General features: G+C 47.2%; 1 protein-coding gene and 2 long non-coding RNA genes across 14 annotated transcripts; all 3 read right to left on the reverse strand.

Annotated features, from left to right (window-relative positions):
- Positions 1–13060: 13060 nt before the first annotated feature.
- LOC139606762 (fibroblast growth factor receptor-like 1) lies at positions 13061–71089 on the reverse strand. 10 transcript variants are annotated; one of them, XM_071459094.1, is made up of 11 exons: positions 69655–71089; positions 67612–67653; positions 46816–47085; positions 46457–46696; positions 46139–46339; positions 45240–45305; positions 43990–44034; positions 43819–43884; positions 43682–43726; positions 38404–43608; positions 36536–38126 (listed from the first exon to the last, which is right to left on the reverse strand). In XM_071459094.1, the coding sequence occupies exons 1-10, from the start codon at positions 69683–69685 to the stop codon at positions 43601–43603; spliced, it is 1014 nt and encodes a 337-aa protein (XP_071315195.1). In that variant the 5' UTR covers positions 69686–71089; the 3' UTR covers positions 36536–38126; positions 38404–43600. The 10 variants fall into 10 exon arrangements, with proteins under 10 accessions (XP_071315185.1, XP_071315187.1, XP_071315193.1 ...); XM_071459084.1 differs by lacking the exons at positions 36536–38126; positions 43682–43726; positions 43819–43884; ... (5 more) ...; positions 67612–67653; positions 69655–71089 and adding exons at positions 13061–13669; positions 13943–14782; positions 14860–15183; ... (2 more) ...; positions 28743–28847; positions 29298–29639 and having other exon boundaries at positions 38404–38711; XM_071459092.1 differs by lacking the exons at positions 36536–38126; positions 43682–43726; positions 43819–43884; ... (5 more) ...; positions 67612–67653; positions 69655–71089 and adding exons at positions 16019–16475; positions 17312–17379; positions 17931–18067; ... (2 more) ...; positions 28743–28847; positions 29298–29639 and having other exon boundaries at positions 38404–38736.
- On the reverse strand, positions 32621–34204 carry LOC139606763 (uncharacterized). The gene is made up of 2 exons (XR_011684679.1): positions 32808–34204; positions 32621–32747 (listed from the first exon to the last, which is right to left on the reverse strand). It is a non-coding gene; the product is annotated as an uncharacterized lncRNA (long non-coding RNA).
- Positions 71090–71145: 56 nt separating the features above from the next.
- Positions 71146–77083, reverse strand: LOC139606764 (uncharacterized). 3 transcript variants are annotated; one of them, XR_011684681.1, is made up of 4 exons: positions 76101–76335; positions 72572–73647; positions 72240–72415; positions 71146–72122 (listed from the first exon to the last, which is right to left on the reverse strand). It is a non-coding gene; the product is annotated as an uncharacterized lncRNA (long non-coding RNA). The 3 variants fall into 3 exon arrangements; XR_011684682.1 differs by lacking the exon at positions 76101–76335 and adding an exon at positions 76342–77083 and having other exon boundaries at positions 71158–72122; positions 72572–72841; XR_011684680.1 differs by having other exon boundaries at positions 71160–72122; positions 72572–76332.
- Positions 77084–139854: the final 62771 nt, after the last annotated feature.

Below are 139854 nucleotides of genomic sequence, written 5' to 3' on the forward strand. Positions count from 1 at the left end.
AGGTGTGATCAGCTGCCCGCCTCTCATTGGTCAGTGTTGCTAGGATACGCCTGGCAGGTTTAAAAATGGCGGCGCCAGCGTCTCCGTGGATTCATGGCATCAATCAATAACTGATGAACCTGCGGCAGCTCTGACTGCAGCTTCTTCTGATCGACTGTATTCACCACACAGTGGATGTGATAAACCTCCACCTGCTGCACCTGCTGCACCTGCTGCACCTGCTCACCCTCCACCTGCTGCACCTGCTGCACCTGCTCACCCTCCACCCGCTCACCGTGACCCCGCTCACCCTCCACCCGCTCACCGTGACCCCACTCACCCTCCACCGATCCATCTTCTTAGAATGCCTGTCTAACGTTTACTTACAGAGGATAATACACTAATATTTATTAGTATTTTCTGGTGCAGATTTTACAGCCTTAAAGTGGTTTGAATTAATTGGTGAAGTAAAAAAATGGTTAGACATGTTTAAGTAGTAATAACTACTGATTATGTATAAAAATAATTTTATACAATTTAAAAATTAAACCTACTATATTGCTGCTTAGTTGCTATTGGAAACAGATATGGTATACACTATTTGTAGGCAATAAAAGCCAAATCTCACAAATTATAGTAATATTTTTGTTTTTAGGTCTGATGTTCTCCTTTATTATCCGTGTATTACACTCCACAGTTGCATGATGATGTCATAATGATCACCACACTCAAACGCTGTTTTTATTTATGTCAGTATTCCTATTATTATTCCTCTTATTATTCCTTTTTATTGTCATTTGATTACTTCCTTATTCATTCCTTTTGCCAGTAAGTGTGGAATTCTTGTTCCCAGTTTTGTTTTTGTAGAATCTGGTAATAGAGATGTTGGATTCAGAGTGAATGCTATGCTTCATGTTCAAATCAAAATGCTTTTGGTGGATGTATAGATTTCTTACTATTTCCACATTTTTCATTGTTTTGCAGGAACAGAGACAAGGACGAACACAGACATACAGGATGTGTGAAAACAATGACGACAAAGATAATTTTAACAATGGAAACAGTGGAAACAGTGACAACAATGACGATTATGATGACACTGAGAATGACAAAGACGCACAGGGCGACCACAAAATATAGAAGGAGATAATGAATCTGAAAGAAATAGCTACCCAGAACCCTGCAATGACGATGGCGGCCATGCTGGTGCTGATGAAGATACCCCAAGATTCTCCACTGATGGAAATGATGACAGCGACCATGACGGTGAGGATGATGATGGTGATGTAGAAGAGCAGTGTGACTTCAGACTGGATGAGGTAAACCTGTCTTTGGTAATTGTCTATGTTTTGGTTTGTGTTCACTCATTTTAGAAAAGGAACAAACTTCTTTTATTACACTAAAAAAAGAGCAATCCATTTCCTGTTCCTTCGGTTTCACCTACATGCAGAAGGGACATGAAACGTGCCAAGATGCACAAATAAATCCTCTTGCACCCAACAAGAAGTCTGCAATTTTAAATTTCATTTGCAATTTTAGTGCAGTTTTTGCAATTTAAGGTTCTCATACTTTAACAAACTCCTCCTGGAGAATTGATCAGATCGATGTCATGTTTGGTGAATCCTCCTCCTCACCTACACCTCTCAATTGGAGGCTTTTTACTGAATTTTTGGGACATCCTGACAATAAAGAGTTACAGTAGTCCAGTCTCGAGGTAACAAATGCATGAACTAGTTTTTCAGCTTCCTTTAGACATAGAATGGGTCTGATTTTAGCAATATTGCGCAGGTGGAAGAAGGCTGTCCTAGAGACTTGCTTTATATGTGAAGTAAAGGACAAGTCCTGGTCAAAAATGACACCAAGGTTTCTGACTGTAGCACTGGAGGCCAAGGTGATGTCATCCAGAGTCAGTATATTATCACATAGTGTATCTCTGAGGTGTTTTGGGCCAATTACAATAACTTCAGTTTTGTCTGAATTTAAGAGTAAGAAATTACTGGTCATCCAGGTTTTTATGTCCTTAAGACAGACCTGAAGCTTGGCTACCTGGTTAGTCTCACTTGGCTTAGTCTCACCTGGTTCAAGAAACCAGTTTAGAAATGAAGTGCTTCACTGACAACAATCCACCTTATGTTTGAACAGTAACAGGGTTACGTGTGCAATGTGGGAAATATTGTGAGTGTGGTGTCTATTTTTTATTACTCATACACTTTATTTTCCTTTTGCATTTGTTGGGTATGTAGTGACTGCTGGTCTAAAACATCAGTTAAATAAGTGTTGATTTCAATTGTTGTCTCAGAATGAACAGCAGAACCGGAACAAATCCTTGTATCAAGGTGCAGCCATCACTCTTGGACAAGCCATTCTTCTTCTTATGGCCTTCGTTGCAGCCACGGGTCTCACACAGCAAAATCTGAGCAGCCTCCTCCAAATCCTTGTCTTACTCCGACCAGAGGATTCTCTCCTGCCGCCAACCAAGTGCCTCTTCAAAAAATTCTTCATCATCAATTATTACTGTCCAGATTGTCTGCAGTCACTTGTTAATAACCACTGTTCATTTTGCGATAAAGCACAGTGCCACAATGAGCTTAACAAAAATGGCGACTTCTTTTTCTCCCTCCCATTGATTCCACAGTTTAGACATGTATTGGAAACTCTAAATGTAGGACAGCACCTGAGGTACAGACACAGTCAACCAGCCCACTCTACAGTTGATGACATATTTGACAGCAGAATGTACAAAAACATGTTAGAAGTCACTCATCTGAAGGAAGATTTTTCTTTTAGCTTAACAATGAATTCGGATGCTGTTCCAATTTTTGGATCATCAGCCTTCTCAATCTGGCCCCTTTTTTCCTTCATAAATGAGCTCCCACCACAAGAGAGGAAGCACACGTTCCTGTCAGGTCTGTGGTTTGGTTACAAGAGACCTAACATGAAATGTTTTCTGCAGCCGTTTGTAAATGACATGAAAAAGCTGTCACAGTCAGGTTTCCGTTGGTGTTTGAATGGTCGTGCCATCATAACATCCTATGTGTATTATTTGCTGTTGTGATAGTGTTGCACGAGCGATGCTCCAAAACATAAAACAGTTTAATGGAACATATGGATGTAATTGGTGCAAACATCCAGGCAAGAGAGTTGAAAAAGGCAGGGGAATGGTCCAGGTATATCCAAATATGGCAGGGATCAATGAGAGAGACCACAGGGACATGGTAGAGCAGGCATAGTTGATCCAACGCATTGCTCAGATTTGGGAGTGATGAGACAGTTGGCAGCCTTGTGGTTTGACAGCAATAACCATGAAAGGTATGAAGGCACTTAAATAAAAGAAATAGATAAAAAACATCTTCACGTCACTCCTCCCACAAACATTACCCGAACACCCTGGTCTCTAACTCAAAGAGCGTTTTGGAAGACATCCGAATCGAGGGCCGTTTTACTTTCTATGGGGCAATTGTACTGAAGCCTTTCTTGCCCACCACTTACTTTTTTCACTTGCTGCTCTTGTGTAATGCTGCCTACCTCTTACAACAGACATCTATCTCACACATGGATTTGTTTCATGCAACACAGGCTCTTCACACATTTGTCAGTGGCTTTGAAAAGCTGTATGAACTCACCACATGTCCTATAATGTGCAACAGTCACTACATTTACCTGACACGGTACGAAACTGTGGTGTTACTCTGCATACAGTTTTGAAGCATGCAATGGTCTACTTCTTCAGTTATGTAACGCAACACAGGCTGTCCCATTAACATCATATCTCCTCCTACAGGAAATAGAACAAATGGGCATATTTACCATGGAAAATGCACCCGACAAACTGACGTCCCTTTATCAGAGCTTACTCTAAGGTTACTCTTTTGTAAAATTTGCAAGAACAGGTGTTAACTGTGTTCAAAGTCGACAGATTTGTATGAGAGAGGTGCTGTTGAAAGTCTGTTAGATTCAGCACTTGAAGAGTATGGACTTTCCCACCACAAGGCTATAATAGAAAATGAAGCATATTATAGCCGAACCCATGGGAGGTCAAAAAAACGAAGCAGTTCTACTGTTAGAACAGGGAGGGCAAGATGTAAAAGATGTATATGGAAACATACACTGTCTCTCCCATTGCAGACATCCAGCCTTAAATCTGTACGGCCTCCTGCAAGGCTCGCCACCACTGGTTCAATGGTCCAACACTTGCTGAATGTAGACAGGGTTGAAGAATACAATCTGATGGCAGCAGACCTTAAAGATCTGTTGGAGAAGTGTGTCGTATGCAAAACCACCACAGACCACATTATCTGTGTGTTACCCAACAGGCCTGAGCATTATGAATGAGCTGCAGTGGATCACTGGTCACTGGAGAGATGATGCTTTTTAATACTAGATGTGAACTGACAGCTGTTCACATGTGATCAGATCACTCAAGACACACATTAATGCCACAGCCTTAAATCATGGTTAGGCCCTTTATCCCGTAGTTACTGAGTAATCTGGACCACAGTGGTGGACTGAACAATACTGCTGCCCCTATCCATGCAGGCAGATTTTCAGGTAATTTTAGTAGGATGTGCTGCTACTGCTTTTGCTTTTACAGGCCACACTGTCAAAATTCTCCACATTCACAAACCACTTCTGGAGACTAAACAGAGCTGTTCAGGTGGTGATTGACTCAAACTTATTACTTATTTTGTGAGTTCACAGCTTTTGGTGTTGATATAGAAATATAAAATGTGAATTATTACAAAATAAAAAAAACTGGAAGATGATGAAAATGTTCATTTTAAATCATACACATCGCTGTTGTAGTCATAATATTTTCTATTGTACCATATTTATTTGTTTATCTATTCTACATGCATTTGTTCACTTGAACTGCTCGTTGATTGTCAATATTAAAGTTCCTTTTAAAAACATTTTTTGCTAAGATGAGACTGTAAGATGGACCACAATTACGGTTGGACTGTACAGCAAATGAATGACTCACAGGCAGGTTTTGCAGGTGTAACCGGTGAGGCCTTTTATTTATCCTTTTTCTGGAGCAAGCATCCCAGCATCCAACCAGCAACACACAAGTTGTTAAAATGGCGCCCTTTTGTACTGTGCACCGGCCAATTACCACGGGAGACTCCACTCACAGGGGTCCAGTGCTTGTTCACAGATTAACACCTTTTTTCCTTTTCTCACAGCCCCACACACACATACATATTCTCACACCCCCACACACACATATTCACTTCCTCACTAACAAACAAAACCCAAACCCACACTACATCTACTACAATAAAATACACATTCTCTGAATCACCCCACACCAATTTACACTTGGTTTAGCCCAGAACTATAAACATGGGGTCTGTTGTCAGGTGAAGGCTTTTGCCCGAACACCCTGCAGACAAAAGACTGGTAAGTAGTTAACCCATTTATGCTTCCTCATTGCACCTTCACAGACTTATTGCACATACACATTACATCAACCATTACATTATCTTGGCTCAGTCTAAGCTCATGGTCTTGTTCCGTAACACATGGCTGCACATTTACTCACATGTCCCTCTTTTCCAGGTGGAGCTGCGTGGCCTACACAACACCCGCCATCCAATCACAATTAGAAGAGGACAAACCCATGGACCCAAATATTCCAGTCAATTGTGCAAAGTCTAGCTATACCATGTGCAAAATGCAATGTTGTCACATGTATTGTGCCAATCTTCAATAAAGTGCATGTGTTCCTATTAAAGTGTCTGTGCAATTATTGAGGTGCATATGTTCCCACACCCCTAACAGTCAAAGTGCATGGTGCCATATTTACATTGTCAGGTGATGAAGCGCTCTTCGTCACAGAGCCATTCAGTATTCTCAGGTGAATAAACTGAAGCAGTTTGCTTTCAACTATGAACAACACTATCCCTTTGTTTTACACTTTGATATACTATTCTTCCAATTCAAAGGAAATACTCTTGATTTATTAGATAATAGATTAGCATTTTATAGTGCACATTTGTAGTCTTCACTGGACACAATTCCATTTTATGTCCATATTGTCAGTTAATGTAAAATGACAGAGAATATTGATTACATGTGAAAACACGTGACACATGTTTCATTTCACGTGAAAAGTTTAATTGGATACAGAGAATTATCTTTTTCACACTTAAAGTTTGTTTTCAAATCTATAGCTAAAAAGGTTTTTCACGTTAACCTTACATGTGAATATAAAATACACACATGTGGAATCCAAATGTGAAATTTAATATCACACGTGAACTTACAACCTTTTCAATATTCAATATTTCACATGTGTGTTTTTCGTAAGCGGACTGTCCAGAGAGCCATTTCCATTTCTTCAGCTTGCTTTCAACCTTAACCAGCACATTGTCCCAGTTCTTCTCTGAAATAGTCTGATCCCCTAAAACCCCCACCAGATATTTTAACCCTCCCTTCTTCCAGGTCAGCCCTGCTGGCAGCACTAACTGAGCTGGCAGCTTCCTCCCAGCAGCCACTGCTTCACTCCTGTTCCAGTTTATTTTAGCGGACGAGACCTTGTTAAAAAGTGTAGCATCTTCTTCTAAAACATCTGTCTCGGCGTGTGTTCACCACGACCATGACCTCGTCTGCCTGTGCAGACAGTTTTACAGCTGAATCCCTGGGAAACAAACTCCTTTCAGTTCCTTCCTGAGTTTGTGACGCAGGGGCTCGATAGAAACAGCGTACAGCATCCCAGAGAGGGAGCATCCCTGCCTCACCCCCCTCTGTACATAAAGGGAGCTGCCAGGCCACCATTCATTTTCAGTATACTCACAATGTCACGGTACAGAACCTGGATCTTGGCTATGAAACCTGAGCTGAACCCAAAAGCCTTTAGTGTGTTCCACAGGTTCTGGTGTTCAACCCGGTCAAAGGCCTTTTCCTGGTCTTTGGAAATCAGACCAGTATCTAAACCCAATGAGCTGGAGACGTCCAAAACCTAATCAGAGTGACATGTCACTCACTGACCTGCCGGGGACACAGTAGCTCTGGTCAACGTGGACATTACACCCAGAGCCTCAGAGCCTCAGAGCCAAGGCTTTGGAGAGGATCTTGTAGCAGAGAGACCGGCCTCCGGTTTTTCAGATCCCCCTTCTTTGGCAGTAAGTCAACAGCTGCCCTCCTGCAGCTCAGCGGCAACTGTCCTCTACCCCAGCTGTTGTTGAGCACCGTCACCAAGTCCTCACCAATGACGTCCCAGAAAGATTTATAAAACTCCACAGGCAGTCCATCGATGCTCATTAAAGCAGCATGCAGTTCAGTGAGAGACAGATTGTTGTTCTCATCCAGCTGAGGCAGTCCAGTATGAAATCTCTCAGCCAGCCCTGAATCCTCCACAGACTCTGCTGTAAACAGTTCTTTGTAGAAGAGGGTGGTGTACCTCCTCCTCGCAGAGCTCTCTACCTTTGTACATCCATCAGCTGAGTGTAGGGAGTGGATGACCTTACTCTGCCTGTTTTCTTCTCCAGTCCAAAGAAGAACTGTGATGGTGCTTCCGTCTGAGACACGCTCATCAATCTCCAGCGGACCGAGGCGCCCTGTGCAGCGATGCCCAACAGGTTGGCTAATGCAGCCTTTTCAACATGCCCCTGATTTCCTGTGGAATTTACAAGAGTCTGTAATTCTACTGTTGGACTCCTGGAGAGATCTGGTAATGCACCTGGTGATACTGTGTGTATACTGCTGACAAAAGAGCCGGATCTGGCTCTTACCAGTCCCACCACTGCTGCACTGATGAAAACTCTGACATGACAAACCATAAATACTTCACAGACTCCATAAAAACCTTGTCATGTAAAAGCCCAGTGTTAAAATGCCAGTAAGCGCTGTGTGTTGTTACATTCTGGATAAACACTGAGCAGCAAACAAGACAGTGATCAGTAAAAGCAACAGGCACAATGTGACATGCTTTAAAAAGCTCAAATGATGCTTAAAACAATAAAAATGATCATGTCTTGCCAATGAAAGCAGGAGTCTGACAGACGACGCTGGCTGTGGCTCTAAATGGTTCCTGTCCACTTTTATATTTTCTGTCCAATTAAAATCACCTCCCAGAAATAAGTACACATCAGTACAATCACAGACACACAACATGTTCAAGAACTGTAATTTGTCACTACTTAAAACTGGAGCATTTACTAAAACCATCTTTACACTGTCAAACTGGACTGTTACTTTCTTCTGCTTCAGAGGAAGAGGGACTGAAGCCCTGAGAACATCACAGCAACACCCCCCCCTGTTATACAGTTTATGGCTGGAGACGACCCCCCCAGGCCTCTTTCCTCCATTCAGCCTCATTGCCAACATCACTGTGCGTCTCCTGAACAAACATGATGTCTAGTTTTTTCATTTCAGTCAGTTTAAAGAGAGAAGCTCTCTAAGCATCACTCCGAGCTCCATTAATATTTAATGAGGTCCCCCCCTGAGGTCAGGGAAGAAGATGTAACTTTATTTTCTTGTGACACTGGCCACTCATCATCTTCATCATCGTCCTCATCATCATCCTCATCATTGTCCTCATCATCATCTGATAGATACTCTGACACTGTCTTAGCTCGAGTCCCACTGGGTTCTTTGTTTTTCCTTTTATTTCCTTTCTGATTCAGACCTCTTGTCTCAGTGAGACACTCCTCCATCATCTCCTCCTGCCCCCCCCCCCCCCACTCCGATGCCCCTGGGTTCTCTCTACACTGTTCACTTTGTTTACATCATTGTCTTTATTTTTGCCTTGTCTTATGTGTCTCTGCCTGTCTGTCTGCCTCTGTATCCCTCTGACCATCTGTCTGTGTCTCATTTCCTGTCTCTCCTCCCTGTCCATCTGAGACAGTGGTTCTCTGAGACTCTTCAGTTGACTCTGAAATTGAATCAATCTGAATGTCTCCAGCAGCCGGTCTGATCCTGCTCCTGACACCGGCCCGCAGGTGAGAGCGTCACCAGTATCCTGGTCTGCACGACCACGACCACGAAAACCAGTAAACTACAGCGTCAGTTGTTACTGAGTCTGAAATGTGTTCCTCTTTTCGGCCTCAGGTGTTTCGACCTCACCTTCCTGCAGCTTCACCTCTGCCCTTCCTCTCTGGTCATCGTCACTCAACCATCTACAGCTCTGAAGAACAGAGATCATCAGGTCCAGACTCTGTGTGAGAGCTGCTGTAGCTCAGGAAGCTTCACAGAAACAAACCAGATCAAATCTGATTGAATTCATTGATTGATTTGGTTTGTTGTGATTATAGATCATCGTCCAGAGAACTCAGCTGATTAACGAGCACTTTGTTTTGAGCTTGTGGATCCAGTGTTTATATTGTTGATATATTTCCATGTTCAGATTAACACAAACACACACATCTGGAAGTGATTCAGACCCCCCCCCCCCCCCCCCCCCCCCCAATCTCAATGTCATCTCCGGGCTGAAAGGTGAGACCCTGAGACCCTCTTGTGACCTCTGACCTCTCCCTGCAGTGGCAGGAGGAGGCTCCACTTCCTCTTCCTGTGCGCTCCTCCCTGTCGCCACATTCCAGCTGTTCTGTCCAGAGAGGAAGTGATGTCGTTTACCGTCTCCTGACCCTGCTGCTGTTCCAGGTGGTGGTTTCCTACGTTTCCCATGATGCCTTTCAGCAGGGAGGCATTCAGTCTGTGCTGCCTGTCAGCTCAGAGGCCTCAGGTCCTCGTCTTGTTTTAAATTAAATTAAATTAAATTGAATTACTGATTTACTGATCCTGCTCAGGTCTGATCCTGTGTTCATCATCCAGCTGTGGTCAGACTGGTTACCAGTAACAACCAGAGACAAACAGGTCTGAAGAGTCTGTTAAACTTCTCCAGTGTGAGAGCAGCTGTGGATTAAAATCTAGTTTGAACTTTAACATGTTGTCACAATTCGCCTCATTTAAAAAGTACAATTGTTAATTAAAGCAGGTAACAGGTGGATCTGATACCTGCTGTGAATGAACTGAACCAAGTGAAGAGAAAATCTTTCTTTGTCTCCGGTGACATCAGAGGAAATCAGCTGTTGTATGTTCCAGCATCAGTTATTGAGAGTGAAATGAAAACATGTCCGACCTTTACAAATAATACCAAACAGTCCCCACGGTAACACAACTTAACTAGTCAGATTATACTAGTCTGACTATAACTAGTCAGATTGTAACTAGTCAGATTATAAATCTGATTATGACTAGTCTGATTATAACTAGTACTACTACTCCAGTCAAGGTAAACAGCTGATAACATGAAGGAGAAACAGTGTGACCACAGGCTCTGAGATGAAGTGACGTTTCACAACATGTGGTCCACAGACTAGATCAGGGTCCTCTGTGAGAGTCTGGAAACCTCTGTTCATCTGGACCCACTGAGGAGACCAGACCCTCCTCATCCTCTTCCTCATCTTCATCCTCATCCTCATCTTCATCCTCAGCACCAACACAAGCAGCAGGAATCTGAAGAAATCTGATCATGACATCACAAGTGTGAGAGCTGCTGCAGCTCAGAGTCTTCATGTTGCTGATTCTCCTGATCAATGATCAGTTTGACTGATCAGGTTCACAGGTTCAAACCCTGAGTCTGTAACTAACTGAATTAACTTTAGTTTGTTACCATGGCTGCAGGATGATGTGAGAGCTGCAGCTGCAGAAAACGTCTGGACTCTTCACCTCCTTATTAGTTATGTTCTGTCTCTAACACTAACTTCATCTGTGTAGCTTTACCTGCTGTCGCTAACAGCTAACATGTTAGCATGAAACAGCAGCAGCACAAGTCAGGCCTGACTCACCTGGACCAGGTCAGTCACCTGCAGCTCACCTGGTACTGTGTTCCCACCTCCAGCCTTCATCACTTGTTTATCAGTGATGGAGAGATGATACCACCCCCCCCCCCCCCACACACACACACATACACACACACACACACACACACACACACACACACACACAGATACACACATGTAATTAGTGTTGAACATGTTTCTGTTTCACTGTCACACAACCTAAGAGAGAAGGAGGGAGAAAACAAGGAGGGAGGGGAGGAAACAAGGAGGAAGGAAAGCAGTAAGGAAAGAAGACTGGACGTGGAGAATGGAGGAAGAGTGAAGGACAAACAGGTTAGTGATGAGACGCTGCCCCCTGCTGGACACAGACCACATTACACCCTGCTCAACAATCAATCAATCAATCAGTCAATATCACAGCTTTCTTACAGGCTGGATATCAGTCAATGACTCCATCACCGCAGATCCTCACAATGCATGCTGGGAACATTTCTCATGTGTCTGTTGAGGCTCTGACCTCTGTGTGGTCCTGTTGAGACCTGGAGTTAAGATCAGTCTCAGTGACCAGTGACCATCAGATCACCTGAGTCTGACCAGGTCTGACCAGGTCTGAGCAGGTCTGTCTCACCTGTCTCTGTTTACTGGCTTCATCTGTCTCTTCACCTGTCTCACTTGTCTCTCTGTGACCAGAGCTGCTCAGGTGGTGACAGCAGGTTAATGCTCTGTTTCTGAGGACGGCATCACATTAATGTTCACTAGTTTAACTGAAGAGATTTTTACTGGAAATAAAACCAGGGATGTATTATAATCTTCTTATAATAAAAAGCATAGGGTTAGGGTTTGGGTTTGGGTTTTATATATATATATATATATATATATATATATATATATATATATATATATATATTATAAGTTCCTATAATACATCCACGAATAAAACACATTTAAAAACAGTTAACTTAATAAAAACATAGTACATTTAACCTGAAACAGAAAATATTCACCCGATCAGCCAGATCTACTTTTAAGTATTTTTCAAGTTCAGAAAGATTAATTAATCCACAAACACTCATTACCGCCTCCTTTGAGGATTACCCATGATCCTTTGCTGCTTGATGCAGGTACACATTTACACCAGCAGGTGGCACAGATGTCCCACTGACAGGATGTGACCTGGTGACTGATCCAGACACAGCAGGTTCCATCAACTCCTGACTGACAGGTGAACAAGCTGACAACACTCACCTGTCGTCTCCACCAGCCAATGACACGGTCCGGTTACACAACAGGTCCAGTCGATCCGGTCCAGTGACGTGTTTAGTCCAGAACACTTCAGTCCATCAGGAAACACACACAGAGCTTCAACCAGTTAGCATGTCAACATTAGCCTCAGCTAATACCAACATGGCAGCTGACCTCTGACCTTTCAACTGATCAGCTGACTGACAGACTTATTTATTGATCAGCTGACTGATAGACTGATGTATTGATCAGCTGACTGATAGACTGATGAATTGATCAGCTGATTGATAGACTGATGTATTGATCAGCTGACTGATAGACTGATGCATTGATCAGCTGATTGATAGACTGATGAACTGATCAGTTGATGTATTGATCAGCTGACTGACAGATCATCAGGAAATACACAGAGCTTCAACCAGTTAGCATGTCAACATTAGCCTGAGCTAATACTAACATGACAGCTGACCTCTGACCTTTCAACTGATCAGCTGACTGACAGACTGATGAATTGATCAGCTGATGTATTGATCAGCTTTTTGATAGACTGATGTATTGATCAGCTGATGTATTGATCAGCTGACTGACAGATGTACTGATCAGCTGATTTATTGATCAGCTGACTGATGTATTGATCAGCTGACTGACAGACTGATGTGTTGATCAGCTGATGTATCGGTCTGAATGGATCACTGTTGTTGATCAGTCACTAATCAAAGGTTTTGGACCAACAGACTCAGACTGAGTCTGATCCACAGTCCTGTAATAATCAGGATCTGAAGTTCACACAATAACAAACACCTGTTACCTGGTTCTGTAAAGCCCTGTTCCTATTGGCTGGGCTGACTCAGGCCGCTCTCAGCTGGTGCTCAGCTGTGAGGTGAGTGAGGTCATCATCAGGTGATAGTGTTGATGTCACAGTAACCTGCCCCTGTCACCTCTCACCTGTCTCTGTCCTCAGCTGAGGGACTCAGATCAACATGGTGGAGGACCGTCAGGTAAAGGGGGCGTGGCCTCGGCTCAGTGGAGTGACAGGACCCAACAGATGAAGAGGACTCTGTGTTTTCAGTAGATCAGGACGATCCACCTGGTTTTATTCAGCACAGCAGAGAACACAGTCTAACAAGATGTCAAAGGTTAAAGGTCAAAGAAAAACAAGAAGAACTCTGTTGAACAGAGAATCAACTTCCTGCTGAAAACAAGGAGCCGACTCTGGTCAAAGTCTTTGGTCTGTTTTCATTCAAAGCTAAAATCTGCATTAAACAGCAGCTGGATCTGGGACCCCCACAGAACCAGGTCCTCCTCCGTCCTGACTCCTGGGCTGCAGTGACCTCTGACCTCGTCTCCTCCACCTCCATGGAAAACAGCAGGAGGTGAAGGAGAGAAGTGAAGGAGAGGTGATAAGGACTTTATGGTTTATGTAAACTAACTGTATTTATAATGTGAAGAGGATGAATCTGACCACAGACACAACAGGAGGAGGAAATGTTGAAATCAGAAAAACACAAACTGAGAAAGTTGTTAAAATAATAATGAAATCAATAAACTGAGCAGGTTAAAGGTTTAAACATTAGTTAAGAAGAGAAATGAATCTTTAGAGGAGTGAGAACGTTTCTGTACAGACTGTTATGATGATGATGAAGATGATGACTCTTCTCCCCTCTCTCCTCCCCCACCCCCTCTTTTTTATCTCCTCCTAAACCCAACCGGTCGAGGCAGACCCCCCCACCCTGAGCCTGGTTCTGTTGGAGGTTTCTTCCTGTTAAAGGGAGTTTTTCCTCCCCCCTGTCACCAAGCGCTGCTCTTTGTGGGAACTGTTGGGTTTATTCTGTAACAAAGTAAGGTCTTGACCTGACCCTGTAAAGAGCCTTGAGATAATGTATATTATGATTTGGTGCTATACAAATAAAATTGAATTGAATTGAATTGAATTGAATGACTCCTGACCGATGTAAAGAGAATTAATCTATATTTATTGATCAGGAAACAGTCAGAGAGCACAGGCAGATCATCACGTGATCCAGGGACAGAACACATGTGGGCTCTGCTGTCTCCAGACTGACGTCCTGCTGCGAGACAGCTGGGACCGTTCGGCCACACCCACATCTGATGACATCATCAGTGAAACAGCTGCTACATGTCAGCCTTAGATCCAGATTCATGTGATCCAGCTCAGAGTGAGGGAACAGATGATGATGACATCACACAGGAAGAGGCTCCATGACGACGTCAGGACATATTTGACATCTACATGAGAGTGAGATTTCCTCCAGAGTGAGACCTCTGTCAGAATCAAGGATCTGAAGCTGAAGTGTCCTTGGACTCTGAGACCAGGTGGACTCAGCTCCTGGACTGATCCTGGTCCTGAACCTCCAAGACCCAGAGAATGAAGGAGAGCTCACAGTCCAGTTCAGAGGGGGGACCAGTTCAGGTCCTGTAGAAACACTGACTGACAGAGGTTCCACCTGAGAGCACCTGTCTGAAGATCACTGACATCACTATATGATCAATATGTGATTAATATGTGATTAATATGTGATTGATATATTATTGATATACGATCATCTGTAGCATTGATTTGATTCATCAAACATCAGGACAGAAGGAGGCAAATCACAGACACACAAAATACACACAAGCTCCACACACAACTGCAGCCGGAGGAGGAGATGATCAATCACCAGACGATCAAACTGATTGATAAGTCATCAGAGGAGTTGGATCAATCGAGTGCTTTCTGTTTGTGAAAGTGGGTGTTTCAACCACACCCTTGTTTCTCCCTGTAGAGGAGACAGAAGACAGTGAGACAGAGAACCAGAGACAAACAAACAACCAGAGACAAACAAACAACACTGACCTTTGACCTTGAGAATCACTGTTTTCCATGCCAGGAAGTTTCCGTCCTTGGAGACACTGCAGACGTACTCTCCTGTGTCTCTGACTCTGAGGTGTTTCAGGGTCAGACTGAGGTCTCCAGTTCTCAGCAGGTCTTCCTTCATCTCTGTTCGGCCTCTGTAAACCTGGTCCTGGTCTTCAGGACTGTCAGAACCGTTCTGATTCACATGGACCTTCCTGTTGTCTCTGTCTGTCCACTCCACTCTGACATGTCCAGACAGGTCAGCTGTGGTCTTGAAGGGAAGCTGGACAGACTCCACCCCCTCCTCCACCTCCACCTGTTTGACTGAGAGGACAACAAACCAGATTATCAGCTGTTCAGACAGCAGCAGCAGCAGAACTGTGAAACGTGTACTGAAATCTATTTGATTGGTTGAGTCTTAAAGAGACAGTGTTGTCTTTAGTGTCTCTGCAGTCAACAGTTGAACTGTTTATTCAGGAATGTAAAAAACACTTTTATCCACTGGCTCTGACAAATCCTCCTCCTCTTCCTGCTCCTCCTCCTCCTCACTGACTCATGTCATTACTGTGAACCATCACATCAGTGTGGGCCCACAGCTACACATGAATTAATCTGACATCAAGCAGCTTTCTTCAGGCTCAGTGGTCTGCCCAGCTGCCTACAACAGCACAGGTGAGGAAACCAGGAAGCAGCTGGCAGAGAGGAGACCACAGAGCACCAATCAGCTCACAGCGTGGAACTGATCCAGCTCCTCTTCACCAGGTGGACTCTGCACCTGTTTGCACCTGTCCTTTATGAACTATGGACAGTCAGCAACAGCTTCAACTATTACATTACAGTCAACCTGCAGACTGTTGCTCTGTGCTCACTCAGAACAGCCACTGCACCAAGTGCTGTAAGCTATGAAGTATTACCTTTATAGTTATTATATTATTATTATATAAACTTGTCTTGTGATAGTGACATTCACCTTTACCTTGACCCACACGTGTATTTGGTTTTTAGACTAAATATTTCTATTCTACAATTAAAAATCTAGGGATGGAGGTTTGTGCTTTTCTTATGTCTCAGTCTGAATAACCCTGAAAACACAGTTCACCACAGTGTCCTGTGAGGCAGATGTTAAATTTTTTAAAAATAAATAAAAAGCTCAGTACAATGAAATCACAGCAGTTTTATTTCTGTAACACATTTTCAATGACAATGACTTTTAAATCAAACTGTCAGATACTCAATACACGTTAAAGAGTTTGAAGGACTAACACTTCTGAACTAACAGCAGTATCCATCTGTGGAGCATCTAATCTAATCTGTGGAGGTGATGATCATCATTTAATCACAGTTTAATATAAATTCTGTTTTAAACATGTACTATCACCTATCAACAACAGCAGGATGAAGTCAAAAACAAGAAACTGAACCTGTGGATACCGAGGACAGAGAATAATAAACAGGTCTGTCCTCTCATCACAGGCTGAACTGGAAGTGGTTTTTCTTCATCATCACAACCATTTGAGAGCTGAGGATGTTGTCCATGCAGCCTCCTTTCTCCACAGCCAGATGAACTGGATCAAATGCACCTCTCCATACACGAGGTCAGTTTCCAGTGAGGATACCTGTGAATCAAAGTTAAGATCACAGCTGGTCACAGTTAATCACAAACATAAACCAGCTGTCAGGACAGGTGTGTGGACGTCTGCTTCAGGTGAGGACTGGTGTGTATGAACTTACAGTATCACAACCTGACAAGACAACGTTCTTCTTCACACTGTGTATTGTGCAGGATACAATATGACTCCAGAGACTGAGAATAAGTTCATGAGATAAACCTCAGTGTTTTCTGCATGTTGGCATGAAAATTCCACCAGCAACAGATTTTTCTAACAACGTGACACTGAGTTAATGTTAGAGACTATTTTATGCTCGGCAGATGTTTGGTCCATTATCAGAGGAAAATACTGTGAATCTGAGAACAGATGAGAACAGTGAAGCTCCAACAGGAACCTGGTGCTTCATGTAGAACGTTTGGCTGCAGGACAATTGTCAGAACACAGGTGTAGTGATCATACAGGTGTAATGATCACAGGTGTAGTGATCATACAGGTGTAATGATCACAGGTGTAGTGATCGTACAGGTGTAATGATCACAGGTGTAGTGATCAGAACACAGGTGTCACATCTGTAATGAAACTGTGTTGACGTCGGTAAAATAAAATGGTGACATCATCACCACAGACGTCATGAAGGTAGCTGATGATTCATGAAAAGCTGCTCTCACACATGCAGGTAAATTACAGAAACTACAGATTTCCACAGGTTACGTTTGTTCTTCAGTCACATTCACCACCAGGTATTAGAACATTTGTTCACTGTGTTGTGTTGGAGCACACACATGTTTCCGCCTTCTTCTCTGTGAACAGCTGATCCTGCTCAGCACACACTGGTGTCTTACATTGGGTCCAGTTCTGTCCCCTCATTTTAAACCATCAGTCAGTCTGTCAGTCTCTGGCAGGTTGAAGGCTAAAAACAAACATAAGCACAGACAGTTAAACTATGTAAGAACTAGCAGACAACAAGCAGCAGGACCTGGTCACAAACTGTAGTGAACGTACTCCCTCGTGTTATTTCCACCACACAGACACAGAGACTTAGATACAACTTTTCTTCACCTGTACGACTCAGACACATCAGGTGATCAGAGCTAATCCATGATGTAACAAGTTAACATTACTGTTTTAACCACATTTAAGTTCCCGGAACATTTTATCAAGTTACATGAATGCAGTGCAGTAAACTAACATAGTCCAGTTAAACTGGGTTAAAGTCAAGTAAATGTATCTTTTTACCAGGTTCACAGTCTGTGGTTAACTCAGGTTACCAGCTCAGTGGGACTAGGTTAGCATGGCTAACAAGTTATCAGCTAGTTAGCTTGGTTAGCAGTTTGTCTGTGTAATATAACTGATATTAGCTGTGATGCTAACTGTCTCCTGCTCTCCCGTTAAAATATGTAGGAAAAGAACGCAGTAACGTTCAGGGACTGTAGGACATTCAGAAAATAAACATTAACTTACCGAATAACCTGGACGTCAGGATCCCTCCACTCTGTTAGTACCGAGGAACGAGCCGTAATCACAGTGGACTGAAAACCAATTATCACTAAATAACAGTGAAACCGTCTGTAGAAAGTTCCTCCTCGACCTAAAAATAACTACAAAATAATTAATATAATTGATAAGTCAAAACGAGGTGCAGACGACTTGTGTTTTCCCCCAGTGACTGATCAGCTTATCAATCACCCCAGACCGGGGATGTCAAACAAACAGACATGCCTCCAAAATCACCGATATCTAAGGCCTAATATCCAATTAATTAGAGAAAATTTTTCAGAAGGACCCTCAGAACACTGATCAGGGGGAACAATTTACACCAATGACATGGCAACGAGTTGTGGAAAACAATGATTGACTTAGTATTTGTATATATGAGAGAAGTTGATGTGTTTTGAATGGGATTCTGTTGAAGCCAGAGCTTTGTGGAGCCAGCCCCCAGCGGTTCTCAGCCGTACTGCACTTTAAGGCACTTCAGCATTGGCTTCACCTTCCAGACCCGGAGCTGTGGCTCATTTCAGATGTTGTGTAACCACTGTTCCTACAGTGACAAGTTTACATACACAGGTCAACTCTGATCACATGACCAGATGTCGACCGACTCTATGAACAGTCTGATTGAGAATATGACGCAGCATCAGATGACACCGTGATGGAGCAGGTTCTATCAGCAGCAGGTGAATGAAGCAGTTACTGACTTGTGTCGAGCAAATGAAGACACACTGGAAACATCCATTCTGAAGCTAACAGGCTAGGTTATGAAAACCTAGCTAAGCTAACAGGTTATGCTAAGCTAGCTGTGATCTCCAGTGTAACGGTCTGACTCTGTTGTGTTTGTGTGAATCATTACAGATGAAGAAACGAGTGAAGGATGTTTTCTGTCTCTTACTAATGAACCATTTCATCACTGAGCAGCTCAGAAACCAGCAGCTACCACACACTGTTAAGGTGGAATGTTTTCTTCACTGTTACTCAATACATGATTGATGTTTGGAAATCAATCAATACAATGATCAATCAATTAAATGTGACGACTTGGACCATTTCATTGTTTCTATCAGCTCTCTCCATGACAGACACTTCAGTGATGATCAGATCTTAGATGTATAAAGCTGCAGATAACATGAGTCTGATCAAGCTCCTTCCTCCTCCAGGTTATAAAATCAAATGCTCCACATTCTTCTAGCAGTGTGAACTTTAAAGAGGTGGGTTCAGCTGGCTACATGGCAACTAAACTGGCCTCAGAACAACAGGTAGATAATGAAGATGAAGTGGTAGACACTCCTAAACGGGCTAGAAACATTGCTTCACAGCTCAAACAAATAAGGGAAGATTTTGTAACAAAAACAGCTCTGCTGGGTCAATTATCAACCTCAGTAAGGACACTAGAGCAGTGTTTAGAGATTAACCAATGTTTAATGCTAAATTGGAGAGCTGGAGGATAGAGAGCTCCGCCACTGAGCTTTCCTACGCCACCAAACAGATCCAGGCTTTACAGCAGAAAGTGGACAATATGGAGAACAGAATCTGTTGGAACAACTTAAGGATGGTGAGGCTGAAAAAAGGAGCTGAGGTGGGTGACACCTACACTGTGCTGGACAAGATCCCATGTTACGTATTAGACCGTCCAGGTGACCAGTCGACACCAGAGACTAATGCCAAATCCTGATCAGCCCCCCGTCCCATCATTCTACACCTGCTGCGGTGGAGAGACAAGTAGGATATAATGGGAGCAACTGCAAACAAACAGCTAACCTGTGCAGGTCAGGAGTCGAGGAGACGGGTCCAATATTACAGCGTGAAGAAGCAGCTCCACAAAGCTGGGGTACGGTTAAGAATTGTTTACCCTGGGACTCTCATCATCACCGTCAACGGGGGGGGGGCGACTCACCTACAATTTGCCCAAGGATGCAGAAAAAGATCTGAAAAAACATCTTCCAAAGTTTTTCTGACAAACCCAAAGAAAGTTGTGATACAGAGCACCAAACACTCGGTTGGACATCAAAAACAAATGTATTTTTTATAATATGTTAACTATACACTGACATTATTTCTGTCACACCGCGGTGAGGTCAAGTTGGGCTTTTGTCCTGTCTCCATGTCTTGTCTTGTCATTTCCTGTTTTATTTTGAAAAGTAACTCTCCTCTTGTTTCAGGTCACTTGCCCTTCCTCGTGTGTCTCAGTCTGATTGCCTGTTGAGTGTTTCCACCTGTCCCTTGTTACCATGTGTTTAAGAGTCTGCGTCTCCCTTTGTCTTGTGCCAGTGTGTCGTCTTTGTCGATGTCTGCATGCAATCACCCTAGCTTACCACAGTCTCGTCGCAAGCCGGTACCCAGTACCATTTGGTTTTTGTTCAGGTTCCTCCTCGATGAGTGATTTTCTGTTATAAGTCTCATAGTCTAGTGCCTCCAGTTTTCAGGAGAGTTTTTTGTTTGTTTGATTTCTTTTGTTATTTCTTTTGCCTGCTTCTGATACTCGGTCTCGGAGGATTTGAGTCAGATTCTGTAATAAAGACTTTTATTGAAACTATCCTGCATCTGTGTCCTGAGTCCTAGCCCGGTTGTGACAATTTCCCTCCTCACCTGTCTCTCTTTTTTCCCTCCTTGTGCACACTCCCCATAGTCATAATTCAACTGCTTAAATATGAATTGATATCTTTAAAGTGTGTAAACATTTTCTTTATAATAAATGAAGGGAACTTCAGTTCTACCGGATTTATAGGACCAAGGGAAGCCAAGTTCTAGCTTCTTTCACCGCATCATTGTGGATTTGGGAATTTATATTAGAGATGGGCCTGATCTGATCCTATATCGGTATCAGGTCCGATACTGACGTCATTACTACCTGCAGAGGTTTCAGGTGAAACAGCAGCAGGAGTTCATGCTCACTCAGAGACAGGCAGCAGAGCCTCACTGAAGCTCTGCAGATAAACTTCCAGCAGACACCTCAAAGGCTGAAGGGATCTCAGAGAAGTTGCTCACCTTCATGACAATTGATGACCAACCACCATCTGTTGTGGAAAATGTTGGAGTCCACAGCCTGTCGGAGAACTTAGAGCCCAGGTATAATCTGCCATCCAGAAAATACATTTCAGAGACGGCTTCACCCGAACTATACAACCGAGCGTCGTCAGTTAGAAGATGTTAAAGCTGTGAACTTATTGTTGATGTTTATAATACGTTTATTATCAGTTTTACATCTCAAATATTAGTTTGAATAAAAACGTTACAGCTGTTGCTGCTACCTGAGGTGTTAGTTTATCCTCATGATGTAACTTTAAACACAATAATATTACAGTAAAAAGAGCTCTTGTATCAGAATCTGATCGGAACTTAAAAATGTGGATTGACCCATCTCTAGTTTCTATCCCAGTAACTGGCTTTTCCGTTGTGTTTTTGTTCTTTAATGGTTTTTATTTTCTTAATCAATAATGTCTGTACATTAGTACTCCCAAAGTTCATATGTTTACTCCTGCAACGAGTTGAGCAAGGCCCCGAGAGGTCCCCTCGTCAACTGTCTCACTGAGGCCTCATTGGTGGCAGCGCGCCGCGAGGGCCTGGTGTCGGGACAGCCTCTGGGGCCCCCTATACTTGCAGCATATCGACTCATATGATGCAGCTCTTATTAGACAGATATACAGTTGAATAGAATTGTTTTTGTTAGCCTGAATGTAAACTGCATTCAGAATCCTGTCAAAAGATATAAGATATTGTTGTATTTAAAATCTCTTCATTGTGATATTGCCAGAGACTCATCTGGACTCTACAGAATCTAAAAAACTAAGATGAGTAGGGCAGAAGTGTCAGTATTTTGATCTCTAAAAATCTGCCCTTCAAACCCTTCAGTGTCCACAATGACCATGATGGAAGATCTGTAATGAATATGATGCAAACTTGTATGCAATCTCAGTTCTTTGCCTCTTTGTGCCCAATAATATCTGAGGCTATGGAAGGTGCTCCTGTTGTAGGTGGTGATTTTAACTAGACTTTTAACTGTGACCCTGCATCTAGTCCCCCAGCTTCTCCTCAGCTGAGAAAAGAAGGCGTGATGAGTTGAAATTACAACTAGATATTAAACTCAAGAGATTAGAGGAACAGCACATGCTAGATCCATCCAACTCAGATTTAAGAAACTTACTTCTCACCACCAGGGCAGACTCACAGAGGCTTATACATGAACAGCATTTGCTCCTCTCAGTTTGCACAGCATGTATTTAGAAACTGGAGACAAGGCAGGACGGATGCTAGCTCATAGACTAAGACAAATAGAAAATTGATAATTTCAGCAATTAGAGATGAGAATGGTTGGTTACATCGTGGTACAGCTACAATTAATCAATCTTTTAATAATTATTTTTCCATACTGTATAGTACACTCAATAATACAAAATGATTTGGACAGTTTCTTTAAAGGGTTTTATCTCTCTAGAATTAGAGAGTTCGGGTGTTAGGGACGTACTTGATTCACCTGTTACACAGACTGAGACTGAAACGGCTTTTATGAAGATGGCTTCTGGAGAAACTCCAGGGGGCAACAGCCTGAGAAAGTGTTTTAAAGAGCAGCCTTCCCACATTTATTGTTGTTATTTAATGCAATGTTGGAATCAGAATCCATGCCTCCGTCAATGTGCAGGAGCATCATCTCACTGCTACCAAAACCAGGTAAAGATCCAGTCCTGAGGAGTAACTTTCATCTCATAAGTTTATTAAATTGTGATGATAAGATCCTGGCTAAGATCTTGGCAGGTCGTCTGTCCTCAAATAATATGTGGAGGGTTTTCCAGATTATGTTAGAAGCAAGTTTCAAGTCCCCAGTCAATGCAGCATCATTAGATGCTGAAAAAGCCTTTGATCAGATAGAATGGTCCTATTTATTTTACATGTTTAAAAAATTGGGTTTTGGAAGTTTACCAGCTGGGTAAAAGCTCTTTATGGTGCTTCCTCAGTCAGAACTAATGGAATAGTCTCAAAACCTCCCTCTACAACGAGGCATTAGGCAGGGCTGCCCAGTCACCCCTTACTCTTCATCATTGTCCTTGAACCACTAGCATGTGCAAACTGCACCAGTGATGACATTCACGGTGTGAATTTATATGGACACAACTGAATATATATGCTGATGATACTCTGCACAACTTCAACAAACCAGTGTCCTCTATACCTTCAGAAAATCAGAGCCAATCAGAGCCGGCTTTTTTCAGGAATGGCACAGGAAAGGTATGGTATGTTTCAAAGATTTGTTCATTGATAATACTTTGGCATCGTTTGAACAGCTAAGTGAAAAATGTTGTCTTCCTAAATCAAATTTTTTCAAGTATCTACAAGTGAGGCACTACGTGCTCTCTCAAACTGCCAGCTCTCATCAACAGATACCAGCATTGTTGATAGAGTTCTTTCTTTAAATCCATCTCACAAAAGGCTTATCTCAGCCCTTTATGCCATGATGTCAGATGCATGCACCAATGGATAAGCTCAGAGTGGCCTGGGAGGAGGGTTAGGGTTAGTTAGTACAGTTCACAGTAGTACACAGAACTCGTATCTCAAAAGCCAAACTGTCCTGCATGTATCCAGAAGTTAGTCCCTTTGTGAAAAATGCAAAATTGCTGAAGCCTCCCTTATTCATATGCACTGGTCTTACCCCAGTTTGAACAGGTTTTGGACAGAGGTCTTTCTCACACTATCTCAGGTGTTCAATATTAAACTGGATCCAGATCCTCTAGTTGCTTTGTTTGGGCTGGTCAGGAAGGAGACAACTAACTACACTTGAACACTGTTCTTTATCCTTCGTTTCTCTTCTGGCTCGGTGAACAATCCTGCTCAGGTGGAGGGATGCTGCCCCACCCTCTCATATACAGTGGCTGACAGATATCATGTCCTGCTTAAAACTGGAAAAAATAAGATATTCACTTGAACATTCAAGTACAAAATTCCAGGAAACATGGGGTCCTTTTTAAATGCATTCCAGACTCTGCAAGTACTCGACAAATAATTGCAAGTTGCTGAAATTGCAGTTTGATATAAATATTTATAGCTAAGTGGCAGCTGTTGCTCTGTTGCTCCTTCACATACAGTGAATTCTTTGTTGTATCATTATTGATACATGATTGGTGCCAGTCGCCCCCCCCCCCTTTTTCTTTTCTTCTTGTTTTTTGAACAGCACTGCACCTGTTATGTCTTTTCAAACCCCAATAAAATGATTTTTTAATGATCTTTTGGGGCTTTTTAGGCTTTTATTTATAGGTGCAGTGAGAGAATGACAGGAAAGTTGGGGAGAGAGAGAAAAAATAAAAAGATTTTGATTAAACAAAAGAAAGAAGAACATATCCTTGGCATCATTGTGGTACTGTCCAAAACCACCACCACGACTGAATAATGTTATTATCCAGTTTTCATGCTCTAATGTTAAACAGCTGCACAAGAGATTTAGTATCAAGGGGCTCTCTCTTTCATCCTGTCCTGTCTGGAGGAGCCACATTAGATACTTGGCAGAAACAAAACTTGGCAGATTTTTAGCGACAGGATCTTACCTCTTCAACAACTTCAAACTCAGTTTGGTCTTGTGGATTCCTCTTTGTTAACATATGCTCAAATGTCATCAATTATAAAAGAGAAATGTAAAGAGGGAACGGTGCCTGCCTCATGTCCAGAGTGGGACCAGCTTTGTAAGAAGGCAACCCTGGCAAGAGGTGTGGTCTCAAATATTTATAGTCTAATGTTTAGAGCTGCCCCTGATACATACTCTCCTGTCCAGCTGGCTGGGGAACATGACTTAAATATGTCTTTGACAGAGTTCAGCTTTAAGCTCCTCTAAATGTGTGAGGTTCAGGATTACACAATACAAAATTCTAAATAGAGCATATATTACACCTGTTAGATTATCCAAGATGGATGACAGACACCAAGATTTATACTGGCCGGATAAAGCAGGACAGTCCTATCCTGTCCAGCTGTTAAAACACTCTGGGTAGATGTAAAATCCCTGATGTCAGAGTTCTTTAATGCTCATTGTCACTCATGTCCAGAAAAATGGAAACGAGCTGTTACCAGACAGTTTTTTGGAATTTATGAATCAATTTTAAATCAGTAGAAATAGAATCATGATTCTAATGTGAAATATTTTTTTTGTACACCTCTAAAACATGATGGCTCTGGTCTAGACTGTCCCCAGCACAGAGGCATAACAAACATCCAGAGACAAACAAACAACACTGACCTTTGACCCAGAGAATCACTGTTTTCCCTCTCAGGAAGTTTCCGTCCTTGTAGACACTGCAGGTGTATCTTCCTGTGTCTCTGACTGATGGTTGTTTCAGGGTCAGACTGAGGTCTCCAGTTCTCAGCAGGTCTTCCTTCATCTCTGTTCGGCCTCTGTAAACCTGGTCCTGCTCTTCAGGTCTGTCAGAACCGTTCTGATACACATGGACCTTGCCGTAACTGTTCCACCAGACCAGTCTGACGTCTCCAGACAGGTCAGCTGTGGTCTTGAAGGGCAGCTGGACAGACTCCGCCCCCTCCTCCTCCTCCACCTCCACCTGTTGGCCTGAGAGGACAACAAACCAGATGATCAGCTGTTCAGACAGCAGCAGCAGGTTTTAATCTCTTTATTGAAGGATCACAAAGTTGTAGAGAAACCTGAAGGACAGAACCAGATCAGACCAGAAGGTAACAAGGACAGAAATCTAGAAAATAAAAACAGGTGTTGAAGGTGTTGGAGAGGATCAAAACACAACAACAATTCACAAAACAAAAGGACATTTTAGATTAAAGAAAGGGCGGGACAACACCTCTTGTTTGTGATTGGACAGAGTCATTTCCTGTTCCTGCTTCTACTCTCAACAGTGTCTCTGAAGGAATTTCATCCTGAGTTTGAAAGAATGGAGGAGGAGAGTGAGATTATCAGGGAATATTTTAACAAAGAACGAACACATGATGTTTGTCTTGATATGCTGTCAGACGCTGAAGTCAGCTTCTGATTCACAGCTTCTGATTCACAGCTTCTAATTCAACAATTAAGGGGAAAGTTAAGGGAAACTTACTCAGCTGAGCGACCGATCCTCTGTTTATTGCACCTCTTACTGTTATGAACGTGTGTTGTAGACATTTGATATAAACCTTTATCGCTGTCTGAACCCCCCTACCCCTAAAGTGGACCGCACCATATCTTAACCTTGATGTTAGTTGAACGTCTGGTCCCCCTGCCTCAGTCCATCAGGGGCTCACAGGGTTAAATGGGTCCAGAGCCAATCAGAGTTGAGCTCTGTCTCCTTCAATATCACACTTGTACTTTTAAAACCTCCCAGAAAATCTCATAGTATACAGTATATGATATGATAAATATAGACAGAGAGAGAGCAGCAGCAGCAAGTTCTTCAAACCATCAGAGCAAAGTGAGAAATATCCACTAATGTGTTATTGTCTTTATTCCCATGATGCTCCTCTCAGGTTGTGTGCACTCAGACAGGTGTGTGTGTGAGTCAGTTGCTATGGTTACGCCGACGCTCTGTGTCTGTGTCGCTCTGAAACTTTCTGAAACTTTCTCGTGATTCAATAACAGGTTTTTGGGTTTGTATGCCTTCACAAAAATCATGAGCCTAAGAGTATTGTCTGATTGTTCTTGTAGTAGTCTGTAATTCACTCTCTGCATTTCACTCCTTTTGTCTGCATCTAGACCACGTTGGACCGGGTCCAGATCAAAACCTCTATACTGAGACTTGTCAAACCTGGACTGGATTATCCCGAGAGGCTACAGAAACGTCCAGTGTGGTCTAGTTGCAGACAAAAGGAGTCAAATGTCAATTTTTTTGTATTTTCACAAATAGTTTAATCCCTGTGAGCCACTGATGGAGTGAGACGAAACGTTCAACTAACGTCAAGGTTAAGATATGGTCAGACGGCGTTAAAGGTTTATCTCAAATGCGCAATAAACAGAGGATCGGTTGCTGAGCTGAGTTAAGTTTCCCTTAACTTTCCCCTTAATTGCCGAATCGGAAGCTACAAATCGGAAGCTAAGTGAGTAGCCTCCTTGACATTTTAATGTCATGATATGTTGACAGCATATCAAGACAAACATCATGTGTTCGTCCTTTGTTAAAATATTCCCCGATAATCTCACTCTCCTCCTCCATTCTTTCAAACTCAGTTTGAAATTCCTTCAGAGGCTCACACCAAGACTACAGGAGCAACATCCCATCAGCCACTGGGAGCAGACAGACACACAGCAGTGCTCTGACCCCTGACCTCTCTACAGAGGAGACCAAAGACAGTGAGACAGAGACAAATAAACAACACTGACCTTTGACCTTGAGAGTCACTGTTTTCTCTCTCATAAAGTTTCTGTCCTTGTAGACACTGCAGGTGTACTCTCCTGTGTCTCTGACTCTGAGGTGTTTCAGGGTCAGACTGAGATCTCCAGTTCTCAGCAGGTCTTCCTTCATCTCTGTTCGGTCTCTGTAAACCTGGTCCTGCTCTTCAGGTCTGTCAGAACCGTTCTGATTCACATGGACCTTCCTGTTGTCTCTGTCCGTCCACTCCACTCTGACGTCTCCAGACAGACGAACAGCTCTCACACCAGACCGGTCCTTGATCTTACAGGGCAGCTGGACAGACTCCGCCCCATCCTCCACCTGTTGGACTGAGAAACAACAAACCAGATGATCAGCTGTTCAGACAGCAGCAGTAGCAGAATTCAGTATGAGGTCAAATATTTGTAGTGGAACCTGATTGGTTGGTTGAGTCTTAAAGAGACAGTGTTATCTACAGTCAACAGCTGAACTGTTTAATCAATAACTTCATTAACTGATCATCAATAATAAAATCAAACTGTCTCTGACAGAGAACGAGTGCCTCAGTTATTAAAGTGTGGTGGATGATTTTACCCAGAGTTCAAAGGGAAACAGGAAGTAAAACATCATGATCTCAGTTGAAAGTCAGTCAGACACTTAAAGTGGAAAACTGTGCTGTTACATAATTCTCACCGGATTTTTGTGACTTTACATTTCATATGAGTAAAGTTATTGAATATTATTCCTAATAAATTTCTCCCAGTTGAGGGTTGTAGTAGAACAAGCAGCAGCCTGTTAATGTCTGACATGATTTTGGTGACACTACAGTGTATTAGAGTGAAGTTATTGAATATTTATGCAGTAAGTGTTTTCAGTATTGCACTTTGTAGACGGTCCCTGCTCACGCATACAGCCGGCTGCACGTAGAAGTCAATGTTATTTCTCGAGCTCTGCTGACAGCTCGTTTTGATTCAACCTGGGTTGTAGCTTGTTGTCTACCTCACCACGACAGGAAAGAGCCGCTGTTTGTGCCCCAACAGCGTTTTAGTTCTGAGTTATTGAACCGAGAAGTTCTCTGTTCCTTGTGAATATCTTTACAACTTTACCAAAGCCACAGTTGGTACTTGGAAGACCTGGTGTTAACATCCATCTTCAGAGATCCAGTCACAAGTGAACAGCTCTCAGTTCAGGTGTGAACACTCAGACCACATTCTGAGGTGGTCTGACCCACGTGTCCACGTTCTTTCAGCAGCGTGAACGTGAACGTGTCCTGGTCGCACTGAAGGACCGCCTGCCCTACTGACGTCCTCTGACAGTCTGATGAGTCCTGACACAGTTTCATAATAAACTGGAAATATTTTACTGTTTCCAATAGACAGACTTGTGCACAGTGCTCAACCCCTCTACTGCTCATACACACACACACACACACACACACACACACACACAAACACACACACACACACACACACACACACACACACACTCTACATACCTTGTCTGTCCTTCCACATTTTATACACAATGAAACCAACTGCAGATAGAACCAGGAGGAGAACCAGGACAGCTGCGAGAACCTTGAGCCAGACCAGAGGAGGTTCTGGAGTCGACACAAACAACATCAGATTAAAATGTGAAAATCAATAAATACAGATTAATAAAATAAAACTACATAGAAAAAAAAATTCACAACAAACAGAGGTCACTTGGTACTCTGACCTCTGACCTGTATCTACATCTCTGACCTGTATCTACATCTCTGACCTCTGACCTGTATCTACATCACTGACCTCTGACCTTTGACCTGTATCTACATCTCTGACCTCTGACCTGTATCTACATCACTGACCTGAGCTGTATCTACATCTTTGACCTCTGACCTGTATCTACATCACTGACCTCTGACCTCTGACCTGTATCTACATCTCTGACCTCTGACCTGTATCTACATCACTGACCTCTGACCTCTGACCTGTATCTACATCTCTGACCTCTGACCTGTATCTACATCTCTGACCTCTGACCTCTGACCTGTATCAACATCACTGACCTCTGACAGTCAGTTGTACTTCAGTCCGGCTCTGGTCCAGTCCGAACTTTCTGACGGTGCAGGTGTAGGTGCTGCTGTCCCTGATGGTTGGTTTTCTCAGAGTGAGGCTGAGGTCTCCAGTCTGCAGAGAGTCCGTCCTCATCCAGGTTCTGCTCCTGTAAACCTGGTTCTGGTCTTCAAGGTCGTCTCCGCTCTGTTGATGTGCATGAACAATTGGGTCTCTGAGGTCTTCACGGCTCCACACCACAGTGGAGTCGTTAGAAACAGAGTCAGTGACCTGACAGGGCAGCAGGACAGACTCCACCCCCTCAAACACCTCCACACCCAAGGCATGCTGGGAAACTGTGAGGACACAAACAGACACAAAGATCAGCTGCTGGTCTCCTGGAACAGCTGACTGAGTCTGTCATCGTCAGTCTTTTTGGAGGGGGGTGGGGGGGAATGTAGGGTGACGGTGTTTTAGGGTGTGGGAGACACACTAGAGCCCAGATCTGTCTTGTGTGATCTAATGATTGTGTTCCAGTGATCCAGATGAGCTTGAAGGTCTCTGCAGACTCTGCAGCCTAATGAGTCAGTTTCTCATTTTTATTCATGAAGCTTAGAGTCTTTATATCTCCTATGTCCACTCAACATACCTGTAATTCATATAATAACATATTCTGAATGACTGAGTCAATGTTTTCATTCAGTTGGTTGTAATTTCTCTAATTTTATAAGTAGATTTGATTAAACATTGTGATGTGTCTCCATTTAATATAAAGTATCAATAAATTCCTGATTTCAAAGGTGTTGGAAGAAAGCAGGTCATCTGACCACATTTGAACCAGATCCCAATTGGAAATAACCCCCCCCCCCCAAAAAAAAAAAAAAAAAAAAAATTAAAAAAATAAAGAGAGGCCTACATACTTGGCCACAGGTCATACTTTCACCAGGCCTCCTCTGTGGCAACATATAATGAGGAGCGCCCAAAATGAGCTAAAAAAAACTGGACCAGGAGAAACATGTTGTCCAGGCAAGATGGGAAACACAGAGGTGGGGGACTCGAGTCACATGACTTTACTCGACTCTAACTTAAGTCACAAATTTGAGGACGAGAGACTTGATTGACTAACACTGATAAAAGACTTGACTTTGACTTGATATTCATGACTTGAGATTTGACTTAGACTTGAGTCAAATGACTCAAAATGACTTGACTTTTTGTTTGATTGAATATTTTCGTTTTCTCAGATAATGAGGAGTTAATGTTATGATTTGTTTTTGAAAAGCATTGGGTACCTGCTGTTGCATGCCTGCAAACCTGCTAACCTACCAAGTGATGCAACAGACCAGCAGAGACGGATGAGAGAGGCTACAGAAGGCACTATTCCAAAAATAATAAAATTCAGATACAAAGATTATGTAACAGATGATGCTAGTATGAAAACAGCAGCAGTGTGCAAGGTCTGCAGTACAAAGATAAGTGACACAACCACCACTTAGAATTTCATTCAACACAATTCCATTATTTTCATACCCAGGTTTCTGACCGTTGTACATAATCTGGCAATATTATCTGCAGTCACCAGGTCGAGTTATTATTAATAATCTAATATAGGCTAGTTTGATGCTTATGGGTCTAAACTATATGTTATGATGAAAATATGGCCTAAATATGTTTTTCTTGTCTCTCCTCTGTTTACTGTTTAGATATGAAGAGTACATCCATACCAAAGCGACTTTTGACTTCAATCAGCCTCCAATCTCCCAATTCATTGGATCAAGGACTGTCCCACTATACAACTGTAACCACCCCCAGCAGAGAGCTATTACAAGCCTAATAATCTCAGTGTTCCATCAAATGTAATTTGTTGCGGATGCAATGCATTGTAAGTGGCTATTTACCTTATGTTTTACTGGGAGAAATTACCAGCTTGCTGTTTGTTATTCCTCTTCCCGTGTGTGTGTGGTACAGAGTCTATATGTGGGGATACACACACATGCTTACACTCACTCACAAATATTAATAACATATAATATCGATTCCACCTGAGAAACATACTCTAACTCAGCCTTTCTCAAAGTGGGGGCCGCAGCACACTGGGGTGCCCCCTGACTGTGTCAGGGGTGTCTCCAAAAAATTACCTATTCTGACAATTAATAAAAAAAAAAATTTAAAAAAAATCGGACATTTCATATATAAATATATTTGAATACATAAATAGTACATTCTTTTTTACATATGAATGGATTAATAAAATTGTAAATTCATTTTAGATAAGTAAATATATAAAATTAACCATAAAAATCTGTCTCACGTACCCATTGTCAATAACATGTCACAACGTCAATAGCCCACCGGGGTCAGCGTGACTGCATTACATTGTTTTATCATTTAACCGCGAAAATACATTTGATTTCACAAAGAGCAAGGAACAAGCAACAGCATCATGGATCGTTTTCTAAAAAGAAAAGCCCCACAAGAACCGGACATGATTGACTGTGAAATGGAGCCTCAGCCTACTACTTCATGCGAGCCTTCGTCCACCAGCTCCGAGTCTGCACCAAAGGTCGCAAAGGTAGATGCTAACAGTAAGGCTAAAAAGAGAACATACAACGACAATTACCTCAAATTTGGCTTCATCAGTACTGGGGATGCAGCACGCCCTCTCCCTTTGTGCCTAATATGTGGCGTGTGTGTGTGTGTGTGTGTGTGTGTGTGTGTGTGTGTACGTGTGGTTGTGTGTGGATGTCTCGTCCTGTCTTGTCTAAACCTTGGAAGCCTCTCTCCGCACTGCTCTCTAAATCTAAAATCATGGAATTGGTCAACTGGTCTCTCAACGCAATTGACAGGATCTTCTCGACGAGAAGCCCGGGTTCGGGGGAACCTGTCTGCCCTGGCGGAACGTACGCCGCTGGTTACATGAGGGACTCCTGGGAGCAGTGGAGGGTCGTGTGCCTGGCGATTCTTTCCGTTGAGGACATCGAAGATCTCTATATATTCAGAACTGTGATATCAGGCTTTCTGCTGATTGGATTAGGCATTGCCCTGGTGTATTGGAAAATTCAGAAGACGGTGACAGCAGTCCAAATCCCCACGCTGCCCGACATAATTGACGGAGTGAGTAAAGCTGTAAGCACTCAGACTGTGATTGTGAACCGCAACTTGGGAACCACCTTGGAAGGAGCTGTCAACACCCTGTCTGTGGTAATAGACAGAGCTGTTAACGCTCAGACTGTGGCCATAAATCGCAACATGGGTCACATCTTGGAGAAGCTTTCAGCTTTGAATAGGAGAATGGATGAAGATGACCAGAATGGACAAACAGAGTAAGCCGTGTCTATTGAAATACGACTGCTCGCCCCAACCCAAACAATCATAATCTAATCTGCGTTCCGGCCCCCGCAGCACCAGCCTTGGCCAAGGCCGGTGCTGGAACAACTCCCCCACGAGATCGCTGCAGTGAGACGCTTCTACTCCTACCCCCCCTCCTCCACGAACACCAGTTGATTGTTGACTCCGTCCAGGACCCGATCAAGGATGTCTCCATGGCAACTTGCTGTGTTATCGCGATGACACCCTGCGAACTGAGGCACTGATTGTGAACTAGACGAAGCGACTCTCCAGGCCTATGCACACACACACATTCACGGACACCTCTTACATGTACATATGCAACACACACCCCAACCCCATCCCACGCCTTCGCCGCTTCCTCCCATCCAGTGTGGCGGGCGGGGTCCGATGGCTGCGCCTTAATGGCAGCGGCTGAGACTGGCTGCCTGTCTGCACTGGAATCACCTCCTCCCCCCTTTCCCCCCTCCCCTGGAGCAAGTTGTTTGCGTCGTTATGTTGTAAAATGTGCTTATATATGCTTATGTTGCAGAGGTTTTTTTTCCCAAATCCACACTGTACTGTTCTTGTTGGGTTCTTGTATTGCCTGTTGCTGTATCGCTTGGGCAGTCCACCTCTTATGGTTTTATGGCATTTGTGACTTGTCTCTGATTTATTGTTTTGTGAAGCACTTTGTAAACCTGTGTTTTTAAAGGTGCTATATAAATAAAGTGATTGTTGTTGTTATTATTATTATTATTATTCAGTTCGTATTATGCTCTGGTCATTACTGTCCCGTCTAAATAAACAGGACATTTGCATTTACATTTAGGCTATGCAGTGCCGTTTTTAATCATATTTTACACTGGGGTGCCTTGAGATTTTATGCACTTTTGAAAGGTGCCCTGACTGAAAAAAGTTTGAGAAAGGCTGCTCTAACTCACTGTGTCTCTCCAAATGTATGCAAGGGTTGTGTGATTAAATTCTGATAGATTTTTGTTAAAAAGAGAAGGATGTAACCTGTTTATACAGATGTATGATGTGTTTGTTTACATATCCCATAATATCTTTCAAGTTAAAGGGCGTGTTCCCATAGAAGTGAGGCCTGCTTGAAGAATGCCATTCGGTGGCATACAAACTATTATACTTGAACTGTTAAATACATTTTCATGGTTTGATGTAATATTTGTTAATGTCAGTATTTAGAGGCATACTGAAACAATTATTCTTTAGCCTAATATTTGAAATACATTTGGTTCAATGGTTTAATGTAGAGAAGGACCGATCCACATTTTTTAAGTTCCGATCCAATTTGATACACAACTGCTGATACTGACACAGATTCTGATACAAGAGCTCTTTTTACTGTAATATTATTGTGTTTAAAGTTACATCATGAGGATAAACTAACACCTCAGGTAGCAGCAACAGCTGTAACGTTTTTATTCAAACTAATATTTGAGATGTAAAACTGATAATAAACGTATTATAAACATCAACAATAAGTTCACAGCTTTAACATCTTCTAACTGACGACGCTCGGTTGTATAGTTCGGGTGAAGCCGTCTCTGAAATGTATTTTCTGGATGGCAGATTATACCTGGGCTCCAACATTTTCCACAACAGATGGTGGTTGGTCATCAAGTGTCATGAAGGTGAGCAACTTCTCTGAGATCCCTTCAGCCTTTGAGGTGTCTGCTGGAAGTTTATCTGCAGAGCTTCAGTGAGGCTCTGCTGCCTGTCTCTGAGGGAGCATGAACTCCTGCTGCTGTTTCACCTGAAACCTCTGCAGGTGTTTGATTCCACTGGTTGTATTGTACGATGCAGCCGTTCTTCTTTACACACAAGTAGCTGTTACTTTTCTGTTTCCAGGTTAAAATATCTCCAAACAAACCACAGTTCAGTCAAACCAACAGCTGATGTAATTTGCCCACTCAGTTACACACTGAAGTTGCTGCAGGTTCATGGTAAGATGTGGACTGGAATCTGGATCTGTGACACGTCTCATGTTACGTTATGGCAGGTTCATGGTCCAGCACAAGCTGTGGACTGGAATATGGATCAGTAAGTTGATCGGCCCTGTCAGTCTGATATCTGGTTAGTGAATGATGTCAATATTGGACCTGATACAAGTGGCGACCCACCGTGACGTCACCCCCTGGTTTGTGAACTGCCGTTTTGAAGCCTCGAGTTTGCAATTTGGCCGTCGTCATCTTGGTTTTTTGAAATTAGAAGAAACCATATTTGGAGAAGAGGGTGGAGCTGAGGAGGAGTGAGGGGTGGAGCTGACCTAAGAGCCAAGGCCACATCCACCTACACCGGCTACCTGACGGACCGTGAGAGGCTGCTCCGTGTGAATCCGAAATCAGTCATTTTCCATAAGTCAAGGTAAACTTTAGTACTAAGTGATAACTTACTGTTAATAGATAATTGCATGGATGTCCACATGTGGAAAATATTACACACATGAACGTAATGTACACACAGATAATGAAATGTTATTCTAACTGAAGTTAACGTGTGCTAGTTGACACACAGAGTAAGCTAACTGTATGTAAACTAACTGTATGTAAGCTAACTGTATGTGAGCTAACTGTATGTAAGCTAACTGTATGTAAACTAACTGTATGTAAGCTAACTGTAGCTAACTGTATGTGAGCTAACTGTATGTAAGCTAACTGTATGTAAACTAACTGTATGTAAGCTAACTGTATGTGAGCTAACTGTATGTAAGCTAACTGTATGTAAACTAACTGTATGTAAGCTAACTGTAGCTAACTGTATGTGAGCTAACTGTATGTAAGCTAACTGTATGTGAGCTAACTGTATGTAAGCTAACTGTATGTGAGCTAACTGTAGCTAACTGTATTTGAGCTAACTGTATGTGAGCTAACTGTATGTAAGCTAACTGTATGTAAGTTAACTGTAGCTAACTGTATGTAAGCTAACTGTATGTAAGTTAACTGTAGCTAACTGTATGTAAGCTAACCAATTTTTACATGTTTCCTGCAGCAGATTCAGATCAGTTTAGAGAAGCAGCAGGAACAGAGTGATGAGCTGCTGTGTTCAGGGTCAGCAGGAAAAACATGTTTTAGACACTTAATCTGATTTTATTTCCAAATATGACTTCAGCATCCAACGATTATGAAAACAAGACGATAGAGATAATTATTGATATATATCAATTATTGTACCTGCATCTGCTCCTATCAGCATTAATGTAAACAAAACATCCAGGTGAACCCACTAATTTTCACCCCTTTTCCTGCTGTGACGCCTTAGAGCACAGACACTGTGGACACACCTGTCACCTGTCCAGCAGGGTGCCACCACGGCCACTCTGCGCACAGTGATGAAAAAGTGAGCACAGATTCAAAATAGGAGGCTGAAAATAAACTAATCACTTCTTATGATTTTTCTTTTTTTTTTATCATTAATGATCCACATACACAAAAATGTGTGGAATATAAGTATATTATTAGTACTATAATAACAATAACGATGCTCTATCAGATCAATGAAAGTAAAAGACCTACGCTCCCAATTCGAGATGAGGACCGGGGGAGCCGGCGATCGAACCACCGACCTTCAGGCTGTATCTCCTCAGCCAAAGCCCCATGTTTGTATGAGGGGGCGTTCCGTGACCGGGAGCAGCATGACTGCGATTGGCCTACTGTGGGTTTGGGGGTGTAACTGCATGGTCAGGTTATGCCCCGATCATGCCACGCTCCCCCAGACAGCAGGCTGCAGCTGGACTCAGAGTCCTTGAAAGAGAGTCGCATCATCACCGTTCATTCTAACAGACCATTTTTTGCAGCAATGGCAGATCATGGAGCGTCTCAACAGTTCCCAGAAGTTAGCAGCAAACACAAGCAGCGCAGCAGAGCAGCAGCTGAATATGCTGTTTGCATATATGCTGTTTAAAAGGTAAGATGTTTAAATAATGTGAATATTATGGGCTCAGCTGAATCAAGTTAACATGTGAATTAAAGCAGGTTAGTGGATTTCCCCACTAAATAAGAAGATTAAGGGACGTTAACAGATCACAGACTAGACTGATATACTGGATATTGATCAGATCAACAACATTAACAGGAGCAGCGATTAATTTTAAAATCCTTTCTCATTCTCATCCAATGTGGAATTAGAGTAACATGATTCTTTGGGTTAGTTAAATATAAGTTAAATATATACAGTATATTAGTATGTATAGTAAAATCTATCAGGGGTGGGGGGGCTAAGAAAGAAGCGAGCTATTTTTGTGATATATCGCAAAACAGCATATTTGAGACTAAAAGGTAAGGAAATAAATGGGGATTCACACTTAGTACTAAAAGTATTATACTAACATATTATAAAAGTAATCTTCACACATGTATTCTGTTACTGTGTTGTATGAGGAATCTTGTTGGTGAGAATAAGTAACCTCTTGTAGGAGCACTAGGTGCTGCGTGGTGGAGGTGCAGTGATGCTGAGTGGACCACATGAGAGTGAAAACTAACATGTTTCAAATAAGCCAGCAATAGGGAATCATAGTAAAGGCCTATTAAACTGCCATATTATATAAGGAATCAGACTTTTTTCAGAAATTTTATATTAATTAATTATTTTGAGCAATAATACTGAATACAGAATGTATATTATAAGGAGTCATACTGCTGGATTCTGCATCCTGTATGTCAGGGGTGCTACAGGGTCAGAAGCAGTGATGTCACAGGTCAGGAGCAGTGAGGGGACAAATGATGCTGCAGGTGGAGAAGCAGTAACCATGACCTGGATGAATCTTCACAGATGTATAGTTTGTCGAACCCTTTCTCTCTGTCTGTTTGTCCCTCTCTCAGCTGATAAACCAGAGGGAGATACAGTGGAGCCTGAAGATTTTCTGGAGTCAGACAGCACTCTCACTCTGTCTCAATATTTTTAATAAACCAAACATGAAGCCAATGATGTGTTGTTTCCTTGTGGAAAAAGTGCAAGTGCAGTGTTTCATCACTTGACATATTTCTTTGTTGTTGCCTCTTTAGTGATGTAAAGTAGCTCCTGCTGACCTAAGCTAAATCCTAATTGTTCTGACTGATTGTAGCCTCCCCACACAGCACAATAAACCATGGTGCATGTGTATGTAAGACAGAAGACCACTTCAGAATCAGAATCAGAGTCAGTTTTATTGCCAAGTATGTTTCCACATACAAGGAATTTGTTCTGGTGATTGGTGCAGTTGGAGGTTCTTGCAGGTTCTTGTAAACAACAGGTTTACACAGGTTTAGTTTCTGCCTGTATGTGGGAATCAGGTGGACCATCACATGGTCAGAGTGGCCCAGTGCAGCCCGGGGGACGGCGTGATAAGCACCACTGATTGTGGGGTAACAGTGGTCCAGAGTGTTCCCCTCTCTGGTCGGGCAATTAACAAACTGTATTTGGGCAGTTCATGACTGAGGTTCCCTTTGTTAAAGTCACCAAGGACAATAACTACGGAGTCCGGGTTGGTCCGCTCCACACACAGTATCTGCTGTGGCCTGTGGTGGGATGTAAACACCGACCAGGATGAATGAATAGACTGATACACTGTTACACACAATATAACACACAACTGTACAGTCTGAGGTAACACACACACACACACGGACACACACACTCTTTCTGAGCAGAGTTAAGTCAATCAATTTAATCATAATATAAAATAATCTAACGGTTCAAACGGCGGGAATCCGCCCAAACATGGCGGACACAACCAGTGTCGGGGTGTGTGTCTCCGTGTGTCTCCGTGTGTGTGTGTGTGTGTGTGTATCTTACCGTACAGGAGGATCACAGTCACCATCATCTTCATCTTCATCTTCTCTAAACCTTCACCGACATCAGTCTCGTTAAATCCGCTTCTTCCTGAACAGACTGACGGAGACTGGCGGGAACTTCCTCTGACGCAGCAGCTGCAGTTTACTTTCGATTACAACCGGAAGTCCGTAAACACACACCGAGGAAGTTCCGGGGAGACCTTCACAATAAAGGCATTTTTCAAACGTTTTTCCAGTACAGTCAGTAAATGTATAAGAAAAGAATCTATGAGTTAGGAAATACAGTCATGGAAAAGGTCAAAGGTCACATTAATGAAGACAGTGTTCAGATAAACAGTCTGTATTAATATGTTTAATCAGTGATATGATTTATCTGAGCAGAGACCCTGTAGTGGCTTTAATTGTTATTATTATTTTGACAGAGGATGGAGACACCACACAATGGAAACCATGGAAACCATTAACACCAGCTTATTACCAGTGAGACAGCTGCTCCAGACAAACACATACCAGAATAAATTAATGAACAGTGAAACAAATAATCTGATGTTACCTCCTCTTTGAACCAGCACATTTTGCTGTAGAGAACCTGGAATCTGTTGGAGCCATTCTCCCAGTTTGGGGGTCACAGCCCCCAGTTCTCAAATTACCACTGGTACCAGTGTTCTCTTTACTCTCCATGTCTTTTCTAGCTCCTCTTTCAGCCATTGGTATTTCTGGAGCTTCTTGTGTTCCTTCTTGATGTTGCTGTCACTTGGGATCACTGCATCTATCACCACTGCCTCCTCCTGTAGTTTGTCGACCAACGCGATGTATGGTTGGTCAGCCTGGATCAGTCTGGATCTGGAAGTCCCACAGGATCCTAGCTCGGTCATTTTCAACCACCTTTGGAGGTGTCTTCCATTCTGACCTTGGGACCTCCAGTCCATACTTGGTGTAGATGTTCCTGTACACCAGTGGTTCCCAAAGCTGGGGTCGAGACCCCACGGGGGGTTGCAAGACGGTGGGGTGGGGTCGCGAGATGATTTCCAGGAATCAAATAAAATTAGAAAATGATTTGAAATGGCATATAGTAGCCATAATTGTTATAAAATATAAAATATAGTCATTAAATTTGAAATAAAATCATGCAAATAAAAAAATATGTCACCAGCCCTCCGATTTTCTTTGTCCCGTTATGACCCCTCAGGTGATTACGACAGATTAATGACAGCATCAGTTGCAGTAGGTCAGTTTACAGCAACACAGGAAATGTAGCACCTGTGCATGTAGGTATTCTTTTGCAAACTAACTCCTATCAGTATCCTAGGCTTTAAGCTTATATATTTTTTTTTTTCAAAATGAAACGTTGGTTAATACCAACCAAAAGCGAACCACAGACCCCAGCTGAGAGCCCAGCCGAGGAGAGCACCACCGTCTGAAAGGCCATCAACCTCTGGTGCGGGAGAAGGCCACCATGAGCCTAAAGATGACAACAACAGCCTTCCTCCAGGTGTTGGAAGTACCAAGAGGAATTCATCCAGTATGGATTCACATGCGTCATCATCAACAAAGTACAACATCCTCAATGTGTTGTGTGCACTTAGATGCTTACACATGAAAGCCTAAAGCCTGTAAAAATGCTAAGACACTTGAAAACCAAGCACCTGTCTCTTGCTGCTAAACCAGTAGATTTTTTCCATCGAAAGGAGCAAGAGTTACAAGGCCAAAAGACAATCCTAACTAAACAAACAACAATCCCTGCCAAAGTTCAAAAGGCATCATACAAGGTGGCGTATTTAATTGCACAGGCAAAAAAGCCACACACGATCGGGGACATCCTAATCAAACCTGCTGCTATAGCTATATGTCAGGCTATGCACAGGGATAAATTCGCCCATGAGCTAGAATCAGTGCCACCGTCTAATGGGACTATTGCCTAACGCATCACAGACATGGCCCAGGACATAAAGAGTCATCTGATTGACAGAGTGAAGAAAGGGGAATATGCTTTACAGTTAGATGAATCCTAAGATGTGTCTAATTCTGCCCAGCTGCTTGTATTTGTCAGATACAGTTTTGATGGAAAACTCTACGAGGACATGCTGTTTTGCACCCCACTGGAGGGAACGTGTACAGGTGAGGACATTTTCACAAAACTTGACAGCAAGCTTAACGAAGGGGGGCTATTTCGAGAGGAGTGTATCGGTGTGTGTACAGACAGAGCTGGTGCGATGCTGGGGAAAAAGAAAGGACTGAAAGCAAGAGTGTTAGAGGTGCCACCTCACTTAAATTTCACACACTATATTTTACACATACAAGTTCTTGAGAGCAAAACACTTGACCCAGAGCTTAAAAGTGTTCTTGACTACTACTACATAAATTCACATCCTCTCAATATCAGGCTGTTTGCCACTCTCTGTAACGAACTAGGATCAGAGCATGAGGGCCAGCTGTTCCACACAGAAGTCAGGTGGCTTTCACGAGAGAATGTACTCTGCCGCCTGTATGAACTGTGGAACGACGTGCACTTATTTCTTATGGAGCATGGGTCCCAGCTCACAGGCCACCTCACTGATCCTGACTGGTTAACGAGGCTAGCATATTTGTTTTGCATATTTGAAAAACTGAAAGGACTAAATATGTCATTGCAAGGTGAAAACCCGTGCATCATGTCGCTGAATGATAAAATAATAGAACAATATGACTGGATAAGTTCACCATTCACTGTAACGAGGGCAAATCATCTGCCATCCGATGTGGAGGATGCATTGGTTGAACTGTCAAGCGACAGAACCTGAAAGACAGCGTTTAATTCCATGATGCTACTAACCCTAACCCTAATCCTATTGAGATAACACCTGTAAATCTCCTGCTCCTACATACTGTATATTTACTCATTACTTAAGTTCACACATGGAGATTACGTTGACTGATGTGTTTTGCTACTAGTCAATATTAAATAACTGTATAGTTGTTAAGCTGTTGTGTTTTCTTATGTTGTCGCTATGCCTGTGTTTGAAGGCCTAGTAGTGCGAGTGCATGCCAGAGTACAATGTTTTATATGCTTCACCCACTTCTGGGAATAGGGGGGGTCGTGAGTTTCTTGGGGCTGCATCCTACACCCTGCTGTTATATGCTGAACTGTCTCATCTTTGCACAGCCTGCCCCTGGGGTCCTGTCTGGTGTGGAAGACCCCGGCCTCTATTGATCTTGTGCTGAGTGCCTGTTCTTGTTCTGCCATGATTAGTGCTTCTGTGCTGTCTTTCAGTCCAGCTTCCTCCTCTATTTGTAGCTGTCCTGAACATCTGCATTGTTGCCTTCTGGTAGCTCAACCCCCTCAGTTCCGACCATCTTCCCTCTCTTTGATACCATCCGACCACATTTATCCAGTCCGAATGACATTCCGATGTCGCTGCTGTAGATCCTGGTGATGTGGATCAGTGAGTAGATGTCTCGCTCATTCCTGACATACAGCTTGATGTCATCCATTATCCGTAGCCACTCTTTGTGATGATCTGGCTGAGGGGGTTCAGGCCTATGCTGAACAGCAGTGGGTATATGCTGCACTTGATGGGAACTTGTGCAGTTGGCCTCTAGAGTTGTTTTCCACAGCTGCATTGAGTTGATGTTGGGCCTCACTCATGTACTGGGTCATGTGCCTACTCATCTTAGCGTTTATGATGCCTGACAGAAGCTTCCATGTTGTGCAGACACACTAACATCACACCTCTATACTGTACTGTAATGTCATACGTGTATGTATATACAGCAGTGCTCTTCTCTGAACCTGATCACAGTGGCTACAGAGGGTTGTCCTCTGTCCTGCTTCCTTCTCTGTGTCTACAGAACATGGTCTGTTCCAGCTCCTCACATTTCATCTGAAGTTACTGGTCTTGGTTTTGGTGTGGGTCTTCCTCCTCTTCCTCCTCTTCCTCCTGAACTGTGATTGTGTTAAACTTCTGCTGCCTGTGGTCACCTTAATGTATAATGTGAAAATGTGTTTAGGGTTTTCAAAAAGGTGAAATCAGATCTGAAACTTGTGTCTAACAAAGTGAAATTAATTTGTTTTTCTCTAAAGAAGTGATTGATTTAATAAATGTGTTCAGACTGTTTAGTGTTTTAATAATTCAGAAAAACTGTAACATCTGGATTATTTGTAGGCCACAGTTCACTGAGAAAAACTGGAGCTTGACATTTTCATTTGATGTGATGTGTTTACCAAAGTGTCCACCAGGAGGAGGAATTAGATCATGAACTCCAACCTGTTGAACTGTTACTTAGTGGAAACTGTAGATTTTTATTGAACTGTTCAGATCTTTGATTAAAGGTGACATTTTAATGCAGTCAGAGGGTTTTTAATGTGATGTTGGGGTGAATTATATTTTACACTCAGACTCTTATTAAATTAATAAAGATCGACATGAATCACTTTTAAAACAGTTTGTGTTCATATGAGACTGGATGAGTCTGTTGTTCAGCTGAGATCCTGACAGGAAGCAGAGTTTGAACTTCATATTGTTTCACTTCAAAATCAAACTTAATGAAGGAGACTGTTCATCATTCTTTTACAATGTCAGTAAACCAAACTGTTCATGGAGGAACCTCACCAGTTCAGAGGTTCTTTAAGGAACCACCACAGTCCTGTTCCTGTGTTCTCTTTCAATATTACTAATTCACTTCAGTTTAAACTAGATTCATGTTTAAACTGTAAATATAATCCATCTGTGGAACAGCACTGTGACCATCATCCATCTTTGACACCAGAATCACTGTTACACCTGTTTTTACAACATGTTTTTAATTGGTCAACATTCACTTATGAGAACAACAAATACACAACATACACACACACACAGGAGAGACTGTCCTGGTAAAGTCCTGGTCCATCCAACAGGTGTTTAACATGTTACTAGAGAGTGGTCTAGAAACCACCTGGTGGTCTGCAGAGGTCTCTACAGAGCAGTTTACAGCTGACAGACAGACAGATCAGACTCACACACAATCAGAGAGGTGACAGACCTACAACTCTACTGCTACACACACAAGCTCTGAAGTCCAACACTGAAGATCAACATAAAGGATAAATATACAACAGATGATAGAAGAGGCTGAGGAACTAAACTACACACTGACAGACTCACACATCAACACAACATCTGAGACACAACAACCAGTGAATCAACACAAACAGCTGTAGGTGTGAACGTCTCCTGTCCTCACTTTCCTGTGGACACACAGAACAACTGTTACTGTTGACACACACACACACACACACGCACAGTGTGTAACTGACTCACCTGCTCTCACTGATGAATACACAACTTCTGGATCAGACGGCTGAGCTGAAACACAGACACACAACAGTGTCACTGTGTCTGTTGCTGTGTCACTGTTGGTTTAATTATAATGTGTGTGGTGGGGTTGTCATGGTTACCAGTGCTCCTGCCAGCTGACCTCTGACCTTTGATGACCACCTGACCATAGGTGACCTCCTCAGTTCCTGTGTGAAACAGAACAGATGTGTGTGACTGAGAAACACACACACACACACACACACACACACACACACACACACACACACACACACAGTGTGTAACTGACTCACCTGCTCTCACTGATGAATACACAACTTCTGGATCAGACGGCTGAGCTGAAACACAGACACACAACAGTGTCACTGTGGCTGTTGCTGCTGATGATTAAACTCAATCATTAGATCCTGTTACAGAGACTAGAACATGTCATCAGGAACCACACTAAGCTGGTTAAGTCAAACGGAATCAGACAGATTCAGTTTGTTCATGTTAATAACGACTCTTCTATCATCACTAAAGTCAGTCATGAGTTACACAAGGTTTGGTGCTAGGACCAATACTCTTCAGTCTATATATGCTTCCTCTGGGAAACATTATTAGGAGGTACCAGATGAATTTCCATTGTTACGCAGATGACACCCAGCTGTACTTATCCATGAAGCCAGGTGAGACTAGCCAGGTAGCCAAGCTTCAGGTGAGTCTTAAGGACATAAAAACCTGGATGACCAGTAATCTCTTACTCTTAAACTCAGACAAAACTGAAGTTATTGTAATTGGCCCAAAACACCTCAGAGATACACTATGTGATAATATACTGACTCTGGATGACATCACCTTGGCCTCCAGTGCTACAGTCAGAAACCTTGGTGTCATTTTTGACCAGGACTTGTCCTTTACTTCACATATAAAGCAAGTCTGTAGGACAGCCTTCTTCCACCTGTGCAATATTGCTAAAATCAGACCCATTCTATGTCTAAAGGATGCTGAAAAACTAGTTCATGCATTTGTTACCTCAAGACTGGACGACTGTAACTCTTTATTGTCAGGATGTCCCAAAAATTCAGTAAAAAGCCTCCAATTGATCCAGAATGCGGCAGCACGAGTACTGACAGGAACTAGGAAACGAGATCACATCTCTCCTGTGTTAGCCTCTCTGCATTGGCTCCCTGTAAAATCCAGGATAGAATTTAAAATCCTCCTCCTCACCTACAAAGCCATTAATGGTCAGGCACCATCGTACCTTGGAGAGCTTATAGTTCCCTATTTTCCCAATAGGACACTTCGCTCTCTAAATGCAGGTCAACTTGTGGTTCCCAGAGTTTGTAAGAGTAGAATGGGGGGCAGAGCCTTCAGCTATCAGGCTCCTCTCCTGTGGAACCAGCTCCCAGTCTTTGTTAATGTTATTATTATTATTTTTTATTTTTATTTTTTTCACAATAACAGTCAATAGTATATACAGCAGTTCTGACTTATATTATGTGTGTGTGTGTGTGTGTGTGTGTGTGTGTGTGTGTGTGTGTGGTGGGGTTGTCACAGTTACCAGTGCTCCTGCCAGCTGACCTCTGACCTCTGATGACCACCTGACCATAGGTGACCTCTTCTGTTCCTGTGAGACACAGAGCAGATGTGTGTAAACACAGACCCTCAGTGATCAGTTTATTAGGAACACCACACTGACTCTGCAGCTCCTCAGGTCCTGGATCCAGATGTGAGACTATCTTCTGAAACTCTGGATCCAGATGTTGACATGACTGCATCACATTCATGCTGCAGGTCTCCTGTTCTACCACATCCCAAAGGGGGTCCACCGGATCCAGGTCTGAGACTGAGCTGGACTCAGTGTGATGTTGATGAAACCAGTTTGTGTCGTGGATCATTAACCTGCAGGACCATCACACTATCACACCCCCACACCCCCACACCATCACACCCACACAACATCACATCATCACACCATCACACCCCCACACCCCCACACCATCACACCCACACAACATCACACCCCCACACCATCACACCCCCACACCATCACACCCACACAACATCACATCATCACACCATCACACCCCCACACCCCCACACCATCACACCCACACAACATCACACCCCCACACCATCACACCCCCACACCATCACACCCCCACACACCACACACCATCACACCATCGCACCCCCACCCCATCACACCCCCACACCATCACACCCCCACACACCACACACCACACCATCACACCATCGCACCCCCACCCCATCACACCCCCACACCATCACACCACCACACCCCCACCCCATCACACCCCTACACCATCACCTCCCCACAACCCCACACCAGCATACCATCACACCCCCACCCCATCACACCCCCATACCACCACACCATCACACCACCACACCATCACAACATCACACCATCACACCCCCACACCATCACCTTCATACCTTTGTGTTTCCTCCTCCACAGCACAAGAACACCCAGAACCAGGAGAACCAGGACAACCACAGGAACCAGGGCTGCTATAACTGGGACAGGGAGGGAGGAGGTAGAAGGAGAGGAAGGAGGAGGATGAGGATGAGGAGGAGGAGGAGGAGGAGGAGATGGAGGAGGAAGAGGAGGAAGAGATGGAGGAGGAGGAGGAGGATCTGTGGAGACAGGAGGAGAATCTGGTTCAGAGCAGTGATCAGTTTATCATCAGGTCAGCAGGTTAGTTCATATCCTTAAAATGACATAGAAACAGGAAGTGATGTCAGTGTCCTGACCTCTGACCCTCAGCCAGCTGTGAGGAGATAATCCAAGCTTATCAGTAGAACAGGAGTAGAGACCTTCATCAGACTGCTGGACTCTACTGATGGTAAATCCTCCATCAGGTCCAGATCCAAGGTGGACACCACCCCTGAAGAAAAAAGCCTTGACTCTTTTCTTGTCTTTGTTTCTACAGCGTAGAGTGACATCACTTCCTGTCAGCACAGGAAGTGCAGGGATCTCCAGGATCAAACGAGCTGAACAACAGACACCAGAGTCATATACAGACAGAGTCACACCAACAGACCAGAGTCATATACAGAGAGTTACACCAACAGACCAGAGTCAGACACAAGCAGCAGGTGGATCTACTCACCTGAACTAGTCACACTGATGTTGACCTGGAGGCTGCTCTGTCCTGAACTGGTTTCACACCAGTAAACTCCAGAGTCTGATGGAGAGAGAACTGGGACGGTGCAGGAGGAACCATCAAAGGTCCCAAATCCTGATCCACATGGATCAGTCTGTCCTCCTGTGGTCCTCTTCACTGTCTGTCCATCTGCTGTCTGTCCATCACCAACACAACTCAGAGACACTGAGTCTCTAAAGAAGAACTGCTGAAGGTTTGGACTGAGAGAGAGAGAGACTGGAGAGAGACAGTCAGAGAGAGAGAGAGAGAGAGAGAGAGAGAGAGAGAGACAGAGAGAGAGAGACAGTCAGAGAGAGAGACAGAGAGAGAGAGAGAGATTGATTTTGATTTTTATAAAAATACTTTATTTACATTTTCTCTATAATCATATTAACAGTCAGGTTTTCACCCCTCAGATGTGACAAGCAGTAAACTTTCTCCCTGATCAGTCACTCAACATAAAACGTGCTCACTCCCCCACTGCTCTTTAAAACCCTCGATATTCCTCATGACCTTGTGGAAGCTGAACTCCAGCCTCAGTCTGGCTTTAATGTTGAACCTCCACAAGGTCATGTGGTCACATTTAGGCTCTGCCTGCAATCTGTCTCTGCCAGTCGGGTAGATTGCTAATTTAGCTTCACCTATTAGAAAGTTTATTAGTTGTTTTTTTGGATTTGTCCTTTTTGTTTTGTCGTCTCCACCAATAAAAACAGCAGCAGAGAAGACAACAACACTAAAAAGGTTAAAAACACCAGTTAAAAGCTAAAAAACAGGGTGAGTCTCCTGCACTTCTGTCCTCTAGGTCCAGTTAGTGTATATTATCGTTGTGTTTGTCCTGAGCGACTCATGTATGAACATGAGACGCTGTTATCCATAAAGTGTAATCTTGGAAAGACTGTGGGGGACTACAGACTTTTGATTACGGAGGAGGAGAACACACAGGAGACTGCTGTGTTCTTGTGCTGAGGGTAACCTGGCTGCACTGCCACATCTCCCACGTAGTAATCCAGCTGGACAGGTTGGCATCATTCGTGTTGACAGGAGTGCAGAGGGCTCCGATAAAACCCCAGATGGAGGACTGTGTGTATACATTAACAATATGTGGTGCAGAAACAGTGACGTTGTGACAACCCACTGTTCACAACTAGTGGAATTTCTGATTGTGAAAAGCCTAAAGAGGCAGCGCATCAGCTCTACAGTGCCGCCAGTGAGCTACAGACTGCCCATCTGACAGTTTCATTGTGGTTGCTGGCGACTTCAGTCATAACAGTTTAAATACTGTTCTGCCCAAATTTCACCTGCACATCACTTCCCAACCAGAGAGGCTAACATATTGGCCCTAGCGTACACCAACATCAAGGAAGCCTACAAAGCTGCCCCCCATCCCCACCTGGGACACTCGGATCATATATCTGTCATGCTTTTTACAGCCTACATTAAGACTGTACACAAGCAGATCAGAGTCTGGCCAGAGGTGCAACCTCAGCACCTCAGGACTGCTTTGACTGCACTGATTGGAGTATGTTCAGAGAGGCAACCACACGACTCCCTCACTGACATTGAGGAATTCACTGTATCAGTGGCTGGCTACATTGAAAAGTGTATCAAAGACGTCACAGTCATTAAAACCATCATAACTCGGGCAAACCAGAAGCCGAGGATGACATCAGAGGAACGGAAAAGGATAAGATATGGGATGCTGCCTTCAGATCAGGTGACAAAGCAGCCCTCAGGTCAGCTAGAAATTACCTCTCCCAGGCCATCAGGAAGGCTACACTGGCATACACGGAAAAAAATCAAAGGCAAGTTCTGTGACTCCAGAGACATGCACATGACTGGAGATCAGGCCACAGCAGATTATAAAACATCACAAGTGGAGGCCATGATGCCTCCCTCCCTGACAGGCTGAACGAGCTCTATGATAAGTTCAACACACTGAATCACACACCAGGGAGAAACCCCCACCAGCTCTTGTCTGACCTCTGAGAATGAGACAGGTCACTGTGATCACAGACCCAGCACTCACTGTCACTGCTGCCTGTCTATCTGACTGTCTGTCTGTCTGTCTTGCTGTCTGTCTGACTCACTTACTGTCTGTCTGTCTGACTGCCTGCCTGCCTGCCTGCCTGCCTGTCTATCTGACTGTCTGCCTGTCTGTCTGCCCACGTTCACACAGGCTTCTGCTGCATCATCTCCACAGCTCCACCTGCTTCACCTGCCTCACTCACCTGACCTACCTGTCCACCACAAGTGTCACCAGTTTTATATTTCCACTGACCTGCTCTGTCTGACACAAGTTTCATCTGTCTCACCTCACCTGCCTGAGCCCCAGCTACCCCAGCTGACTTACCTTCCTAACTACCTGTTGCCCACTCACTCCCTGTTTTCCCCTCACTACACCTGTTCCGGCTCTACTCATCTCAGGCCTGTGCAGGTACCGGGCCCAGTCCGGTCCGGTTCTTGGCTCCGCGGCAGCGAACAGACTATAATCACAGTCATCGACTCTGACATGGAAGCGGAGGTTGAGGATCAGGTGGAGCTGCCTCCTGTGAGAAACCATGTGTCTCAGCAGAGGAGACCTACACCCAGACACCATCTTTTTAATGGGGGACACCACCTTCCCTTGTCTAGAAGCTCTCTGCTCAGTCACTGGTGAACAGAGGTGCGTTAGACAGACTGATTCTGGTAGCGGGAAGTGTCAGCGGCAGCACTGGCTCTATTAAAAGCCGGACTCATCTTTTGGAAGGCTGTGAGTCGGACAACTGCACCCCTCAAATAACAATGGCAAATACTAGGAAACCAGGGAGTTAAAGGAAAAACTCAGACCATGGGTCTTTTGCCATTACAATTCGTCGATGACTCGCTGTGGCGTCTCATTGGAAAATCTTTGGAGTGACCAAAAAAATCGAAGGAACAAAGACAAAGGAAACGCCGACTTGGCGTGCGCAAAGCGAACAAAGAATGAAAAAAAAAAGAAACACTGGGAGATATATGCTGTTTAAGTTCATATGGTGGAGGGATTATTAATTTGAAAATATTAACTGAAGCCTACAGAAACAAATTTCATCACAGTTTTGTGTTAATGAACTGATATCTTTATTTTCTCAACTTTACGAGGCGGCCAAACAATGGCCAGGAGTGAGAACGCCGCTTGTTATGAAAGAAATTTAAATTTTGAGAAAAGTGAACATTTGACAGAACAAGAGATTGTTCTGAACTTTTGACAAGTTTTTTGACGTTTGATTATTATAAAGATGGCAAGTTCTGACGAAGCAGAAACAGCACCTGTTAAAGACCTGGAGGATGCAGTGGCCTGTAACCCTAACCCTAACCCAAGTGTCCTGCACATTGATACCAAGGATGGGACAGTTAAAGAGACTGAACGGCTCACTGGTAAGGAGGGCAGTGCATCAGCTGAGTTATGTGGCTATATAGGGGCTGGAGACCAAGATAATGTGCTGTCCATTGACCCTGTGCAGGTTAAAGCATCAAAAGATAGTCAAATCCTCCAAGTATATGCTCTCCTGGATCCTCGATCTACTGCTACCTTCTGCTCTGAAACAATTATGTCTCGGCTCAACCTGAAAGGTAAAAAAACACACATCCTGCTAAGTACAATGAGTCAGAAGAAAATTATTCCATCTCACGTGTTATCTGGTATTGAAGTTTCAGCACTGGACAGCAACAACTTCTTGCCTCTTCTGACAGTTTTCACTCAGAAAGAAATGCCAGTCACCCCACACAGCATTCCCAAACAGACTGACTAGGCACAGCGGTCATATTTAAGTAAAGTCAAACTTCCCGGGAGTCATGTGGGACCGGGATCAAGATGGCGGCATAGCCTGAAAGCTCCACACAGCCGAACACAAACTTTAGAAAAACCCCACAAACGCACCGACAATTTTGAGCAAACAATGCGGCTCTGGATATGTCAGAAGCACCCGAATCGAAACCCTATGACATTTTCACCAAAGCACGCAAGGCAAACATCGTTGAGACAACTTCTCCGGCAACGACGGTGGCTAATGAAGTTAGCAGCATGGCAAATGTAGCTGATGTGCTAGCGGAGTTGAAGTCCCTTCGCTCGGACTTTGGATCAAAATTGGACAATATTGATAACCGTCTGTCGGATGTGGCAAACTCAATTGTGGCGATTGAAAGCAAACTTTCAAACGTAGAACAAGAAGTGGTTGCAAATACAACATGTATTGGAGAGGCAGAAACACGTATAGCAACAACAGAAGACAAGCTGCAGCACACTCAAGGGGCACTAGCCTCAGCCACTAAACGAATTGCCTATCTTGAATCAAAAACAGAAGATCTGGAAAATCGAGGCAGAAGAAAGAACCTGCGGCTTTTTGGTCTACGTGAACAAGCTGAAGGAAGTAAGTCACTCTTCGACTTTGTTAATGACATGCTACCGCGATGGCTCGGCTGTCCTGATAAAACTTTCACTCTGGAGCAAGTTCATTGCACACTGGCACCGGCCAAACCTAACCAGAACCGAGCAGTTCTTGTCCGCTTTTTGAAGTTTCAGGAGAAGGAATTTGTGTATCATGAAGCAAGGAAGCGAGAACTCATGCACGGCGACAGCAAGCTGTCTTTCTCTCAGGATCTGTCTGCAGAAATGGTCCGTATTCGGTGAGAATTTGCCCCAGTTGTGAAGCAGTTTGTGACCTTGGGAAATTTCCGAGGATTTCAACATAATCCTTGTAAATTGAGAGTGCTTCACAATGGAAGAATTAATCTCTTTTCAACGCCACAAGCAGCCGAGAGGTTCCACCAAGGCATAACACGATCTGCATAAAGACTGTACAGGACGTGATACACAGTTCCTGAAGTTACAACGGACATTGAATGCACCAAGAAGAATAACAACAGCTGAGTCAGGTATCATAAATGATATACAGAGACTAATAAACACTGTTTCTTTGTGATAGTGTCACTAAATGTTATACTGAAAAGATAAGGAGTGGTTCAAACTTTTAGATGGGATTAGAATTTCAAATAAGGGAACATGATAAAAATCAGGATCATTTTTCTAAATTATTTTATTGTATTATTTTCTGTGGTGCAACATATAAGCCAACATTATTTCTAATACAGCATTGTTTAATGCAATCTTTTTTTTGGCTTTAACTGAGAACAGAGAAAGGGGTTAATGTTAAGAGGAGACATTATGGTTGTTTGGACTTATGGCTGTTCTGTCCAGGGTCAAGGGTCCTCAGCAATAGTGGATCAGCATCCCCCAGAGTTGGTTTATTAAAGGGGGTGTGGGAGAGCATTTCAGTGGAAATGCCAGAGGGTGGGAGTGGATTTTTTCTCGTTTTGGTTATCATTGTTCTAGTTGTTCTTGTGGTTTTTCTTTTCCCCTCCAGTGTGTGTTATATATTTGTGTATGGTTTTGGCAGAATCAGCAACTATAACCTTATCAGGATATCAGAAGATATTACCAATGGCAAAAAACTATGTCTGTGAATAATTCCGAAATTAAGATCACCAGTTGGAACGGTGACTAAATTGAAGCAAGTTATAAATAGGTTGAAACATCTCAGGTCTAAAATCGTTTTCTTACAAGAAACCCATTTTATGCCCTCAGACCTACCTTGTCTGAAAAAAAGATGGCCAGGCCAAGTGATTTATTCTTCTTATAATAATTATGCTCGAGGTATTTGCTATCCTTGTACACAAGTCAGTTCCATTCCAAATTACTCAAACTATTCAAAATCCAATGGGTATTTATGTGGTTGCACAAGGAAACATTATGTCACGTAAAGTTAACCTAATTAATATTTATGGTCCTAACGAGGACATGCCTTCTTTTTTTGAAAAATTACTGTTGACTGTCTCCACCTTAGAGGGTCTCTATATTTTTGGGGGTGACTTTAATTGCACGTTAGACCCAGTAGTGGATTGACTTACAGGAACTGATACCTCACATGTACAGACAAGGAGAAAGCTGACTGAATTCATAAAAGATCTAAGACAGAAAGAAAAAGAATTTATCTCTCACTCATTCTACTTATAAAACATATTCATGTATTGATTATTTCCTAATATCTGTTGAACTGCTTATTAATGTCACAAACTGCTGGTATGACAGCATAGTGATTAGTGATCATGCAGCTGCCTCAATGGAAATATGCCTAGGCATATTTGCTCAACATCAGAGATGGAGGTTCCAGGTATATTGGTTACAAGATCCATCCGTTCTTAAATTCATAAGAACCTGCATAGATAACTATTTCCTACTAAACATGGATGAAACAACCGCCAGTATAAGATGGGAAGCATTCAAAGCATATATAAGGGGAGAAATTATTAAATATACAAGCTCAAAGACTAAACAGCACAAAAAGGAAATACAAACATTGGAAAGACAGATTAAAACACTAGAATTAGATCTTTATGAGAATAATGATGAGGACAAACAGCAACAATTAACAGTAATGAGAGCTCAGTACAATAAACGAACAACTGATAAAGTTGCTAAAAACCTCTTATGGACCAAGCAAGCATACTATGATCAGGGTGAAAAGCCAAGCAAATTACTGGCTTGGCGGATTAAGAAAATGGAAGCCGAAAGAACAATTAACAGTATAAAGACAATGTCAGGTGATTTAATAACAGACCCAACTGAAATTAATGCTACCTCCAGAAACTTGTATGAACTGTTATCCAAATCAGAATATGCAGGAGCTATACAACAACAAGCATTTCTCGATCAGCTACAGTTCCAGAGCTTATCTGAAGATGAAAGGGAGGCACTGGACGGGGCATTAACAGTTGAGGATCTTTATGATGCCATGAGCAGTATGAACAGCGGGAAAGCACCTGGTCCTGATGGGATACCTATAGAATTTTATAAGAAGTTTAAACAGAAACTTGCGCAACCTTTATTGGATATGTTTAATGAATCATGTAAAACAGGAACTCTTCCACCATCGTTAAGATTAGCTATGATAACTGTGATATTAAAACCCGACAAATCACCAACCAGTTGTTCATCTTTCAGGCCCATTAGTTTAATAGGATGTGATACAAAAATATTATGCAAAGCTCCCTCTAAAAGGTTAGAACAATATCTTCCTCAGTTGGTCAGTAATGATCAGAATGGTTTTGTATTACAACGACAAGGCTTCCATAACATCAGGAGAGTTTTGAATGTACTGTTTGAGAAAAATAATGCCAAAGACACTGCAATGTTATCAGTCGATGCTAGTCAAGCATTCGATAGAATAGAATGGAAATACCTTTTTGATCTGCTGCCTAGATATGGTTTAGATATGGAAACATTTCTCAAATGGATTCAATTACTGTCCACAAACCCAAAAGCAGAAATATTGACTAATAATACAATTTCGCTCAACCAGGCAAGGCTGCCCTCTGTCCCCTCTGCTTTTCACTTTAGCAATAGAACCTCTCGCGATCGCAGTAAGGACACGTAGGAATATAGCCGGCATCAGGATTTAGGACATAGAGCATCATATAGCATTATATGCTGATGATATCATTTTTTTCTTAACGACCCTGAGGAGCAGTATTCCAAATTTGATTATTTACTTGAAAACTTTGGCGAGTTTTCCGGATACAGAATAAACAAATCTAACTAACTAACTAATTTCCCTTCGGGGATGAATAAAGTCATCTATCTATCTAAATCAGTACTGTTATTTCTAAATGAAGAAGAAAGACGTAATCCCAAAATAAATACACCATTTACGGCCACACAAGATGGATTTAAATATCTGGGTATTAAGATTGCCCCAAAACTTGGCAACATTGTCCCCATAAATTATAACCCTCTGGTAGACGAAGTGACAGAAAAGTTGGACCGGTGGTCTAAATTGCTGAAATCCATGATTGGTCGTATAAACCTTATTAAAATGTCTATTATACCCAAATTTATATATCTTTTCCAAGCACTCCCACTCCCATTACCAAGTAACTTCCATAAAAAAAAAAATAATATATTTAGCCAATTCATTTGGAACAATAGAAAGGGTAGACTCCAGCTCAAGTTATTATTTTTGCCCTATGAAAGGGGAGGACTTCGGGTCCCAAACCTGAAATGGTACTATTGGGCTACCCAATTAAGTTCTGCAATGTACTATTTTTCTTCATCCACACCACCCGCTTGGGTAAATATTGAACAAAAATCAGTGTCAGATCTACCCATAAAGCAGTATTTATATTCCTCAGATATCAAGACACTGAAAAAACAGACAAGAAACCCTTTTGTTAAAAATACAATATCAGTATGGTATGTAGCACATAACTTTGTTGATGAAACAATAACTTTGTCACAATTTACTCCTATCTGGGGCAACAGACTATTCAAACCTGGTAGATTGGATGGGGGATTCAAATTATGGACAGAGAAAGGAATTGGGACAGTTTCGGACCTTTATTTTGAAGGTACCCTTCTCAGATTTGATCAACTTTGTACGGAGTTCCTCAAAAACATTTTTTCAAATATTTGCAATTAAGAAGTTTTATAGCATCAAAACATAAGACATTCATGGCCACACCCCCACTATCGATTATTGAGGAAATAGTGATTAATAATTTGAATGGTAAAAAACACATATCTAGATTCTATAACCTTTTAGCAAAGTACTCAACAGAATCAGCATCAGATAAATTAAATGCTTGGAGAGCAGACACACAAGAAGATATTAGTGAAGAAGATTGGAGAAAAGCATGTTTAAAAGCACAAAAGAATTCAATTAACACAAGCTTAAAATTGATTGAGTATAAGTGGTTAATGAGAGTTTATATAACCCCTGCAAAACTTCACCATATCTCCCCAAACATACCTGATGTTCGTGTTAAATGTCTGACTGAAAAGGGAACAATGTCGGACTCCGTAGTTTTCTCTGGGCCCCTCCCCAACCTAACCAGCGATGACATGTACAGCTGCTTGTCATCGTTCAACCGCTGGTTATCAGCTGGTGTGCCGCTAACGATGTGGGCTTTGTTGATAACTGGCAGACTTTCTGGGGAAGACCTGGTCTGATTAGACGAGACGGCATGCATCCCACGCTGGATGGAGCTGCGCTCTTATCTAGAAACTTCACTGAGTTTATTAGAAAGCCAAAGCCATGACAAACCAGAGTTGAGACCAGGAGGCAGAGTCGCAGTCTTACACTCTTCTCTGCGCCTCTTAGAGCAGTCGCTGCCATTCACCCCCTAAAAACTGTGTCTGTCCCCCGACCACCTACATTTAAATATAATAAATCAAAAGTGAACAGAGGAGGAGTTAGACATGAAAACCTAATAAAAATTAGCACAACTGTTATTCCAGAACCAAATAACAGGAAAATTAAATGTGGATTATTGAATATCAGATCACTCTCATCTAAATCTCTACTAGTCAATGATCTGATAACTGATCATAACATTGATCTGCTCTGTCTGACTAAAACCTGGCTGCAGCAGGATGAATATGTTAGTCTGAATGAATCAACACCCCCCACTCATGTTAACGTTCATATCCCTCGAAGCACAGGCCGAGGAGGAGGGGTGGCAGCCATTTATCACTCCAATTTATTAATAAATCCTAAGCCTAAGGTTAATCATAATTCATTTGAAAGCCTTATTCTTAGTCTGTCACACCCAAACCGGAAGACACAAAAACCAGTCCTACTAGTTACTGTATATCGTCCACCTGCCCCTTACTCTGAGTTCTTATCTGAGTTCTCAGAGTTTTTATCTGAGTTAGCTCTCAGCACAGATAAAGTCATTATAGTGGGTGATTTTAACATTCACGTAGATGTTGAAAGTGACAGCCTGAGTATTGCATTCAATTCATTATTAGACTCAATTGGCTTCTCTCAGCATGTTAATGAACCCACTCACTCTTTTAATCATACCCTTGATCTGGTTCTGACTTATGGGATTGACATTGAATACCTAACAGTTTCTCCCAGAAACCCTCTTTTATCTGACCATTCTCTGTTAACATTTGAGTTTTCAGTCATGGACTACACAGCATCTGGGGAAAAATCTATTACAGCAGGTGTCTGTCTGACAATACCGTTAGCAAATTTAAAGAAAGGATCCCATCAGTACTGAGCCCACTGCCATGTATCAATGCAGTAGGGAACAGCTCTCTTAACTTCACATCCACTCAGGTTGATGATTTTGTTGATAGTACTGTAGCCTCACTGCGTGCAACTCTAGATACTGTGGCCCCTCTGAGGAAGAAGGTAGTGAGTCAGAGAAGGCTAGCTCCATGGTACAACTCAGAAACAAGAGCTTTAAAGCAAAATTTAAGGAAGCTAGAAAGGAAGTGGCGTTCTACTAACCTGGAAGAATCTTTAAAGGCTTGGAAAGACAGCCTATTGGCGTATAAAAAAAGCCTCCGTAAAGCCAGAACATCCTATTATTCATCATTGATAGAAGAAAACGAGAACAATCCCAGGTTTCTGTTCAGCACTGTAGCCAGGCTGACAGACAGCCACAGCTCTGTTGACCCATCTGTTCCTTTAGCCCTCAGTTGTAATGACTTCATGAGCTTCTTTACAGATAAAATTGTCTCTGTTAGAGAAAAAATTCACCATCTCCTCCCCACAGCTGGCTCAGATGTACTGTCCAGTTCAGCAGCCTCAGAGTCAACTGTAACTGGCTTATATTTTGACTGTTTCTCTCCTGTACATCTCTCTGAGCTCACTTCAACAGTTTCTTTATCTAAACCATCAACTTGTCTTCTTGACCCTGTTCCAACAAGGTTGTTCAAAGAGGTTTTTCCTTTACTTGACACCTCTATATTAAGTCTGATTAACTTATCTTTATCAACTGGTTATGTACCGCAGGCTTTTAAAGTTGCAGTAATTAAACCTCTACTTAAAAAGCCTACTCTTGATCCTCATGTTTTAGCCAATTATAGACCTATATCCAACCTCCCCTTTATTTCCAAAATCCTTGAGAAGGTCGTTGCAAACCAGTTATGTGATTATTTGCACAGGAATGGTTTGTTTGAAGATTTTCAGTCAGGTTTTAGAGTCCATCATAGCACAGAAACTGCTCTGGTTAAGGTTACCAATGATCTCCTCATAGCTTCAGACAATGGACTTGTCTCTGTACTTGTCCTGCTAGATCTTAGTGCTGCATTTGACACCATCGATCATAAGATTTTATTACAGAGACTAGAACATATGGTCGGCATTAAAGGAACCGCACTAAGCTGGTTTAAGTCATATCTGTCAGATAGACTCCAGTTTGTTCATGTTAATAATGACTCCTCTATCATAACTAAAGTCAGTCATGGAGTTCCACAAGGTTCTGTGCTAGGACCAATGCTCTTCAGTCTATATATGCTTCCTCTAGGAAACATTATTAGGAGGCACCAGATGAATTTTCATTGTTACGCAGATGACACCCAGCTGTACTTATCCATGAAGCCAGGTGAGACTAACCAGGTAGCCAAGCTTCAGGTCTGTCTTAAGGACATAAAAATCTGGATGACCAGTAATTTCTTACTCTTAAATTCAGACAAAACTGAAGTTATTGTAATTGGCCCAAAACACCTCAGAGATACACTATGTGATAATATACTGACTCTGGATGACATTACCTTGGCCTCCAGTACTACAGTCAGAAACCGTGGTGTCATTTTTGACCAGGACTTGTCCTTTACTTCACATATAAAGCAAGTCTCTAGGACAGCCTTCTTCCACCTGCGCAATATTGCTAAAATCAGACCTATTCTATGTCTAAAGGATGCTGAAAAACTAGTTCATGCATTTGTTACCTCAAGACTGGACTACTGTAACTCTTTATTGTCAGGATGTCCCAAAAATTCAGTAAAAAGCCTCCAATTGATCCAGAATGCGGCAGCACGAGTACTGACAGGAACGAGGAAACGAGATCACGTCTCTCCTGTGTTAGCTTCTCTGCATTGGCTCCCTGTAAAATCCAGAATCGAATTTAAAATCCTCCTCCTCACCTACAAAGCCATTAATGGTCAGGCACCATCGTACCTTGGAGAGCTTATACTTCCCTATTTTCCCAATAGGACACTTCGCTCTCTAAATGCAGGTCAACTTGTGGTTCCCAGAGTTAGTAAGAATAGAATGGGGGGCAGAGCCTTCAGCTATCAGGCTCCTCTCCTGTGGAACCAGCTCCCAGTGTGGGTTCGGGAGGCAGACACCCTCTCTACCTTTAAGATCAGGCTTAAAACTGTCTTGTTTAGTAAAGCTTATAGTTAGGGCTGGCTCGGGTATGTCCTGACCCACCCCTTAGTTATGCTGCTATAGAGCTAGACTGCTGGGGGATTCCCATGATTCACTGGGCGCTCTCTCCCTATTTCTGTCTCTCTCCCCCTCTCTCTCTCGATGACTTCATGCCATTAACTTTGTTTCCTTTTCTCTCCCGTAGTTTGTGCTTCTCCTCTCTCTCCCTCTCTCTGTCCTCATTCTGCAGGTATCTCTGCCTCGGGAGCAGCAGGATCCAGATCCACCACTACTCATCTTTACTATTAACCACTGTTATCTATCATTATTATTGATAACACCATTACCTACACAGCTGTTCCTGGTCTCTCTCTCTCTCTCTCTCTCTCTTCTCTCCCCTCTCCTCCCCCTCCCCCTCTTTCTATCTTCACCTAAACCCAACCGGTCGAGGCAGACGGCCGCCCACCCTGAGCCCGGTTCTGTTGGAGGTTTCTTCCTGTTAAAAGGGAGTTTTTCCTCCCCCCTGTCGCCAAGTGCTGCTCTTTGTGGGAACTGTTGGGTTTTTCTCTGTAACAAAGTAAGGTCTTGACCTGACCCTGTAAAGAGCCTTGAGATAATGTATATTATGATTTGGCGCTATACAAATAAAATTGAATTGAATTGAATTGAATTGAATTGAATTGAATTGAATTGAATTGAATTGAATTGAATTGAACTGAACTCTGATTCACTGCCTATGGGAATGCTCTAAGATTTTGGTATTTTGGGAAATGTAGTTAAATGTTTATCATGGATGGTTAAGTGTAACATTCCTTTGATGTCAACAGTCTGTATACTTGGAATATACCCCAAGAATTCCATCAGAACAAAGAAGCAATCAAAAATGATTGAGTTTGGACTTCTCCCTGCAAGGAGAGTGATTGCACTATATTGGAAAAATGTAGAACCACCATCAATGGCAATATGGAAGAAAGAGTTGATGACTTGTCTTGGACTGGAGAGAAAGACATACATTGTTAAAGGTAAACAGGAGGAGTTTGCTTGGATTTGGGAATCATTTATGTCATTCTTGACCAATGAAACGGATAACACTGACTGAACAACAGGTTATGAAATGATCCTGCCTTTTATTATATTTTTATTTTATTTTATTTATTTATTCATTTATTTTTTTTGCTCTTAGTATTATTTATTTTAGTATTTATTTTCCATTTGTTTGATGTCTGTTGTCATTGTCCATTTTATTCATTTCCTTTCTTTGTCTGTGTGAATGAGTGACTGTTCGAGGGGATATAAATGAAAATGTTTGTACATTTGACATAATGTTTGATATGCAATTGAAATCTCAATTAAAAAAAAAAAGTCAAACTTCCCAGTATCAGTGCTAAGGTGGAGTTGTTGATTGGAACAAATGCTCCAAAATTATTAGAGCCATGGGAGGTTATTAATAGCCAAGGTGAGGGCCCTTATGCTGTTAGAACCCTATCAGGGTGGGTTGTAAATGGGCCCCTAAGAAGTGGTGGTGATGACAGCAGTGCAGTGAATGTGACTGTGAACAGGATATCAGTTGCAAGTGTGGAAAAGCTTCTGATCTCACAGTATAATCAGGACTTAAATGAGGTGGCATCTGAGGAAAAGGCTGAGATGTCAGTGGAAGACAAAAAGGTTTTTTACAAATTGCCAGTGAAGCCATCCTGCAAGACAGATATTACAGTCTGAAGTTACCTTTCAGGAAAGACAGTGTTAGCATGCCTAACAACCGGCAAATTGCAGAGCAGTGTCTGCAGAGCTTGAAGAGGAAAATGAACAAGAATCAGCAATACAAACAGGAATATGTTGCATTCCTCAATGACATCTTTGAGAATAATTTTGCAGAGGAGGTCCCACAGGAAGAATTGGCACAGCCACCAGGAAAGGTTTGGTATGTACCACACCATGGGGTGTACCATCCCAAGAAAAGGAAACTCAGGGTGGTTTTTGACTGTGCAGTCACTTACCAAACCATATCCCTCAATACAGAACTGCCCCAAGGACCTGATCTGACTAATTCTCTTGTAGGAGTGATTTTGAGATTTCGTAAAGAGCCCATTGGAGTTATGGCTGACATTAAATCAATGTTTCATCAAGTTAAAGTGGCTAAAGCTGATGTGGACTATTTGCTCTTCTTGTGGTGGCCACAAGGTGACACCAGTCAAGCCCCCAAAGAATATTGTATGCTTGTGCACATATTTGGTGCTGTATCCTCTCCAAATTGTGCAAACTTTGCATTACAAAAAACAGCTGACGACAATGCAAGCTGCTTTTCCCCTCAGGTGGCTGAAACAGTCAAACACAATTTTTATGTGGCTGATTGTGTGAAGTCAGTCACCAAGGAATCTGAAGCCATCCAGCTGGTAAAGGACCTAACTGCATTATGCAGTAAAGGTGGCTCAGGTGGGTGGGTCAGCTCACTCAGTGAGTTAGCAATAGCCGAGCAGTTCTAGCCTCCATTCCCCAAGAGCAAAGGGCAAAGGAAATTAAATCACTGGATATTGATAAAGACAGCCTCCCCATTGAAAGAGCGCTGGGACTGCAATGGTGTGCAAATTCTGACCACTTCCAGTTTAACATTTACCACAGCCAAAAGCCACATACCTGCAGAGGTATACTTTCTGTGAGCTCAATCTTTGATCCACTTGGCTTCCTTCCCCTGATTCTTCCAGCCAAGCAGTTTCTGCAGGGGCTCTGTCAAAAAGGTTTTGGTTGGGATGAACCTTTGCCCCAGGCTGTAATGGATCAGTGGATGGATTGGATGGACAGTTTGGAAAGTATTAAAAATTTCAGTGTGGCTCGTTGTTTGAAGCCACAGAACTATGGAACAACAAAATGTGCACAACTGCAGATGCCAGCGAAAATTGCTATGGCTCAGTGAGTTACATTTGGCTGATTAACACTCACAACGTTGTGCATTTCACCTTCATCCAAGGACAGTCCAGAGTCCTTCCTTTAAAGCACATCACAGTGCCCCGACTGGAGCTGGCAGCTGCAGCACTGTTGGTGAAAGTGGACAAAACGTTGAGGAAAGAATTACACCTTGACTTAAAGCCCTCGGTTTTCTGGACTGACAGTCAAACATTGCTCAGATACATTGGAAATGAGCGCACCAGGTTTAAGACCTATGTAGCCAATGGAGTTTCATTAATTCGTGACAACACAGACCTGTCTCAGTGGAGATATCTGAGAGGCAATGACAATCCTGCTGATGATGCCTTAAGAGGCCTGAGTGCAGTAAAATTCATGCAGCAAAGGAGATGGATACATGCCCCTGAGTTCCTGTGGAAGTCCGAGGAAGATTGGCCTATGGAAAGAGCACAGGGCTCAATGTTACAGAATGATCCAGAGGTTAAGAAAGATACTGCTGTGTTCACACAGTGGTGAGGAACACTGAAACTCCCACAGACCAAATTATTTCATTCTTCTCAGATTGGATGAGACTGCTTAAAGCAGTGGCATTGTACCTTAACACTTTAAAACTGAGTGTGTTGTCGGCGACACATTGGCGTAGGCGCACTTTGGATTACCATAACACTGTAATGGTTTGAGCGATCGGAAAAATTCCAATAGATGTCATTATGGTAATTTCACTCCCGCTCCTATCATGAAACCGGGAAAGTGCCCCGAATACAGAGACAGCAGAGTGGAGTAATACAGCACATTACTGATCAAAAATGTCAGCAAAACAGCCTTCCTGCGCAAATAAACCTCCGTGGACGGTCACAGATGGGTTTGAGGACGAAGGAGCAACCGAAGGAGCAACCGAAGGAGCAACCTCCGGCGAAGAAAGGTAACATTAGACGAGTTGAATTTCCAAGTTGAATTTCTGAATGAATTAAGCTCTCTCTAACTTTTCTTTATCTAGTTTTTGCTTTCTTTACGTTATTGTATGTGTAAATCGACGCTTGTATTGCGTGGTGACTTGTTTAGAATTGTGCAACGTTACGTTACCAAGTCTTGTTTGGGTAACAAATTATTCTGTGTGTGTTATTACATGCACGTGTCCACCACATTTTTATGTTTCGATGAGCTATTAGATAATTGAATCTCCCTTCGGGGATGAATAAAGTTCTATCTATCTAAGGTCATATTCAGGGCCATAGAGGGAGAAGCCGTGGGGATGCTGGAGGCTCCGGTGATGGTGCTGGGACCATAGCCACTCACCGCGTCATCAAAGGTGGAAGACCGAGGGAGAGCCTGATGATGGAGTCCCTCAACCACCGAGGTTCAACCCCAAACCCACCCCAGGTGTCCAACCCCCTCTCGATATGGGCCACACACAGTGTGACAGAGCCCGCGTGGGGCGACGGCGCTGCAAGCTCTGTAAAAGGAGCACTGCCTGGAGGTGTCAGGACTGTGATGTGGGCCTGTGTCTGCAGCCAGAGGAGCAACTGCCCTGTGTGGGGAAACAACCCCTGTATATAGTTTTATTATTATGGTCTGTTATGCACTACAGGTTTATTGTAAGTTCACAAATTATATTGTAAATAGTTCTATACTTTTCAAATTTCAGATTTAGGATGGAAAACCTGTTATTCATGTATAGTTTCAGTGTTTTTTCTTTACTAAAACTCTAAAATCAAATTCCCTCTGTGTGTTGTCGCTTCATTTAAACTCTTATTGCAGTGTTAGACCATGCAGTACATTGAAAATAACTGCCAGATATTGAAAGTTCCAAGTATTCTGGAGACATGGACAAAAGCACTTACTCACAGGACATTTTCTGACCTTTTTATGGTCAAAATAAGCAAAGGACTCTGGGTGGCCATTTTGAGGCTCAGGTGTCAAAGGGTTAAGCTGAAGAATGTGTTGGTGTCGATCATGAGAAAGAGAAAGGAGCTTTCCATGTGTTACATCACAACCCGCTCATGCAGCCAAAAGGTGATCACAGAACTTAGAGCCTTCAGGACTAAGCTTGGTGGACAGTTCCTCACAGTGAAGGACCTCTCACAAGCAGAAAGGTCAGTCATCACCTACAGTTGTGTGAAAAAGTGTTTGCCCCCTTCCTGATTTCTTTTTTTTTTTTTGCATGTTTGTCACACTTAAATGTTTCAGATCAAACAAATTTAAATATTAGACAAAGATAACACAAGTAAACACAAAATGCAGTTTTTAAATGAAGGTTTTTAATATTAAGGGGGAAAAAAAAATCCAAACCTACATGGTGGGTTTGGATTTATACCTGTGTGTGATTTTTATACCTGTGTGAAAAAGTGATTGCCCCCTAAACCTAATAACTGGTTGGGCCACCCTTAGCAGCAACAACTGAAATCAAGCGTTTGTGATAACTGGCAATTAGTCTTTTACAGCACTGTGGAGGAATTTCGGCCCACTCATCTTTGCAGAATTGTTGTAATTCAGCCACATTGGAGGGTTTTCAAGCATGAACTGCCTTTTTAAGGTCATGCCACAGTGTCTCAATGGGATTCAGGTCGGGACTTTGACTAGGCCACTCCAAAGTCTTCATTTTGTTTTTAAGCCATTCAGAGGTGGATTTGCTGGTGTGTTTTGGATCATTGTCCTGCTGCAGAACCCAAGTGCACTTCAGCTTGAGGTCACGAACAGATGGCCGGACATTCTCCTTCAGGATTTGTTGGTAGACAGCAGAATTCATGGTTCCATTTACCACAGCAAGTCTTCCAGGTCCTGAAGCAGCAAAACAGCCCCAGACCATCACACTACCACCACCATATTTTACTGTTGGTATGATGTTCCTTTTCTGAAATGCCATGTTACTTTTACGCCAGATGTAATGGGACATACACCTTCCAAAAAGTTCAACTTTTGTCTTGTCAGTCCACGGGTATTTTCCCAAAGGTCTTGGGGATCATCAAGATGTTTTCTGGCAAAACTGAGACGAGCCTTTATGTTCTTTTTGCTCAGCAGTGGTTCTCATCTTGGAACTCCGGCATGCAGGCCATTTTTGCCCAGTCTCTTTCTTATGGTGGAGTCATGAACACTGACCTTAATTGAGGCAAGTGAGGCCTGCAGTTCTTTGGATGTTGTTCTGGGGTCTTTTGTGACTTCTTGGATGAGTCGTCACTGCGCTCTTGGGGTAAATTTGGTCAGTTGGCCACTCCTGGGAAGGTTCACCACTGTTCCATGTTTTTGCCATTTGTGGATAATGGCTCTCACTGTGGTTCGCTGGAGTCCCAAAGCTTTAGAAATGGCTTTGTAACCTTTTCCAGACTGATAGATCTCAATTACTTTGTTTCTCAGTTGTTTCTGAATTTCTTTGATCGCAGCATGATGTCAAGCTTTTCAGGATCTTTTGGTCTACTTCACTTTGTCAGGCAGGTCCTATTTAAGTGATTTCTTGATTGAGAACAGGTGTAGCAGTAATCAGGCCTGGGTGTGGCTAGAGAAATTGAACTCAGCTTTCCAAAGATGTGATAAACCACAGTTAATTTATGTTTTAATAGGGGGGGGGGGCAATCACTTTTTCACACAGGGCCATGTAGGTTTGGATTTGTCTAATATTTAAATTTGTTTGATGATCTGAAACATTTAAGTGTGACAAACATGCAAAAAAATAAGAAATCAGGAAGGGGGCAAACACTTTTTCACACAACTGTATGTTCAGAGGCAGTCCTTCCCTGCTGAGATAGCGGCACTGGAAACATCTCAGCATAGAGTGCAAAAGAACAGCAAAATCTGTTAGCTTGACCCTATACTTCATGAGGACATCATAAGAGTAGGTGGCCGGCTGCATAGATCTGCAATGCCTGATGAGCTCAAACACCCTTGTATTTTGCTCAAAGATGATCACATTTCATTTCTCATACTAAGACACATCCATGAACACTCCGGACACAGTGGAACAAACCATATGCTGTCGGAGCTTTGAAAGAAGTGCTGGGTTTTAAAGGGAAACACAGTAGCAAGGAAGATCTTCTCAACGTGTGCTGTGTGCCGGCGTGTGAGAGGCAAATTAGGTGAGCAGAAGATGGCAGATTTGCCACAGGAAAGAATCCTGCCTGACCTCCCTCCTTTTACCAAGGTTGGAATGGACTATTTTGGCCCAATTGAAGTGAGATGAGGAAGGAGTCTGGTTAAAAGGTATGGAGTTCTGTTTACCTGTATGTCCAGCAGAACCGTACATTTGGAAGTTGCTTATTCACTAGACACAGACTCATGCATTCATGCTTTGAGAAGGTTCATTTCCAGGAGAGGTCAGGTTAAACACATCAGATCTGATAATGGGACTAATCTGGTGGGTGCTCAAGCAGCGCTTAAGAAAGCCCTGAGTTCACTTAATGAGAGGAAGATCCAAGGTGCTCTGCTTCCTGAGGGAATCCAGCGGAGCTTTAACCCCCCAGCAGCATCACACCATGGTGGAGTCTGGGAAAGGCTCATAAGATCTGTCCGTCAAATATTAAACTCCACCCTTCATCAGCAAATGATCAATGATGAAGGCCTACAGACCATTTTCTGTGAGGTAGAGTCCATTCTTAATGACCTCTGATCTACATGACCTGGAGCCGCTGACTCCAAACCACATCCTCCTGTTAAAAACAAAACCCACTCTACCTCCTGGAACCTTTCTGAAATCTGACCCTATGCCGGACATCGCTGGAAACAGGTTCAGTACATGGCTAATCTTTTCTGGCATAGATGGACAAAGGAACACCTGCTGCAGCTCCACGAAAGGTAGAAATGGGTAAAAGTAAAGAAGAACTTCAAGGTTGGAGACATTGCTCTGGTAGTTGACCCCACAGCTCCTCAGGGGTCATGGCCACTAGGCCAAATACTGGAGGCCAAGCCAGATTTAAGAGGACTGGTCCACTCAGTGAAGCTCCAGACTAAAACTTCAATTATTGATAGACCGGTATCCAAGCTGTGCTGCATTCTGGAAACAGAAGAATGACAGAATGTCTTTCTGAAGACACAGACATCAAAAGGGGTGTAATGTATACATTTTCTTTGTCTACTTTATTATTGAAGGCTAAAAGTTTAGTCTATGGCTCCTTAATTTAATTGATTTAAGTAATTGATTCTATGCAGAACAATTGGGGGCCAGCGTATAGGAGCCATATTTAAGTGGTCATTATTTGTTGGTATTTGTGTGTTTATTTCTGTGTTTGAGTGTGCACCCTCCACAGGTGGTGATGGCGCTATAAGTAGGCACAGGGCATGGGGAAATGTAGGGAACAGCAACACAGCTGTCGACCAACAATCAACCTCAGCCTTGGCCTCAGTTGGAATTGCTTCTATCAGATGATTGGCATCACAGAGTAATTTGTACTTCACAATATTTATTTATTTTTCCTGATTTATTTATGTTAAAATAAAGTTTCAACGCAATCATCATCTTGGACTCATCTTTTGGAAGGCTGTGAGTTGGACAACTGCATCCCTCAAATAGCAATGGCAAATACTAGGAAATCAGGGAGTTAAAGGAAAAACTCAGACCATGGATCTTTTGCCATTACACACAGAAAAGAGAGAAAGAGAGAGAGAGAGAGAGAGAGAGAGACAGTCAGAGTGAATGTCTCTCTCTCTCTCTCTCTCTCTCTCTCTCTCTCAGTGTCAGTAACTGTTTTCTCTTCCTCACCTGCAGAAACTCTCAGTCCAGACAGCAGCAGCAAACACACACCTGTAACAGGAGGTCAGAGGTCACTGAAGGTCAGAGGTCAATTATTGAAGAAAACCCCCTCAGACCTCAGGGTGTTTTTTCACCCCCATGAGGAGGGAGGCTCTGTTCCTCTGTTTCATTTGTACCATCACACACCTGAGACACACACCTGCTCTCCTGTAGTGAGGTGTGAGGAAGGTGTATGAGACGTTGTGTGGACACATACCTGTGTAGTGGACAATTATGGTGTGAATGTGTTTGTATGTTGTCTTCTTTTTGTTACAGTGGGCTGTTGTGTGTGTTCTATGTGACCTCATTTAACCCTTTGTAGTTGATAAACTGTCAGAGCTGAACAGCCTGTGAAGGAGTTAGGTCAGGTGAGGTGAGGTCAGGTGAAGGAGAAGTTCTTTATCTCCAGTCTTGTTTTTACTCCTGAGAGTCCACAGCGACCTACCTGTGCAGGTGAAACCACCAGCCTCCAGCTGGAGGACACTTTTGTTTGCTACAGAATACGAGACTAGAAGGTTCTCATTTCTGGGTTCTCACTCTGTGGAGAACATTGATCTCTCTAAGTGTTGAACTCAGAGACACAAAGGCCGTGTTCAGACTGCCAGCCAAAATCCGATTTTTTGCCCATCCAGATTGGAACTGGAGCTCTTTTGAAGTCTGAACAGTCACAAATCACATGAAATCCGATTTTTGGAAACCAGATGAAAACCACCTTCGGGAGGTAGTTTCAGATCGCATTTGGACAGATGCGTCTCAGTCTGAACAGCTGATCGGTTTTGACTGTCCGTGACGTCACTCTACGCGACGCCAGACCCAGTTCTTCGGGTGGCACCACACTCATCGCTGCACAGAAACTCCGGCAGTGAGTGCTGCATGAAGCATGGTAGTGTATAATCCTACCAGCCTCCTGCGGCGTTGCAAATGTCTAGTGCATCTGAGATGTTCTGCACCTGATGATGATGATGATGATGATGTGAGGACCTGGTGTTTACCTCAGGCTGAAGAATCATGAACAACAACATGAACCATGTTAAAGTGAAGATGGGTCCTGAGGGAGGAGCGTCAGTGAGACCGTCACCATGGAGACGAGAACGACTGTGGACAGCTGACAGTCAGAGGAGGAGGCGAAACAGAGAAGTCAGATAAGATCAGAGCAGCAGCTGAGGCTTCCTGTGTGAAAGGACAGTTCAACACGTCTCCATCTTCATCATCATCATCATCAGCAGACAGGTACTCAGGTGGACTCAGACCTGATCACAGAGAACTGGCTCCAGTCTAAAGGCTTCAGGGCTGATGTGGGTCAGACTCAGACACATGGACCCTGATGTCCTGAGCTTTAGTCCCCGTCTGTCCCCTCCTCCCTCTGCCCACACTTCCTGTCTGTCTCTGCTGCTGCTGTCAATAAAGGTTTTAACTTTGTAGAGACACACACACACACACACACACACAGAGACACACACAGAGACACAAGGACACACACAGAGACACACACACACACACACACACAGACACACACAGACACACACAGAGTGTAACTCTGTTTAACTAACTACCTGCTGTGAGTCATATTCAAGTCTCACCTGAGAGGCTGCAGCTCACCTGTCTGTGACATCAGAGCTCACCTGCTTCCTGTTAGCTTAGCCCTTGGACTAGCCTACTAGCTGAGCCTGTAGCCCTCATGCTAGCTGGCTAACTGTGTTAGCCTCAGACACATAGGCTGATCTCTGACAAACTCCACCAGTAACTACACTGTCATCATGTCAGACCAATGAGGCTGAAGAGGTCAGAGGTCACAGAGGGTCAGAGGTCACTGCAGCAGCACAGCTGTGTCTCCAAACCAGCAACAGTTTCTATGACAAATACAACAAAATACAACACGTCTGATTCTAATGAATCATCACAGCAGCAACAGCTCTGAGGTGACTGGATGAATGAGTGAGTGAGTGAGTGATGGTGAAGCAGTGAGTGAGTGAGTGAGTGAGTGAGTGATGGTGAAGCAGTGAGTGGACTCACCGAGCAGCAGAGACACAGGTGGAGTCTTCATGTTGTCTGGGTGACGACTGACTGTCAGTCTGAGCAGCAGAGCCGCGACTTCAGCTTCACCACTTCCTCATTAACACTCAGCCTCATGTCAGCGTCCTGAGGGCGGGACTCTGAGTCACATGACCTCTGTCCTGAGGGCGGGACTCTGTCACATGACCTCTCTGAGTCACATGACCTCTGCTGTGATGTTGAGTCTCTCTCAGCTGATGTTTGACAGGTGTTGAGGTCAGAGGTCAGCTCCACTATCAGTGTGTGACATCACCTGTCTCCAGGTGTGTAACTGATCAGAGTGCAGGTGTGTACAGGTGGTCTAGGCCAGTCCCTCAGTCCTTCCTCCAGATGTGTGAGCTGATGTGTCTGACCACAGCCTGATGATGAACCTGGACGTAGACTCCTGAAGAGCCTTAAAGCTGCGTCTCTCTACTGACCATCAGGGGGCGACTCCACTGGTTGGAAACAGAGTCTGATTGTGTTGACGTCTCTGTGAAAATGTCTCCACTTCTCTCTGATTTATTCCCTCAGGAAACGTTTCCTGATGAGTTTATGTCTCAGTCTCTAGTTTCAAGTCTTCAACACAACATGAGGTTCATTTTAAATTATGATCCATTTAGAGGAAAATAGACCATAAAGCAGGGGACGCATGAGGGCGGGGCTACCATGTGATTGACAGACTGAACCTGACAATCAGGATAGAGGACAGAGCAGGTCAGCTCCACCCCTTACTCCTCCTCAGCTCCACCTTCTCCTCCAAATATGGTTTCTTCTGGTTCAAAAACCAAGATGGAGACGAAAAAATTACAAACTGAGGCTTCATAAACCAACAGGTGATGTCACAGTGACATCACCTGTTGGTTGACATGTGTGTAAACAACCTGTGAAGCTTCAGTTTGAGCTTCTTCACTCTGTCTCTGTGGTTAAATCATCATGAAGAGAAGAGAACTGGATCACAGACCTGCTTCAGGGCCCTAGAGGGGACTGGGTCCTGGGACTGGGAACTGGTTTTGGTTGAGTCCTCTCTGTGTCTGTGTGAGGATGAGGATGAGGAAGGAGCAGAAACAGGATGAAGACACAGTGAACGTGTGAAAAGCAGAAGTGGTTTCAGATCTGGTTTCTGCATCAGGACTCAGACTCTGCTGGGGTGGAGCTGCTGTTTCCTTCCTCTTTGTGTCTCTGTGTTTCAACATGAACTGGCTCCAGCTTCAAACCTGAACTGCTGATCAGGGGAGTGTTCCTATTGGCTGCTGAGTGTTTGAGTGACAGCTTAGTGCCCCCCCTCCCCCCCCACGTGACCTCACTGGATCCCTACAGGACTAAAGGTCGTCAGAAGTTTTAAACATGAATGAAGAGGCCCAGGCTCCCAGCTGTGCTAACGATGCTAACAGGAGTGTATGCTGGGGGGGGGCTGGTTCTTCTTCAGTCTCTAGAACTCAGATTTACCTCAGGTCCTGTTCCACACTCTGACCAGGGTCTAATGTCTGATGTGGACTGATGAGGACTGAGATCCTCTCAGAGATGACTGACCCTCCTCACTGCAGCACCGAGACTCTGGACCTGGTTCTGTGGGACAGGTATCTGGTCTGACTGTCTCTCCCATCACCTCTGTGACCTGATCACTTTCTGATCAAGTGTCAGTCCTCAAACCACTGCTTCACGTGTGTCCACCACTCACTCACTGGTCCAGAGCTTCAGCTGCTGTAAACCAGTTCATCACATACTGGAGGGACCTGTTCCCACTGCCACCACTGACACCAGTCCACTGTCGTTGTTAAAGGTTCTGGTGAAAGTTCAGAGGTGGACCTGAACCTCCTCTCTATGTTCTGATCCAGCTCAGACCTCAGGACCTGGTTCAGGTGTTTGATCTGGATTCTACAGTTCACAGCTTTAATAAGTGAAGGACTCGGGACAAAGCGGTGACAGTTTGATTCTTTATTCAGACTCTACAGAGACACGGTTCTGGATCAGGTCTGGTCCACACAGGGACCACGTCCTGAGTTCAGCTGTTGTCACTTCAACGTTTGAAGCAGCGACAACAACGAGACAACAGAGAAACATCAGTCTGATGTGGATCACAGAGTCCTCCTGCTGGTCTGGACCCTCTGACAGAGACCTGGTCTAACACTCTGCTGCTCAGAACTCATGCTCAGTGGTGACATCAGCAGTGATGTCATCGTACTCGTCAGCCAATCCCTGACCTCCTCCAACAGTCCGGCTCATCTCCATGGAGACGGCTGGTTTGTTTCCTGTCTTCCTGCTGCAGCAGATGGACACCAGGAGACCAGTGGAGATGCAGAATGGAGAGAAGACCAGGAGGTGGAAGAGGAGTCTGAGCAGAGACACACAGGGAGGAGGAGGAGGAGGAGGAGGAGGAGGAGGAGGAGATGAAGGAGGAGATGAAGGAGGAGGAGGAGGAGGAGGAGATGAAGGAGGACAAGGAGGATCTGTGGAGACAGGAGGAGAACCTGGTTCAGAGCAGTGATCAGTTTATCATCAGGTCAGCAGGTTAGTTCATATCTTTAGACTGACAGAGAAACTGGAAGTGATGTCAGTGTCCTGACCTCTGACCCTCAGCCAGCTCTGAGGGGATGATCCAAACTCAGTAGTAGAACAGGAGTAGAGACCTTCATCAGAAGGAAAAAAGCCTCAACTCTTTTCTTGTCTTTGTTTCTACAGCGCAGAGTGACATCACGTCCTGTCAGCACAGGAAGTGCAGGGATCTCCAGGATCAAATGACCTGAACAACAAACACCAGAGTCATATACAGACAGAGTCACACCAACAGACCAGAGTCATATACAGACAGAGTCACACCAACAGACCAGAGTCATATACAGACAAAGTTACACCAACAGACCAGAGTCAGACACAAGCAGCAGGTGGATCTACTCACCTGAACTAGTCACACTGATGTTGACCTGGAGGCTGCTCTGTCCTGAACTGGTTTCACACCAGTAAACTCCAGAGTCTGATGGAGAGAGAACTGGGATGGTGCAGGTGGAACCATCAAAGGTCCCAAATCCTGATCCACATGGATCAGTCTGTCCTCCTGTGGTCCTCTTCACTGTCTGTCCATCTGCTGTCTGTCCATCACCAACACAACTCAGAGACACTGAGTCTGTAACGAAGAACTGCTGAAGGTTTGGACTGAGAGAGAGAGAGACTGGAGAGAGAGAGAGAGAGAGAGAGAGAGAGACAGAGAGAGAGAGACAGTCAGAGAGAGAGAGAGAGAGAGAGAGAGACAGAGAGAGAGACTTTGACTTTTTTAATCAGTCAGTTTTTCCTCTCACAGAACAAATGATCTCAGTTTTACATAACTAACTGTAAAGAGAGAGAAAAACCAGAGACTAGTCCCCGATGAACTGAGACGTCTCAGATCACAGATGAAGCAGAAGTTCTGTCTCTCCATCAGAGCACAGAACTGACTCCACACAGCTCTGAACACATCCAGGTTACTGACTGTCTGATGATAAACATGTTCAACCAACCAGTCCCTTCATCACCTCCAACAGTCTACACCCTCCACCTTGTTCCTCCTGGATATCCACACAGACACCTTCTCCAAACAGGAAACAGGAAGTTCAGCCGATTACAAACGTATCTTTTCCTCACCAGGTATTTAGGACCATAAATAAATAAATAAATCTGGAGAAGAGTGTCCTCCCAGACCTGTGCACCATGACTCCAGAGTCCTCAGCAGACCAGATAACCTCTGACACCCAGTGAACAAATGAGCCACTGATTCATCTGTTCGTAGCTATTACTCCATGTATGATCCTCCACTGGAGGTCAGTTGTCTGCTTTTCAACCTGCAGCTTATACAAGGACCACCAGCTGCAGCACTTGGACACTTTCACCCCCACCGAGGACCAGAGATGATGCACCTTGACACAGAGCTGATTCGCTGCCTTCTTCTCCAGAGCCTCAAACACTTTGAGCTAACCCTAACCCTAACCCTTATAGCTAACCCTAGGAAGGGAAAAGGGATGACCCTAAGTATAAAATTAAAAACGACTACATCTAACGCTATCTATGCGATTAGGTGCAAAGCTTGTCACAAGCTATATGTGGGGGAGACAAAAAACCAGATAATTCTTAGGATTAAGCAACACAAGTATATGATGGGGAGAGGAGCAGGCACCAGTACCCTATATACACATTTTAAACTTCATGGGGCTCATAACCTTCAAAGCTTGGGATTAGAAAGCAACCGAAACTGGACCACGGCTCAGCGACGGGCAGCGGAAAGAAAATGGATCTGTTTATTACAGACTATAGACCCGAGTGGTCTGAATGAAAAATATAACTGAACCTATAACGCTCCTGTCAATACAGACTCTTTTTAATGTATCCCTTTACCCAACCATGACCTTTTCCCTTCCAGCAGATACAACTGGGGTTTTCTTTGCGGACCGATATTCTACCTGGAGATCTTTTACCTGAAGTTTTATATTATTTCATTGTAAATTTTTCTCTTGTGTATTTTTAAGCACTTACTTTTTCAAAGCTCTTACTACTAACAAAACTTTTATAATTGCTTTTGTGTGTATTTTTTGATATATGATTGTTGATTTCCATTTGCAGCACTTATGTTTTTATCCTTATTTATTATACTAATTTATTTACACAAGAGAATAAACTACTTATTTATTATTGGATCTCCTGACTTGTAATTCGGGCCTACTTAAGTAAATGGATTGTATTATTTTTCCCCCCCAAAAAAACAGAGGGACAGCAGACAGAAGGGGAGAGCAAACAATTATTTATTTATTTATTTATTTATTTACTCACTTACTTATTTATTTATCATGTATCAATTTTATTAGAAGTATATATACAATAAGAGTATTGGCTATATAACTCAATGACATATATTGCATGCACATGTGTTTTTTTTTTTTTTTATATTTTGACATCAGCACTTATATTTCTTACTAACCAGTTGTGTTTTATGATATATTGTGTGTATATTTTAAAAAAAAATATTTCTCTACATTTCAACTTTAGCACTTACTAACTTATAATTGTCTTGGGGTTATATCCACTTGTGTAAATATACTTTTTATATTCCAAATCTAATTTACTATTTATGTATTTATTATGCTATGTAGGTTTATTTTGATCTTATGTATTTTTTTACTCTCCCCTGAAAGTTCTTTACCTGCTGGAATGGTGGGATGGGAACCCAAGAGTTGGTCTTTTAACTCACCTTCAGATTCCGCTGTCCATTGCTGAGCGATACCATGGTACTGGGGTGGTATAAAGCAAGCCCTTTCCCCCAGGAATGCCGGGTTTGAAACCAGCTGTGCACGATCCCTGTTAGCCCTATCTTTGTTTTCCTTTTACAGTATTTACAAGGCTCCCTACCCCCCTTCCTCTCTGGGTTTTGTTTGTTGTGTTATCCCCCTTCATGTTTTTTTGACCCTAACCATAACCACTCCCCTTCCCCAACCCTAACCTTAACCTTTTACCCTTCCTAACCTCAACCCCATCCTAACCCTAACCCTAACCTGTTAACCTACCCCATGTTAACCCTCCTCCCCCCTGACCCTACTTTTAGCCTAACCACAACCCTCAACCTAACCCTAACCTTACCCTGGTACAGCGGTTCAGACTGGGGATCCTGCTATGGGAAGTCTGGGCTCAAACCCAAACTTGACCACATTTTTAGATAGCATCCACAGTCCAAAAGATTTTAACAATCTGAACCCTACCATCACTTTTAGGGCCGTTTTTAAATCCTTTTATATATTCAATTATTTTTAATTTTTTATTTTTATGGGGTCTTTTTAGAATTACTTTTAACCCCAATTCCTATTTCTGGTTTTATGTGATTATACCCTTTGGTGGCCCAATGGATAAGGCAGTGGGCACTGACACAGGAAGTCAGGGTTCAAACCCAGCTTAAGATTAAAAACCATATAGTTACTGTGAGTGCTGACTGCCTCCCCCTCTAAAAAAACAAGGGTTTTTTATCCATTTTTAATTTGGCTGCCACTTTAAGGCAACAATCTTTTAAACCGTGGGGGTTTTTTAGTTTTAATTTTAATTTTTAATTTTTTATCTTTTTTTATTTCTATTTTATTTTCATTTATTTATTTACTTATCTACCTTTTAATTAGACCCTCTATTTTTTTTCCTGTGTCCCCTTGGTGGTGGAGTGGTTTGGGCTGTGGACTCACATACGGTAGACGGGAGTTCAAAACCCAGTCCCGAAATGAGACTCAATTACATAGTAAAAGACCTTAAGGGCCACAGCCCAGGCCCTCCACCACCCCTAAGTGGTTTTAAAAGCATTCAAACCCCAGAAGAAGGTTTTTAGGGAGACCTGTTGTGTTTTTTTATTAGATTTTATTTTATTGTGTCCTCGTGTGCCCGTGCCCCTCGCAGCCCTCTCAAGAGTGCTGCGTCTTTTACCTAACCTAATCAGTCAGGACCAGAGTCTTCATCAGGTCCAGACTGTGATCAGTTCAAATTCAAATACAAACAGTTCACACAACGACTCACAATAATACTGAGGATATGATGTTACACAACGAGAACACAAAGACAGTTATTCTGTTCATCAGCTGTCAGGTAGTTTTCACTGTGTGAACACAATCATGAAGTTTGATGTGAAACTTTATTTTCTCTTTAACTGGATCTAAACCAACATGTGATCACCTGGACCCTGGTCTCAGTCCTGGTCTCAGTCCTGGTCTCAGTCTGGATCCTGGTCCGGCTCAGACCCAGAGAGTCAGTGAGAGCTGCAGCTGCTGTCGACTGTAAACGTGTGTTTTCTGAGGAGTGGATGAGTGAATGATGGATGGATGGATGAGTGAGTGATGGTGAAGCAGTGAGTGGACTCACTGAGCAGCAGAGACACAGGTGGAGTCTTCATGTTGTCTGGGTGACGACTGACTGTCAGTCTGAGCAGCAGAGCCGCGACTTCAGCTTCACCACTTCCTGTTGGTGACCTCAGCACGTCACTGGTGTCAGTGTCACTGATCACACTGGTGCTCGTGCTGTTGCTGGTTTTACTGGTGTCCCTGAATGCATCAGACTCAGTATCACTGGAGTTTAGAGTTGGTCCTGTTACTGGGATCACTGGTCTCTGTCTCTGTCTCTGGTCTCTGAGTCTCTGTCTCTGAGTCTCTGTCTCTGAGTCTCTGTCTCTGGTCTCTGAGTATCTGGTCTCTGTCTCTGTCTCTGAGTCTCTGTCTCTGAGTCTCTGTCTCTGGTCTCTGAGTATCTGGTCTCTGTCTCTGAGTCTCTGGTCTCTGTCTCTGGTCTCTGAGTATCTGGTCTCTGTCTCTGAGTCTCTGTCTCTGGTCTCTGGGTATCTGGTCTCTGTCTCTGGTCTCTGTCTCTGGTCTCTGAGTATCTGGTCTCTGTCTCGGAGTCTCTGTCTCTGGGTATCTGGTCTCGGGTCTCTGGTCTCTGCCTCTGTCTCTGAGTCTCTGTCTCTGGTCTCTGGGTATCTGGTCTCTGTCTCTGGTCTCTGGGTATCTGGTCTCTGTCTCTGGGTATCTGGTCTCTGTCTCTGTCTCTGGTCTCTGGGTATCTGGTCTCTGTCTCTGAGTCTCTGTCTCTGGTCTCTGTCTCTGGTCTCTGGTCTCTGGGTATCTGGTCTCTGTCTCTGTCTCTGGTCTCTGGGTATCTGGTCTCTGGTCTCTGGTCTCTGGTCTCTGGGTATCTGGTCTCTGGGTATCTGGTCTCTGGTCACTGTCTCTGTCTCTGGTCTCTGGTCTCTGGTCTCTAGGTATCTGGTCTCTGGTCTCTGTCTCTGTCTCTGAGTCTCTGTCTCTGGTCTCTGTCCCTGGTCTCTGGGTATCTGGTCTCTGTCTCTGTCTCTGGTCTCTGGTCTCTGGTCTCTGGGTATCTGGTCTCTGTCTCTGTCTCTGAGTCTCTGTCTCTGGTCTCTGTCTCTGGGTATCTGGGTATCTGGTTTCTGTCTCTGTCTCTGTCTCTGGTCTATGGTCTCTGTCTCTGTCTCTGTCTCTGGTCTCTGTCTCTGGTCTCTGAGTATCTGGTCTCTGTCTCTGAGTCTCTGTCTCTGTTCTCTGGTCTCTGGTCTCTGCCTCTGTCTCTGAGTCTCTGTCTCTGGTCTCTGGGTATCTGGTCTCTGACTCTGTCTCTGTCTCTGGTCTCTGGGTATCTGGTCTCTGTCTCTGTCCCTGGTCTCTGGGTATCTGGTCTCTGTCTCTGTCTCTGGTCTCTGGGTATCTGGTCTCTGTCTCTGAGTCTCTGTCTCTGTTCTCTGGGTCTCTGGTCTCTGGTCTCTGCCTCTGTCTCTGAGTCTCTGTCTCTGGTCTCTGTCTCTGGTCTCTGGGAATCTGGTCTCTGACTCTGTCTCTGTCTCTGTCTCTGGTCTCTGGTCTCTAGGTATCTGGTCTCTGGTCTCTGGTCTCTGTCTCTGGTCTCTGGGTATCTGGTCTCTGTCTCTGTCTCTGGTCTCTGGTCTCTGGGTATCTGGTCTCTGTCTCTGTCTCTGAGTCTCTGTCTCTGGTCTCTGTCTCTGGGTATCTGGGTATCTGGTTTCTGTCTCTGTCTCTGGTCTATGGTCTCTGGGTATCTGGTTTCTGTCTCTGTCTCTGTCACTGTCTCTGGTCTCTGGTCTCTGGGTATCTGGTCACTGTCTCTGTCTCTGGTCTCTGTCTCTGGTCTCTGGGTATCTGGTCTCTGTCTCTGTCTCTGGTCTCTGAGTCTCTGTCTCTGGTCTCTGTCTCTGTCTTTGGTCTCTGGGTATCTGGTCTCTGGTATCTGTCTCTGAGTCTCTGTCTCTGGTCTCTGGTCACTGGTCACTGGTCTCTGGGTATCTGGTCTCTGGTCTCTGGTCTCTGTCTCTGGTCTCTGGGTATCTGGTCTCTGTCTCTGTCTCTGGTCTCTGAGTATCTGGTCTCTGGGTATCTGGTCTCTATCTCTGTGTCTCTGTCTCTGTCTCTGGGTATCTGGTTTCTGTCTCTGTCTCTGTCTCTGATCTCTGATCTCTGGTCTCTGGTCACTGGTCTCTGGGTATCTGGTCTCTGGTCTCTGTCTCTGGTCTCTGGGTATCTGGTATCTGGTATCTGGTCTCTGTCTCTGTCTCTGAGTCTCTGTCTCTGGTCTCTGTCTCTGGTCTCTGGGTATCTGGTCTCTGTCTCTGGTCTCTGTCTCTGTCTCTGGTCTCTGGGTATCTGGTCTCTGTCTCTGGTCTCTGTCTCTGGGTATCTGGTCTCTGTCTCTGGTCTCTGGGTATCTGGTCTCTGTCTCCGTCTCTGGTCTCTGGGTATCTGGTCTCTGTCTCTGTCTCTGGTCTATGGTCTCTGGGTATCTGGTTTCTGTCTCTGTCACTGTCTCTGGTCTCTGGTCTCTGGGTATCTGGTCACTGTCTCTGTCTCTGGTCTCTGTCTCTGGTCTCTGGGTATCTGGTCTCTGTCTCTGTCTCTGGTCTCTGAGTCTCTGTCTCTGGTCTCTGAGTCTCTGTCTCTGGTCTCTGTCTCTGTCTTTGGTCTCTGGGTATCTGGTCTCTGGTATCTGTCTCTGAGTCTCTGTCTCTGGTCTCTGGTCACTGGTCACTGGTCTCTGGGTATCTGGTCTCTGGTCTCTGGTCTCTGTCTCTGGTCTCTGGGTATCTGGTCTCTGTCTCTGTCTCTGGTCTCTGAGTATCTGGTCTCTGGGTATCTGGTCTCTATCTCTGTGTCTCTGTCTCTGTCTCTGGGTATCTGGTTTCTGTCTCTGTCTCTGTCTCTGATCTCTGATCTCTGGTCTCTGGTCTCTGGGTATCTGGTCTCTGGTCTCTGTCTCTGGTCTCTGGGTATCTGGTATCTGGTCTCTGTCTCTGTCTCTGAGTCTCTGTCTCTGGTCTCTGTCTCTGGTCTCTGGGTATCTGGTCTCTGTCTCTGGTCTCTGTCTCTGTCTCTGGTCTCTGGGTATCTGGTCTCTGTCTCTGGTCTCTGTCTCTGGTCTCTGGGTATCTGGTCTCTGTCTCCGTCTCTGGTCTCTGGGTATCTGGTCTCTGTCTCTGTCTCGGTCTCTGGTCTCTGGGTATCTGGTCTCTGTCTCTGTCTCTGTCTTTGGTCTCTGAGTATCTGGTCTCTGGGTATCTGGTCACTGTCTCTATCTCTGGTGTCTGTCTCTGGTCTCTGGGTATCTGGTCTCTGGTCTCTGTCTCTGGTCTCTGAGTCTCTGTCTCTGGTCTCTGTCTCTGTCTCTGTCTTTGGTCTCTGAGTATCTGGTCTCTGGGTATCTGGTCTCTGGTATCTGTCTCTGAGTCTCTGTCTCTGGTCTCTGGTCACTGGTCTCTGGGTATCTGGTCTCTGGTCTCTGTCTCTGGTCTCTGGGTATCTGGTCTCTGTCTCTGTCTCTGGTCTCTGAGTATCTGGTTTCTGGGTATCTGCTCTCTGTCTCTGTCTCTGGGTATCTGCTCTCTGTCTCTGTCTCTGGTCTCTGGTCTCTGGGTATCTGGTCTCTGGGTATCTGGTCACTGTCTCTGTCTCTGGTCTCTGTCTCTGGTCTCTGAGTCTCTGTCTCTGGTCTCTGTCTCTGTCTCTGTCTTTGGTCTCTGAGTATCTGGTCTCTGGGTATCTGGTCTCTGGTATCTGTCTCTGAGTCTCTGTCTCTGGTCTCTGGTCACTGGTCTCTGGGTATCTGGTCTCTGGTCTCTGGTCTCTGTCTCTGGTCTCTGGGTATCTGGTCTCTGTCTCTGGTCTCTGAGTATCTGGTCTCTGGGTATCTGGTCTCTGTCTCTGTGTCTCTGTCTCTGGTCTCTGGGTATCTGGTTTCTGTCTCTGTCTCTGTCTCTGATCTCTGATCTCTGGTCTCTGGTCACTGGTCTCTGGGTATCTGGTCTCTGGTCTCTGTCTCTGGCCTCTGGGTATCTGGTATCTGGTCTCTGGTCTCTGTCTCTGAGTCTCTGTCTCTGGTCTCTGTCTCTGGTCTCTGGGTATCTGGTCTCTGGGTATCTGGTCTCTGTCTCTGGTCTCTGGGTATCTGGTCTCTGTCTCTGGTCTCTGTCTCTGTCTCTGTCTCTGTCTCTGGTCTCTGGGTATCTGGGTATCTGGTCTCTGTCTCTGGTCTCTGTCTCTGGGTATTTAGTCTCTGTCTCTGGTCTCTGGGTATCTGGTCTCTGGTCTCTGTCTCCGTCTCTGGTCTCTGGGTATCTGGTCTCTGTCTCTGTCTCTGTCTCGGTCTCTGGTCTCTGGGTATCTGGTCTCTGTCTCTGTCTCTGGTCTCTGGTCTCTGGGTATCTGGTCTCTGGGTATCTGGTCACTGTCTCTATCTCTGGTGTCTGTCTCTGGTCTCTGGGTATCTGGTCTCTGTCTCTGAGTCTCTGTCTCTGGTCTCTGAGTCTCTGTCTCTGGTCTCTGTCTCTGTCTTTGGTCTCTGGGTATCTGGTCTCTGTCTCTGTCTCTGGTCTCTGAGTCTCTGTCTCTGAGTCTCTGTCTCTGTCTCTGAGTCTCTGTCTCTGAGTCTCTGTCTCTGGTCTCTGAGTATCTGGTCTCTGTCTCTGAGTCTCTGGTCTCTGTCTCTGGTCTCTGAGTATCTGGTCTCTGTCTCTGAGTCTCTGTCTCTGGTCTCTGGGTATCTGGTCTCTGTCTCTGGTCTCTGTCTCTGGTCTCTGAGTATCTGGTCTCTGTCTCGGAGTCTCTGTCTCTGGGTATCTGGTCTCGGGTCTCTGGTCTCTGCCTCTGTCTCTGAGTCTCTGTCTCTGGTCTCTGTCTCTGTCTCTGGTCTCTGGGTATCTGGTCTCTGTCTCTGGTCTCTGGGTATCTGGTCTCTGTCTCTGGGTATCTGGTCTCTGTCTCTGTCTCTGGTCTCTGGGTATCTGGTCTCTGTCTCTGAGTCTCTGTCTCTGGTCTCTGTCTCTGGTCTCTGGGTATCTGGTCTCTGTCTCTGTCTCTGGTCTCTGGGTATCTGGTCTCTGGTCTCTGGTCTCTGGGTATCTGGTCTCTGGGTATCTGGTCTCTGGTCACTGTCTCTGTCTCTGGTCTCTGGTCTCTGGTCTCTAGGTATCTGGTCTCTGGTCTCTGGTCTCTGTCTCTGTCTCTGAGTCTCTGTCTCTGGTCTCTGTCCCTGGTCTCTGGGTATCTGGTCTCTGTCTCTGTCTCTGGTCTCTGGTCTCTGGTCTCTGGGTATCTGGTCTCTGTCTCTGTCTCTGAGTCTCTGTCTCTGGTCTCTGTCTCTGGGTATCTGGGTATCTGGTTTCTGTCTCTGTCTCTGGTCTATGGTCTCTGTCTCTGTCTCTGTCTCTGGTCTCTGTCTCTGGTCTCTGAGTATCTGGTCTCTGTCTCTGAGTCTCTGTCTCTGTTCTCTGGTCTCTGGTCTCTGCCTCTGTCTCTGAGTCTCTGTCTCTGGTCTCTGGGTATCTGGTCTCTGACTCTGTCTCTGTCTCTGGTCTCTGGGTATCTGGTCTCTGTCTCTGTCCCTGGTCTCTGGGTATCTGGTCTCTGTCTCTGTCTCTGGTCTCTGGGTATCTGGTCTCTGTCTCTGAGTCTCTGTCTCTGTTCTCTGGGTCTCTGGTCTCTGGTCTCTGCCTCTGTCTCTGAGTCTCTGTCTCTGGTCTCTGTCTCTCGTCTCTGGGTATCTGGTCTCTGACTCTGTCTCTGTCTCTGTCTCTGGTCTCTGGGTATCTGGTCTCTGTCTCTGGGTATCTGGTCTCTGGTCACTGTCTCTGTCTCTGGTCTCTGGTCTCTGGTCTCTAGGTATCTGGTCTCTGGTCTCTGGTCTCTGTCTCTGGTCTCTGGGTATCTGGTCTCTGTCTCTGGTCTCTGTCCCTGGTCTCTGGGTATCTGGTCTCTGTCTCTGTCTCTGGTCTCTGGTCTCTGGGTATCTGGTCTCTGTCTCTGTCTCTGAGTCTCTGTCTCTGGTCTCTGTCTCTGGGTATCTGGGTATCTGGTTTCTGTCTCTGTCTCTGGTCTATGGTCTCTGGGTATCTGGTTTCTGTCTCTGTCACTGTCTCTGGTCTCTGGTCTCTGGGTATCTGGTCACTGTCTCTGTCTCTGGTCTCTGTCTCTGGTCTCTGGGTATCTGGTCTCTGTCTCTGTCTCTGGTCTCTGAGTCTCTGTCTCTGGTCTCTGAGTCTCTGTCTCTGGTCTCTGGGTATCTGGTCTCTATCTCTGTGTCTCTGTCTCTGTCTCTGGGTATCTGGTTTCTGTCTCTGTCTCTGAGTCTCTGTCTCTGATCTCTGGTCTCTGGTCACTGGTCTCTGGGTATCTGGTCTCTGGTCTCTGTCTCTGGTCTCTGGGTATCTGGTATCTGGTATCTGGTCTCTGTCTCTGTCTCTGAGTCTCTGTCTCTGGTCTCTGTCTCTGGTCTCTGGGTATCTGGTCTCTGTCTCTGGTCTCTGTCTCTGTCTCTGTCTCTGGTCTCTGGGTATCTGGTCTCTGTCTCTGGTCTCTGTCTCTGGGTATCTGGTCTCTGTCTCTGGTCTCTGGGTATCTGGTCTCTGTCTCCGTCTCTGGTCTCTGGGTATCTGGTCTCTGTCTCGGTCTCTGGTCTCTGGGTATCTGGTCTCTGTCTCTGTCTCTGTCTTTGGTCTCTGAGTATCTGGTCTCTGGGTATCTGGTCACTGTCTCTATCTCTGGTGTCTGTCTCTGGTCTCTGGGTATCTGGTCTCTGGTCTCTGTCTCTGGTCTCTGAGTCTCTGTCTCTGGTCTCTGTCTCTGTCTTTGGTCTCTGAGTATCTGGTCTCTGGGTATCTGGTCTCTGGTATCTGTCTCTGAGTCTCTGTCTCTGGTCTCTGGTCACTGGTCTCTGGGTATCTGGTCTCTGGTCTCTGTCTCTGGTCTCTGGGTATCTGGTCTCTGTCTCTGTCTCTGGTCTCTGAGTATCTGGTTTCTGGGTATCTGCTCTCTGTCTCTGTCTCTGGGTATCTGCTCTCTGTCTCTGTCTCTGGTCTCTGGTCTCTGGGTATCTGGTCTCTGGGTATCTGGTCACTGTCTCTGTCTCTGGTCTCTGTCTCTGGTCTCTGAGTCTCTGTCTCTGGTCTCTGTCTCTGTCTCTGTCTTTGGTCTCTGAGTATCTGGTCTCTGGGTATCTGGTCTCTGGTATCTGTCTCTGAGTCTCTGTCTCTGGTCTCTGGTCACTGGTCTCTGGGTATCTGGTCTCTGGTCTCTGGTCTCTGTCTCTGGTCTCTGGGTATCTGGTCTCTGTCTCTGGTCTCTGAGTATCTGGTCTCTGGGTATCTGGTCTCTGTCTCTGTGTCTCTGTCTCTGGTCTCTGGGTATCTGGTTTCTGTCTCTGTCTCTGTCTCTGATCTCTGATCTCTGGTCTCTGGTCACTGGTCTCTGGGTATCTGGTCTCTGGTCTCTGTCTCTGGCCTCTGGGTATCTGGTATCTGGTCTCTGGTCTCTGTCTCTGAGTCTCTGTCTCTGGTCTCTGTCTCTGGTCTCTGGGTATCTGGTCTCTGGGTATCTGGTCTCTGTCTCTGGTCTCTGGGTATCTGGTCTCTGTCTCTGGTCTCTGTCTCTGTCTCTGTCTCTGTCTCTGGTCTCTGGGTATCTGGGTATCTGGTCTCTGTCTCTGGTCTCTGTCTCTGGGTATTTAGTCTCTGTCTCTGGTCTCTGGGTATCTGGTCTCTGGTCTCTGTCTCCGTCTCTGGTCTCTGGGTATCTGGTCTCTGTCTCTGTCTCGGTCTCTGGTCTCTGGGTATCTGGTCTCTGTCTCTGTCTCTGGTCTCTGGTCTCTGGGTATCTGGTCTCTGGGTATCTGGTCACTGTCTCTATCTCTGGTGTCTGTCTCTGGTCTCTGGGTATCTGGTCTCTGTCTCTGAGTCTCTGTCTCTGGTCTCTGAGTCTCTGTCTCTGGTCTCTGTCTCTGTCTTTGGTCTCTGGGTATCTGGTCTCTGTCTCTGTCTCTGGTCTCTGAGTCTCTGTCTCTGAGTCTCTGTCTCTGTCTCTGAGTCTCTGTCTCTGAGTCTCTGTCTCTGGTCTCTGAGTATCTGGTCTCTGTCTCTGAGTCTCTGGTCTCTGTCTCTGGTCTCTGAGTATCTGGTCTCTGTCTCTGAGTCTCTGTCTCTGGTCTCTGGGTATCTGGTCTCTGTCTCTGGTCTCTGTCTCTGGTCTCTGAGTATCTGGTCTCTGTCTCGGAGTCTCTGTCTCTGGGTATCTGGTCTCGGGTCTCTGGTCTCTGCCTCTGTCTCTGAGTCTCTGTCTCTGGTCTCTGTCTCTGTCTCTGGTCTCTGGGTATCTGGTCTCTGTCTCTGGTCTCTGGGTATCTGGTCTCTGTCTCTGGGTATCTGGTCTCTGTCTCTGTCTCTGGTCTCTGGGTATCTGGTCTCTGTCTCTGAGTCTCTGTCTCTGGTCTCTGTCTCTGGTCTCTGGGTATCTGGTCTCTGTCTCTGTCTCTGGTCTCTGGGTATCTGGTCTCTGGTCTCTGGTCTCTGGGTATCTGGTCTCTGGGTATCTGGTCTCTGGTCACTGTCTCTGTCTCTGGTCTCTGGTCTCTGGTCTCTAGGTATCTGGTCTCTGGTCTCTGGTCTCTGTCTCTGTCTCTGAGTCTCTGTCTCTGGTCTCTGTCCCTGGTCTCTGGGTATCTGGTCTCTGTCTCTGTCTCTGGTCTCTGGTCTCTGGTCTCTGGGTATCTGGTCTCTGTCTCTGTCTCTGAGTCTCTGTCTCTGGTCTCTGTCTCTGGGTATCTGGGTATCTGGTTTCTGTCTCTGTCTCTGGTCTATGGTCTCTGTCTCTGTCTCTGTCTCTGGTCTCTGTCTCTGGTCTCTGAGTATCTGGTCTCTGTCTCTGAGTCTCTGTCTCTGTTCTCTGGTCTCTGGTCTCTGCCTCTGTCTCTGAGTCTCTGTCTCTGGTCTCTGGGTATCTGGTCTCTGACTCTGTCTCTGTCTCTGGTCTCTGGGTATCTGGTCTCTGTCTCTGTCCCTGGTCTCTGGGTATCTGGTCTCTGTCTCTGTCTCTGGTCTCTGGGTATCTGGTCTCTGTCTCTGAGTCTCTGTCTCTGTTCTCTGGGTCTCTGGTCTCTGGTCTCTGCCTCTGTCTCTGAGTCTCTGTCTCTGGTCTCTGTCTCTCGTCTCTGGGTATCTGGTCTCTGACTCTGTCTCTGTCTCTGTCTCTGGTCTCTGGGTATCTGGTCTCTGTCTCTGGGTATCTGGTCTCTGGTCACTGTCTCTGTCTCTGGTCTCTGGTCTCTGGTCTCTAGGTATCTGGTCTCTGGTCTCTGGTCTCTGTCTCTGGTCTCTGGGTATCTGGTCTCTGTCTCTGGTCTCTGTCCCTGGTCTCTGGGTATCTGGTCTCTGTCTCTGTCTCTGGTCTCTGGTCTCTGGGTATCTGGTCTCTGTCTCTGTCTCTGAGTCTCTGTCTCTGGTCTCTGTCTCTGGGTATCTGGGTATCTGGTTTCTGTCTCTGTCTCTGGTCTATGGTCTCTGGGTATCTGGTTTCTGTCTCTGTCACTGTCTCTGGTCTCTGGTCTCTGGGTATCTGGTCACTGTCTCTGTCTCTGGTCTCTGTCTCTGGTCTCTGGGTATCTGGTCTCTGTCTCTGTCTCTGGTCTCTGAGTCTCTGTCTCTGGTCTCTGAGTCTCTGTCTCTGGTCTCTGGGTATCTGGTCTCTATCTCTGTGTCTCTGTCTCTGTCTCTGGGTATCTGGTTTCTGTCTCTGTCTCTGAGTCTCTGTCTCTGATCTCTGGTCTCTGGTCACTGGTCTCTGGGTATCTGGTCTCTGGTCTCTGTCTCTGGTCTCTGGGTATCTGGTATCTGGTATCTGGTCTCTGTCTCTGTCTCTGAGTCTCTGTCTCTGGTCTCTGTCTCTGGTCTCTGGGTATCTGGTCTCTGTCTCTGGTCTCTGTCTCTGTCTCTGTCTCTGGTCTCTGGGTATCTGGTCTCTGTCTCCGTCTCTGGTCTCTGGGTATCTGGTCTCTGTCTCGGTCTCTGGTCTCTGGGTATCTGGTCTCTGTCTCTGTCTCTGTCTTTGGTCTCTGAGTATCTGGTCTCTGGGTATCTGGTCACTGTCTCTATCTCTGGTGTCTGTCTCTGGTCTCTGGGTATCTGGTCTCTGGTCTCTGTCTCTGGTCTCTGAGTCTCTGTCTCTGGTCTCTGTCTCTGTCTTTGGTCTCTGAGTATCTGGTCTCTGGGTATCTGGTCTCTGGTATCTGTCTCTGAGTCTCTGTCTCTGGTCTCTGGTCACTGGTCTCTGGGTATCTGGTCTCTGGTCTCTGTCTCTGGTCTCTGGGTATCTGGTCTCTGTCTCTGTCTCTGGTCTCTGAGTATCTGGTTTCTGGGTATCTGCTCTCTGTCTCTGTCTCTGGGTATCTGCTCTCTGTCTCTGTCTCTGGTCTCTGGTCTCTGGGTATCTGGTCTCTGGGTATCTGGTCACTGTCTCTGTCTCTGGTCTCTGTCTCTGGTCTCTGAGTCTCTGTCTCTGGTCTCTGTCTCTGTCTCTGTCTTTGGTCTCTGAGTATCTGGTCTCTGGGTATCTGGTCTCTGGTATCTGTCTCTGAGTCTCTGTCTCTGGTCTCTGGTCACTGGTCTCTGGGTATCTGGTCTCTGGTCTCTGGTCTCTGTCTCTGGTCTCTGGGTATCTGGTCTCTGTCTCTGGTCTCTGAGTATCTGGTCTCTGGGTATCTGGTCTCTGTCTCTGTGTCTCTGTCTCTGGTCTCTGGGTATCTGGTTTCTGTCTCTGTCTCTGTCTCTGATCTCTGATCTCTGGTCTCTGGTCACTGGTCTCTGGGTATCTGGTCTCTGGTCTCTGTCTCTGGCCTCTGGGTATCTGGTATCTGGTCTCTGGTCTCTGTCTCTGAGTCTCTGTCTCTGGTCTCTGTCTCTGGTCTCTGGGTATCTGGTCTCTGGGTATCTGGTCTCTGTCTCTGGTCTCTGGGTATCTGGTCTCTGTCTCTGGTCTCTGTCTCTGTCTCTGTCTCTGGTCTCTGGGTATCTGGGTATCTGGTCTCTGTCTCTGGTCTCTGTCTCTGGGTATTTGGTCTCTGTCTCTGGTCTCTGGGTATCTGGTCTCTGGTCTCTGTCTCCGTCTCTGGTCTCTGGGTATCTGGTCTCTGTCTCTGTCTCGGTCTCTGGTCTCTGGGTATCTGGTCTCTGTCTCTGTCTCTGGTCTCTGGTCTCTGGGTATCTGGTCTCTGGGTATCTGGTCACTGTCTCTATCTCTGGTGTCTGTCTCTGGTCTCTGGGTATCTGGTCTCTGTCTCTGAGTCTCTGTCTCTGGTCTCTGAGTCTCTGTCTCTGGTCTCTGTCTCTGTCTCTGGTCTCTGGGTATCTGGTCTCTGTCTCTGGTCTCTGGGTATCTGGTCTCTGTCTCTGGGTATCTGGTCTCTGTCTCTGTCTCTGGTCTCTGGGTATCTGGTCTCTGTCTCTGAGTCTCTGTCTCTGGTCTCTGTCTCTGGTCTCTGGGTATCTGGTCTCTGTCTCTGTCTCTGGTCTCTGGGTATCTGGTCTCTGGTCTCTGGTCTCTGGGTATCTGGTCTCTGGGTATCTGGTCTCTGGTCACTGTCTCTGTCTCTGGTCTCTGGTCTCTGGTCTCTAGGTATCTGGTCTCTGGTCTCTGGTCTCTGTCTCTGTCTCTGAGTCTCTGTCTCTGGTCTCTGTCCCTGGTCTCTGGGTATCTGGTCTCTGTCTCTGGTCTCTGGTCTCTGGTCTCTGGGTATCTGGTCTCTGTCTCTGTCTCTGAGTCTCTGTCTCTGGTCTCTGTCTCTGGGTATCTGGGTATCTGGTTTCTGTCTCTGTCTCTGGTCTATGGTCTCTGTCTCTGTCTCTGTCTCTGGTCTCTGTCTCTGGTCTCTGAGTATCTGGTCTCTGTCTCTGAGTCTCTGTCTCTGTTCTCTGGTCTCTGGTCTCTGCCTCTGTCTCTGAGTCTCTGTCTCTGGTCTCTGGGTATCTGGTCTCTGACTCTGTCTCTGTCTCTGGTCTCTGGGTATCTGGTCTCTGTCTCTGTCCCTGGTCTCTGGGTATCTGGTCTCTGTCTCTGTCTCTGGTCTCTGGGTATCTGGTCTCTGTCTCTGAGTCTCTGTCTCTGTTCTCTGGGTCTCTGGTCTCTGGTCTCTGCCTCTGTCTCTGAGTCTCTGTCTCTGGTCTCTGTCTCTCGTCTCTAGGTATCTGGTCTCTGACTCTGTCTCTGTCTCTGTCTCTGGTCTCTGGGTATCTGGTCTCTGTCTCTGGGTATCTGGTCTCTGGTCACTGTCTCTGTCTCTGGTCTCTGGTCTCTGGTCTCTAGGTATCTGGTCTCTGGTCTCTGGTCTCTGTCTCTGGTCTCTGGGTATCTGGTCTCTGTCTCTGGTCTCTGTCCCTGGTCTCTGGGTATCTGGTCTCTGTCTCTGTCTCTGGTCTCTGGTCTCTGGGTATCTGGTCTCTGTCTCTGTCTCTGAGTCTCTGTCTCTGGTCTCTGTCTCTGGGTATCTGGGTATCTGGTTTCTGTCTCTGTCTCTGGTCTATGGTCTCTGGGTATCTGGTTTCTGTCTCTGTCACTGTCTCTGGTCTCTGGTCTCTGGGTATCTGGTCACTGTCTCTGTCTCTGGTCTCTGTCTCTGGTCTCTGGGTATCTGGTCTCTGTCTCTGTCTCTGGTCTCTGAGTCTCTGTCTCTGGTCTCTGAGTCTCTGTCTCTGGTCTCTGGGTATCTGGTCTCTATCTCTGTGTCTCTGTCTCTGTCTCTGGGTATCTGGTTTCTGTCTCTGTCTCTGAGTCTCTGTCTCTGATCTCTGGTCTCTGGTCACTGGTCTCTGGGTATCTGGTCTCTGGTCTCTGTCTCTGGTCTCTGGGTATCTGGTATCTGGTATCTGGTCTCTGTCTCTGTCTCTGAGTCTCTGTCTCTGGTCTCTGTCTCTGGTCTCTGGGTATCTGGTCTCTGTCTCTGGTCTCTGTCTCTGTCTCTGGTCTCTGGGTATCTGGTCTCTGTCTCTGGTCTCTGTCTCTGGGTATCTGGTCTCTGTCTCTGGTCTCTGGGTATCTGGTCTCTGTCTCCGTCTCTGGTCTCTGGGTATCTGGTCTCTGTCTCTGTCTCGGTCTCTGGTCTCTGGGTATCTGGTCTCTGTCTCTGTCTCTGTCTTTGGTCTCTGAGTATCTGGTCTCTGGGTATCTGGTCACTGTCTCTATCTCTGGTGTCTGTCTCTGGTCTCTGGGTATCTGGTCTCTGGTCTCTGTCTCTGGTCTCTGAGTCTCTGTCTCTGGTCTCTGTCTCTGTCTTTGGTCTCTGAGTATCTGGTCTCTGGGTATCTGGTCTCTGGTATCTGTCTCTGAGTCTCTGTCTCTGGTCTCTGGTCACTGGTCTCTGGGTATCTGGTCTCTGGTCTCTGTCTCTGGTCTCTGGGTATCTGGTCTCTGTCTCTGTCTCTGGTCTCTGAGTATCTGGTTTCTGGGTATCTGCTCTCTGTCTCTGTCTCTGGGTATCTGCTCTCTGTCTCTGTCTCTGGTCTCTGGTCTCTGGGTATCTGGTCTCTGGGTATCTGGTCACTGTCTCTGTCTCTGGTCTCTGTCTCTGGTCTCTGAGTCTCTGTCTCTGGTCTCTGTCTCTGTCTCTGTCTCTGTCTTTGGTCTCTGAGTATCTGGTCTCTGGGTATCTGGTCTCTGGTATCTGTCTCTGAGTCTCTGTCTCTGGTCTCTGGTCACTGGTCTCTGGGTATCTGGTCTCTGGTCTCTGGTCTCTGTCTCTGGTCTCTGGGTATCTGGTCTCTGTCTCTGGTCTCTGAGTATCTGGTCTCTGGGTATCTGGTCTCTGTCTCTGTGTCTCTGTCTCTGGTCTCTGGGTATCTGGTTTCTGTCTCTGTCTCTGTCTCTGATCTCTGATCTCTGGTCTCTGGTCTCTGGTCACTGGTCTCTGGGTATCTGGTCTCTGGTCTCTGTCTCTGGCCTCTGGGTATCTGGTATCTGGTCTCTGGTCTCTGTCTCTGAGTCTCTGTCTCTGGTCTCTGTCTCTGGTCTCTGGGTATCTGGTCTCTGGGTATCTGGTCTCTGTCTCTGGTCTCTGGGTATCTGGTCTCTGTCTCTGGTCTCTGTCTCTGTCTCTGTCTCTGGTCTCTGGGTATCTGGGTATCTGGTCTCTGTCTCTGGTCTCTGTCTCTGGGTATTTGGTCTCTGTCTCTGGTCTCTGGGTATCTGGTCTCTGGTCTCTGTCTCCGTCTCTGGTCTCTGGGTATCTGGTCTCTGTCTCTGTCTCGGTCTCTGGTCTCTGGGTATCTGGTCTCTGTCTCTGTCTCTGGTCTCTGGTCTCTGGGTATCTGGTCTCTGGGTATCTGGTCACTGTCTCTATCTCTGGTGTCTGTCTCTGGTCTCTGGGTATCTGGTCTCTGTCTCTGAGTCTCTGTCTCTGGTCTCTGAGTCTCTGTCTCTGGTCTCTGTCTCTGTCTTTGGTCTCTGGGTATCTGGTCTCTGTCTCTGTCTCTGGTCTCTGAGTATCTGGTCTCTGGGTATCTGGTCTCTGGGTATCTGGTCTCTGTCTCTGTGTCTCTGTCTCTGTCTCTGGGTATCTGGTTTCTGTCTCTGTCTCTGTCTCTGATCTCTGATCTCTGGTCTCTGTCTCTGTCTCTGTCTTTGGTCTCTGAGTATCTGGTCTCTGGGTATCTGGTCTCTGGTATCTGTCTCTGAGTCTCTGTCTCTGGTCTCTGGTCTCCGGTCACTGGTCTCTGGGTATCTGGTCTCTGGTCTCTGTCTCTGGTCTCTGGGTATCTGGTCTCTGTCTCTGTCTCTGGTCTCTGAGTATCTGGTTTCTGGGTATCTGCTCTCTGTCTCTGTCTCTGGGTATCTGCTCTCTGTCTCTGTCTCTGGTCTCTGGTCTCTGGGTATCTGGTCTCTGGGTATCTGGTCACTGTCTCTGTCTCTGGTCTCTGTCTCTGGTCTCTGAGTCTCTGTCTCTGGTCTCTGAGTCTCTGTCTCTGGTCTCTGTCTCTGTCTCTGTCTTTGGTCTCTGAGTATCTGGTCTCTGGGTATCTGGTCTCTGGTATCTGTCTCTGAGTCTCTGTCTCTGGTCTCTGGTCACTGGTCTCTGGGTATCTGGTCTCTGGTCTCTGGTCTCTGGTCTCTGTCTCTGGTCTCTGGGTATCTGGTCTCTGTCTCTGGTCTCTGAGTATCTGGTCTCTGGGTATCTGGTCTCTGTCTCTGGTCTCTGGTCTCTGGTCTCTGGGTATCTGGTCTCTGTCTCTGTCTCTGAGTCTCTGTCTCTGGTCTCTGTCTCTGGGTATCTGGGTATCTGGTTTCTGTCTCTGTCTCTGGTCTATGGTCTCTGTCTCTGTCTCTGTCTCTGGTCTCTGTCTCTGGTCTCTGAGTATCTGGTCTCTGTCTCTGAGTCTCTGTCTCTGTTCTCTGGTCTCTGGTCTCTGCCTCTGTCTCTGAGTCTCTGTCTCTGGTCTCTGGGTATCTGGTCTCTGACTCTGTCTCTGTCTCTGGTCTCTGGGTATCTGGTCTCTGTCTCTGTCCCTGGTCTCTGGGTATCTGGTCTCTGTCTCTGTCTCTGGTCTCTGGGTATCTGGTCTCTGTCTCTGAGTCTCTGTCTCTGTTCTCTGGGTCTCTGGTCTCTGGTCTCTGCCTCTGTCTCTGAGTCTCTGTCTCTGGTCTCTGTCTCTCGTCTCTAGGTATCTGGTCTCTGACTCTGTCTCTGTCTCTGTCTCTGGTCTCTGGGTATCTGGTCTCTGTCTCTGGGTATCTGGTCTCTGGTCACTGTCTCTGTCTCTGGTCTCTGGTCTCTGGTCTCTAGGTATCTGGTCTCTGGTCTCTGGTCTCTGTCTCTGGTCTCTGGGTATCTGGTCTCTGTCTCTGGTCTCTGTCCCTGGTCTCTGGGTATCTGGTCTCTGTCTCTGTCTCTGGTCTCTGGTCTCTGGGTATCTGGTCTCTGTCTCTGTCTCTGAGTCTCTGTCTCTGGTCTCTGTCTCTGGGTATCTGGGTATCTGGTTTCTGTCTCTGTCTCTGGTCTATGGTCTCTGGGTATCTGGTTTCTGTCTCTGTCACTGTCTCTGGTCTCTGGTCTCTGGGTATCTGGTCACTGTCTCTGTCTCTGGTCTCTGTCTCTGGTCTCTGGGTATCTGGTCTCTGTCTCTGTCTCTGGTCTCTGAGTCTCTGTCTCTGGTCTCTGAGTCTCTGTCTCTGGTCTCTGGGTATCTGGTCTCTATCTCTGTGTCTCTGTCTCTGTCTCTGGGTATCTGGTTTCTGTCTCTGTCTCTGAGTCTCTGTCTCTGATCTCTGGTCTCTGGTCACTGGTCTCTGGGTATCTGGTCTCTGGTCTCTGTCTCTGGTCTCTGGGTATCTGGTATCTGGTATCTGGTCTCTGTCTCTGTCTCTGAGTCTCTGTCTCTGGTCTCTGTCTCTGGTCTCTGGGTATCTGGTCTCTGTCTCTGGTCTCTGTCTCTGTCTCTGGTCTCTGGGTATCTGGTCTCTGTCTCTGGTCTCTGTCTCTGGGTATCTGGTCTCTGTCTCTGGTCTCTGGGTATCTGGTCTCTGTCTCCGTCTCTGGTCTCTGGGTATCTGGTCTCTGTCTCTGTCTCGGTCTCTGGTCTCTGGGTATCTGGTCTCTGTCTCTGTCTCTGTCTTTGGTCTCTGAGTATCTGGTCTCTGGGTATCTGGTCACTGTCTCTATCTCTGGTGTCTGTCTCTGGTCTCTGGGTATCTGGTCTCTGGTCTCTGTCTCTGGTCTCTGAGTCTCTGTCTCTGGTCTCTGTCTCTGTCTTTGGTCTCTGAGTATCTGGTCTCTGGGTATCTGGTCTCTGGTATCTGTCTCTGAGTCTCTGTCTCTGGTCTCTGGTCACTGGTCTCTGGGTATCTGGTCTCTGGTCTCTGTCTCTGGTCTCTGGGTATCTGGTCTCTGTCTCTGTCTCTGGTCTCTGAGTATCTGGTTTCTGGGTATCTGCTCTCTGTCTCTGTCTCTGGGTATCTGCTCTCTGTCTCTGTCTCTGGTCTCTGGTCTCTGGGTATCTGGTCTCTGGGTATCTGGTCACTGTCTCTGTCTCTGGTCTCTGTCTCTGGTCTCTGAGTCTCTGTCTCTGGTCTCTGTCTCTGTCTCTGTCTCTGTCTTTGGTCTCTGAGTATCTGGTCTCTGGGTATCTGGTCTCTGGTATCTGTCTCTGAGTCTCTGTCTCTGGTCTCTGGTCACTGGTCTCTGGGTATCTGGTCTCTGGTCTCTGGTCTCTGTCTCTGGTCTCTGGGTATCTGGTCTCTGTCTCTGGTCTCTGAGTATCTGGTCTCTGGGTATCTGGTCTCTGTCTCTGTGTCTCTGTCTCTGGTCTCTGGGTATCTGGTTTCTGTCTCTGTCTCTGTCTCTGATCTCTGATCTCTGGTCTCTGGTCTCTGGTCACTGGTCTCTGGGTATCTGGTCTCTGGTCTCTGTCTCTGGCCTCTGGGTATCTGGTATCTGGTCTCTGGTCTCTGTCTCTGAGTCTCTGTCTCTGGTCTCTGTCTCTGGTCTCTGGGTATCTGGTCTCTGGGTATCTGGTCTCTGTCTCTGGTCTCTGGGTATCTGGTCTCTGTCTCTGGTCTCTGTCTCTGTCTCTGTCTCTGGTCTCTGGGTATCTGGGTATCTGGTCTCTGTCTCTGGTCTCTGTCTCTGGGTATTTGGTCTCTGTCTCTGGTCTCTGGGTATCTGGTCTCTGGTCTCTGTCTCCGTCTCTGGTCTCTGGGTATCTGGTCTCTGTCTCTGTCTCGGTCTCTGGTCTCTGGGTATCTGGTCTCTGTCTCTGTCTCTGGTCTCTGGTCTCTGGGTATCTGGTCTCTGGGTATCTGGTCACTGTCTCTATCTCTGGTGTCTGTCTCTGGTCTCTGGGTATCTGGTCTCTGTCTCTGAGTCTCTGTCTCTGGTCTCTGAGTCTCTGTCTCTGGTCTCTGTCTCTGTCTTTGGTCTCTGGGTATCTGGTCTCTGTCTCTGTCTCTGGTCTCTGAGTATCTGGTCTCTGGGTATCTGGTCTCTGGGTATCTGGTCTCTGTCTCTGTGTCTCTGTCTCTGTCTCTGGGTATCTGGTTTCTGTCTCTGTCTCTGTCTCTGATCTCTGATCTCTGGTCTCTGTCTCTGTCTCTGTCTTTGGTCTCTGAGTATCTGGTCTCTGGGTATCTGGTCTCTGGTATCTGTCTCTGAGTCTCTGTCTCTGGTCTCTGGTCTCCGGTCACTGGTCTCTGGGTATCTGGTCTCTGGTCTCTGTCTCTGGTCTCTGGGTATCTGGTCTCTGTCTCTGTCTCTGGTCTCTGAGTATCTGGTTTCTGGGTATCTGCTCTCTGTCTCTGTCTCTGGGTATCTGCTCTCTGTCTCTGTCTCTGGTCTCTGGTCTCTGGGTATCTGGTCTCTGGGTATCTGGTCACTGTCTCTGTCTCTGGTCTCTGTCTCTGGTCTCTGAGTCTCTGTCTCTGGTCTCTGAGTCTCTGTCTCTGGTCTCTGTCTCTGTCTCTGTCTTTGGTCTCTGAGTATCTGGTCTCTGGGTATCTGGTCTCTGGTATCTGTCTCTGAGTCTCTGTCTCTGGTCTCTGGTCACTGGTCTCTGGGTATCTGGTCTCTGGTCTCTGGTCTCTGGTCTCTGTCTCTGGTCTCTGGGTATCTGGTCTCTGTCTCTGGTCTCTGAGTATCTGGTCTCTGGGTATCTGGTCTCTGTCTCTGTGTCTCTGTCTCTGTCTCTGGTCTCTGGGTATCTGGTTTCTGTCTCTGTCTCTGATCTCAGATCTCTGATCTCTGGTCTCTGGTCACTGGTCTCTGGGTATCTGGTCTCTGGTCTCTGTCTCTGGCCTCTGGGTATCTGGTATCTGGTCTCTGGTCTCTGTCTCTGTCTCTGAGTCTCTGTCTCTGGTCTCTGTCTCTGGTCTCTGGGTATCTGGTCTCTGTCTCTGGTCTCTGGGTATCTGGTCTCTGTCTCTGGTCTCTGTCTCTGTCTCTGTCTCTGGTCTCTGGGTATCTGGGTATCTGGTCTCTGTCTCTGGTCTCTGTCTCTGGGTATCTGGTCTCTGTCTCTGGTCTCTGGGTATCTGGTCTCTGGTCTCTGTCTCCGTCTCTGGTCTCTGGGTATCTGGTCTCTGTCTCTGTCTCGGTCTCTGGTCTCTGGGTATCTGGTCTCTGTCTCTGTCTCTGGTCTCTGGTCTCTGGGTATCTGGTCTCTGGGTATCTGGTCACTGTCTCTATCTCTGGTGTCTGTCTCTGGTCTCTGGGTATCTGGTCTCTGGTCTCTGTCTCTGGTCTCTGAGTCTCTGAGTCTCTGTCTCTGGTCTCTGTCTCTGTCTTTGGTCTCTGAGTATCTGGTCTCTGGGTATCTGGTCTCTGGTATCTGTCTCTGAGTCTCTGTCTCTGGTCTCTGGTCACTGGTCTCTGGGTATCTGGTCTCTGGTCTCTGTCTCTGGTCTCTGGGTATCTGGTCTCTGTCTCTGTCTCTGGTCTCTGAGTATCTGGTTTCTGGGTATCTGCTCTCTGTCTCTGTCTCTGGGTATCTGCTCTCTGTCTCTGTCTCTGGTCTCTGGTCTCTGGGTATCTGGTCTCTGGGTATCTGGTCACTGTCTCTGTCTCTGGTCTCTGTCTCTGGTCTCTGAGTCTCTGTCTCTGGTCTCTGAGTCTCTGTCTCTGTCTTTGGTCTCTGAGTATCTGGTCTCTGGGTATCTGGTCTCTGGTATCTGTCTCTGAGTCTCTGTCTCTGGTCTCTGGTCTCTGGTCACTGGTCTCTGGGTATCTGGTCTCTGGTCTCTGGTATCTGGTCTCTGGGTATCTGGTCTCTGTCTCTGGTCTCTGAGTATCTGGTCTCTGGGTATCTGGTCTCTGTCTCTGTGTCTCTGTCTCTGGTCTCTGGGTATCTGGTTTCTGTCTCTGTCTCTGTCTCTGATCTCTGATCTCTGGTCTCTGGTCACTGGTCTTTGGGTATCTGGTCTCTGGTCTCTGTCTCTGGCCTCTGGGTATCTGGTCTCTGGGTATCTGGTCTCTGTCTCTGGTCTCTGTCTCTGGTCTCTGGGTATCTGGTCTCTGTCTCTGTCTCTGTGTCTCTGTCTCTGGTCTCTGGGTATCTGGTTTTTGTCTCTGTCTCTGGTGTCTGGGTATCTGGTTTCTGTCTCTGTCTCTGATCTCTGGTCTCTGGGTATCTGGTCTCTGTCTCTGGTCTCTGGTCTCTGAGTATCTGGTCTCTGGGTATCTGGTCTCTGGTGTCTGTCTCTGTCTCTGTCTCTGGTCTCTGGTCTCTGTCTCTGAGTATCTGGTCTCTGGGTATCTGGTCTCTGTCTCTGTCTCGGTCTCTGGTCTCTGGGTATCTGGTCTCTGTCTCTGTCTCTGGTCTCTGGTCTCTGGGTATCTGGTCTCTGGGTATCTGGTCACTGTCTCTATCTCTGGTGTCTGTCTCTGGTCTCTGGGTATCTGGTCTCTGTCTCTGAGTCTCTGTCTCTGGTCTCTGAGTCTCTGTCTCTGGTCTCTGTCTCTGTCTTTGGTCTCTGGGTATCTGGTCTCTGTCTCTGTCTCTGGTCTCTGAGTATCTGGTCTCTGGGTATCTGGTCTCTGGGTATCTGGTCTCTGTCTCTGTGTCTCTGTCTCTGTCTCTGGGTATCTGGTTTCTGTCTCTGTCTCTGTCTCTGATCTCTGGTCTCTGTCTCTGTCTCTGTCTTTGGTCTCTGAGTATCTGGTCTCTGGGTATCTGGTCTCTGGTATCTGTCTCTGAGTCTCTGTCTCTGGTCTCTGGTCTCTGGTCACTGGTCTCTGGGTATCTGGTCTCTGGTCTCTGTCTCTGGTCTCTGGGTATCTGGTCTCTGTCTCTGTCTCTGGTCTCTGAGTATCTGGTTTCTGGGTATCTGCTCTCTGTCTCTGTCTCTGGGTATCTGCTCTCTGTCTCTGTCTCTGGTCTCTGGTCTCTGGGTATCTGGTCTCTGGGTATCTGATCACTGTCTCTGTCTCTGGTCTCTGTCTCTGGTCTCTGAGTCTCTGTCTCTGGTCTCTGAGTCTCTGTCTCTGGTCTCTGTCTCTGTCTCTGTCTTTGGTCTCTGAGTATCTGGTCTCTGGGTATCTGGTCTCTGGTATCTGTCTCTGAGTCTCTGTCTCTGGTCTCTGGTCACTGGTCTCTGGGTCTCTGGTCTCTGGTCTCTGGTCTCTGGTCTCTGTCTCTGGTCTCTGGGTATCTGGTCTCTGTCTCTGGTCTCTGAGTATCTGGTCTCTGGGTATCTGGTCTCTGTCTCTGTGTCTCTGTCTCTGTCTCTGGTCTCTGTCTCTGGTCTCTGGGTATCTGGTCTCTGTCTCTGGTCTCTGGGTATCTGGTCTCTGTCTCTGGTCTCTGTCTCTGTCTCTGTCTCTGTCTCTGGTCTCTGGGTATCTGGGTATCTGGTCTCTGTCTCTGGGTATCTGGTCTCTGTCTCTGGTCTCTGGGTATCTGGTCTCTGGTCTCTGTCTCCGTCTCTGGTCTCTGGGTATCTGGTCTCTGTCTCTGTCTCGGTCTCTGGTCTCTGGGTATCTGGTCTCTGTCTCTGTCTCTGGTCTCTGGTCTCTGGGTATCTGGTCTCTGGGTATCTGGTCACTGTCTCTATCTCTGGTGTCTGTCTCTGGTCTCTGGGTATCTGGTCTCTGGTCTCTGTCTCTGGTCTCTGAGTCTCTGTCTCTGGTCTCTGTCTCTGTCTTTGGTCTCTGAGTATCTGGTCTCTGGGTATCTGGTCTCTGGTATCTGTCTCTGAGTCTCTGTCTCTGGTCTCTGGTCACTGGTCTCTGGGTATCTGGTCTCTGGTCTCTGGTCTCTGTCTCTGGTCTCTGGGTATCTGGTCTCTGTCTCTGTCTCTGGTCTCTGAGTATCTGGTTTCTGGGTATCTGCTCTCTGTCTCTGTCTCTGGGTATCTGCTCTCTGTCTCTGTCTCTGGTCTCTGGTCTCTGGGTATCTGGTCTCTGGGTATCTGGTCACTGTCTCTGTCTCTGGTCTCTGTCTCTGGTCTCTGAGTCTCTGTCTCTGGTCTCTGAGTCTCTGTCTCTGGTCTCTGTCTCTGTCTCTGTCTTTGGTCTCTGAGTATCTGGTCTCTGAGTATCTGGTCTCTGGTATCTGTCTCTGAGTCTCTGTCTCTGGTCTCTGGTCTCTGGTCACTGGTCTCTGGGTATCTGGTCTCTGGTCTCTGGTCTCTGGGTATCTGGTCTCTGTCTCTGGTCTCTGAGTATCTGGTCTCTGGGTATCTGCTCTCTGTCTCTGGGTATCTGTCTCTGGTCTCTGGGTATCTGGTTTCTGTCTCTGTCTCTGTCTCTGTCTCTGATCTCTGATCTCTGGTCTCTGGTCACTGGTCTTTGGGTATCTGGTCTCTGGTCTCTGTCTCTGGCCTCTGGGTATCTGGTATCTGGTATCTGGTATCTGGTCTCTGGTCTCTGTCTCTGTCTCTGGTCTCTGTCTCTGGTCTCTGGGTATCAGGTCTCTGGGTATCTGGTCTCTGTCTCTGGTCTCTGTCTCTGGTCTCTGGGTATCTGGTCTCTGTCTCTGTCTCTGTGTCTCTGTCTCTGGTGTCTGGGTATCTGGTTTCTGTCTGTGTCTCTGATCTCTGGTCTCTGGGTATCTGGTCTCTGTCTCTGGTCTCTGGTCTCTGAGTATCTGGTCTCTGGGTATCTGGTCTCTGGTGTCTGTCTCTGTCTCTGTCTATGGTCTCTGGTCTCTGTCTCTGAGTATCTGGTCTCTGGGTATCTGGTCTCTGGTCTCTGTCTCTGTCTCTGAGTCTCTGTCTCTGGTCTCTGAGTATCTGGTCTCTGTCTCTGAGTCTCTGGTCTCTGTCTCTGGTCTCTGAGTATCTGGTCTCTGTCTCTGAGTCTCTGTCTCTGGTCTCTGTCTCTGGTCTCTGGGTATCTGGTCTCTGTCTCTGTCTCTGGTCTCTGTCTCTGGTCTCTGAGTATCTGGTCTCTGTCTCTGAGTCTCTGTCTCTGGTCTCTGGGTATCTGGTCTCTGGTCTCTGGTCTCTGCCTCTGTCTCTGAGTCGCTGTCTCTGGTCTCTGTCTCTGGTCTCTGGGTATCTGGTCTCTGTCTCTGTCTCTGTCTCTGTCTCTCGTCTCTGGGTATCTGGTCTCTGTCTCTGTCTCTGGTCTCTGGGTATCTGGTCTCTGTCTCTGGTCTCTGGTCTCTGGGTATCTGGTCTCTGTCTCTGTCTCTGGTCTCTGGGTATCTGGTCTCTGGTATCTGTCTCTGTCTCTGGTCTCTGGTCTCTGGTCTCTAGGTATCTGGTCTCTGGTCTCTGGTCTCTGGTCTCTGGTCTCTGTCTCTGTCTCAGAGTCTCTGTCTCTGGTCTCTGTCCCTGGTCTCTGGGTATCTGGTCTCTGTCTCTGGTCTCTGTCTCTGTCTCTGAGTCTCTGTCTCTGGTCTCTGGGTATCTGGTCTCTGTCTCTGTCTCTGTCTCTGGTCTCTGGTCTCGGGGTATCTGGTCTCTGTCTCTGTCTCTGAGTCTCTGTCTCTGGTCTCTGTCTCTGGGTATCTGGGTATCTTGTTTCTGTCTCTGTCTCTGGTCTGTGGTCTCTGGGTATCTGGTTTCTGTCTCTGTCACTGTCTCTGGTCTCTGGTCTCTGGTCTCTGGGTATCTGGTCTCTGTCTCTGGTCTCTGAGTATCTGGTCTCTGGGTATCTGGTCTCTGGTCTCTGTCTCTGAGTCTCTATCTCTGGTCTCTGTCTCTGGTCTCTGGGTATCTGGTCTCTGGTCTCTGTCTCTGGTCACTGTCTCTGGTCTCTGTCTCTGGTCTCTGGTCTCTGGGTATCTGGTCTCTGTCTCTGTCTCTGTCTCTGGTCTCTGAGTATCTGGTCTCTGGGTATATGGTCTCTGTCTCTGTGTCTCTGGTCTCTGGTCTCTGTCTCTGGTCTCTGGTCTCTGGGTATCTGGTCTCTGTCTCTGGTCTCTGGGTATCTGGTCTCTGGTCTCTGAGTATCTGGTCTCTGGGTATCTGGTCTCTGTCTTTGAGTCTCTATCTCTGGTCTCTGTCTCTGGTCTCTGGGTATCTGGGTATCTGGTCTCTGGTCACTGTCTCTGGTCACTGTCTCTGGTCTCTGAGTATCTGATCTCTGGGTATCTGGTCTCTGTCTCTGTGTCTCTGGGTATCTGGTCTCTGTCTCTGTCTCTGGTCTCTGAGTATCTGGTTTCTGGGTATCTGCTCTCTGTCTCTGGGTATCTGCTCTCTGTCTCTGTGTCTGGTCTCTGGTCTCTGGGTATCTGGTCTCTGGGTATCTGGTCACTGTCTCTGTCTCTGGTCTCTGTCTCTGGTCTCTGAGTCTCTGTCTCTGGTCTCTGAGTCTCTGTCTCTGGTCTCTGTCTCTGTCTCTGTCTTTGGTCTCTGAGTATCTGGTCTCTGGGTATCTGGTCTCTGGTATCTGTCTCTGAGTCTCTGTCTCTGGTCTCTGGTCACTGGTCTCTGGGTATCTGGTCTCTGGTCTCTGGTCTCTGTCTCTGGTCTCTGGGTATCTGGTCTCTGTCTCTGGTCTCTGAGTATCTGGTCTCTGGGTATCTGGTCTCTGTCTCTGTGTCTCTGTCTCTGGTTTCTGGTCTCTGGGTATCTGGTTTCTGTCTCTGTCTCTGTCTCTGATCTCTGGTCTCTGTCTCTGGGTATCTGGGTATCTGGGTATCTTGTTTCTGTCTCTGGTCTCTGAGTATCTGGTTTCTGGGTATCTGCTCTCTGTCTCTGTCTCTGGGTATCTGCTCTCTGTCTCTGTCTCTGGTCTCTGGTCTCTGGGTATCTGGTCTCTGGGTATCTGGTCACTGTCTCTGTCTCTGGTCTCTGTCTCTGGTCTCTGAGTCTCTGTCTCTGGTCTCTGTCTCTGTCTCTGTCTTTGGTCTCTGAGTATCTGGTCTCTGGGTATCTGGTCTCTGGTATCTGTCTCTGAGTCTCTGTCTCTGGTCTCTGGTCACTGGTCTCTGGGTATCTGGTCTCTGGTCTCTGGTCTCTGTCTCTGGTCTCTGGGTATCTGGTCTCTGTCTCTGTGTCTCTGTCTCTGTCTCTGGTTGCTGGGTATCTGGTTTCTGTCTCTGTCTCTGTCTCTGATCTCTGATCTCTGGTCTCTGGTCACTGGTCTCTGGGTATCTGGTCTCTGGTCTCTGTCTCTGGCCTCTGGGTATCTGGTATCTGGTCTCTGGTCTCTGTCTCTGTCTCTGAGTCTCTGTCTCTGGTCTCTGTCTCTGGTCTCTGGGTATCTGGTCTCTGGGTATCTGGTCTCTGTCTCTGGTCTCTGGTTATCTGGTCTCTGTCTCTGGTCTCTGTCTCTGTCTCTGTCTCTGGTCTCTGGGTATCTGGGTATCTGGTCTCTGTCTCTGGTGTTTGTCTCTGGGTATCTGGTCTCTGTCTCTGGTCTCTGGGTATCTGGTCTCTGGTCTCTGTCTCCGTCTCTGGTCTCTGGGTATCTGGTCTCTGTCTCTGTCTCGGTCTCTGGTCTCTGGGTATCTGGTCTCTGTCTCTGTCTCTGGTCTCTGGTCTCTGGGTATCTGGTCTCTGGGTATCTGGTCACTGTCTCTATCTCTGGTGTCTGTCTCTGGTCTCTGGGTATCTGGTCTCTGGTCTCTGTCTCTGGTCTCTGAGTCTCTGTCTCTGGTCTCTGTCTCTGTCTCTGTCTTTGGTCTCTGAGTATCTGGTCTCTGGGTATCTGGTCTCTGGTATCTGTCTCTGAGTCTCTGTCTCTGGTCTCTGGTCACTGGTCTCTGGGTATCTGGTCTCTGGTCTCTGTCTCTGGTCTCTGGGTATCTGGTCTCTGTCTCTGTCTCTGGTCTCTGAGTATCTGGTTTCTGGGTTTCTGCTCTCTGTCTCTGTCTCTGGGTATGTGCTCTCTGTGTCTGTCTCTGGTCTCTGGTCTCTGGGTATCTGGTCTCTGGGTATCTGGTCTCTGGTATCTGTCTCTGAGTCTCTGTCTCTGGTCTCTGGTCACTGGTCTCTGGGTATCTGGTCTCTGGTCTCTGGTCTCTGTCTCTGGTCTCTGGGTATCTGGTCTCTGTCTCTGGTCTCTGAGTATCTGGTCTCTGGGTATCAGGTCTCTGTCTCTGTGTCTCTGTCTCTGGTCTCTGGGTATCTGGTTTCTGTCTCTGTCTCTGTCTCTGGTATCTGGGTATCTGGGTATCTGGTCTCTGTCACTGGTCTCTGGTCTCTGGGTATCTGGTCTCTGGTTTCTGTCTCCGTCTCTGGTCTCTGGGTATCTGGTCTCTGTCTCTGTCTCGGTCTCTGGTCTCTGGGTATCTGGTCTCTGTCTCTGTCTCTGGTCTCTGGTCTCTGGGTATCTGGTCTCTGGGTATCTGGTCACTGTCTCTATCTCTGGTGTCTGTCTCTGGTCTCTGGGTATCTGGTCTCTGTCTCTGTCTCTGGTCTCTGAGTCTCTGTCTCTGGTCTCTGTCTCTGTCTTTGGTCTCTGGGTATCTGGTCTCTGGTCTCTGTCTCTGTCTTTGGTCTCTGGGTATCTGGTCTCTGGTATCTGTCTCTGAGTCTCTGTCTCTGGTCTCTGGTCACTGGTCTCTGGGTATCTGGTCTCTGGTCTCTGTCTCTGGTCTCTGGGTATCTGGTCTCTGTCTCTGTCTCTGGTCTCTGAGTATCTGGTCTCTGGGTATCTGGTCTCTGTCTCTGTGTCTCTGTGTATCTGGTTTCTGTCTCTGTCTCTGTCTCTGTCTCTGATCTCTGATCTCTGATCTCTGGTCTCTGGTCACTGGTCTCTGGGTATCTGGTCTCTGGTCTCTGTCTCTGGTCTCTGGGTATCTGGTATCTGGTATCTGGTCTCTGTCTCTGTCTCTGTCTCTGAGTCTCTGTCTCTGGTCTCTGTCTCTGGTCTCTGGGTATCTGGTCTCTGTCTCTGGTCTCTGTCTCTGTCTCTGTCTCTGGTCTCTGGGTATCTGGTCTCTGTCTCTGGTCTCTGTCTCTGGTCTCTGTCTCTGGGTATCTGGTCTCTGTCTCTGGTCTCTGGGTATCTGGTCTCTGGTCTCTGTCTCCGTCTCTGGTCTCTGGGTATCTGGTCTCTGTCTCTGTCTCGGTCTCTGGTCTCTGGGTATCTGGTCTCTGTCTCTGTCTCTGGTCTCTGGTCTCTGGGTATCTGGTCTCTGGGTATCTGGTCACTGTCTCTATCTCTGGTGTCTGTCTCTGGTGTCTGGGTATCTGGTCTCTGGTCTCGGTCTCTGGTCTCTGAGTCTCTGAGTCTCTGTCTCTGGTCTCTGTCTCTGTCTCTGTCTTTGGTCTCTGAGTATCTGGTCTCTGGGTATCTGGTCTCTGGTATCTGTCTCTGAGTCTCTGTCTCTGGTCTCTGGTCTCTGGTCACTGGTCTCCGGGTATCTGGTCTCTGGTCTCTGCCTCTGGTCTCTGGGTATCTGGTCTCTGTCTCTGGTCTCTGAGTATCTGGTTTCTGGGTATCTGCTCTCTGTCTCTGTCTCTGGGTATCTGGTCTCTGTCTCTGTGTCTCTGTGTATCTGGTTTCTGTCTCTGTCTCTGATCTCTGATCTCTGGTCTCTGGTCACTGGTCTCTGGGTATCTGGTCTCTGGTCTCTGTCTCTGGTCTCTGGGTATCTGGTATCTGGTATCTGGTCTCTGTCTCTGTCTCTGTCTCTGAGTCTCTGTCTCTGGTCTCTGTCTCTGGTCTCTGGGTATCTGGTCTCTGTCTCTGGTCTCTGTCTCTGTCTCTGTCTCTGTCTCTGTCTCTGGTCTCTGGGTATCTGGTCTCTGTCTCTGGTCTCTGTCTCTGGTCTCTGTCTCTGGGTATCTGGTCTCTGTCTCTGGTCTCTGGGTATCTGGTCTCTGGTCTCTGTCTCCGTCTCTGGTCTCTGGGTATCTGGTCTCTGTCTCTGTCTCGGTCTCTGGTCTCTGGTCTCTGGGTATCTGGTCTCTGTCTCTGTCTCTGGTCTCTGGTCTCTGGGTATCTGGTCTCTGGGTATCTGGTCACTGTCTCTATCTCTGGTGTCTGTCTCTGGTCTCTGGGTATCTGGTCTCTGGTCTCTGTCTCTGGTCTCTGAGTCTCTGAGTCTCTGTCTCTGGTCTCTGTCTCTGTCTCTGTCTTTGGTCTCTGAGTATCTGGTCTCTGGGTATCTGGTCTCTGGTATCTGTCTCTGAGTCTCTGTCTCTGGTCTCTGGTCTCTGGTCACTGGTCTCTGGGTATCTGGTCTCTGGTCTCTGCCTCTGGTCTCTGGGTATCTGGTCTCTGTCTCTGGTCTCTGAGTATCTGGTTTCTGGGTATCTGCTCTCTGTCTCTGTCTCTGGGTATCTGCTCTCTGTCTCTGTCTCTGGTCTCTGGTCTCTGGGTATCTGGTCTCTGGGTATCTGGTCACTGTCTCTGTCTCTGGTCTCTGTCTCTGGTCTCTGAGTCTCTGTCTCTGGTCTCTGTCTCTGTCTTTGGTCTCTGAGTATCTGGTCTCTGGGTATCTGGTCTCTGGTATCTGTCTCTGAGTCTCTGTCTCTGTTCTCTGGTCACTGGTCTCTGGGTATCTGGTCTCTGGTCTCTGTCTCTGGTCTCTGGGTATCTGGTCTCTGTCTCTGGTCTCTGAGTATCTGGTCTCTGGGTATCTGGTCTCTGTCTCTGTGTCTCTGTCTCTGTCTCTGTCTCTGGTCTCTGGGTATCTGGTTTCTGTCTCTGTCTCTGTCTCTGATCTCTGATCTCTGGTCTCTGGTCACTGGTCTCTGGGTATCTGGTCTCTGGTCTCTGTCTCTGGCCTCTGGGTATCTGGTATCTGGTCTCTGGTCTCTGTCTCTGTCTCTGAGTCTCTGTCTCTGGTCTCTGTCTCTGGTCTCTGGGTATCTGGTCTCTGGGTATCTGGTCTCTGGTCTCTGGGTATCTGGGTATCTAGTCTCTGTCTCTGGTCTCTGTCTCTGGGTATCTGGTCTCTGTCTCTGGTCTCTGGGTATCTGGTCTCTGGTCTCTGTCTCCGTCTCTGGTCTCTGGGTATCTGGTCTCTGTCTCGGTCTCTGGTCTCTGGTTATCTGGTCTCTGTCTCTGTCTCTGGTCTCTGGTCTCTGGGTATCTGGTCTCTGGGTATCTGGTCACTGTCTCTATCTCTGGTGTCTGTCTCTGGTCTCTGGGTATCTGGTCTCTGGTCTCTGTCTCTGGTCTCTGAGTCTCTGTCTCTGGTCTCTGTCTCTGTCTCTGTCTTTGGTCTCTGAGTATCTGGTCTCTGGGTATCTGGTCTCTGGTATCTGTCTCTGAGTCTCTGTCTCTGGTCTCTGGTCACTGGTCTCTGGGTATCTGGTCTCTGGTCTCTGGTCTCTGTCTCTGGTCTCTGGGTATCTGGTCTCTGTCTCTGTCACTGGTCTCTGGGTCTCTGGTCTCTGGTCTCTGGTCTATGGGTATCTGCTCTCTGTCTCTGTTTCTGGGTATCTGCTCTCTGTCTCTGTCTCTGGTCTCTGGTCTCTGGGTATCTGGTCTCTGGGTATCTGGTCACTGTCTCTGTCTCTGGTCTCTGTCTCTGGTCTCTGAGTCTCTGTCTCTGGTCTCTGAGTCTCTGTCTCTGGTCTCTGTCTCTGTCTCTGTCTTTGGTCTCTGAGTATCTGGTCTCTGGGTATCTGGTCTCTGGTATCTGTCTCTGAGTCTCTGTCTCTGGTCTCTGGTCACTGGTCTCTGGGTATCTGGTCTCGGGTCTCTGTCTCTGGTCTCTGGGTATCTGGTCTCTGTCTCTGTCTCTGTCTCTGGTCTCTGGGTATCTGGTCTCTGGTCACTGTCTCTGTCTCTGGGTATCTGGTCTCTGTCTCTGTCTCTGGTCTCTGAGTATCTGGTCTCTGGGTATCTGGTCTCTGTCTCTGGGTCTGTGTCTCTGTCTCTGTCTCTGGTCTCTGGTCTCTGTCTCTGTCTCTAGTCTCTGGTCTCTGGGTATCTGGTCTCTGTCTCTGTCTCTGGTCTCTGGGTATCTGGTCTCTGGTCACTGTCTCTGTCTCTGGGTATCTGGTTTCTGTCTCTGTCTCTGTCTCTGATCTCTGATCTCTGGTCTCTGGTCACTGGTCTCTGTATATCTGGTCTCTGGTCTCTGTCTCTGGTCTCTGTCTCTGGGTATCTGGTCTCTGTCTCTGGTCTCTGGGTATCTGGTCTCTGGTCTCTGTCTCTGTCTCTGGTCTCTGGGTATCTGGTCTCTGTCTCTGTCTCGGTCTCTGGTCTCTGGGTATCTGGTCACTGTCTCTATCTCTGGTGTCTGTCTCTGGTGTCTGGGTATCTGGTCTCTGGTCTCTGTCTCTGGTCTCTGAGTCTCTGAGTCTCTGTCTCTGGTCTCTGTCTCTGTCTCTGTCTTTGGTCTCTGAGTATCTGGTCTCTGGGTATCTGGTCTCTGGTATCTGTCTCTGAGTCTCTGTCTCTGGTCTCTGGTCTCTGGTCACTGGTCTCCGGGTATCTGGTCTCTGGTCTCTGCCTCTGGTCTCTGGGTATCTGGTCTCTGTCTCTGGTCTCTGAGTATCTGGTTTCTGGGTATCTGCTCTCTGTCTCTGTCTCTGGGTATCTGGTCTCTGTCTCTGTGTCTCTGTGTATCTGGTTTCTGTCTCTGTCTCTGATCTCTGATCTCTGGTCTCTGGTCACTGGTCTCTGGGTATCTGGTCTCTGGTCTCTGTCTCTGGTCTCTGGGTATCTGGTATCTGGTATCTGGTATCTGGTCTCTGTCTCTGTCTCTGTCTCTGAGTCTCTGTCTCTGGTCTCTGTCTCTGGTCTCTGGGTATCTGGTCTCTGTCTCTGGTCTCTGTCTCTGTCTCTGTCTCTGGTCTCTGGGTATCTGGTCTCTGTCTCTGGTCTCTGTCTCTGGTCTCTGTCTCTGGGTATCTGGTCTCTGTCTCTGGTCTCTGGGTATCTGGTCTCTGGTCTCTGTCTCCGTCTCTGGTCTCTGGGTATCTGGTCTCTGTCTCTGTCTCGGTCTCTGGTCTCTGGTCTCTGGGTATCTGGTCTCTGTCTCTGTCTCTGGTCTCTGGTCTCTGGGTATCTGGTCTCTGGGTATCTGGTCACTGTCTCTATCTCTGGTGTCTGTCTCTGGTCTCTGGGTATCTGGTCTCTGGTCTCTGTCTCTGGTCTCTGAGTCTCTGAGTCTCTGTCTCTGGTCTCTGTCTCTGTCTCTGTCTTTGGTCTCTGAGTATCTGGTCTCTGGGTATCTGGTCTCTGGTATCTGTCTCTGAGTCTCTGTCTCTGGTCTCTGGTCTCTGGTCACTGGTCTCTGGGTATCTGGTCTCTGGTCTCTGCCTCTGGTCTCTGGGTATCTGGTCTCTGTCTCTGGTCTCTGAGTATCTGGTTTCTGGGTATCTGCTCTCTGTCTCTGTCTCTGGGTATCTGCTCTCTGTCTCTGTCTCTGGTCTCTGGTCTCTGGGTATCTGGTCTCTGGGTATCTGGTCACTGTCTCTGTCTCTGGTCTCTGTCTCTGGTCTCTGAGTCTCTGTCTCTGGTCTCTGTCTCTGTCTTTGGTCTCTGAGTATCTGGTCTCTGGGTATCTGGTCTCTGGTATCTGTCTCTGAGTCTCTGTCTCTGTTCTCTGGTCACTGGTCTCTGGGTATCTGGTCTCTGGTCTCTGTCTCTGGTCTCTGGGTATCTGGTCTCTGTCTCTGGTCTCTGAGTATCTGGTCTCTGGGTATCTGGTCTCTGTCTCTGTGTCTCTGTCTCTGTCTCTGTCTCTGGTCTCTGGGTATCTGGTTTCTGTCTCTGTCTCTGTCTCTGATCTCTGATCTCTGGTCTCTGGTCACTGGTCTCTGGGTATCTGGTCTCTGGTCTCTGTCTCTGGCCTCTGGGTATCTGGTATCTGGTCTCTGGTCTCTGTCTCTGTCTCTGAGTCTCTGTCTCTGGTCTCTGTCTCTGGTCTCTGGGTATCTGGTCTCTGGGTATCTGGTCTCTGGTCTCTGGGTATCTGGGTATCTAGTCTCTGTCTCTGGTCTCTGTCTCTGGGTATCTGGTCTCTGTCTCTGGTCTCTGGGTATCTGGTCTCTGGTCTCTGTCTCCGTCTCTGGTCTCTGGGTATCTGGTCTCTGTCTCGGTCTCTGGTCTCTGGTTATCTGGTCTCTGTCTCTGTCTCTGGTCTCTGGTCTCTGGGTATCTGGTCTCTGGGTATCTGGTCACTGTCTCTATCTCTGGTGTCTGTCTCTGGTCTCTGGGTATCTGGTCTCTGGTCTCTGTCTCTGGTCTCTGAGTCTCTGTCTCTGGTCTCTGTCTCTGTCTCTGTCTTTGGTCTCTGAGTATCTGGTCTCTGGGTATCTGGTCTCTGGTATCTGTCTCTGAGTCTCTGTCTCTGGTCTCTGGTCACTGGTCTCTGGGTATCTGGTCTCTGGTCTCTGGTCTCTGTCTCTGGTCTCTGGGTATCTGGTCTCTGTCTCTGTCACTGGTCTCTGGGTCTCTGGTCTCTGGTCTCTGGTCTCTGGGTATCTGCTCTCTGTCTCTGTTTCTGGGTATCTGCTCTCTGTCTCTGTCTCTGGTCTCTGGTCTCTGGGTATCTGGTCTCTGGGTATCTGGTCACTGTCTCTGTCTCTGGTCTCTGTCTCTGGTCTCTGAGTCTCTGTCTCTGGTCTCTGAGTCTCTGTCTCTGGTCTCTGTCTCTGTCTCTGTCTTTGGTCTCTGAGTATCTGGTCTCTGGGTATCTGGTCTCTGGTATCTGTCTCTGAGTCTCTGTCTCTGGTCTCTGGTCACTGGTCTCTGGGTATCTGGTCTCGGGTCTCTGTCTCTGGTCTCTGGGTATCTGGTCTCTGTCTCTGTCTCTGTCTCTGGTCTCTGGGTATCTGGTCTCTGGTCACTGTCTCTGTCTCTGGGTATCTGGTCTCTGTCTCTGTCTCTGGTCTCTGAGTATCTGGTCTCTGGGTATCTGGTCTCTGTCTCTGGGTCTGTGTCTCTGTCTCTGTCTCTGGTCTCTGGTCTCTGTCTCTGTCTCTAGTCTCTGGTCTCTGGGTATCTGGTCTCTGTCTCTGTCTCTGGTCTCTGGGTATCTGGTCTCTGGTCACTGTCTCTGTCTCTGGGTATCTGGTTTCTGTCTCTGTCTCTGTCTCTGATCTCTGATCTCTGGTCTCTGGTCACTGGTCTCTGTATATCTGGTCTCTGGTCTCTGTCTCTGGTCTCTGTCTCTGGGTATCTGGTCTCTGTCTCTGGTCTCTGGGTATCTGGTCTCTGGTCTCTGTCTCTGTCTCTGGTCTCTGGGTATCTGGTCTCTGTCTCTGTCTCGGTCTCTGGTCTCTGGGTATCTGGTCACTGTCTCTATCTCTGGTGTCTGTCTCTGGTGTCTGGGTATCTGGTCTCTGGTCTCTGTCTCTGGTCTCTGAGTCTCTGAGTCTCTGTCTCTGGTCTCTGTCTCTGTCTCTGTCTTTGGTCTCTGAGTATCTGGTCTCTGGGTATCTGGTCTCTGGTATCTGTCTCTGAGTCTCTGTCTCTGGTCTCTGGTCTCTGGTCACTGGTCTCCGGGTATCTGGTCTCTGGTCTCTGCCTCTGGTCTCTGGGTATCTGGTCTCTGTCTCTGGTCTCTGAGTATCTGGTTTCTGGGTATCTGCTCTCTGTCTCTGTCTCTGGGTATCTGGTCTCTGTCTCTGTGTCTCTGTGTATCTGGTTTCTGTCTCTGTCTCTGATCTCTGATCTCTGGTCTCTGGTCACTGGTCTCTGGGTATCTGGTCTCTGGTCTCTGTCTCTGGTCTCTGGGTATCTGGTATCTGGTATCTGGTATCTGGTCTCTGTCTCTGTCTCTGTCTCTGAGTCTCTGTCTCTGGTCTCTGTCTCTGGTCTCTGGGTATCTGGTCTCTGTCTCTGGTCTCTGTCTCTGTCTCTGTCTCTGGTCTCTGGGTATCTGGTCTCTGTCTCTGGTCTCTGTCTCTGGTCTCTGTCTCTGGGTATCTGGTCTCTGTCTCTGGTCTCTGGGTATCTGGTCTCTGGTCTCTGTCTCCGTCTCTGGTCTCTGGGTATCTGGTCTCTGTCTCTGTCTCGGTCTCTGGTCTCTGGTCTCTGGGTATCTGGTCTCTGTCTCTGTCTCTGGTCTCTGGTCTCTGGGTATCTGGTCTCTGGGTATCTGGTCACTGTCTCTATCTCTGGTGTCTGTCTCTGGTCTCTGGGTATCTGGTCTCTGGTCTCTGTCTCTGGTCTCTGAGTCTCTGAGTCTCTGTCTCTGGTCTCTGTCTCTGTCTCTGTCTTTGGTCTCTGAGTATCTGGTCTCTGGGTATCTGGTCTCTGGTATCTGTCTCTGAGTCTCTGTCTCTGGTCTCTGGTCTCTGGTCACTGGTCTCTGGGTATCTGGTCTCTGGTCTCTGCCTCTGGTCTCTGGGTATCTGGTCTCTGTCTCTGGTCTCTGAGTATCTGGTTTCTGGGTATCTGCTCTCTGTCTCTGTCTCTGGGTATCTGCTCTCTGTCTCTGTCTCTGGTCTCTGGTCTCTGGGTATCTGGTCTCTGGGTATCTGGTCACTGTCTCTGTCTCTGGTCTCTGTCTCTGGTCTCTGAGTCTCTGTCTCTGGTCTCTGTCTCTGTCTTTGGTCTCTGAGTATCTGGTCTCTGGGTATCTGGTCTCTGGTATCTGTCTCTGAGTCTCTGTCTCTGTTCTCTGGTCACTGGTCTCTGGGTATCTGGTCTCTGGTCTCTGTCTCTGGTCTCTGGGTATCTGGTCTCTGTCTCTGGTCTCTGAGTATCTGGTCTCTGGGTATCTGGTCTCTGTCTCTGTGTCTCTGTCTCTGTCTCTGTCTCTGGTCTCTGGGTATCTGGTTTCTGTCTCTGTCTCTGTCTCTGATCTCTGATCTCTGGTCTCTGGTCACTGGTCTCTGGGTATCTGGTCTCTGGTCTCTGTCTCTGGCCTCTGGGTATCTGGTATCTGGTCTCTGGTCTCTGTCTCTGTCTCTGAGTCTCTGTCTCTGGTCTCTGTCTCTGGTCTCTGGGTATCTGGTCTCTGGGTATCTGGTCTCTGGTCTCTGGGTATCTGGGTATCTAGTCTCTGTCTCTGGTCTCTGTCTCTGGGTATCTGGTCTCTGTCTCTGGTCTCTGGGTATCTGGTCTCTGGTCTCTGTCTCCGTCTCTGGTCTCTGGGTATCTGGTCTCTGTCTCGGTCTCTGGTCTCTGGTTATCTGGTCTCTGTCTCTGTCTCTGGTCTCTGGTCTCTGGGTATCTGGTCTCTGGGTATCTGGTCACTGTCTCTATCTCTGGTGTCTGTCTCTGGTCTCTGGGTATCTGGTCTCTGGTCTCTGTCTCTGGTCTCTGAGTCTCTGTCTCTGGTCTCTGTCTCTGTCTCTGTCTTTGGTCTCTGAGTATCTGGTCTCTGGGTATCTGGTCTCTGGTATCTGTCTCTGAGTCTCTGTCTCTGGTCTCTGGTCACTGGTCTCTGGGTATCTGGTCTCTGGTCTCTGGTCTCTGTCTCTGGTCTCTGGGTATCTGGTCTCTGTCTCTGTCACTGGTCTCTGGGTCTCTGGTCTCTGGTCTCTGGTCTCTGGGTATCTGCTCTCTGTCTCTGTTTCTGGGTATCTGCTCTCTGTCTCTGTCTCTGGTCTCTGGTCTCTGGGTATCTGGTCTCTGGGTATCTGGTCACTGTCTCTGTCTCTGGTCTCTGTCTCTGGTCTCTGAGTCTCTGTCTCTGGTCTCTGAGTCTCTGTCTCTGGTCTCTGTCTCTGTCTCTGTCTTTGGTCTCTGAGTATCTGGTCTCTGGGTATCTGGTCTCTGGTATCTGTCTCTGAGTCTCTGTCTCTGGTCTCTGGTCACTGGTCTCTGGGTATCTGGTCTCGGGTCTCTGTCTCTGGTCTCTGGGTATCTGGTCTCTGTCTCTGTCTCTGTCTCTGGTCTCTGGGTATCTGGTCTCTGGTCACTGTCTCTGTCTCTGGGTATCTGGTCTCTGTCTCTGTCTCTGGTCTCTGAGTATCTGGTCTCTGGGTATCTGGTCTCTGTCTCTGGGTCTGTGTCTCTGTCTCTGTCTCTGGTCTCTGGTCTCTGTCTCTGTCTCTAGTCTCTGGTCTCTGGGTATCTGGTCTCTGTCTCTGTCTCTGGTCTCTGGGTATCTGGTCTCTGGTCACTGTCTCTGTCTCTGGGTATCTGGTTTCTGTCTCTGTCTCTGTCTCTGATCTCTGATCTCTGGTCTCTGGTCACTGGTCTCTGTATATCTGGTCTCTGGTCTCTGTCTCTGGTCTCTGGGTATCTGGTCTCTGGTCTCTGTCTCTGTCTCTGAGTCTCTGTCTCTGGTCTCTGTCTCTGGTCTCGGGGTATCTGGTCTCTGTCTCTGTCTCTGGGTATCTGATCTCTGGGTATCTGGTATCTGGTATCTGGTCTCTGTCTCTGTCTCTGAGTCTCTGTCTCTGGTCTCTATCTCTGGTCTCTGGGTATCTGGTCTCTGTCTCTGGTCTCTGTCTCTGTCTCTGGTCTCTGGGTATCTGGTCTCTGTCTCTGGTCTCTGTCTCTGGGTATCTGGTCTCTGTCTCTGGTCTCTGGGTATCTGGTCTCTGGTCTCCGTCTCCGTCTCTGGTCTCTGGGTATCTGGTCTCTGTCTCTGTCTCAGTCTCTGGTCTCTGGGTATCTGGTCTCTGTCTCTGTCTCTGGTCTCTGGTCTCTGGGTATCTGGTCTCTGGGTATCTGGTCACTGTCTCTATCTCTGGTGTCTGTCTCTGGTCTCTGGGTATCTGGTCTCTGGTCTCTGTCTCTGGTCTCTGAGTCTCTGTCTCTGGTCTCTGTCTCTGGTCTCTGGGTATCTGGGTATCTGGTCTCTGTATCTGGTCTCTGTCTCTGGGTATCTGGTCTCTGTCTCTGGTCTCTGGGTATCTGGTATCTGGTCTCTGTCTCCGTCTCCGGTCTCTGGGTATCTGGTCTCTGTCTCTGTCTCGGTCTCTGGTCTCTGGGTATCTGGTCTCTGTCTCTGTCTCTGGTCTCTGGTCTCTGGGTATCTGGTCTCTGGGTATCTGGTCACTGTCTCTATCTCTGGTGTCTGTCTCTGGTCTCTGGGTATCTGGTCTCTGTCTTTGGTCTCTGAGACTCTGTCTCTGGTCTCTGAGTCTCTGTCTCTGGTCTCTGTCTCTGTCTTTGGTCTCTGGGTATCTGGTCTCTGGTATCTGTCTCTGAGTCTCTGTCTCTGGTCTCTGGTCACTGGTCTCTGGGTATCTGGTCTCTGGTCTCTGTCTCTGGTCTCTGGGTATCTGGTCTCTGTCTCTGTCTCGGGTCTCTGAGTATCTGGTCTCTGGGTATCTGGTCTCTGTCTCTGTGTCTCTGTCTCTGGGTATCTGGTTTCTGTCTCTGTCTCTGTCTCTGATCTCTGATCTCTGGTCTCTGTCTCTGGTCTCTGGTCTCTGGGTATCTGGTATCTGGTATCTGGTATCTGGTCTCTGTCTCTGTCTCTGAGTCTCTGTCTCTGGTCTCTGTCTCTGATCTCTGGGTATCTGGTCTCTGTCTCTGGTCTCTGTCTCTGTCTCTGTCTCTGGTCTCTGGGTATCTGGTCTCTGTCTCTGGTCTCTGTCTCTGGGTATCTGGTCTCTGTCTCTGGTCTCTGGGTATCTGGTCTCTGGTCTCTGTCTCCGTCTCTGGTCTCTGGGTATCTGGTCTCTGTCTCTGTCTCGGTCTCTGGTCTCTGGGTATCTGGTCTCTGTCTCTGTCTCGGCCTCTGGTCTCTGGGTATCTGGTCTCTGTCTCTGTCTCTGGTCTCTGGGTATCTGGTCTCTGGGTATCTGGTCACTGTCTCTATCTCTGGTGTCTGTCTCTGGTCTCTGGGTATCTGGTCTCTGGTCTCTGTCTCTGGTCTCTGAGTCTCTGTCTCTGGTCTCTGGTCTCTGTCTCTGTCTCTGTCTTTGGTCTCTGAGTATCTGGTCTCTGGGTATCTGGTCTCTGGTATCTGTCTCTGAGTCTCTGTCTCTGGTCTCTGGTCTCTGGGTATCTGGTCTCTGGTCTCTGTCTCCGTCTCTGGTCTCTGGGTATCTGGTCTCTGTCTCTGTCTCGGTCTCTGGTCTCTGGGTATCTGGTCTCTGTCTCTGTCTCGGCCTCTGGTCTCTGGGTATCTGGTCTCTGTCTCTGTCTCTGGTCTCTGGGTATCTGGTCTCTGGGTATCTGGTCACTGTCTCTATCTCTGGTGTCTGTCTCTGGTCTCTGGGTATCTGGTCTCTGGTCTCTGTCTCTGGTCTCTGAGTCTCTGTCTCTGGTCTCTGGTCTCTGTCTCTGTCTCTGTCTTTGGTCTCTGAGTATCTGGTCTCTGGGTATCTGGTCTCTGGTATCTGTCTCTGAGTCTCTGTCTCTGGTCTCTGGTCTCTGGGTATCTGGTCTCTGGTATCTGTCTCTGAGTCTCTGTCTCTGGTCTCTGGTCTCTGGTCACTGGTCACTGGGTATCTGGGTATCTGGTCTCTGTCTCTGTGTCTCTGTCTCTGTCACTGTCTCTGTCTCTGGTCTCTGGGTATCTGGTTTCTGTCTCTGTCTCTGATCTCTGATCTCTGGTCTCTGGTCACTGGTCTCTGGGTATTTGGTCTCTGGTCTCTGGTCTCTGTCTCTGTCTCTGAGTCTCTGTCTCTGGTCTCTGTCTCTGGTCTCTGGGTATCTGGTCTCTGTCTCTGAGTCTCTGTCTCTGGTCTCTGGGTATCTGGTCTCTGGTCTCTGTCTCTGTCTTTGGTCTCTGGTCTCTGGGTATCTGGTCTCTGTCTCTGTCTCTGAGTCTCTGTCTCTGGTCTCTGTCTCTGGGTATCTGGGTATATGGTTTCTGTCTCTGTCTCTGGTCTATGGTCTCTGGGTATCTGGTTTCTGTCTCTGTCACTGTCTCTGGTCTCTGGTCTCTGGGTATTTGGTCTCTGTCTCTGGTCTCTGAGTATCTGGTCTCTGGGTATCTGGTCTCTGGTCTCTGTCTCTGAGTCTCTATCTCTGCTCTCTGTCTCTGGTCTCTGGGTATCTGGTCTCTGGTCTCTGTCTCTGGTCACTGTCTCTGGTCTCTGTCTCTGGTCTCTGGTCTCTGGGTATCTGGTCTCTGTGTATCTGGTCTCTGTGTCTCTGGTCTCTGGTCTCTGGTCTCTGGGTATCTGGTCTCTGGTCTCTGTCTCTGGTCACTGTCTCTGGTCTCTGTTTCTGTCTCTGGTCTCTGAGTATCTGGTCTCTGGGTATCTGGTCTCTGTCTCTGTCTCGGGTCTCTGAGTATCTGGTCTCTGGGTATCTGGTCTCTGTCTCTGTGTCTCTGTCTCTGGGTATCTGGTTTCTGTCTCTGTCTCTGTCTCTGATCTCTGATCTCTGGTCTCTGTCTCTGGTCTCTGGTCTCTGGGTATCTGGTATCTGGTATCTGGTATCTGGTCTCTGTCTCTGTCTCTGAGTCTCTGTCTCTGGTCTCTGTCTCTGATCTCTGGGTATCTGGTCTCTGTCTCTGGTCTCTGTCTCTGTCTCTGTCTCTGGTCTCTGGGTATCTGGTCTCTGTCTCTGGTCTCTGTCTCTGGGTATCTGGTCTCTGTCTCTGGTCTCTGGGTATCTGGTCTCTGGTCTCTGTCTCCGTCTCTGGTCTCTGGGTATCTGGTCTCTGTCTCTGTCTCGGTCTCTGGTCTCTGGGTATCTGGTCTCTGTCTCTGTCTCGGCCTCTGGTCTCTGGGTATCTGGTCTCTGTCTCTGTCTCTGGTCTCTGGGTATCTGGTCTCTGGGTATCTGGTCACTGTCTCTATCTCTGGTGTCTGTCTCTGGTCTCTGGGTATCTGGTCTCTGGTCTCTGTCTCTGGTCTCTGAGTCTCTGTCTCTGGTCTCTGGTCTCTGTCTCTGTCTCTGTCTTTGGTCTCTGAGTATCTGGTCTCTGGGTATCTGGTCTCTGGTATCTGTCTCTGAGTCTCTGTCTCTGGTCTCTGGTCTCTGGGTATCTGGTCTCTGGTCTCTGTCTCCGTCTCTGGTCTCTGGGTATCTGGTCTCTGTCTCTGTCTCGGTCTCTGGTCTCTGGGTATCTGGTCTCTGTCTCTGTCTCGGCCTCTGGTCTCTGGGTATCTGGTCTCTGTCTCTGTCTCTGGTCTCTGGGTATCTGGTCTCTGGGTATCTGGTCACTGTCTCTATCTCTGGTGTCTGTCTCTGGTCTCTGGGTATCTGGTCTCTGGTCTCTGTCTCTGGTCTCTGAGTCTCTGTCTCTGGTCTCTGGTCTCTGTCTCTGTCTCTGTCTTTGGTCTCTGAGTATCTGGTCTCTGGGTATCTGGTCTCTGGTATCTGTCTCTGAGTCTCTGTCTCTGGTCTCTGGTCTCTGGGTATCTGGTCTCTGGTATCTGTCTCTGAGTCTCTGTCTCTGGTCTCTGGTCTCTGGTCACTGGTCACTGGGTATCTGGGTATCTGGTCTCTGTCTCTGTGTCTCTGTCTCTGTCACTGTCTCTGTCTCTGGTCTCTGGGTATCTGGTTTCTGTCTCTGTCTCTGATCTCTGATCTCTGGTCTCTGGTCACTGGTCTCTGGGTATTTGGTCTCTGGTCTCTGGTCTCTGTCTCTGTCTCTGAGTCTCTGTCTCTGGTCTCTGTCTCTGGTCTCTGGGTATCTGGTCTCTGTCTCTGAGTCTCTGTCTCTGGTCTCTGGGTATCTGGTCTCTGGTCTCTGTCTCTGTCTTTGGTCTCTGGTCTCTGGGTATCTGGTCTCTGTCTCTGTCTCTGAGTCTCTGTCTCTGGTCTCTGTCTCTGGGTATCTGGGTATATGGTTTCTGTCTCTGTCTCTGGTCTATGGTCTCTGGGTATCTGGTTTCTGTCTCTGTCACTGTCTCTGGTCTCTGGTCTCTGGGTATTTGGTCTCTGTCTCTGGTCTCTGAGTATCTGGTCTCTGGGTATCTGGTCTCTGGTCTCTGTCTCTGAGTCTCTATCTCTGCTCTCTGTCTCTGGTCTCTGGGTATCTGGTCTCTGGTCTCTGTCTCTGGTCACTGTCTCTGGTCTCTGTCTCTGGTCTCTGGTCTCTGGGTATCTGGTCTCTGTGTATCTGGTCTCTGTGTCTCTGGTCTCTGGTCTCTGGTCTCTGGGTATCTGGTCTCTGGTCTCTGTCTCTGGTCACTGTCTCTGGTCTCTGTTTCTGTCTCTGGTCTCTGAGTATCTGGTCTCTGGGTATCTGGTCTCTGTGTCTCTGGTCTCTGGTCTCTGTCTCTGGTCTCTGGTCTCTGGGTATCTGGTCTCTGTCTCTGTCTCTGTCTCTGGTCTCTGGGTATCTGGTCTCTGTGTCTGTGTCTGTGTCTCTGTCTCTGGTCTCTGGTCTCTGTCTCTGTCTCTGGTCTCTGGGTATCTGGTCTCTGGTCACTGTCTCTGTCTCTGGGTATCTGGTTTCTGTCTCTGTCTCTGATCTCTGATCTCTGGTCTCTGGTCTCTGTCTCTGGTCTCTGGGTATCTGGTCTCTGGGTATCTGGTCACTGTCTCTGTCTCTGGTCTCTGTCTCTGGTCTCTGGGTATCTGGTCTCTGGTCTCTGTCTCTGGTCTCTGTCTCTGGTCTCTGTCTCTGTCTCTGTCTTTGGTCTCTGAGTATCTGGTCTCTGGGTATCTGGTCTCTGTCTCTGTCTCTGAGTCTCTGTCTCTGGCCTCTGGTCTCTGTCTCTGTCTCTGGTCTCTGGTCTCTGGGTATCTGGTCTCTGTCTCTGTCTCTGTCTCTGGTCTCTGGGTATCTGGTCTCTGGTCACTGTCTCTGTCTCTGGGTATCTGGTTTCTGTCTCTGTCTCTGTCTCTGTCTCTGTCTCAGATCTCTGATCTCTGGTCTCTGGTCACTGGTCTCTGGATATCTGGTCTCTGGTCTCTGTCTCTGGTCTCTGGGTATCTGGTCTCTGTCTCTGTCTCTGTCTCTGAGTCTCTGTCTCTGGTCTCTGTCTCTGGTCTCTGGGTATCTGGTCTCCGTCTCTGTCTCTGGTCTCTGGGTATCTGGTCTCTGGGTATCTGGTCTCTGTCTCTGGTCTCTGGGTATCTGGTCTCTGTCTCTGTCTCTGTCTATCTGGTCTCTGTCTCTGTGTCTGTGTCTCTGTCTCTGGTCTCTGGGTATCTGGTCTCTGCTCTCTGTCTCTGTCTCTGAGTCTCTGTCTCTGGTCTCTGTCTCTGGTATCTGGGTATCTGGGTATCTGGTCTCTGTCTCTGTGTCTGTGTCTCTGTCTCTGGTCTCTGGTCTCTGTCTCTGTCTCTGGTCTCTGGTCTCTGGGTATCTGGTCTCTGTCTCTGTCTCAGTCTCTGGTCTCTGGGTATCTGGTCTCTGTCTCTGTCTCTGGTCTCTGGTCTCTGGGTATCTGGTCTCTGGGTATCTGGTCACTGTCTCTATCTCTGGTGTCTGTCTCTGGTCTCTGGGTATCTGGTCTCTGGTCTCTGTCTCTGGTCTCTGAGTCTCTGTCTCTGGTCTCTGTCTCTGGTCTCTGGGTATCTGGGTATCTGGTCTCTGTCTCTGGTCTCTGTCTCTGGGTATCTGGTCTCTGTCTCTGGTCTCTGAGTCTCTGTCTCTGGTCTCTGTCTCTGGTCTCTGGGTATCTGGGTATCTGGTCTCTGTATCTGGTCTCTGTCTCTGGGTATCTGGTCTCTGTCTCTGGTCTCTGGGTATCTGGTCTCTGGTCTCTGTCTCCGTCTCCGGTCTCTGGGTATCTGGTCTCTGTCTCTGTCTCGGTCTCTGGTCTCTGGGTATCTGGTCTCTGTCTCTGTCTCTGTCTCTGGTCTCTGGTCTCTGGGTATCTGGTCTCTGGGTATCTGGTCACTGTCTCTATCTCTGGTGTCTGTCTCTGGTCTCTGGGTATCTGGTCTCTGTCTTTGGTCTCTGAGACTCTGTCTCTGGTCTCTGAGTCTCTGTCTCTGGTCTCTGTCTCTGTCTTTGGTCTCTGGGTATCTGGTCTCTGGTATCTGTCTCTGAGTCTCTGTCTCTGGTCTCTGGTCACTGGTCTCTGGGTATCTGGTCTCTGGTCTCTGTCTCTGGTCTCTGGGTATCTGGTCTCTGTCTCTGTCTCGGGTCTCTGAGTATCTGGTCTCTGGGTATCTGGTCTCTGTCTCTGTGTCTCTGTCTCTGGGTATCTGGTTTCTGTCTCTGTCTCTGTCTCTGATCTCTGATCTCTGGTCTCTGGTCTCTGTCTCTGGTCTCTGGTCTCTGGGTATCTGGTATCTGGTATCTGGTATCTGGTCTCTGTCTCTGTCTCTGAGTCTCTGTCTCTGGTCTCTGTCTCTGATCTCTGGGTATCTGGTCTCTGTCTCTGGTCTCTGTCTCTGTCTCTGTCTCTGGTCTCTGGGTATCTGGTCTCTGTCTCTGGTCTCTGTCTCTGGGTATCTGGTCTCTGTCTCTGGTCTCTGGGTATCTGGTCTCTGGTCTCTGTCTCCGTCTCTGGTCTCTGGGTATCTGGTCTCTGTCTCTGTCTCGGTCTCTGGTCTCTGGGTATCTGGTCTCTGTCTCTGTCTCGGCCTCTGGTCTCTGGGTATCTGGTCTCTGTCTCTGTCTCTGGTCTCTGGGTATCTGGTCTCTGGGTATCTGGTCACTGTCTCTATCTCTGGTGTCTGTCTCTGGTCTCTGGGTATCTGGTCTCTGGTCTCTGTCTCTGGTCTCTGAGTCTCTGTCTCTGGTCTCTGGTCTCTGTCTCTGTCTCTGTCTTTGGTCTCTGAGTATCTGGTCTCTGGGTATCTGGTCTCTGGTATCTGTCTCTGAGTCTCTGTCTCTGGTCTCTGGTCTCTGGGTATCTGGTCTCTGGTATCTGTCTCTGAGTCTCTGTCTCTGGTCTCTGGTCACTGGTCACTGGGTATCTGGGTATCTGGTCTCTGTCTCTGTGTCTCTGTCTCTGTCAATGTCTCTGTCTCTGGTCTCTGGGTATCTGGTTTCTGTCTCTGTCTCTGATCTCTGATCTCTGGTCTCTGGTCACTGGTCTCTGGGTATCTGGTCTCTGGTCTCTGTCTCTGGTCTCTGAGTCTCTGTCTCTGGTCTCTGGTCTCTGTGTCTGTCTCTGTCTTTGGTCTCTGAGTATCTGGTCTCTGGGTATCTGGTCTCTGGTATCTGTCTCTGAGTCTCTGTCTCTGGTCTCTGGTCTCTGGGTATCTGGTCTCTGGTATCTGTCTCTGAGTCTCTGTCTCTGGTCTCTGGTCTCTGGTCACTGGTCACTGGGTATCTGGGTATCTGGTCTCTGTCTCTGTGTCTCTGTCTCTGTCACTGTCTCTGTCTCTGGTCTCTGGGTATCTGGTTTCTGTCTCTGTCTCTGATCTCTGATCTCTGGTCTCTGGTCACTGGTCTCTGGGTATCTGGTCTCTGGTCTCTGTCTCTGGTCTCTGGGTATTTGGTCTCTGGTCTCTGGTCTCTGTCTCTGTCTCTGAGTCTCTGTCTCTGGTCTCTGTCTCTGGTCTCTGGGTATCTGGTCTCTGTCTCTGAGTCTCTGTCTCTGGTCTCTGGGTATCTGGTCTCTGGTCTCTGTCTCTGTCTTTGGTCTCTGGTCTCTGGGTATCTGGTCTCTGTCTCTGTCTCTGAGTCTCTGTCTCTGGTCTCTGTCTCTGGGTATCTGGGTATATGGTTTCTGTCTCTGTCTCTGGTCTATGGTCTCTGGGTATCTGGTTTCTGTCTCTGTCACTGTCTCTGGTCTCTGGTCTCTGGGTATTTGGTCTCTGTCTCTGGTCTCTGAGTATCTGGTCTCTGGGTATCTGGTCTCTGGTCTCTGTCTCTGAGTCTCTATCTCTGCTCTCTGTCTCTGGTCTCTGGGTATCTGGTCTCTGGTCTCTGTCTCTGGTCACTGTCTCTGGTCTCTGTCTCTGGTCTCTGGTCTCTGGGTATCTGGTCTCTGTCTCTGTCTCTGGTCTCTGAGTATCTGGTCTCTGGGTATCTGGTCTCTGTGTCTCTGGTCTCTGGTCTCTGTCTCTGGTCTCTGGTCTCTGGGTATCTGGTCTCTGTCTCTGTCTCTGTCTCTGGTCTCTGGGTATCTGGTCTCTGTCTCTGTGTCTGTGTCTCTGTCTCTGGTCTCTGGTCTCTGTCTCTGTCGTCTCTGGTCTCTGGGTATCTGGTCTCTGGTCACTGTCTCTGTCTCTGGGTATCTGGTTTCTGTCTCTGTCTCTGATCTCTGATCTCTGGTCTCTGGTCTCTGTCTCTGGTCTCTGGGTATCTGGTCTCTGTCTCTGGTCTCTGTCTCTGGTCTCTGTCTCTGTCTCTGTCTTTGGTCTCTGAGTATCTGGTCTCTGGGTATCTGGTCTCTGTCTCTGTCTCTGAGTCTCTGTCTCTGGTCTCTGGTCTCTGGTCTCTGGGTATCTGGTCTCTGGGTATCTGGTCTCTGTCTCTGGTCTCTGGGTATCTGGTCTCTGTCTCTGGTCTCTGTCTCTGTCTCTGGTCTCTGGGTATCTGGGTATCTGGTCTCTGTCTCTGGTCTCTGTCTCTGGGTATTTGGTCTCTGTCTCTGGTCTCTGGGTATCTGGTCTCTGGTCTCTGTCTCCGTCTCTGGTCTCTGGGTATCTGGTCTCTGTCTCTGTCTCGGTCTCTGGTCTCTGGGTATCTGGTCTCTGTCTCTGTCTCTGGTCTCTGGTCTCTGGGTATCTGGTCTCTGGGTATCTGGTCACTGTCTCTATCTCTGGTGTCTGTCTCTGGTCTCTGGGTATCTGGTCTCTGTCTCTGAGTCTCTGTCTCTGGTCTCTGAGTCTCTGTCTCTGGTCTCTGTCTCTGTCTTTGGTCTCTGGGTATCTGGTCTCTGTCTCTGTCTCTGGTCTCTGAGTATCTGGTCTCTGGGTATCTGGTCTCTGGGTATCTGGTCTCTGTCTCTGTGTCTCTGTCTCTGTCTCTGGGTATCTGGTTTCTGTCTCTGTCTCTGTCTCTGATCTCTGATCTCTGGTCTCTGTCTCTGTCTCTGTCTTTGGTCTCTGAGTATCTGGTCTCTGGGTATCTGGTCTCTGGTATCTGTCTCTGAGTCTCTGTCTCTGGTCTCTGGTCTCCGGTCACTGGTCTCTGGGTATCTGGTCTCTGGTCTCTGTCTCTGGTCTCTGGGTATCTGGTCTCTGTCTCTGTCTCTGGTCTCTGAGTATCTGGTTTCTGGGTATCTGCTCTCTGTCTCTGTCTCTGGGTATCTGCTCTCTGTCTCTGTCTCTGGTCTCTGGTCTCTGGGTATCTGGTCTCTGGGTATCTGGTCACTGTCTCTGTCTCTGGTCTCTGTCTCTGGTCTCTGAGTCTCTGTCTCTGGTCTCTGAGTCTCTGTCTCTGGTCTCTGTCTCTGTCTCTGTCTTTGGTCTCTGAGTATCTGGTCTCTGGGTATCTGGTCTCTGGTATCTGTCTCTGAGTCTCTGTCTCTGGTCTCTGGTCACTGGTCTCTGGGTATCTGGTCTCTGGTCTCTGGTCTCTGGTCTCTGTCTCTGGTCTCTGGGTATCTGGTCTCTGTCTCTGGTCTCTGAGTATCTGGTCTCTGGGTATCTGGTCTCTGTCTCTGTGTCTCTGTCTCTGTCTCTGGTCTCTGGGTATCTGGTTTCTGTCTCTGTCTCTGATCTCAGATCTCTGATCTCTGGTCTCTGGTCACTGGTCTCTGGGTATCTGGTCTCTGGTCTCTGTCTCTGGCCTCTGGGTATCTGGTATCTGGTCTCTGGTCTCTGTCTCTGTCTCTGAGTCTCTGTCTCTGGTCTCTGTCTCTGGTCTCTGGGTATCTGGTCTCTGTCTCTGGTCTCTGGGTATCTGGTCTCTGTCTCTGGTCTCTGTCTCTGTCTCTGTCTCTGTCTCTGTCTCTGGTCTCTGGGTATCTGGGTATCAGGTCTCTGTCTCTGGTCTCTGTCTCTGGGTATCTGGTCTCTGTCTCTGGTCTCTGGGTATCTGGTCTCTGGTCTCTGTCTCCGTCTCTGGTCTCTGGGTATCTGGTCTCTGTCTCTGTCTCGGTCTCTGGTCTCTGGGTATCTGGTCTCTGTCTCTGTCTCTGGTCTCTGGTCTCTGGGTATCTGGTCTCTGGGTATCTGGTCACTGTCTCTATCTCTGGTGTCTGTCTCTGGTCTCTGGGTATATGGTCTCTGGTCTCTGGTCTCTGAGTCTCTGTCTCTGGTCTCTGTCTCTGTCTTTGGTCTCTGAGTATCTGGTCTCTGGGTATCTGGTCTCTGGTATCTGTCTCTGAGTCTCTGTCTCTGGTCTCTGGTCACTGGTCTCTGGGTATCTGGTCTCTGGTCTCTGGTCTCTGTCTCTGGTCTCTGGGTATCTGGTCTCTGTCTCTGTCTCTGGTCTCTGAGTATCTGGTTTCTGGGTATCTGCTCTCTGTCTCTGTCTCTGGGTATCTGCTCTCTGTCTCTGTCTCTGGTCTCTGGTCTCTGGGTATCTGGTCTCTGGGTATCTGGTCACTGTCTCTGTCTCTGGTCTCTGTCTCTGGTCTCTGAGTCTCTGTCTCTGGTCTCTGAGTCTCTGTCTCTGTCTTTGGTCTCTGAGTATCTGGTCTCTGGGTATCTGGTCTCTGGTATCTGTCTCTGAGTCTCTGTCTCTGGTCTCTGGTCTCTGGTCACTGGTCTCTGGGTATCTGGTCTCTGGTCTCTGGTATGTGGTCTCTGGGTATCTGGTCTCTGTCTCTGGTCTCTGAGTATCTGGTCTCTGGGTATCTGGTCTCTGTCTCTGTGTCTCTGTCTCTGGTCTCTGGGTATCTGGTTTCTGTCTCTGTCTCTGATCTCTGATCTCTGGTCTCTGGTCACTGGTCTTTGGGTATCTGGTCTCTGGTCTCTGTCTCTGGCCTCTGGGTATCTGGTCTCTGGGTATCTGGTCTCTGTCTCTGGTCTCTGTCTCTGGTCTCTGGGTATCTGGTCTCTGTCTCTGTCTCTGTGTCTCTGTCTCTGGTCTCTGGGTATCTGGTTTTTGTCTCTGTCTCTGGTGTCTGGGTATCTGGTTTCTGTCTCTGTCTCTGTCTCTGATCTCTGGTCTCTGGGTATCTGGTCTCTGTCTCTGGTCTCTGGTCTCTGAGTATCTGGTCTCTGGGTATCTGGTCTCTGGTGTCTGTCTCTGTCTCTGTCTCTGGTCTCTGGTCTCTGTCTCTGAGTATCTGGTCTCTGGGTATCTGGTCTCTGTCTCTGTCTCTGTCTCGGTCTCTGGTCTCTGGGTATCTGGTCTCTGTCTCTGTCTCTGGTCTCTGGTCTCTGGGTATCTGGTCTCTGGGTATCTGGTCACTGTCTCTATCTCTGGTGTCTGTCTCTGGTCTCTGGGTATCTGGTCTCTGTCTCTGAGTCTCTGTCTCTGGTCTCTGAGTCTCTGTCTCTGGTCTCTGTCTCTGTCTTTGGTCTCTGGGTATCTGGTCTCTGTCTCTGTCTCTGGTCTCTGAGTATCTGGTCTCTGGGTATCTGGTCTCTGGGTATCTGGTCTCTGTCTCTGTGTCTCTGTCTCTGTCTCTGGGTATCTGGTTTCTGTCTCTGTCTCTGTCTCTGATCTCTGGTCTCTGTCTCTGTCTCTGTCTTTGGTCTCTGAGTATCTGGTCTCTGGGTATCTGGTCTCTGGTATCTGTCTCTGAGTCTCTGTCTCTGGTCTCTGGTCTCTGGTCACTGGTCTCTGGGTATCTGGTCTCTGGTCTCTGTCTCTGGTCTCTGGGTATCTGGTCTCTGTCTCTGTCTCTGTCTCTGGTCTCTGAGTATCTGGTTTCTGGGTATCTGCTCTCTGTCTCTGTCTCTGGGTATCTGCTCTCTGTCTCTGTCTCTGGTCTCTGGTCTCTGGGTATCTGGTCTCTGGGTATCTGATCACTGTCTCTGTCTCTGGTCTCTGTCTCTGGTCTCTGAGTCTCTGTCTCTGGTCTCTGAGTCTCTGTCTCTGGTCTCTGTCTCTGTCTCTGTCTTTGGTCTCTGAGTATCTGGTCTCTGGGTATCTGGTCTCTGGTATCTGTCTCTGAGTCTCTGTCTCTGGTCTCTGGTCACTGGTCTCTGGGTATCTGGTCTCTGTCTCTGGTCTCTGTCTCTGTCTCTGGTCTCTGGGTATCTGGGTATCTGGTCTCTGTCTCTGGGTATCTGGTCTCTGTCTCTGGTCTCTGGGTATCTGGTCTCTGGTCTCTGTCTCCGTCTCTGGTCTCTGGGTATCTGGTCTCTGTCTCTGTCTCGGTCTCTGGTCTCTGGGTATCTGGTCTCTGTCTCTGTCTCTGGTCTCTGGTCTCTGGGTATCTGGTCTCTGGGTATCTGGTCACTGTCTCTATCTCTGGTGTCTGTCTCTGGTCTCTGGGTATCTGGTCTCTGGTCTCTGTCTCTGGTCTCTGAGTCTCTGTCTCTGGTCTCTGTCTCTGTCTTTGGTCTCTGAGTATCTGGTCTCTGGGTATCTGGTCTCTGGTATCTGTCTCTGAGTCTCTGTCTCTGGTCTCTGGTCACTGGTCTCTGGGTATCTGGTCTCTGGTCTCTGGTCTCTGTCTCTGGTCTCTGGGTATCTGGTCTCTGTCTCTGTCTCTGGTCTCTGAGTATCTGGTTTCTGGGTATCTGCTCTCTGTCTCTGTCTCTGGGTATCTGCTCTCTGTCTCTGTCTCTGGTCTCTGGTCTCTGGGTATCTGGTCTCTGGGTATCTGGTCACTGTCTCTGTCTCTGGTCTCTGTCTCTGGTCTCTGAGTCTCTGTCTCTGGTCTCTGAGTCTCTGTCTCTGGTCTCTGTCTCTGTCTCTGTCTTTGGTCTCTGAGTATCTGGTCTCTGAGTATCTGGTCTCTGGTATCTGTCTCTGAGTCTCTGTCTCTGGTCTCTGGTCTCTGGTCACTGGTCTCTGGGTATCTGGTCTCTGGTCTCTGGTCTCTGGTCTCTGGGTATCTGGTCTCTGTCTCTGGTCTCTGAGTATCTGGTCTCTGGGTATCTGCTCTCTGTCTCTGGGTATCTGTCTCTGGTCTCTGGGTATCTGGTTTCTGTCTCTGTCTCTGTCTCTGTCTCTGATCTCTGATCTCTGGTCTCTGGTCACTGGTCTTTGGGTATCTGGTCTCTGGTCTCTGTCTCTGGCCTCTGGGTATCTGGTATCTGGTCTCTGGTCTCTGTCTCTGTCTCTGAGTCTCTGTCTCTGGTCTCTGTCTCTGGTCTCTGGGTATCTGGTCTCTGGGTATCTGGTCTCTGTCTCTGGTCTCTGTCTCTGGTCTCTGGGTATCTGGTCTCTGTCTCTGTCTCTGTGTCTCTGTCTCTGGTGTCTGGGTATCTGGTTTCTGTCTCTGTCTCTGATCTCTGGTCTCTGGGTATCTGGTCTCTGTCTCTGGTCTCTGGTCTCTGAGTATCTGGTCTCTGGGTATCTGGTCTCTGGTGTCTGTCTCTGTCTCTGTCTATGGTCTCTGGTCTCTGTCTCTGAGTATCTGGTCTCTGGGTATCTGGTCTCTGGTCTCTGTCTCTGTCTCTGAGTCTCTGTCTCTGGTCTCTGAGTATCTGGTCTCTGTCTCTGAGTCTCTGGTCTCTGTCTCTGGTCTCTGAGTATCTGGTCTCTGTCTCTGAGTCTCTGTCTCTGGTCTCTGTCTCTGGTCTCTGGGTATCTGGTCTCTGTCTCTGTCTCTGGTCTCTGTCTCTGGTCTCTGAGTATCTGGTCTCTGTCTCTGAGTCTCTGTCTCTGGTCTCTGGGTATCTGGTCTCTGGTCTCTGGTCTCTGCCTCTGTCTCTGAGTCGCTGTCTCTGGTCTCTGTCTCTGGTCTCTGGGTATCTGGTCTCTGTCTCTGTCTCTGTCTCTGTCTCTCGTCTCTGGGTATCTGGTCTCTGTCTCTGTCTCTGGTCTCTGGGTATCTGGTCTCTGTCTCTGGTCTCTGGTCTCTGGGTATCTGGTCTCTGTCTCTGTCTCTGGTCTCTGGGTATCTGGTCTCTGGTATCTGTCTCTGTCTCTGGTCTCTGGTCTCTGGTCTCTAGGTATCTGGTCTCTGGTCTCTGGTCTCTGGTCTCTGTCTCTGTCTCAGAGTCTCTGTCTCTGGTCTCTGTCCCTGGTCTCTGGGTATCTGGTCTCTGTCTCTGGTCTCTGTCTCTGTCTCTGAGTCTCTGTCTCTGGTCTCTGGGTATCTGGTCTCTGTCTCTGTCTCTGTCTCTGGTCTCTGGTCTCGGGGTATCTGGTCTCTGTCTCTGTCTCTGAGTCTCTGTCTCTGGTCTCTGTCTCTGGGTATCTGGGTATCTTGTTTCTGTCTCTGTCTCTGGTCTGTGGTCTCTGGGTATCTGGTTTCTGTCTCTGTCACTGTCTCTGGTCTCTGGTCTCTGGTCTCTGGTCTCTGGGTATCTGGTCTCTGTCTCTGGTCTCTGAGTATCTGGTCTCTGGGTATCTGGTCTCTGGTCTCTGTCTCTGAGTCTCTATCTCTGGTCTCTGTCTCTGGTCTCTGGGTATCTGGTCTCTGGTCTCTGTCTCTGGTCACTGTCTCTGGTCTCTGTCTCTGGTCTCTGGTCTCTGGTCTCTGGGTATCTGGTCTCTGTCTCTGTCTCTGTCTCTGGTCTCTGAGTATCTGGTCTCTGGGTATATGGTCTCTGTCTCTGTGTCTCTGGTCTCTGGTCTCTGTCTCTGGTCTCTGGTCTCTGGGTATCTGGTCTCTGTCTTTGAGTCTCTATCTCTGGTCTCTGTCTCTGGTCTCTGGGTATCTGGGTATCTGGTCTCTGGTCTCTGTCTCTGGTCACTGTCTCTGGTCTCTGAGTATCTGATCTCTGGGTATCTGGTCTCTGTCTCTGTGTCTCTGGGTATCTGGTCTCTGTCTCTGTCTCTGGTCTCTGAGTATCTGGTTTCTGGGTATCTGCTCTCTGTCTCTGGGTATCTGCTCTCTGTCTCTGTGTCTGGTCTCTGGTCTCTGGGTATCTGGTCTCTGGGTATCTGGTCACTGTCTCTGTCTCTGGTCTCTGAGTCTCTGTCTCTGGTCTCTGAGTCTCTGTCTCTGGTCTCTGTCTCTGTCTCTGTCTTTGGTCTCTGAGTATCTGGTCTCTGGGTATCTGGTCTCTGGTATCTGTCTCTGAGTCTCTGTCTCTGGTCTCTGGTCACTGGTCTCTGGGTATCTGGTCTCTGGTCTCTGGTCTCTGTCTCTGGTCTCTGGGTATCTGGTCTCTGTCTCTGGTCTCTGAGTATCTGGTCTCTGGGTATCTGGTCTCTGTCTCTGTGTCTCTGTCTCTGGTTTCTGGTCTCTGGGTATCTGGTTTCTGTCTCTGTCTCTGTCTCTGATCTCTGGTCTCTGTCTCTGGGTATCTGGGTATCTGGGTATCTTGTTTCTGTCTCTGGTCTCTGAGTATCTGGTTTCTGGGTATCTGCTCTCTGTCTCTGTCTCTGGGTATCTGCTCTCTGTCTCTGTCTCTGGTCTCTGGTCTCTGGGTATCTGGTCTCTGGGTATCTGGTCACTGTCTCTGTCTCTGGTCTCTGTCTCTGTTCTCTGAGTCTCTGTCTCTGGTCTCTGTCTCTGTCTCTGTCTTTGGTCTCTGAGTATCTGGTCTCTGGGTATCTGGTCTCTGGTATCTGTCTCTGAGTCTCTGTCTCTGGTCTCTGGTCACTGGTCTCTGGGTATCTGGTCTCTGGTCTCTGGTCTCTGTCTCTGGTCTCTGGGTATCTGGTCTCTGTCTCTGTGTCTCTGTCTCTGTCTCTGGTTGCTGGGTATCTGGTTTCTGTCTCTGTCTCTGTCTCTGATCTCTGATCTCTGGTCTCTGGTCACTGGTCTCTGGGTATCTGGTCTCTGGTCTCTGTCTCTGGCCTCTGGGTATCTGGTATCTGGTCTCTGGTCTCTGTCTCTGTCTCTGAGTCTCTGTCTCTGGTCTCTGTCTCTGGTCTCTGGGTATCTGGTCTCTGGGTATCTGGTCTCTGTCTCTGGTCTCTGGTTATCTGGTCTCTGTCTCTGGTCTCTGTCTCTGTCTCTGTCTCTGGTCTCTGGGTATCTGGGTATCTGGTCTCTGTCTCTGGTCTTTGTCTCTGGGTATCTGGTCTCTGTCTCTGGTCTCTGGGTATCTGGTCTCTGGTCTCTGTCTCCGTCTCTGGTCTCTGGGTATCTGGTCTCTGTCTCTGTCTCGGTCTCTGGTCTCTGGGTATCTGGTCTCTGTCTCTGTCTCTGGTCTCTAGTCTCTGGGTATCTGGTCTCTGGGTATCTGGTCACTGTCTCTATCTCTGGTGTCTGTCTCTGGTCTCTGGGTATCTGGTCTCTGGTCTCTGTCTCTGGTCTCTGAGTCTCTGTCTCTGGTCTCTGTCTCTGTCTCTGTCTCTGTCTTTGGTCTCTGAGTATCTGGTCTCTGGGTATCTGGTCTCTGGTATCTGTCTCTGAGTCTCTGTCTCTGGTCTCTGGTCACTGGTCTCTGGGTATCTGGTCTCTGGTCTCTGTCTCTGGTCTCTGGGTATCTGGTCTCTGTCTCTGTCTCTGGTCTCTGAGTATCTGGTTTCTGGGTTTCTGCTCTCTGTCTCTGTCTCTGGGTATGTGCTCTCTGTGTCTGTCTCTGGTCTCTGGTCTCTGGGTATCTGGTCTCTGGGTATCTGGTCTCTGGTATCTGTCTCTGAGTCTCTGTCTCTGGTCTCTGGTCACTGGTCTCTGGGTATCTGGTCTCTGGTCTCTGGTCTCTGGTCTCTGTCTCTGGTCTCTGGGTATCTGGTCTCTGTCTCTGGTCTCTGAGTATCTGGTCTCTGGGTATCAGGTCTCTGTCTCTGTGTCTCTGTCTCTGGTCTCTGGGTATCTGGTTTCTGTCTCTGTCTCTGGTATCTGGGTATCTGGGTAACTGGTCTCTGTCTCTGGTCTCTGGTCTCTGGGTATCTGGTCTCTGGTTTCTGTCTCCGTCTCTGGTCTCTGGGTATCTGGTCTCTGTCTCTGTCTCGGTCTCTGGTCTCTGGGTATCTGGTCTCTGTCTCTGTCTCTGGTCTCTGGTCTCTGGGTATCTGGTCTCTGGGTATCTGGTCACTGTCTCTATCTCTGGTGTCTGTCTCTGGTCTCTGGGTATCTGGTCTCTGTCTCTGTCTCTGGTCTCTGAGTCTCTGTCTTTGGTCTCTGGGTATCTGGTCTCTGGTATCTGTCTCTGAGTCTCTGTCTCTGGTCACTGGTCTCTGGGTATCTGGTCTCTGGTCTCTGTCTCTGGTCTCTGGGTATCTGGTCTCTGTCTCTGTGTCTCTGTGTATCTGGTTTCTGTCTCTGTCTCTGTCTCTGGTCTCTGATCTCTGATCTCTGGTCACTGGTCTCTGGGTATCTGGTCTCTGGTCTCTGTCTCTGGTCTCTGGGTATCTGGTATCTGGTCTCTGTCTCTGTCTCTGTCTCTGAGTCTCTGTCTCTGGTCTCTGTCTCTGGTCTCTGGGTATCTGGTCTCTGTCTCTGGTCTCTGTCTCTGTCTCTGTCTCTGGTCTCTGGGTATCTGGTCTCTGTCTCTGGTCTCGGTCTCTGGTCTCTGTCTCTGGGTATCTGGTCTCTGTCTCTGGTCTCTGGGTATCTGGTCTCTGGTCTCTGTCTCCGTCTCTGGTCTCTGGGTATCTGGTCTCTGTCTCTGTCTCTGGTCTCTGGTCTCTGGGTATCTGGTCTCTGGGTATCTGGTCACTGTCTCTATCTCTGGTGTCTGTCTCTGGTGTCTGGGTATCTGGTCTCTGGTCTCTGTCTCTGGTCTCTGAGTCTCTGAGTCTCTGTCTCTGGTCTCTGTCTCTGTCTCTGTCTTTGGTCTCTGAGTATCTGGTCTCTGGGTATCTGGTCTCTGGTATCTGTCTCTGAGTCTCTGTCTCTGGTCTCTGGTCTCTGGTCACTGGTCTCCGGGTATCTGGTCTCTGGTCTCTGCCTCTGGTCTCTGGGTATCTGGTCTCTGTCTCTGGTCTCTGAGTATCTGGTTTCTGGGTATCTGCTCTCTGTCTCTGTCTCTGGGTATCTGGTCTCTGTCTCTGTGTCTCTGTGTATCTGGTTTCTGTCTCTGTCTCTGATCTCTGATCTCTGGTCTCTGGTCACTGGTCTCTGGGTATCTGGTCTCTGGTCTCTGTCTCTGGTCTCTGGGTATCTGGTATCTGGTATCTGGTATCTGGTCTCTGTCTCTGTCTCTGTCTCTGAGTCTCTGTCTCTGGTCTCTGTCTCTGGTCTCTGGGTATCTGGTCTCTGTCTCTGGTCTCTGTCTCTGTCTCTGGTCTCTGGGTATCTGGTCTCTGTCTCTGGTCTCTGTCTCTGGTCTCTGTCTCTGGGTATCTGGTCTCTGTCTCTGGTCTCTGGGTATCTGGTCTCTGGTCTCTGTCTCCGTCTCTGGTCTCTGGGTATCTGGTCTCTGTCTCTGTCTCGGTCTCTGGTCTCTGGGTATCTGGTCTCTGTCTCTGTCTCTGGTCTCTGGTCTCTGGGTATCTGGTCTCTGGGTATCTGGTCACTGTCTCTATCTCTGGTGTCTGTCTCTGGTCTCTGGGTATCTGGTCTCTGGTCTCTGTCTCTGGTCTCTGAGTCTCTGAGTCTCTGTCTCTGGTCTCTGTCTCTGTCTTTGGTCTCTGAGTATCTGGTCTCTGGGTATCTGGTCTCTGGTATCTGTCTCTGAGTCTCTGTCTCTGGTCTCTGGTCTCTGGTCACTGGTCTCTGGGTATCTGGTCTCTGGTCTCTGCCTCTGGTCTCTGGGTATCTGGTCTCTGTCTCTGGTCTCTGAGTATCTGGTTTCTGGGTATCTGCTCTCTGTCTCTGTCTCTGGGTATCTGCTCTCTGTCTCTGTCTCTGGTCTCTGGTCTCTGGGTATCTGGTCTCTGGGTATCTGGTCACTGTCTCTGTCTCTGGTCTCTGTCTCTGGTCTCTGAGTCTCTGTCTCTGGTCTCTGTCTCTGTCTTTGGTCTCTGAGTATCTGGTCTCTGGGTATCTGGTCTCTGGTATCTGTCTCTGAGTCTCTGTCTCTGTTCTCTGGTCACTGGTCTCTGGGTATCTGGTCTCTGGTCTCTGTCTCTGGTCTCTGGGTATCTGGTCTCTGTCTCTGGTCTCTGAGTATCTGGTCTCTGGGTATCTGGTCTCTGTCTCTGTCTCTGTCTCTGGTCTCTGGGTATCTGGTTTCTGTCTCTGTCTCTGTCTCTGATCTCTGATCTCTGGTCTGTGGTCACTGGTCTCTGGGTATCTGGTCTCTGGTCTCTGTCTCTGGCCTCTGGGTATCTGGTATCTGGTCTCTGGTCTCTGTCTCTGTCTCTGAGTCTCTGTCTCTGGTCTCTGTCTCTGGTCTCTGGGTATCTGGTCTCTGGGTATCTGGTCTCTGGTCTCTGGGTATCTGGGTATCTAGTCTCTGTCTCTGGTCTCTGTCTCTGGGTATCTGGTCTCTGTCTCTGGTCTCTGGGTATCTGGTCTCTGGTCTCTGTCTCCGTCTCTGGTCTCTGGGTATCTGGTCTCTGTCTCGGTCTCTGGTCTCTGGTTATCTGGTCTCTGTCTCTGTCTCTGGTCTCTGGTCTCTGGGTATCTGGTCTCTGGGTATCTGGTCACTGTCTCTATCTCTGGTGTCTGTCTCTGGTCTCTGGGTATCTGGTCTCTGGTCTCTGTCTCTGGTCTCTGAGTCTCTGTCTCTGGTCTCTGTCTCTGTCTCTGTCTTTGGTCTCTGAGTATCTGGTCTCTGGGTATCTGGTCTCTGGTATCTGTCTCTGAGTCTCTGTCTCTGGTCTCTGGTCACTGGTCTCTGGGTATCTGGTCTCTGGTCTCTGGTCTCTGTCTCTGGTCTCTGGGTATCTGGTCTCTGTCTCTGTCACTGGTCTCTGGGTCTCTGGTCTCTGGTCTCTGGTCTCTGGGTATCTGCTCTCTGTCTCTGTTTCTGGGTATCTGCTCTCTGTCTCTGTCTCTGGTCTCTGGTCTCTGGGTATCTGGTCTCTGGGTATCTGGTCACTGTCTCTGTCTCTGGTCTCTGTCTCTGGTCTCTGAGTCTCTGTCTCTGGTCTCTGAGTCTCTGTCTCTGGTCTCTGTCTCTGTCTCTGTCTTTGGTCTCTGAGTATCTGGTCTCTGGGTATCTGGTCTCTGGTATCTGTCTCTGAGTCTCTGTCTCTGGTCTCTGGTCACTGGTCTCTGGGTATCTGGTCTCGGGTCTCTGTCTCTGGTCTCTGGGTATCTGGTCTCTGTCTCTGTCTCTGTCTCTGGTCTCTGGGTATCTGGTCTCTGGTCACTGTCTCTGTCTCTGGGTATCTGGTCTCTGTCTCTGTCTCTGGTCTCTGAGTATCTGGTCTCTGGGTATCTGGTCTCTGTCTCTGGGTCTGTGTCTCTGTCTCTGTCTCTGGTCTCTGGTCTCTGTCTCTGTCTCTAGTCTCTGGTCTCTGGGTATCTGGTCTCTGTCTCTGTCTCTGGTCTCTGGGTATCTGGTCTCTGGTCACTGTCTCTGTCTCTGGGTATCTGGTTTCTGTCTCTGTCTCTGTCTCTGATCTCTGATCTCTGGTCTCTGGTCACTGGTCTCTGTATATCTGGTCTCTGGTCTCTGTCTCTGGTCTCTGGGTATCTGGTCTCTGGTCTCTGTCTCTGTCTCTGAGTCTCTGTCTCTGGTCTCTGTCTCTGGTCTCGGGGTATCTGGTCTCTGTCTCTGTCTCTGGGTATCTGATCTCTGGGTATCTGGTATCTGGTATCTGGTCTCTGTCTCTGTCTCTGAGTCTCTGTCTCTGGTCTCTATCTCTGGTCTCTGGGTATCTGGTCTCTGTCTCTGGTCTCTGTCTCTGTCTCTGGTCTCTGGGTATCTGGTCTCTGTCTCTGGTCTCTGTCTCTGGGTATCTGGTCTCTGTCTCTGGTCTCTGGGTATCTGGTCTCTGGTCTCCGTCTCCGTCTCTGGTCTCTGGGTATCTGGTCTCTGTCTCTGTCTCAGTCTCTGGTCTCTGGGTATCTGGTCTCTGTCTCTGTCTCTGGTCTCTGGTCTCTGGGTATCTGGTCTCTGGGTATCTGGTCACTGTCTCTATCTCTGGTGTCTGTCTCTGGTCTCTGGGTATCTGGTCTCTGGTCTCTGTCTCTGGTCTCTGAGTCTCTGTCTCTGGTCTCTGTCTCTGGTCTCTGGGTATCTGGGTATCTGGTCTCTGTATCTGGTCTCTGTCTCTGGGTATCTGGTCTCTGTCTCTGGTCTCTGGGTATCTGGTCTCTGGTCTCTGTCTCCGTCTCCGGTCTCTGGGTATCTGGTCTCTGTCTCTGTCTCGGTCTCTGGTCTCTGGGTATCTGGTCTCTGTCTCTGTCTCTGTCTCTGGTCTCTGGTCTCTGGGTATCTGGTCTCTGGGTATCTGGTCTCTGGGTATCTGGTCACTGTCTCTGTCTCTGGTCTCTGTCTCTGGTCTCTGAGTCTCTGTCTCTGGTCTCTGTCTCTGTCTTTGGTCTCTGAGTATCTGGTCTCTGGGTATCTGGTCTCTGGTATCTGTCTCTGAGTCTCTGTCTCTGTTCTCTGGTCACTGGTCTCTGGGTATCTGGTCTCTGGTCTCTGTCTCTGGTCTCTGGGTATCTGGTCTCTGTCTCTGGTCTCTGAGTATCTGGTCTCTGGGTATCTGGTCTCTGTCTCTGTGTCTCTGTCTCTGTCTCTGTCTCTGGTCTCTGGGTATCTGGTTTCTGTCTCTGTCTCTGTCTCTGATCTCTGATCTCTGGTCTCTGGTCACTGGTCTCTGGGTATCTGGTCTCTGGTCTCTGTCTCTGGCCTCTGGGTATCTGGTATCTGGTCTCTGGTCTCTGTCTCTGTCTCTGAGTCTCTGTCTCTGGTCTCTGTCTCTGGTCTCTGGGTATCTGGTCTCTGGGTATCTGGTCTCTGGTCTCTGGGTATCTGGGTATCTAGTCTCTGTCTCTGGTCTCTGTCTCTGGGTATCTGGTCTCTGTCTCTGGTCTCTGGGTATCTGGTCTCTGGTCTCTGTCTCCGTCTCTGGTCTCTGGGTATCTGGTCTCTGTCTCGGTCTCTGGTCTCTGGTTATCTGGTCTCTGTCTCTGTCTCTGGTCTCTGGTCTCTGGGTATCTGGTCTCTGGGTATCTGGTCACTGTCTCTATCTCTGGTGTCTGTCTCTGGTCTCTGGGTATCTGGTCTCTGGTCTCTGTCTCTGGTCTCTGAGTCTCTGTCTCTGGTCTCTGTCTCTGTCTCTGTCTTTGGTCTCTGAGTATCTGGTCTCTGGGTATCTGGTCTCTGGTATCTGTCTCTGAGTCTCTGTCTCTGGTCTCTGGTCACTGGTCTCTGGGTATCTGGTCTCTGGTCTCTGGTCTCTGTCTCTGGTCTCTGGGTATCTGGTCTCTGTCTCTGTCACTGGTCTCTGGGTCTCTGGTCTCTGGTCTCTGGTCTCTGGGTATCTGCTCTCTGTCTCTGTTTCTGGGTATCTGCTCTCTGTCTCTGTCTCTGGTCTCTGGTCTCTGGGTATCTGGTCTCTGGGTATCTGGTCACTGTCTCTGTCTCTGGTCTCTGTCTCTGGTCTCTGAGTCTCTGTCTCTGGTCTCTGAGTCTCTGTCTCTGGTCTCTGTCTCTGTCTCTGTCTTTGGTCTCTGAGTATCTGGTCTCTGGGTATCTGGTCTCTGGTATCTGTCTCTGAGTCTCTGTCTCTGGTCTCTGGTCACTGGTCTCTGGGTATCTGGTCTCGGGTCTCTGTCTCTGGTCTCTGGGTATCTGGTCTCTGTCTCTGTCTCTGTCTCTGGTCTCTGGGTATCTGGTCTCTGGTCACTGTCTCTGTCTCTGGGTATCTGGTCTCTGTCTCTGTCTCTGGTCTCTGAGTATCTGGTCTCTGGGTATCTGGTCTCTGTCTCTGGGTCTGTGTCTCTGTCTCTGTCTCTGGTCTCTGGTCTCTGTCTCTGTCTCTAGTCTCTGGTCTCTGGGTATCTGGTCTCTGTCTCTGTCTCTGGTCTCTGGGTATCTGGTCTCTGGTCACTGTCTCTGTCTCTGGGTATCTGGTTTCTGTCTCTGTCTCTGTCTCTGATCTCTGATCTCTGGTCTCTGGTCACTGGTCTCTGTATATCTGGTCTCTGGTCTCTGTCTCTGGTCTCTGGGTATCTGGTCTCTGGTCTCTGTCTCTGTCTCTGAGTCTCTGTCTCTGGTCTCTGTCTCTGGTCTCGGGGTATCTGGTCTCTGTCTCTGTCTCTGGGTATCTGATCTCTGGGTATCTGGTATCTGGTATCTGGTCTCTGTCTCTGTCTCTGAGTCTCTGTCTCTGGTCTCTATCTCTGGTCTCTGGGTATCTGGTCTCTGTCTCTGGTCTCTGTCTCTGTCTCTGGTCTCTGGGTATCTGGTCTCTGTCTCTGGTCTCTGTCTCTGGGTATCTGGTCTCTGTCTCTGGTCTCTGGGTATCTGGTCTCTGGTCTCCGTCTCCGTCTCTGGTCTCTGGGTATCTGGTCTCTGTCTCTGTCTCAGTCTCTGGTCTCTGGGTATCTGGTCTCTGTCTCTGTCTCTGGTCTCTGGTCTCTGGGTATCTGGTCTCTGGGTATCTGGTCACTGTCTCTATCTCTGGTGTCTGTCTCTGGTCTCTGGGTATCTGGTCTCTGGTCTCTGTCTCTGGTCTCTGAGTCTCTGTCTCTGGTCTCTGTCTCTGGTCTCTGGGTATCTGGGTATCTGGTCTCTGTATCTGGTCTCTGTCTCTGGGTATCTGGTCTCTGTCTCTGGTCTCTGGGTATCTGGTCTCTGGTCTCTGTCTCCGTCTCCGGTCTCTGGGTATCTGGTCTCTGTCTCTGTCTCGGTCTCTGGTCTCTGGGTATCTGGTCTCTGTCTCTGTCTCTGTCTCTGGTCTCTGGTCTCTGGGTATCTGGTCTCTGGGTATCTGGTCACTGTCTCTATCTCTGGTGTCTGTCTCTGGTCTCTGGGTATCTGGTCTCTGTCTTTGGTCTCTGAGACTCTGTCTCTGGTCTCTGAGTCTCTGTCTCTGGTCTCTGTCTCTGTCTTTGGTCTCTGGGTATCTGGTCTCTGGTATCTGTCTCTGAGTCTCTGTCTCTGGTCTCTGGTCACTGGTCTCTGGGTATCTGGTCTCTGGTCTCTGTCTCTGGTCTCTGGGTATCTGGTCTCTGTCTCTGTCTCGGGTCTCTGAGTATCTGGTCTCTGGGTATCTGGTCTCTGTCTCTGTGTCTCTGTCTCTGGGTATCTGGTTTCTGTCTCTGTCTCTGTCTCTGATCTCTGATCTCTGGTCTCTGTCTCTGGTCTCTGGTCTCTGGGTATCTGGTATCTGGTATCTGGTATCTGGTCTCTGTCTCTGTCTCTGAGTCTCTGTCTCTGGTCTCTGTCTCTGATCTCTGGGTATCTGGTCTCTGTCTCTGGTCTCTGTCTCTGTCTCTGTCTCTGGTCTCTGGGTATCTGGTCTCTGTCTCTGGTCTCTGTCTCTGGGTATCTGGTCTCTGTCTCTGGTCTCTGGGTATCTGGTCTCTGGTCTCTGTCTCCGTCTCTGGTCTCTGGGTATCTGGTCTCTGTCTCTGTCTCGGTCTCTGGTCTCTGGGTATCTGGTCTCTGTCTCTGTCTCGGCCTCTGGTCTCTGGGTATCTGGTCTCTGTCTCTGTCTCTGGTCTCTGGGTATCTGGTCTCTGGGTATCTGGTCACTGTCTCTATCTCTGGTGTCTGTCTCTGGTCTCTGGGTATCTGGTCTCTGGTCTCTGTCTCTGGTCTCTGAGTCTCTGTCTCTGGTCTCTGGTCTCTGTCTCTGTCTCTGTCTTTGGTCTCTGAGTATCTGGTCTCTGGGTATCTGGTCTCTGGTATCTGTCTCTGAGTCTCTGTCTCTGGTCTCTGGTCTCTGGGTATCTGGTCTCTGGTCTCTGTCTCCGTCTCTGGTCTCTGGGTATCTGGTCTCTGTCTCTGTCTCGGTCTCTGGTCTCTGGGTATCTGGTCTCTGTCTCTGTCTCGGCCTCTGGTCTCTGGGTATCTGGTCTCTGTCTCTGTCTCTGGTCTCTGGGTATCTGGTCTCTGGGTATCTGGTCACTGTCTCTATCTCTGGTGTCTGTCTCTGGTCTCTGGGTATCTGGTCTCTGGTCTCTGTCTCTGGTCTCTGAGTCTCTGTCTCTGGTCTCTGGTCTCTGTCTCTGTCTCTGTCTTTGGTCTCTGAGTATCTGGTCTCTGGGTATCTGGTCTCTGGTATCTGTCTCTGAGTCTCTGTCTCTGGTCTCTGGTCTCTGGGTATCTGGTCTCTGGTATCTGTCTCTGAGTCTCTGTCTCTGGTCTCTGGTCTCTGGTCACTGGTCACTGGGTATCTGGGTATCTGGTCTCTGTCTCTGTGTCTCTGTCTCTGTCACTGTCTCTGTCTCTGGTCTCTGGGTATCTGGTTTCTGTCTCTGTCTCTGATCTCTGGTCTCTGGTCACTGGTCTCTGGGTATCTGGTCTCTGGTCTCTGTCTCTGGTCTCTGGGTATTTGGTCTCTGGTCTCTGGTCTCTGTCTCTGTCTCTGAGTCTCTGTCTCTGGTCTCTGTCTCTGGTCTCTGGGTATCTGGTCTCTGTCTCTGAGTCTCTGTCTCTGGTCTCTGGGTATCTGGTCTCTGGTCTCTGTCTCTGTCTTTGGTCTCTGGTCTCTGGGTATCTGGTCTCTGTCTCTGTCTCTGAGTCTCTGTCTCTGGTCTCTGTCTCTGGGTATCTGGGTATATGGTTTCTGTCTCTGTCTCTGGTCTATGGTCTCTGGGTATCTGGTTTCTGTCTCTGTCACTGTCTCTGGTCTCTGGTCTCTGGGTATTTGGTCTCTGTCTCTGGTCTCTGAGTATCTGGTCTCTGGGTATCTGGTCTCTGGTCTCTGTCTCTGAGTCTCTATCTCTGCTCTCTGTCTCTGGTCTCTGGGTATCTGGTCTCTGGTCTCTGTCTCTGGTCACTGTCTCTGGTCTCTGTCTCTGGTCTCTGGTCTCTGGGTATCTGGTCTCTGTCTCTGTCTCTGGTCTCTGAGTATCTGGTCTCTGGGTATCTGGTCTCTGTGTCTCTGGTCTCTGGTCTCTGTCTCTGGTCTCTGGTCTCTGGGTATCTGGTCTCTGTCTCTGTCTCTGTCTCTGGTCTCTGGGTATCTGGTCTCTGTCTCTGTGTCTGTGTCTCTGTCTCTGGTCTCTGGTCTCTGTCTCTGTCTCTGGTCTCTGGGTATCTGGTCTCTGGTCACTGTCTCTGTCTCTGGGTATCTGGTTTCTGTCTCTGTCTCTGATCTCTGATCTCTGGTCTCTGGTCTCTGGTCTCTGTCTCTGGTCTCTGGGTATCTGGTCTCTGGGTATCTGGTCACTGTCTCTGTCTCTGGTCTCTGTCTCTGGTCTCTGGGTATCTGGTCTCTGGTCTCTGTCTCTGGTCTCTGTCTCTGGTCTCTGTCTCTGTCTCTGTCTTTGGTCTCTGAGTATCTGGTCTCTGGGTATCTGGTCTCTGTCTCTGTCTCTGAGTCTCTGTCTCTGGTCTCTGGTCTCTGTCTCTGTCTCTGGTCTCTGGTCTCTGGGTATCTGGTCTCTGTCTCTGTCTCTGTCTCTGGTCTCTGGGTATCTGGTCTCTGGTCACTGTCTCTGTCTCTGGGTATCTGGTTTCTGTCTCTGTCTCTGTCTCTGTCTCAGATCTCTGATCTCTGGTCTCTGGTCACTGGTCTCTGGATATCTGGTCTCTGAGTCTCTGTCTCTGGTCTCTGTCTCTGGTCTCTGGGTATCTGGTCTCCGTCTCTGTCTCTGGTCTCTGGGTATCTGGTCTCTGGGTATCTGGTCTCTGTCTCTGGTCTCTGGTCTCTGGGTATCTGGTCTCTGTCTCTGTCTCTGTCTATCTGGTCTCTGTCTCTGTGTCTGTGTCTGTGTCTCTGGTCTCTGGGTATCTGGTCTCTGCTCTCTGTCTCTGTCTCTGAGTCTCTGTCTCTGGTCTCTGTCTCTGGTATCTGGGTATCTGGGTATCTGGTCTCTGTCTCTGTGTCTGTGTCTCTGTCTCTGGTCTCTGGTCTCTGTCTCTGTCTCTGGTCTCTGGTCTCTGGGTATCTGGTCTCTGTCTCTGTCTCAGTCT

Source organism: Trachinotus anak, unplaced genomic scaffold (genome assembly GCF_046630095.1).
Source record: "Trachinotus anak isolate AG129_WGS33_773 ecotype Australia unplaced genomic scaffold, CSIRO_AGI_Tana_v1 ptg000023l, whole genome shotgun sequence".
In the NCBI taxonomy this organism is placed as follows: domain Eukaryota; kingdom Metazoa; phylum Chordata; class Actinopteri; order Carangiformes; family Carangidae; genus Trachinotus; species Trachinotus anak.

Bases quoted from the DNA above. Each gene is read 5' to 3' on its own strand.
- LOC139606762 (XM_071459084.1), bottom strand. From the start codon at position 38,443: ATGAAGATGAAGATGATGGTGACTGTGATCCTCCTGTACG. The intron at 29,640-38,403 runs GTAAGATACACA...GTGTCCTCACAG, and splicing joins GACTGTGATCCTCCTGTACG to TTTCCCAGCATGCCTTGGGT. The intron at 14,783-14,859 runs GTCAGTGTTGTT...TCTCCTCTACAG, and splicing joins AGTGATTCTCAAGGTCAAAG to GGAGAAACAAGGGTGTGGTT.